Raw genomic sequence first — 144,179 nt, forward strand, 5'->3', positions numbered from 1 at the left:
GATTAGATTGGATTGGGATTGGACTGGACTGAATTGGACAGGACTGGACTGGATTGGATTGGAATGGACTGGATTGGATTGGATTGGGATTGCTGAGATATGAGCCTACTTGATGTGATTGTTGATTGGATTGGATTGAATTGGACTGGATTGGATTGGGATTGGACTGGACTGAATTGGACAGGATTGGATTGGAATGGAATGGACTGGATTGGATTGGATTTGGATTGCTGAGATATGAGCCTACTTCATGTGATTGTTGATTGGATTGGATTGGATTTAATTGGACTGGATTGGATTGGACTGGATTGGATTTGATTGGACTGGATTGGGATTGCTGAGATATGAGCCTACTTGATGTGATTGTTGATTGGATTGGATTGAATTGGACTGGATTGGATTGGATTGGGATTGGACTGGACTGAATTGGACAGGACTGGACTGGATTGGATTGGAATGGACTGGATTGGATTGGATTGGGATTGCTGAGATATGAGCCTACTTGATGTGATTGTTGATTGGATTGGATTGAATTGGACTGGATTGGATTGGGATTGGACTGGACTGAATTGGACAGGATTGGATTGGAATGGAATGGACTGGATTGGATTGGATTTGGATTGCTGAGATATGAGCCTACTTCATGTGATTGTTGATTGGATTGGATTGGATTGAATTGGATTGGATTGGACTGGACTGGATTGGGATTGGGATTGCAGAGATATGAGCCTACTTCATGTGATTGTTGATTGGATTGGATTTAATTGGACTGCATTGGATTGGACTGGACTGGATTGGATTTGATTGGACTGGATTGGGATTGCTGAGATATGAGACTACTTCATGTGATTGTTGATTGGATTGGATTGAATTGGACTGGATTGGATTGGATTGGGATTGGACTGGACTGAATTGGACAGGACTGGACTGGATTGGATTGGATTGGAATGGACTGGATTGGATTGGATTGGGATTGCTGAGATATGAGCCTACTTGATGTGATTGTTGATTGGATTGGATTGAATTGGACTGGATTGGATTGGGATTGGACTGGACTGAATTGGACAGGATTGGATTGGAATGGAATGGACTGGATTGGATTGGATTTGGATTGCTGAGATATGAGCCTACTTCATGTGATTGTTGATTGGATTGGATTGAATTGGATTGGATTGGACTGGACTGGATTGGGATTGGGATTGCAGAGATATGAGCCTACTTCATGTGATTGTTGATTGGATTGGATTTAATTGGACTGCATTGGATTGGACTGGACTGGATTGGATTTGATTGGACTGGATTGGGATTGCTGAGATATGAGACTACTTCATGTGATTGTTGATTGGATTGGATTGAATTGGACTGGACTGGACTGGATTGTACTGGACTGGACTGGACTGGACTGGATTGGATTGGATTGGATTGGACTGGATTGGACTGGACTGGATTAGATTTGATTGGACTGGATTGGGATTGCTGAAATATGAACCTACTTCATGTGATTGTTGATTGGATTGGATTGAATTGGACTGGATTGGATTGGGATTGGACTGGACAGAATTGGACAGGATTGGATTGGATTGGATTGGATCGGATTGGAATGGACTGGACTGGACTGGATTGGATTGGATTGGGATTGCTGAGATATGAGCCTACTTCATGTGATTGTTGATTGGATTGGATTGAATTGGACTGGACTGGACTGGATTGGATTGTACTGGACTGGATTGGATTGAATTGGACTGGACTGGATTGGATTGGGATTGGACTGGACTGAATAGGACAGGACTGGATTGGATTGGAATGGACTGGATTGGATTGGCATTGCTGAGATATGAGCCTACTTCAAGTGATTGTTGATTGGATTGGATTGAATTGGACTGGACTGGACTAGATTGGATTGTACTGGACTGGATTGGATTGGATTGGATTGGACTGGATTGGACTGGACTGGATTAGATTTGATTGGACTGGATTGGGATTGCTGAGGTATGAGCCTACTTCATGTGATTGTTGATTGTATGGGATTGAATTGGACTGGATTGGATTGGATTGGGATTGGATTTGGATTGTTGAGATATGAGTCTACTTCATGTGATTGTTGATTGGATTGGATTGAATTGGATTGGGATTGGGTCTTGAGTCCATGTACAAAGTTTGGTTTCAATCCATGAAAGCGTTAGTAAGATATGAGCCTAATTCAAGTCATAGTTTTCCCTAGTGGTCAAAAGACACCAAATGTATTGTAGCTATTCAGGATGTGTTCATGAGTCCACGTCCCAAGTTTGGTGTTGATACGAGAAAGTCTTGCTAATTATAGCACCCCTAGTGGTCAAAAGTCACCAAATTTATTGTGCGTCCTCAGGTTGTGACCACTAGTCCACGTACTAAGTTTGAGGTTGATGCGAGAAAGTATTGCTAATTATAGCGCCCCTAGTGGTCGTCAAAGTACACTAAATGTTTTGTGTGTCCTCAGGATGGGGTCCCAAGTCTATGAATCAAGTTTGGTTTTGATATGTGAAAGCGTTGCTGAGATAGAAGCTAACTTCCTGTAACTCTAGCGCCCCCCTAGTGGTCGAAGGTCACCAAATTGATTGTGTGTCCTCAGGGAGGGGTTCCAAGTCCATATACCAAGTTTGGTTTTGATATGTGAAAGTGTTGCTGAGATATGAGCCTACTTCCTGTGATTATAGCGCCCCCATAGTGGTCAAAAGTCACCAAATTTATTGAGCCTTCTCCTAATTGGGTCCTGAGCCCATGTACCGAGTTTGGTTTTGATACGTGAAAGCTTGGCGGAGATAACATTTCACTTCCTGTTTGGAGGCTTCGCCGCCAATTTCGATTGGTCGTCATGGCTGACTTGTTTTGAATAAAGGTCCAAAAAGCAATGTGTTTGTGACGGTTGGTCTGAAGATCATCTGTGTCAAGTTTCGTGAAAATTGGATGAAGTTTGTGACCTGTGAAAACTTTTAAGTGTTTTTGATGAAATCCAATATGGCGGTCCAATCAATTATGTTAATGTCAAAAGTTGAGATGTGACAGCCTAAGGACCTCCCAAAGTATTGATAGAGATCACTAATATGTTTTAATTTCAAACACATCACCCCATACAGGCCAAAACGTAGTTTTGTTCATTATAGCGCCACCTGTAGGTCAAAAGTCATGAAATTTATTGAGCCTCCTCTTAATTGGGTCCTGAGCCCATGTAGTGAGTTTGGTTTTGATATGTGAAAGCCTTGCCGAGATCTGAGTTCACTTCCTGTTTGGCGGCTTTGCCGCCAATTTTGATTGGTCGTGACTGGCGACCAGCTTTGAGTATGGGTGTCAAAGGCAATGTAATTATGAGACATGGTCTGAAGATCATCTGTGTCAAGTTTCGTGAAAATTGGATGAAGTTTGTGACCTGTGAAAACTTTTAAGTGTTTTTGATGAAATCCAATATGGCGGTCCAATCAATTATGTTAATGTCAAAAGTTGATATGTGTCAGCCTAAGGACCTCCCAAAGTATTAACAGAGATCACTAATATGTTTTAATTTCAAACACATCACCCCATAGAGGCCAAAACGTAGTTTTGTTAATTATAGCGCCACCTGTAGGTCAAAAGTCATGAAATTTATTGAGCCTCCTGCTAATTGGGTCCTGAGTCCATGTACTGAGTTTGGTTTTGATATGTGAAAGCCTTGCCGAGATCTGAGTTCACTTCCTGTTTGGCGGCTTCGCCGCCAATTTTGATTGGTCGTGACTGGCGACCAGTTGTGAGTATGGGTGTCAAAGGCAATGCAATTATGAGGCATGGTCTGAAGATCATCTGTGCCAAGTTTCGTGAAAATTGGATGAAGTTTGTGACCTATGAAAACTTTTAAGAGTTTTTGATGAAATCCAATATGGCGGAGGTCCAATATGGCGGAAAGTAATGTAATAGGAGTCAGTGAACTCAGGTCGGTCCAGGGGTTCCAACTGTATATGGATCTTCAAAATTGGACATACGGTTGAAAAGTTAAGTGCATGGATGCAACGCCAACTTTGAGACATTGGTGGCGCTAGACTGCCTGGGGTTCAGACTTGAAAATTTGTGAAATGGAATATGGGAAGGTATGGAATGAATGTGCCAAATTTCACAACTTTTTACTGTACGGTTCTATGGGCTGCCATAGACTTCAATGGCAGCGGAAAGATGTGTAATAATAATAATAAATATAGCTGCAAGCAGCAATGAGGGGGCCAAGCAGTATAGGCCGGAGTAGCCACGGCGACAAGATAGAACTCAGCAGACACCCGCGATCAACACTTTCAACAAGTGTCACATCAAAACATAACTGACTTTGTAGGGCTGAAACAGGGCTGAGTATTGCCACCGCCTCCGCCAGCCAGCCCCCCCACCTAATCAGCCCTGCCCGTTCCACCCCGTCCCGCACCGCCCTTCCACGCACGCATTAGAATAAACTGGATGGAACATGTTGTCATCAGTTTCACATCAAAAAATAAAAGATTGATAAAACACATCAGCAACTACAGATGAAAATGCAATATTGCTAATTGCAGCACCCCCTGCAGGTCAAAGGTCACCAAAGTTTTTGAGCGTCCTCCTAATGGGGTCATGAATATATGTAGTAAGTTTGGTTATGATACATGGCAGGGTTGCTGAGATATGCGCTCACTTCCTGTTTGGCGGCTTCGCCACCAATTTCGATTGGCGGTTACGGGCGAATGCTTTTGGCAATTGTTCAAGAGAGCAAGATATTCATAGGTTATGGTCTGAAGATGATCTGTGCCAATGGTGGTGAAAATTAGATGAAATTTGCGACCTGTGAAAACTTTTTGATGTTTTTGATTAAATCCAATATGGCGGCCGAATCAATTAAGATGACATCACAAGTTGGCCTGGATCGGCCTAAGGACCTCCAACAGTATTAACAGACACCACTATTGCATTTTAATTCTAAGCACAACAGCAGCTACAGGCCAAAAGGCATGTTTCTTAATTACAGCGCCCCCTTGAGGTCAAAGGTCACCAGATTTCTTGAGCGTCCCCCTGATTGGGTCCTGAGTCCATACACCAAGTTTGGCTTTGATACATGCAAGGGTTGCTGAGATATGAGCTCACTTCCTGTATGGCGGCTTCGCCGCAAGTTTCGATTGGCTGTTACAGCCGAATGCTTCTGGCAATTGTTGCAGAAAGCAAAGCACTGATAAGGCATGGTCTGAAGATGATCTCTGCCAATTTTGGTGAGGATCCGCTGAAATTTGTGACCTGCGAAAATTTTTATGTGTTTTTGATTAAATCCAATATGGCGGCCGAATCATTTATGATGACATCACAAATTGGCTTGGATCGGCCTAAGGACCTCCAACAGTATTAACAGACACCAGTAGTGCGTTTTAATTCTAAGCACAACAGCAGCTACAGGCCAAAAGGCATGTTTCTTAATTATAGCGCCCCCTAGAGGTCAAAGGTCACCAGATTTCTTCAGCGTCCCCCTGATTGGGTCCTGAGTCCATACACCAAGTTTGGCTTTGATACATGCAAGGGTTGCTGAGATATGAGCTCACTTCCTGTATGGCGGCTTCGCCGCAAGTTTCGATTGGCTGTTACAGCCGAATGCTTCTGGCAATTGTTGCAGAAAGCAAAGCACTGATAAGGCATGGTCTGAAGATGATCTCTGCCAATTTTGGTGAGGATCCGCTGAAATTTGTGACCTGCGAAAATTTTTATGTGTTTTTGATTAAATCCAATATGGCGGCCGAATCATTTATGATGACATCACAAATTGGCTTGGATCGGCCTAAGGACCTCCAACAGTATTAACAGACACCAGTAGTGCGTTTTAATTCTAAGCACAACAGCAGCTACAGGCCAAAAGGCATGTTTCTTAATTATAGCGCCCCCTAGAGGTCAAAGGTCACCAGATTTCTTCAGCGTCCCCCTGATTGGGTCCTGAGTCCATGTACTAAGTTTGGTTATGATAGATGATTGGGTTGCTGAGATATGAGCTCACTTCCTGTTTGGCGGCTTCGCCGCATATTTCGATTGGCTGTTACGGGCGAACGGTTTGAGTTTCGAAGACGAAAAGGAATAACTTTTGTGAGGCTTGGTCTGAAGATGAAGTGTGTCAGGTTTGGTGTCGATCGGACAAAATTTGTGACCTGTGAAGACTTTTTAGTGTTTTTGATGAAATCCAAAATGGCGGAAAATCCATCATGGCGGAAATTGACGTCATAGGGTGCGTTGAACTCAGCTTGGTCCAAGGATTCCAGCGATACCTCATTTTTGACAATCGGGTCAACGGGTCAGAAGTTACGTGCATGAACGCAAGTCCAACTTTGACCTGTTGGTGGCGCTAGAGCGCTAGAGGTGCCGACATGAAACTTGGTGAAATTAATCATTGGACTGTCTCCAATCACTGTGCCAAATTTCAGAACTTTTTGCAAGACGGTTCTATGGGTTGCCATTGACTTCAATGGCAGAGGAATAATAATAATAAATATAGCTGCAAGCAGCAATGAGGGGGCCAAGCAGTGAGATCAGCAGGCCAGATTAACCATGTAAGTCAATGCCGTTGCATCAGACATATAGCCTTAAGCAGTCACAGCAAGTTCCATGCCATACAACCCAAGATTGGCTGAGTTACAAGGTCAAGTTTCACATCAAAACATAACTGATTTTGTGGGGCTGAACCAGGGCTGAGTGTCGCCGCCCCCTCCCCCAGCCAGCCCACCGCCGCAACCGCCCCTGCCCATCCCACCCCGTCCCACCCTTGCACGCACACATTAGAATGAACTAGATGGAACTCGCTGTCATCAGTTTCACTTCAAAAATAAAAGATTGACTGAGATATGATCACATTTGCTGTGATTTAAACACAGAGGTCAACAATTGACGTCATAGGGTGTGTTGAACTCGGCTTGGCCCAAGGATTCCAATGATACCTCATTTTGCCATTCGGGTCAACAGGTCAAAAGTTACGTCCGTAAACACAAGTCCAACTTTGGCCTGTTGGTGGCGCTAGAGCGCTTGAGGTGCCGGCATGAAACTTGGTGAAATGAATTATTGGACTGTTCCCAATTAGTGTGCAAAATTGTATAACTTTTTACCAGACGGTTCTATGGGCTGCCATTGACTTCCATTGCAAAATAATGCGCATCAGCAACTACTGACCAAAATGCATTTTTGTCAATTACGGAGCCCCCTAGAGGTCAAATGTCACCAAATTTCTTGAGCATCCTCCCGATGTGGTCTGAGGTACATGTACTAAGTTTGGTTTTGATACATGAAAGCATTGCTGAGATATGACATCACTTCCTGTTTGGCGGCTTCGCCGCAAATTTTGATTGGCTGGTACAGGCCAATGCCTCTGTCAATTGTTCCAGAAAGCAATGCACTCATCAGGCATGGTCTGTAGATGGTCTCTGCCAATTTTGGTGAGGATCCGCTGAAATTTGTGACCTGCAAAAACGTGTACGTGTTTTTGATTAAATCCAATATGGCGGCCGAATCAATTACGATGACATCACAAGTTGGCTTGGGTCGGCCTAAGGACCTTCAACAGTAGTACCAGACACCACTAGTGGGTTTCAATTCTAAGCACAACTGCAGCTACAGGCCAAAAGGCATGTTTCTTAATTACAGCGCCCCCTAGAGGTCAAAGGTCACCAAATTTCTTGAGCGTCCCCCTGATTGGGTCCTGAGTCCATGGACTTAGTTTGGTTATGATAGATCAATGGGTTGCTGAGATATGAGCTCACTTCCTGTTTGGCGGCTTCGCCGCAAATTTCAATTGGCTGTTACGCGCGAACGGTTTTAGTTCCGAAGACGAAAAAGAATAACTTTTGTGCGGCTTGGTCTGAAGAGCATGTGTGTCAAGTTTGGTGACGATCGGACAAAATTTGTGACCTGTGAAGTTTTAGTTTCACTTTCACTAAAATCCAATATGGCGGAAAATCCATCATGGCGGAAAAGGACGTCATAGGGTGCGTTGAACTCGGCTTTGTCCAAGGATGCCAACGATACCTCATTTTTGACAATCGGCCATACGGGTCAAAAGTTACGTGCGTGAACGCACGTCCAACTTTGGCCTGTTGGTGGCGCTAGAGTGCTCTAGGTGCCATCATGAAACTTGGTGACATTAATCATGGGACTGTCCCTAATCAGTGTGCCAAATTTCACAACTTTTCACCAGACGGTTCTATGGGCTGCCATTGACTTCAATGGCGGAATAATAATAATAATAATAAATATAGCTGCAAGCAGCAATGAGGGGGCCAAGCAGTATAGGCCGGAGTAGCCACGGCGACAAGATAGAACTCAGCAGACACTCGCGATCAACACTTTCAACAAGTGTAACATCAAACATAACTGATTTTGTAGGGCTGAAACAGAGCTGAGTATTGCCACCGCCTCCGCCAGCCAGCCCCCCCACCTAATCACCCCAGCCCGTCCCAGCCCGTCCCACCCCGTCCTGCCCTGCCCTGCCCTTGCACGCACGCATTAGAATTAACTGGATGGAACATGTTGTCATCAGTTTCACATCAAAAAATAAAAAGATTGATAAAACTCATCAGCAACTACAGATCAAAATGCAATATTGCTAATTGCAGCACCCCCTACAGGTCAAAGGTCACCAAATTTTTTGAGCGTCCTCCTAATGGGGTCATGAATATATGTAGTAAGTTTGGTGATGATACATGGCAGGGTTGGTGAGATATGAGCTCACTTCCTGTTTGGCGGCTTCACCACTAATTTGGATTGGCTGTTACAGCCGAATGCTTCTGTCAATTGTTCCAGAAAGCAATGCACTGATAAGGCATGGTCTGAAGATTGTCTCTGCCAATTTTGGTGAGGATCCGCTGAAATTTGTGACCTGCGAAAATTTTTATGTGTTTTTGATTATATCCAATATGGCGGAAAATCCATCATGGCGGAAATTGACGTCATAGGGTGCGTTGAACTCGGCTTGGTCCAAGGATTCCAACGATACCTCATTTTTGACAATCGGCCATACGGGTCAAAAGTTACGTGCGTGAACGCACGTCCAACTTTGGCCTGTTGGTGGCGCTAGAGTGCTCTAGGTGCCATCATGAAACTTGGTGACATTAATCATGGGACTGTCCCTTATCAGTGTGCCAAATTTCACAACTTTTCACCAGACGGTTCTATGGGCTGCCATTGACTTCCATTGCAAAATAATGCGCATCAGCAACTACTGGCCAAAATGCATTTTTGTCAATTACGGTGCCCCCTAGAGGTCAAATGTCACCAAATTTCTTGAGCGTCCTCCCGATGGGGTCCGAGGTACATGTACTAAATTTGGTTTTGATACATGAAAGCGTTGCTGAGATATGAAATCACTTCCTGTTTGGCGGCTTCGCCGCAAATTTCGATTGGCTGGTACAGGTCAATGCTTCTGTCAATTGTTCCAGAAAGCAATGCACTCATCAGGCATGGTCTGAAGATGGTCTCTACCAATTTTGGTGAAGAACAGATAAAATTTGTGACCTGCGAAAACTTGTACGTGTTTTTGATTAAATTCAATATGGCGGCCGAATCAATTACGATGACATCACAAGTTGGCTTGGGTCGGCCTAAGGACCTCCAACAGTATTACCAGACACCACTAGTGCGTTTTAATTCTAAGCACAACTGCAGCTACAGGCCAAAAAGCATGTTTCTTAATTACAGCGCCCCCTAGAGGTCAAAGGTCACCAAATTTCTTGAGCGTCCCCCTGATTGGGTCCTGAGTCCATGGACTAAGTTTGGTTATGATAGATGAATGGGTTGCTGAGATATGAGCTCACTTCCTGTTTGGCGGCTTCGCCGCAAATTTCGATTGGCTGTTACGCGCGAACGGTTTTAGTTCCGAAGACGAAAAAGAATAACTTTTGTGCGGCTTGGTCTGAAGAGCATGTGTGTCAAGTTTGGTGACGATCGGACAAAATTTGTGACCTGTGAAGTTTTAGTTTCACTTTCACTAAAATCCAATATGGCGGAAAATCCATCATGGCGGAAAATGACGTCATAGGGTGCGTTGAACTCGGCTTGGTCCAAGGATTCCAACGATACCTCATTTTTGACAATCGGGTCAACAGGTCAGAAGTTACGTGCGTGAACGCAAGTCCAACTTTGGCCTGTTGGTGGCGCTAGAGCGCTCAAGGTGCCGGTATGAAACTTGGTGAAATTAATTATGGGACTATCCCTAATCAGTGTGCCAAATTTCACAACTTTTCACCAGACGGTTCTATGGGCTGCCATTGACTTCAATGGCGGAATAATAATAATAATAATAATAAGAACAAATAGAAACACAATGGTTGCCTCGCAGCTTCGCTGCTTGGCCCCCAATAAGAACAAATAGAAACACAATGGTTGCCTCGCAGCTTCGCTGCTTGGCCCCCAATAATAATAATAATAATAATAAGAAAAAATAGAAACACAATGGGTGCCTTCGCAGCTTCGCTGCTTGGCCCCCAAATATAGCTGCAAGCAGCAATGAGGGGGCCAAGCAGAATGGGCCGGAGTAGCCACGGCGACAAGATAGAACTCAGCAGACACCCGCGATCAACACTTGCAACAAGTGTCACATCAAAACATAGCTGATTTTGTAGGGCTGAAACAGGGCTGAGTATTGCCACCGCCTCCGCCAGACAGCCTAATCACCCCTGCCCGTCCCACCCCGTACTGCCCCGCCCTGCCCTTGCACGCACGCATTAGAATTAACTGGATGGAACATGTTGTCATCAGTTTCACATCAAAAAACAAAAGATTGATAAAACACATCAGCAAATACAGATCAAAATGCAATATTGCTAATTGCAGCACCCCCTACAGGTCAAAGGGCACCAAATTTTTTGAGCGTCCTCCTAATGGGGTCATGAATCTATGTTGTAAGTTTGGTTATGATACATGGCAGGGTTGCTGAGATATGAGCTCACTTCCTGTTTGGCGGCTTCACCGCAAATTTCGATTGGCTGTTACAGGCGAACGCTTCTGTCAATTGTTCCAGAAAGCAATGCACTGATAAGGTATGGTCTGAAGATGGTCTCTGCCATTTTTGGTGAGGATCCGCTGAAATTTGTGACCTGCGAAAATTTGTACGTGTTTTTGATTAAATCCAATATGGCGGCCGAATCAATTACGATGACATCACAAGTTCGCTTGGGTCAGCCTTAGGAACTCCAACAGTATTACCATACACCACTAGTGCGTTTTAATTCTAAGCACAAAAGCAGCTACAGGCCAAAAGGCATGTTTCTTAATTACAGCGCCCCCTAGAGGTCAAAGGTCACCAGATTTCTCGAGCGTCCCCCTGATTGGGTTCTGAGTCCATGTACTAAGTTTGGTTATGATAGATGAATGGGTTGCTGAGATATGAGCTCACTTCCTGTTTGGCGGCTTCGCCGCAAACTTCGATTGGCTGTAACGCGCGAGCGGCTTTAGTTCTGAAGACAAAAAGCAATACATTAATGGGGCATAGACTGTAGATGATATCTGTGAAGTTTGGTGTCGATTGGACCAAATTTGTGACCTGTGAAGACTTATTAGTGTTTTTGATGAAATCCAATATGGCGGAAAATCCATCATGGCGGAAATTGACGTCATAGGGTGCGTTGAACTCGGCTTGGTCCAAGGATTCCAACGATACCTCATTTTTGACAATCGGCCATACGGGTCAAAAGTTACGTGCGTGAACGCAAGTCCAACTTTGGCCTGTTGGTGGCGCTAGAGTGCTTGAGGTGCCATCATGAAACTTGGTGACATTAATCATGGGACTGTCCCTAATCAGTGTGCCAAATTTCACAACTTTTCACCAGACGGTTCTATGGGCTGCCATTGACTTTAATGGCGGAATAATAATAATAATAATAATAATAATAAGAACAAATAGAAAAACAATGGGTGCCTTCGCAGCTTCGCTGCTTGGCCCCCAAATATAACCGCAAGCGGTGATTTACGGGGTCCGAGCAAAACAAACATGAGGTAGCATAGCTTTTTAGTTTTACATATGCTTTGATTGTTTGGGCCCAATTGTTCAAAAGAAACGTGATCGGATTTCGGTTATCGGATTTCAGTTACCGGATTTCGGCTATCGGATTGGATCAAATCTTGAAAATGGCTTGTTCAAAGGGAAACAAGGATCCTGAAATTGGATTAGATCACATAATCTATTCTTGGTTTTGATCTGGATAAAACCTTCACTTTGTGTTGTTCAAAACTTTTGAGTTGGATTGGAATAAATTTGATGCATAAAATTAGGATTACCCTGTGCTGTAACGTTATAGTGTGCTAACCTCCACAACCTAATAGTATTCTAACAATACCCTATTCTAGTGTGCTAACCTCCACAACCCAACAGTATTCTAACTGTAGTATTCTAGTGCGCTAATCTCCACAACTCAATAGTATTCTAACAATACTCTATTCTACAGGACTATGCATTTGTCATGGATAAGATGAAGCGTCTGTTAATGGAAGGCAGTGTTTCCCACAGAATGGAATTGTATTTGTGGTGGTAGGTGAAGGGGGGTGGGGGTGGGTTCTGTGTTGGAGTCAATAAGATGAACAACCTATAATTATGCAGTTATACTTGCCTTGCACGACAAGTCCTGTCAAGTAGCTGTAACGTTATAGTGTGCTAACCTCCACAACCCAACAGTATTCTTAACAGTATTCTATTCTAGTATGCTAACCTCCACAACCCAGCTGAAGGAACTGTAGGGGGCGATGTGGGTCGAGGTAGAGTGAGTGTGTGGCGAGCAGGCAGAGCCTCGGTCAGAAGGCTCAATGGTATGAAGTGATGACACGGAGATGGCAGGTTTCGGTGCAACACAAGTGAACTTTATTTGAGTTTCAATTCATCTGTTCTTTTGTTCTTTACTTGTATGTGTGCTGCATCAAAGAGGAAACAAACAGAAAATGGAGTAATCCGTGAAATGGGGTAAATCAGTACAGATCCCAACTCGCAAACAAACCAATTGACATTTGAACAATAAACTGAAATCATATGGCTATATAAGGTACAACTAAACAATACTTGACATCCCAAGTCAACCAACATCACCTAATCATCTCTCACATGGGACTCAAACACACCAAACCAACAAACAAAGACCTTAACTTTACACATGATGGCAGAGCTACTCTACAAACTGATAAACATCACAAAAGTCATAGTGAGGGTCATTAAAGTGATGACTTACGTTAACTCAAAGACGCACACAAAGCAGGACACACTGGAGTGCTGGGTTGAGATGAACAAAAGAGTGAACTGAGGGCGAGCAAACAATTTATCCTGGTCTGAGCCCCTGCTCCGGAGCTACAGGGTTTCCCAGCAGGTAAACTGGGTGTGGTTTGGTGACAGAGCCAAACAATCCAGCAATTTCTCCACAGCACCTCCTTACACTGACAGACTTTGGAAAGATTTGCAAAGATTTGGAAAAGATTTTTGAAAGACTACAGTCTCAGACCCTCTCACATCTAAAGACAAGTAGTAGAGTTTTAAGTCACAGACTATGATTTTGCAATGACTAGGGATCTTGCAGGGTCACTATTTACAAGACTGCAACACGATTCCTTTAAATTATTACCCATCGTGCAATAGATAAACAGGAACTGAAAATGATAGCCTACTAAACTCAAAGTCGTATTTTCGTGTTTCTGCAGCATTGTTTCATGCGTGACATCCTTAACCGATACAGAGTTGTTCTGTCAAGTGGAAGAGCCGACTAAATATGTATAAGAAATGACAAATATTATAAGAATAACAAATAATTATAGGCTACAGCTGTGTCGGAGTCAATAAGAAAAACAGCCTATAATTATACAGTTACACTACAAGTCCATATTGACAAGTAGCTGTAATGTAATAGTGTGTTAACCTCCACAACCCAACAGCATTCTATTGTAGTATGCTAACATCCACAACCCAACAGTATTCTAACACTAATGCTTCAAGTGGGATTTGAACTCTCAACCTAAGGATCACCAGTACAAGGCATTATCTCACTGAGCCACTGTCAATCCTACATGTTGGCCAGTCACATTCACATGGTGAAAATGTGTATTGGTAAACACACAACAAGAAAAACTCTAAGCATACATTTGACAATAAAATGAAGGGCTTTCCTAAAAGAGTACACCTGAAATCTTTTTGAAATTCTGGGGCAATTAGACATTTGTAGAGAAGAACACTAATGGATGAAATATAAATATGATAGACTTAATGATGAAGGAAAAATAATGAACAAAGAAGTTCCCCTAAATGTCAGAGTGTCTCGGCGTTCTGATTCTTGGCAACTAATGACTGTGTATGTTGATTGCCTGATGTCATTCAGGTGCTGTTCAATGGTGTGAATCTTCAGTAACCAATAGCATGTGCAGCTTGATCCTGAAGTTCTAATGGGGATTCGAACACTCAACCTAAGAAACACCAGTACAAGGCATTATCCCACTGAGCCACTAACAATCATACACATTGGGCAGTCACATTCACATGTGAAAATGTGTGTTGGTAAACACACAAGAAAAACTCCAAGCATACATTTGACAATAAAATGAAGGGCTTTCCTAAAAGAGTACACCTGAAATCTTTTTGAAATTCTGGGGCAATTAGACATTTGTAGAGAAGAACACTAATGGATGAAATATAAATATGATAGACTTAACGATGAAGGAAAAATAATGAACAAAGAAGTTCCCCTAAATGTCAGAGTGTCTCGGCGTTCTGATTCTTGGCAACTAATGACTGTGTATGTTGATTGCCTGATGTCATTCAGGTGCTGTTCAATGGTGTGAATCTTCAGTAACCAATAGCATGTGCAGCTTGATCCTGAAGTTCTAATGGGGATTCGAACACTCAACCTAAGAAACACCAGTACAAGGCATTATCCCACTGAGCCACTAACAATCATACACATTGGGCAGTCACATTCACATGTGAAAATGTGTGTTGGTAAACACACAAGAAAAACTCCAAGCATACATTTGACAATAAAATGAAGGGCTTTCCTAAAAGAGTACACCTGAAATCTTTTTGAAATTCTGGGGCAATTAGACATTTGTAGAGAAGAACACTAATGGATGAAATATAAATATGATAGACTTAACGATGAAGGAAAAATAATGAACAAAGAAGTTCCCCTAAATGTCAGAGTGTCTCGGCGTTCTGATTCTTGGCAACTAATGACTGTGTATGTTGATTGCCTGATGTCATTCAGGTGGTGTTCAATGGTGTGAATCTTCAATAACCAATAGTATTCGAGCTAGAGCCTAAAGCACTACCAGGGATTCGAACTCTCAACCTAACAAACATCAGCACTAGGCATTATCCCACTGAGCCACTGACAATCCTACATATTTGGCAGTCACATTCACATAGTGAAAAGGTGTGTTGGCAAACACACAACATCAAGAAAATTCCTAGCATACATTTGACAATAGAATTAAGGGCTTTATAAAAAAGAGTACAGATCTGAAAATGTGCACTGTTAATGGTATCCACATAATGATGGTTGTATGGTTGTTCACCAAGGAAAAAAAATTACTCATATAGGAATATAGGTGATATAGGAGAAATGGGCTGAGTGGTCGAACTTTATTGGTCTATATCTCTGAAATGGAAAAACATATCCAAATTATTTTGATAACTTTTGTGAGGCTTTGTCTAAACATTGTCTGTGAGAATTTTGGTGAAGATTTGATAATTTTTGAAGTATGTGAAACTTTTTATGATGTTTGGCTTTTCTCTGAAATTGTGGCAAAAGTAAACATTTTTAGAGCATAAGACCAGGGTGAAAAAGATGCATCTGAATGTAGAGATTAATATCATGAAAGAATTTTGAGTCTAGGTCAATCTGGTAAGGAGAAATAAGCATTTTTGACAAGAGCGCCACCTTTGGGTGCAGTACCCCAAATTTTGGGTTATGGGTAGTGGGGGGTACTGGTAACAATACTTGAAAATGTTTAGTTTCTAGGACTTACGGTTTATAGGAATATAGGTGATCTAGGAAAAATGGCCTAAGTGGTCTAACTTTATTAGCCTATATCTCTGAAATGGAACAGAATATCAAAATTCTGATCCATAACTTTTGTGAGGCTTGGTCTAAACATTGTCTGTGAGAATTTTGGTGAAGATTTGATTATTTTTGAAGAGTGTGAAACTTTTTATAATGTTTGGCTTTTCCATGAAATTGTGTCAAAAATAAACATTTTTAGACCATAAGACCAGGGCCAAAAAGATGCATCTGAGTTTAGAGATTAATATTATGAAAGAATTTTGAGTCTAGGTCAATCTGGTAAGGAGAAATTAGCATAATTAACTTTTTTTTCCAACAGCGCCACCTTTGGGTGCAGTACCCCAAATTTTGGGTTATGGGCAGAGGGGGGTACTGGTAACCATACCTGAAAATTTGAAGAGTTTTGGAGTTACGGTTTAGGCAGCAGTATGACTTTTACAGAATTTTGGCCAAAAATGAACGGTACAGAAACAATAGGGGTCCTGCAGCTACGCTGCTCGGACCCCTAATAAGAAAAGGTAGAATCACTAGGGGTTGCCGCGCAGCTTCGCTGCTTGGCCCCCAAATATAGCTGCAAGCAGCAATGAGGGGGCCAAGCAGTGAGATCAGCAGGCCAGATTTGCCATGTAAGTCAATGCCGTTGCATCAGACATATAGCCTTAAGCAGTCACAGCAAGTTCCATGCCATACAACCCAAGATTGGCTGAGTTACAAGGTCAAGTTTCACATCAAAACATAACTGATTTTGTGGGGCTGAACCAGGGCTGAGTGTCGCCGCCCCCTCCCCCAGCCAGCCCACCGCTGCAACCGCCCCTGCCCATCCCACCCCGTCCCACCCTTGCACGCACACATTAGAATGAACAAGATGGAACTTGCGGTCATCAGTTTCACATCAAAAATAAAAGATTGACTGAGATATGATCACACTTGCTGTGATTTAAACACAGAGGTCAAAAATTGACGTCATAGGGTGTGTGGAGGTGTGAACTCGGCTTGGCCCAAGGATTCCAATGATACCTCATTTTGCCATTCGGGTCAACAGGTCAAAAGTTACGTCCGTGAACACAAGTCCAACTTTGGCCTGTTGGTGGCGCTAGAGCGCTTGAGGTGCCGGCATGAAACTTGGTGAAATGAATTATTGGACTGTCCCCAATTAGTGTGCAAAATTGTATAACTTTTTACCAGACGGTTCTATGGGCTGCCATTGACTTCCATTGCAAAATAATGCGCATCAGCAACTACTGGCCAAAATGCATTTTTGTCAATTACGGAGCCCCCTAGAGGTCAAATGTCACCAAATTTCTTGAGCGTCCTCCTAATGGGGTCATGAACATATGTAGTAAGTTTGGTGATGATACATGGCAGGGTTGCTGAGATATGAGCTCACTTCCTGTTTGGCCGCTTCGCTGCAAGTTTCGATTGGCTGTTACAGCCGAATGCTACTGTCAATCGTTCCAAAAAGCGATGCACTGATAAGGCATGGTCGGAAGATGTTCTCTGCCAATTGTGGTGAGGATCCGCTGAAATTTGTGACCTGCGAAAATTCGTACGTGTTTTTGATTAAATCCAATATGGCGGCCGAATCAATTACGATGACATCACAAATTTGCCTGGGTCGGCCTAAGGACCTCCAACAGTATTACCAGACACCACTAGTGCGTTTTAATTCTAAGCACAACAGCAGCTACAGGCCAAAAGGCATGTTTCTTAATTACAGCGCCCCCTAGAGGTCAAAGGTCACCAGATTTCTTGAGCGTCCCCCTGATTGGGTCCTGAGTCCATGCACCAAGTTTGGCTTTGATACATGCAAGGGTTGCTGAGATATGAGCTCACTTCCTGTTTGGCGGCTTCGCCGCATATTTCGATTGGCTGTTACGGTCAAACGGTTTGAGTTCCGAAGACGAAAAGTGATAACTTTTGTGCGGCTTGGTCTGAAGAGCATGTGTGTCAAGTTTGGTGACGATCGGACAAAATTTGTGACCTGTGAAGTTTTAGTTTCACTTTCACTAAAATCCAATATGGCGGAAAATCCATCATGGCGGAAAATGACGTCATAGGGTGCGTTGAACTCGGATTGGTCCAAGGATTCCAACGATACCTCATTTTTCAAAATCGGGTCAACAGGTCAAAAGTTACGTGCGTGAACGCACGTCAAACTTTGGCCTGTTGGTGGCGCTAGAGCCCTCGAGGTGCCGACATGAAACTTGGTGAAATTAATCAATGTACTATCCCCAATCAGTGTGCCAAATTTCACAACTTTTTACCAGACGGTTCTATGGGCTGCCATAGACTTCAATGGCAGAGGAAAGATGTTAAATAATAATAATAAGAAAATATAGCTGCAAGCAGCAATGAGGGGGCCAAGCAGTATAGGCCAGAGTAGCCACGGCAACAAGATAGAACTCAGCAGACAGTCGCAATCAACACTTTCAACAAGTGTCACATCAAAACATAACTGACTTTGTAGGGCTGAAACAGGGCTGAGTATTGCCGCCGCCTCCGCCAGCCAGCCCCCCCACCTAATCACCCCTGCCGGTCCCACCCCGTCCTGCCCTGCCCTGCCCTTGCACGTACGCATTAGAATTAACTGGATGGAACATGTTGTCATCAGTTTCACATCAAAAAATAAAAGATTGATAAAACACATCAGCAACTACAGATCAAAATGTAATATTGCTAATTGCAGCACCCCCTACAGGTCAAAGGTCACCAAATGTTTTGAGCGTCCTCCTAATGGGGTCATGAATATATGTAGTAAGTTTGGTGATGATACATGGCAGGGTTGCTGAGATATGAGCTCACTTCCTGTTTGGCGGCTTCGCCACAAATTTTGATTGGCTGTTACGGGCGAATGATTCTGTCAATTGTTCCAGAAAGCAATGCACTGATAAGGCATGGTCTGAAGATTGTCTCTGCCAATTTTGGTGAGGATCCGCTGAAATTTGTGACCTGCAAAAACTTGTACGTGTTTTTGATTAAATCCAATATGATGACCGAATCAATTACGATGACATCACAAGTTGACTTGGGTAAACCAAAGGACCTCCAACAGTATTATCAGACACCACTAGTGCGTTTTAATTCTAAGCACAACTGCAGCTACAGGCCAAAAGGCATGTTTCTTAATTACAGCGCCCCCTAGAGGTCAAAGGTCACCAGATTTCTTGAGCATCTCCCTGATTGGGTCCTGAGTCCATGTACTCAGTTTGGTGATGATAGGGGAATGGGTTGCTGAGATATGAGCTCAGTTTCTAAGCACAACAGCAGCTACAGGCCAAAAGGCATGTTTCTTAATTACAGCGCCCCCTTGAGGTCAAAGGTCACCAGATTTTTTGAGCGTCCCCCTGATTGGGTCCTGAGTCCATGCACCAAGTTTGGCTTTGATACATGCAAGGGTTGCTGAGATATGAGCTCACTTCCTGTTTGGCGGCTTCGCCGCAAGTTTCGATTGGCTGTTACAGCCGAATGCTTCTGTCAATTGTTCCAGAAAGCAAAGCACTGATAAGGCATGGTCTGAAGATGATCTCTGCCAATTTTGGTGAGGATCCGCTGAAATTTGTGACCCGCGAAAATTTTTACATGTTTTTGATTAAATCCAATATGGCGGCCGAATCAATTACGATGACATCACAAGTTGGCTTGGGTCGGCCTAAGGACCTCCAACAGGTTTAACAGACACCACTAGTGCATTTTAATTCTAAACACAACTGCAGCTACAGGCCAAAAGGCATGTTTCTTAATTACAGCGCCCCCTAGAGGTCAAAGGTCACCAGATTTCTTGAGCGTCCCCCTGATTGGGTCCTGAGTACATGTACTAAGTTTGGTTATGACAGATGAATGGGTTGCTGAGATATGAGCTCACTTCCTGTTTGGCGGCTTCGCCGCAAACTTCGATTGGCTGTTACGGTCAAACGGTTTGAGTTCCGAAGACGAAAAGTGATAACTTTTGTGCGGCTTGGTCTGTAGAGCATGTGTGTCAAGTTTGGTGACGATCGGACAAAATTTGTGACCTGTGAAGTTTTAGTTTCACTTTCACTAAAATCCAATATGGCGGAAAATCCATCATGGCGGAAAATGACGTCATAGGGTGCGTTGAACTCGGCTTGGTCCAAGGATTCCAACGGTACCTCATTTTTCAAAATTGGATCAACAGGTCAAAAGTTACGTGCGTGAACGCACGTCCAACTTTGGCCTGTTGGTGGCGCTAGAGCCCTCGAGGAGCCGACATGAAACTTGGTGAAATTAATCATGGGACTGTCCACAATCGGTGTGCCAAATTTCACAACTTTTTACCAGACGGTTCTATGGGCTGCCATTGACTTCAATGACGGAAGAAGGTATAATAATAATAAGAAAAGATAGAAACACAATGGGTGCCTTCGCAGCTTCGCTGCTTGGCCCCCAAATATAGCTGCAAGCAGCAATGAGGGGGCCAAGCAGTTAGTTCAGCAGGCCAGATTAACCATGTAAGTCAATGCCGTTGCATCAGACATATAGCCTTAAGCAGTCACAGCAAGTTCCATGCCATACAACCCAAGATTGGCTGAGTTACAAGGTCAAGTTTCACATCAAAACATAACTGATTTTGTGGGGCTGAACCAGGGCTGAGTGTCGCCGCCCCCTCCCCCAGCCAGCCCACCGCCGCAACCGCCCCTGCCCATCCCACCCCGTCCCACCCTTGCACGCACACATTAGAATGAACTAGATGGAACTTGCTGTCATCAGTTTCACATCAAAAATAAAAGATTGACTGATATATGATCACACTTGCTGTGATTTAAACATAGAGGTCAACAATTGACGTCATAGGGTGTGTTGAACTCGGCTTGGCCCAAGGATTCCAATGATACCTCATTTTGCCATTCGGGTCAACAGGTCAAAAGTTACGTCCGTAAACACAAGTCCAACTTTGGCCTGTTGGTGGCGCTAGAGCGCTTGAGGTGCCGGCATGAAACTTGGTGAAATGAATTATTGGACTGTCCCCAATTAGTGTGCAAAATTGTATAACTTTTTACCAGACGGTTCTATGGGTTGCCATTGACTTCCATTGCAAAATAATGCGCATCAGCAACTACTGACCAAAATGCATTTTTGTCAATTACGGAGCCCCCTAGAGGTCAAATGTCACCAAATTTCTTGAGCATCCTCCCGATGTGGTCTCAGGTACATGTACTAAGTTTGGTTTTGATACATGAAAGTGTTGCTGAGATATGACATCACTTCCTGTTTGGCGGCTTCGCCGCAAATTTTGATTGGCTGGTACAGGCCAATGCCTCTGTCAATTGTTCCAGAAAGCAATGCACTCATCAGGCATGGTCTGTAGATGGTCTCTGCCAATTTTGGTGAGGATCCGCTGAAATTTGTGACCTGCAAAAACGTGTACGTGTTTTTGATTAAATCCAATATGGCGGCCGAATCAATTACGATGACATCACAAGTTGGCTTGGGTCGGCCTAAGGACCTTCAACAGTAGTACCAGACACCACTAGTGGGTTTCAATTCTAAGCACAACTGCAGCTACAGGCCAAAAGGCATGTTTCTTAATTACAGCGCCCCCTAGAGGTCAAAGGTCACCAAATTTCTTGAGTGTCCCCCTGATTGGGTCTTGAGTCCATGGACTTAGTTTGGTTATGATAGATCAATGGGTTGCTGAGATATGAGCTCACTTCCTGTTTGGCGGCTTCGCCGCAAATTTCGATTGGCTGTTACGCGCGAACGGTTTTAGTTCCGAAGACGAAAAAGAATAACTTTTGTGCGGCTTGGTCTGAAGAGCATGTGTGTCAAGTTTGGTGACGATCGGACAAAATTTGTGACCTGTGAAGTTTTAGTTTCACTTTCACTAAAATCCAATATGGCGGAAAATCCATCATGGCGGAAAATGACGTCATAGGGTGCGTTGAACTCGGCTTGGTCCAAGGATTCCAACGATACCTCATTTTTGACAATCGGGTCAACAGGTCAGAAGTTACGTGCGTGAACGCAAGTCCAACTTTGGCCTGTTGGTGGCGCTAGAGCGCTCAAGGTGCCGGTATGAAACTTGGTGAAATTAATTATGGGACTATCCCTAATCAGTGTGCCAAATTTCACAACTTTTCACCAGACGGTTCTATGGGCTGCCATTGACTTCAATGGCGGAATAATAATAATAAATATAGCTGCAAGCAGCAATGAGGGGGCCAAGCAGGCAGTTCAGCAGTCCAGAAGTCCAGATTTGCCATGCAACTCAATGCCGTGGCATCAGGCATATAGCATTAAGCAGTCACAACAAGTTCCATGTCAAACAACCCAAGATTGGCTGAGTTACAAGGTCAAGTTTCACATCAAAACATAACTGATTTTGTGTGGCTGAACCAGGGCTGAGTGTCGCCGCCCCCTCCCCCAGCCAGCCCACCGCCGCAACCGCCCCTGCCCGTCCCACCCCGCCCCACCCTTGCACGCACGCATTAGAATTAACTGGATGGAACTCGCTGTCATCAGTTTCACATCAAAAATAAAAGATTGACTGAGATATGATACCCCTTGCTGTGATTTAAACATAGAGGTCAACAATTGACGTCATAGGGTGTGTTGAACTCGGCTTGGCCCAAGGATTCCAATGATACCTCATTTTGCCATTCGGGTCAACAGGTCAAAAGTTACGTCCGTAAACACAAGTCCAACTTTGGCCTGTTGGTGGCGCTAGAGCGCTTGAGGTGCCGGCATGAAACTTGGTGAAATGAATTATTGGACTGTCCCCAATTAGTGTGCAAAATTGTATAACTTTTTACTAGACGGTTCTATGGGCTGCCATTGACTTCCATTGCAAAATAATGCGCATCAGCAACTACTGGCCAAAATGCATTTTTGTCAATTACGGTGCCCCCTAGAGGTCAAATGTCACCAAATTTCTTGAGCGTCCTCCCGATGGGGTCCGAGGTACATGTACTAAATTTGGTTTTGATACATGAAAGCGTTGCTGAGATATGAAATCACTTCCTGTTTGGCGGCTTCGCCGCAAATTTCGATTGGCTGGTACAGGTCAATGCTTCTGTCAATTGTTCCAGAAAGCAATGCACTCATCAGGCATGGTCTGAAGATGGTCTCTACCAATTTTGGTGAAGAACAGATGAAATTTGTGACCTGCGAAAACTTGTACGTGTTTTTGATTAAATCCAATATGGCGGCGGAATCAATTACGATGACATCACAAGTTGGCTTGGGACGACCTAAGGACCTCCAACAGTATTAACAGACACCACTAGTGCATTTTAATTCTAAACACAACTGCAGCTACAGGCCAAAAGGCATGTTTCTTAATTACAGCGCCCCCTAGAGGTCAAAGGTCACCAGATTTCTTGAGCGTCCCCCTGATTGGGTCCTGAGTACATGTACTAAGTTTGGTTATGACAGATGAATGGGTTGCTGAGATATGAGCTCACTTCCTGTTTGGCGGCTTCGCCGCAAACTTCGATTGGCTGTTACGCGCGAACGGTTTTAGTTCCGAAGACAGAAAACAATGCATTAATGAGGCATGGTCTGAAGATTATGTGTATGAAGTTTGGTGACGATCGGACAAAATTTGTGACCTGTGAAAAATTAGTTTCACTTTCACTAAAATCCAATATGGCGGAAAATCCATCATGGCGGAAAATGACGTCATAGAGTGCGTTGAACTCGGCTTGGTCCAAGGATTCCAACGGTACCTCATTTTTCAAAATCGGATCAACAGGTCAAAAGTTACGTGCGTGAACGCACGTCCAACTTTGGCCTGTTGGTGGCGCTAGAGCGCTGGAGGTGCCGGCATGAAACTTGGTGCAATTAATTTTTGGCCTGTCCCCAATCAATGTGCCAAATTTCACAACTTTTTACCAGACGGTTCTATGGGCTGCCATAGACTCCCATGGCGGAAGAAAGATGTTAAATAATAATAATAAGAAATCATAGAAACACAATGGGTGCTTCGCAGCTTCGCTGCTTGGCCCCCAATAAATATAGCTGCAAGCAGCAATGAGGGGGCCAAGCAGTGAGATCAGCAGGCCAGATTTGCCATGTAAGTCAATGCCGTTGCATCAGACATATAGCCTTAAGCAGTCACAGCAAGTTCCATGCCATACAACCCAAGATTGGCTGAGTTACAAGGTCAAGTTTCACATCAAAACATAACTGATTTTGTGGGGCTGAACCAGGGCTGAGTGTCGCCGCCCCCTCCCCCAGCCAGCCCACCGCCGCAACCGCCCCTGCCCATCCCACCCCGCCCCACCCTTGCACGCACGCTTTAGAATTAACTAGATGGAACTTGCTGTCATCAGTTTCACATCAAAAATAAAAGATTGACTGAGATATGATCACACTTGCTGTGATTTAAACATAGAGGTCAACAATTGACGTCATAGGGTGTGTTGAACTCGGCTTGGCCCAAGGATTCCAATGATACCTCATTTTGCCATTCGGGTCAACAGGTCAAAAGTTACGTCCGTAAACACAAGTCCAACTTTGGCCTGTTGGTGGCGCTAGAGCGCTTGAGGTGCCGGCATGAAACTTGGTGAAATGAATTATTGGACTGTCCCCAATTAGTGTGCAAAATTGTATAACTTTTTACCAGACGGTTCTATGGGCTGCCATTGACTTCCATTGCAAAATAATGCGCATCAGCAACTACTGGCCAAAATGCATTTTTGTCAATTACGGTGCCCCCTAGAGGTCAAATGTCACCAAATTTCTTGAGCGTCATCCCGATGGGGTCTGAGGTACATGTACTAAATTTGGTTTTGATACATGAAAGCGTTGCTGAGATATGAAATCACTTCCTGTTTGGCGGCTTCGCCGCAAATTTCGATTGGCTGGTACAGGTCAATGCTTCTGTCAATTGTTCCAGAAAGCAATGCACTCATCAGGCATGGTCTGAAGATAGTCTCTACCAATTTTGGTGAAGAACAGATGAAATTTGTGACCTGCGAAAACTTGTACGTGTTTTTGATTAAATCCAATATGGCGGCCGAATCAATTACGATGACATCACAAGTTGGCTTGGGTCGGCCTAAGGACCTTCAACAGTAGTACCAGACACCACTAGTGGGTTTCAATTCTAAGCACAACTGCAGCTACAGGCCAAAAGGCATGTTTCTTAATTACAGCGCCCCCTAGAGGTCAAAGGTCACCAAATTTCTTGAGTGTCCCCCTGATTGGGTCCTGAGTCCATGGACTTAGTTTGGTTATAATAGATCAATGGGTTGCTGAGATATGAGCTCACTTCCTGTTTGGCGGCTTCGCCGCATATTTCGATTGGCTGTTACGGGCGAACGGTTTTAGTTCCGAAGACGAAAATGAATAACTTTTGTGAGGCTTGGTCTGAAGATCAAGTGTGTCAGATTTGGTGTCGATCGGACAAAATTTGTGACCTTTGAAGACTTTTTAGTGTTTTTGATGAAATCCAAAATGGTGGAAAATCCATCATGGCGGAAATTGACGTCATAGGGTGCGTTGAACTCGGCTTGGTCCAAGGATTCTAACACTACCTAATTTTTGACAATCGGATCAACGGGTCAAAAGTTACGTGCGTGAACGCACATCCAACTTTGGCCTGTTGGTGGCGCTAGAGCGCTCAAGGTGCCGGTATGAAACTTGGTGAAATTAATCATGAGACTGTCCCCAATCAGTGTGCCAAATTTCAGAACTTTTCACCAGACGGTTCTATGGGCTGCCATTGACTTCAATGACGGAAGCGTAATAATAATAATAATAATAATAATAATAAGAAAACTAACAAACACAATGGGTGCCTTCGCAGCTTCGCTGCTTGGCCCCCAATAATAAGAACAAATAGAAACACAATGGTTGCCTCGCAGCTTCGCTGCTTGGCCCCCAATCATAGAAACACAATGGGTGCCTTCGCAGCTTCGCTGCTTGGCCCCCAATAATAAATATAGCTGCAAGCAGCAATGAGGGGGCCAAGCAGTATAGGCCGGAGTAGCCACGGCGACAAGATAGAACTCAGCAGACAGTCGCGATCAACACTTTCAACAAGTGTCACATCAAACATAACTGATTTTGTAGGGCTGAAACAGGGCTGAGTATTGCCACCGCCTCCGCCAGCCAGCCCCCCCACCTAATCACCCCTGCCCGTCCCACCCCGTCCCGTCCCGCCCCGCCCTACCACACCACGCACGCATTAGAATGAACTGGATGGAATATGTTGTCATCTGTTTCACATCCAAAAATAAATGATTGATAAAACACATCGCAACTACAGATCAAAATGCAATATTGCTAATTGCAGCACCCCCTACAGGTCAAAGGTCAACACATTTTTTGAGCGTCCTCCTAATGGGGTCCTGAACCTTTGTAGTAAGTTTGGTTATGATACATGGCAGGGTTGCTGAGATATGAGCTCACTTCCTGTTTGGCGGCTTCGCCGCAAATTTCGATTAGCTGTTACAGCCGAATGCTTCGGTCAATTGTTCCAGAAAGCAATGCACTGATAAGGCATGGGCTGAAGATGGTCTCTGTCAATTTTGGTGAGGATCCGCTAAAATTTGTGACTTGCAAAAACTTGTACGTGTTTTTGATTCAATCCAATATGGCGGCCGAATCAATTACGATGACATCACAAGTTGGCTTGGGTCGGCCTAAGGACCTCCAACAGTATTACCAGACACCACTAGTGTGTTTTAATTCTTAGCACAACAGCAGCTACAGGCCAAAAGGCATGTTTCTAAATTACAGCGCGCCCTAGAGGTCAAAGGTCACCAGATTTCTTGAGCGTCCCCCTGATTGGGTCCTGAGTCCACGTACAAAGTTTGGTTATGATAGATTAATTGGTTGCTGAGATATGAGCTCACTTCCTGTTTGGCGGCTTCGCCACAAATTTGATTGGCTGTTACGGGCAAACGGTTTTAGTTCCGAAGATGAAAAGGAGTATCTTTTGTGAGGCTTATTCTGAAGATCATGTGTGTCAGGTTTGGTGTCGATTAGACAAAATTTGTGACCTGTGAAAACTTTTTAGTGTTTTTGATTAAATCCAAAATGGCGGAAAATCCATCATGGCGGAAAATAACATCATAGGGTGCTTTGAACTCGGCTTGGTCCAAGGATTCCAACGATACCTCATTTTTGACAATCGGCCATACGGGTCAAAAGTTACGTGCGTGAACGCACGTCCAACTTTGGCCTGTTGGTGGCGCTAGAGTGCTCTAGGTGCCATCATGAAACTTGGTGACATTAATCATGGGACTGTCCCTAATCAGTGTGCCAAACTTCACAACTTTTCACCAGACGGTTCTATGGGCTGCCATTGACTTCCATTGCAAAATAATGCGCATCAGCAACTACTGGCCAAAATGCATTTTTGTCAATTACGGTGCCCCCTAGAGGTCAAATGTCACCAAATTTCTTGAGCGTCCTCCCGATGGGGTCTGAGGTACATGTACTAAATTTGGTTTTGATACATGAAAGCGTTTCTGAGATATGAAATCACTTCCTGTTTGGCGGCTTCGCCGCAAATTTCGATTGGCTGGTACAGGTCAATGCTTCTGTCAATTGTTCCAGAAAGCAATGCACTCATCAGGCATGGTCTGAAGATGGTCTCTACCAATTTTGGTGAAGAACAGATGGAATTTGTGACCTGCGAAAACTTGTACGTGTTTTTGATTAAATTCAATATGGCGGCCGAATAAAATACGATGACATCACAAGTTGGCTTGTGTCGGCCTAAGGACCTCCAACAGTATTATCAGACACCACTAGTGCGTTTTAAATCTAAGCACAACAGCAGCTACAGGCCAAAAGGCATGTTTCTTAATTACAGCGCCCCCTAGAGGTCAAAGGTCACCAGATTTCTTGAGCGTCCCCCTGATTGGGTCCTGAGTCCATGGACTAAGTTTGGTTATGATAGATGAATGTGTTGCTGAGATATGAGCTCACTTCCTGTTTGGCGGCTTCGCCGCAAATTTCGATTGGCTGTTACGCGCGAACGGTTTTAGTTCCGAAGACGAAAAAGAATAACTTTTGTGCAGCTTGGTCTGAAGAGCATGTGTGTCAAGTTTGGTGACGATCAGACAAAATTTGTGACTTGTGAAGTTTTAGTTTCACTTTCACTAAAATCCAATATGGCGGAAAATCCATCATGGCGGAAAATGACGTCATAGGGTGCGTTGAACTCGGCTTGGTCCAAGGATTCCAACGATACCTCATTTTTGACAATCGGGTCAACAGGTCAGAAGTTACGTGCGTGAACGCAAGTCCAACTTTGGCCTGTTGGTGGCGCTAGAGTGCTCTAGGTGCCATCATGAAACTTGGTGACATTAATCATGGGACTGTCCCTAATCAGTGTGCCAAATTTCACAACTTTTCACCAGACGGTTCTATGGGCTGCCATTGACTTCAATGGCGGAATAATAATAATAAATATAGCTGCAAGCAGCAATGAGGGGGCCAAGCAGTATAGGCCGGAGTAGCCACGGCGACAAGATAGAACTCAGCAGACACTCGCGATCAACACTTTCAACAAGTGTCACATCAAACATAACTCATTTTGTAGGGCTGAAACAGGGCTGAGTACTGCCACCGCCTCCGCCAGCCAGCCCCCCCACCTAATCACCCCTGCCCGTCCCACCCCGTCCCGCCCCGCCCTACCACGCACGCATTACAATGACTGGATGGAATATGTTGTCATCTGTTTCACATCCAAAAATAAAAGATCGATAAAACACATCGCAACTACAGATCAAAATGCAACATTGCTAATTGCAGCACCCCCTACAGGTCAAAGGTCACCAAATTTCTTGAGCGTCCTCCTAATGGGGTCATGAATATATGTAGTAAGTTTGGTGATGATACATGGCAGGGTTGCTGAGATATGAGCTCACTTCCTGTTTGGCGGCTTTGCCGCAAGTTTCGATTGGCTGTTACAGCCGAATGCTACTGTCAATCGTTCCAAAAAGCGATGCACTGATAAGGCATGGTCTGAAGATGTTGTCTGCCAATTTTGGTGAGGATCCGCTGAAATTTGTGACCTGCGACAATTCGTACGTGTTTTTGATTAAATCCAATATGGCGGCCGAATCAATTACGATGACATCACAAGTTGGCTTGGGTCGGCCTAAGGACCTTCAACAGTAGTACCAGACACCACTAATGGGTTTTAATTCTAAGCACAACTGCTGCTACAGGCCAAAAGGCATGTTTCTTAATTACAGCGCCCCCTAGAGGTCAAAGGTCACCAGATTTCTTGAGCGTCCCCCTGATTGGGTCCTGAGTCCATGGACTAAGTTTGGTTATGATAGATGAATGGGTTGCTGAGATATGAGCTCACTTCCTGTTTGGCGGCTTCGCCGCAAATTTCGATTGGCTGTTACGCGCGAACGGTTTTAGTTCCGAAGACGAAAAGGAATAACTTTTGTGCGGCTTGGTCTGAAGAGCATGTGTGTCAAGTTTGGTGACGATCGGACAAAATTTGTGACCTGTGAAGTTTTAGTTTCACTTTCACTAAAATCCAATATGGCGGAAAATCCATCATGGCGAAAAATGACGTCATAGGGTGCGTTGAACTCGGCTTGGTCCAAGGATTCCAACGATACCTCATTTTTGACAATCGGGTCAACAGGTCAGAAGTTACGTGCGTGAACGCAAGTCCAACTTTGGCCTGTTGGTGGCGCTAGAGCGCTCAAGGTGCCGGTATGAAACTTGGTGAAATGAATTATTGGACTGTCCCCAATTAGTGTGCAACATTTTATAACTTTTTACCAGACGGTTCTATGGGCTGCCATTGACTTCCATTGCAAAATAATGCGCATCAGCAGCTACTGGCCAAAATGCATTTTTGTCAATTACGGTGCCCCCTAGAGGTCAAATGTCACCAAATTTCTTGAGCGTTCTCCCGATGGGGTCTGAGGTACATGTACTAAATTTGGTTTTGATACATGAAAGCGTTGCTGAGATATGAAATCACTTCCTGTTTGGTGGCTTCGCCGCAAATTTCGATTGGCTGGTACAGGTCAATGCTTCTGTCAATTGTTCCAGAAAGCAATGCACTCATCAGGCATGGTCTGTTGATGGTCTCTGCCAATTTTGGTGAGGATCCGCTGAAATTTGTGACCTGCAAAAACGTGTACGTGTTTTTGATTAAATCCAATATGGCGGCCGAATCAATTACGATGACATCACAAGTCGGCTTGGGTCGGCCTAAGGACCTCCAACAGTATTACCAGACACCACTAGTGCATTTTAATTCTAAGCAAAACAGCAGCTACAGGCCAAAAGGCATGTTTCTTAATTACAGCGCCCCCTAGAGGTCAAAGGTCACCAGATTTTTTGAGCGTCCCCCTGATTGGGTCCTGAGTCTATGTACTAAGTTTGGTTATGATAGATGAATGGGTTGCTGAGATATGAGCTCACTTCCTGTTTGGCGGCTTCGCCGCATATTTCGATTGGCTGTTACGGTCAAACGGTTTGAGTTCCGAAGACGAAAAGTGATAACTTTTGTGCGGCTTGGTCTGAAGAGCATGTGTGTCAAGTTTGGTGACGATCGGACAAAATTTGTGACCTGTGAAGTTTTAGTTTCACTTTCACTAAAATCCAATATGGCGGAAAATCCATCATGGCGGAAAATGACGTCATAGGGTGCGTTGAACTCGGCTTGGTCCAAGGATTCCAACGATACCTCATTTTTCAAAATCGGGTCAACAGGTCAAAAGTTACGTGCGTGAACGCACGTCAAACTTTGGCCTGTTGGTGGCGCTAGAGCCCTCGAGGTGCCGACATGAAACTTGGTGAAATTAATCAATGTACTATCCCCAATCAGTGTGCCAAATTTCACAACTTTTTACCAGACGGTTCTATGGGCTGCCATAGACTTCAATGGCAGAGGAAAGATGTTAAATAAATATAGCTGCAAGCAGCAATGAGGGGGCCAAGCAGTATAGGCCGGAGTAGCCACGGTGACAAGATTGAATTCAGCAGATACCCGCCATCAACACTTTCAACAAGTTTAATATGAAAACATACTTGATTTTGTAGGGCTGAAACAGGGCTGAGTATTGTCATTGCCTCCGCCAGCCAGCCCCCCACCTAATCATCCCTGCCCGTCCCACCCCGTCCTGGCACGCCCCGCCCCGCCCTTGCACGCACGCATTAGAATGAACTGGATGGAACATGTTGTCATCAGTTTCACATCAAAAAATAAAAGATCGATAAAACACATCAGCAACTATAGATCAAAATGCAATATTGCTAATTGCAGCACCCCCTACAAATCATAGATCACCAAAGTTTTTGAGTGTCCTCCTATTGGGGTGATGAATCCATGTAGTAAGTTTGGTTATGATACATGGCAGGGTTGCTGAGATATGAGCTCACTTCCTGTTTGGCGGCTTCGCCGCAAATTTCGATTGGCTGTTACGCACGAACGGTTTTAGTTCCGAAGACAAAAAGCAATGCATTAATGAGGCATGGTCTGTAGATGATATCTATGAAGTTTGGTGTCGATCGGACAAAATGTGTGACCTCTGATACGTTTTAAGTGATTTTGATGAAATCCAAAATGGCGGAAAATACATCATGGCGGAAAATGACGTCATAGGGTGCGTTGAACTCGGCTTGGTCCAAGGATTCCAACGGTACCTCATTTTTCAAAATCGGATCAACAGGTCAAAAGTTACGTGTGTGAACGCACGTCCAACTTTGGCCTGTTGGTGGCGCTAGAGCGCTGGAGGTGCCGGCATGAAACTTGGTGAAATGAATTATTGGACTGTCCCTAATTAGTGTGCCAAATTGTATAACTTTTTACCAGACGGTTCTATGGGCTGCCATTGACTTCCATTGCAAAATAATGCGCATCAGCAACTACTGGCCAAAATGCATTTTTGTCAATTACGGAGCCCCCTAGAGGTCAAATGTCACCAAATTTCTTGAGCGTCCTCCCGATGTGGTCTGAGGTACATGTACTAAGTTTGGTTTTGATACATGAAAGCGTTGCTGAGATATGAAATCACTTCCTGTTTGGCGGCTTCGCCGCAAATTTTGATTGGCTGGTACAGGCCAAAGCTTCTGTCAATTGTTCCAGAAAGCAATGCACTCATCGGGCATGGTCTGAAGATGGTCTCTGCCAATTTTGGTGAGGAACAGATGAAATTTGTGACCTGCCAAAACTTTTTTGTGTTTTTGATTTAATCCAATATGGCGGCCGAATCAATTAGGATGACATCACAAGTTGGCTTGGGTCGGCCTAAGGACCTTCAACAGTAGTACCAGACACCACTAGTGGGTTTTAATTCTAAGCACAACTGCTGCTACAGGCCAAAAGGCATGTTTCTTAATTACAGCGCCCCCTAGAGGTCAAAGGTCACCAAATTTCTTGAGCGTCCCCCTGATTGGGTCTTGAGTCCATGGAATAAGTTTGGTTATGATAGATCAATGGGTTGCTGAGATATGAGCTCACTTCCTGTTTGGCGGCTTCGCCGCAAATTTCGATTGGCTGTTACGCGCGAACGGTTTTAGTTCCGAAGACAAAAAGCAATGCATTAATGAGGCATGGTCTGTAGATGATATCTATGAAGTTTGGTGTCGATCGGACAAAATGTGTGACCTCTGATACGTTTTAAGTGATTTTGATGAAATTCAAAATGGCGGAAAATCCATCATGGCGGAAAATGACGTCATAGGGTGCGTTGAACTCTGCTTGGTCCAAGGATTCCAACGGTACCTCATTTTTCAAAATCGTATAAACAGGTCAAAAGTTACGTGCGTGAACGCACGTCCAACTTTGGCCTGTTGGTGGCGCTAGAGCCCTCGAGGAGCCGACATGAAACTTGGTGAAATTAATCATGGGCCTGTCCCCAATCGGTGTGCCAAATTTCACAACTTTTTACCATACGGTTCTATGGGCTGCCATAGACTCCCATGGCGGAAGCGTAATAATAATAATAGGGAAGAAAACATAGAATCACTATGGGTTGCCTCGCAGCTTCGCTGCTTGGCCCCCAATAAATATAGCTGCAAGCAGCAATGAGGGGGCCAAGCAGAATAGGCCGGAGTAGCTACGGCGACAAGATAGAACTCAGCAGACACCCGTGATCAACAGGGCTGAAACAGGGCTGAGTATTGCCACGCCTCCGCCAGCCAGCCCCCCCACCTTATCACCCCAGCCCGTCCCACCCAGTCCTGCCATGCCCTTGCACACACGCATTAGAATTAACTGGATGGAACATGATGTCATCAGTTTCACATCAAAAAATAAAAGTTTGATAAAACACATCAGCAACTACACATCAAAATGCAATATTGCTAATTGCAGCACCTCCTACAGGTCAAAGGTCACCAATTTTTTTGAGCGTCCTCCTAATGTGGTCATGAATCCATATAGTAAGTTTGGTTATGATACATGGCAGGGTTGTTGATATGAGCTCACTTCCTGTTTGGCGGCTTCGCCACCAATTTTGATTGACTGTTACAAGCGAATGCTTTTGCCAATTGTTCCAGAAAGCAATATATTGATAGATTATGGTCTGAAGATGGTCTCTGCCAATTTTGGTGAGAATCCGCTGAAATTTGTGACCTGTGAAAACTTGTACGTGTTTTTGATTAAATCCAATATGGCGGCCGAATCAATTACGATGACATCACAAGTTCGCTTGGGTCGGCCTAAGGACCTACAACAGTGTTACCAGACACCACTAGTGCATTTTAATTCCAAACACAACAGCAGCTACAGGCCAAAAGGCATGTTTCTTAATTACAGCGCCCCCTAGAGGTCAAAGGTCACCAGATTTATTGAGTGTCCCCCTGATTGGGTCCTGAGTCTATGCACCCAGTTTGGCTTTGATACATGCAAGGGTTGCTGAGATATGAGCTCACTTCCTGTTTGGCGGCTTTGCCGCAAATTTCGATTGGCTGTTACAGCCGAATGCTTCTGTCAATTGTTCCAGAAAGCAATGCACTGATAAGGCATGGTCTGAAGATGATCTCTGCCAATTTTGGTGAGGATCCACTGAAATTTGTGACCTGCGAAAATTTTTACGTGTTTTTGATTAAATCCAATATGGCGGCCGAATCAATTACGATGACATCATAAATTGGCTTGGGACGGCCTAAGGACCTCCAACAGTATTACCAGACACCAGTAGTGCGTTTTAATTCTAAGCACAACAGCAGCTACAGGCCAAAAGGCCTGTTTCTCAATTACAGCGCCCCCTACAGGTCAAAGGTCACCAGATTTCTTGAGCGTCCCCCTGATTGGGTCCTGAGTCCATGTACTAAGTTTGGTTATGATAGATGAATGGGTTGCTGAGATATGAGCTCACTTCCTGTTTGGCGGCTTCGCCGCAAACTTCGATTGGCTGTAACGCGCGAGCGGTTTTAGTTCTGAATACAAAAAGCAATACATTAATGGGGCATGGACTGTAGATGATATCTTTGAAGTTTGGTGTCGATCGGACAAAATTTGTGACCTGTGAAGACTTTTTAGTGTTTTTGATGAAATCCAATATGGCGGAAAATCCATCATGGCGGAAATTGACGTCATAGGGTGCGTTGAACTCGGCTTGATCCAAGGATTCCAACGATATCTCATTTTTGACAATCGGCCATACGGGTCAAAGGTTACGTGCGTGAACGCACGTCCAACTTTGGCCTGTTGGTGGCGCTAGAGTGCTTGAGGTGCCATCATGAAACTTGGTGACATTAATCATGGGACTGTCCCTAATCAGTGTGCCAAATTTCACAACTTTTCACCAGACGGTTCTATGGGCTGCCATTGACTTCAATGGCAGAGGAATAATAATAATAAATATAGCTGCAAGCAGCAATGAGGGGGCCAAGCAGAATAGGCCGGAGTAGCTACGGCGACAAGATAGAACTCAGCAGACACCCGCGATCAACAGGACTGAGTATTGCCACGCCTCCGCCAGCCAGCCCCCCCACCTAATCACCCCAGCCCGTCCCACCCCGTCCTGCCATACCCTTGCACACACGCATTAGAATTAACTGGATGGAACATGATGTCATCAGTTTCACATCAAAAAATAAAAGATTGATAAAACACATCAGCAACTACACATCAAAATGCAATATTGCTAATTGCAGCACCTCCTACAGGTCAAAGGTCACCAATTTTTTTGAGCGTCCTCCTAATGGGGTCATGAATCCATATAGTAAGTTTGGTTATGATACATGGCAGGGTTGTTGAGATATGAGCTCACTTCCTGTTTGGCGGCTTCGCCACCAATTTTGATTGACTGTTACAAGCGAATGCTTTTGCCAATTGTTCCAGAAAGCAATATATTGATAGATTATGGTCTGAAGATGGTCTCTGCCAATTTTGGTGAGAATCCGCTGAAATTTGTGACCTGTGAAAACTTGTACGTGTTTTTGATTAAATCCAATATGGCGGCCGAATCAATTACGATGACATCACAAGTTCGCTTGGGTCGGCCTAAGGACCTCCAACAGTGTTACCAGACACCACTAGTGCATTTTAATTCCAAACACAACAGCAGCTACAGGCCAAAAGGCATGTTTCTTAATTACAGCGCCCCCTAGAGGTCAAAGGTCACCAGATTTATTGAGTGTCCCCCTGATTGGGTCCTGAGTCAATGCACCCAGTTTGGCTTTGATACATGCAAGGGTTGCTGAGATATGAGCTCACTTCCTGTTTGGCGGCTTCGCCGCAAATTTCGATTGGCTGTTACAGCCGAATGCTTCTGTCAATTGTTCCAGAAAGCAATGCACTGATAAGGCATGGTCTGAAGATGATCTCTGCCAATTTTGGTGAGGATCTACTGAAATTTGTGACCTGCGAAAATTTTTACGTGTTTTTGATTAAATCCAATATGGCGGCCGAATCAATTACGATGACATCACAAATTGGCTTGGGACGGCCTAAGGACCTCCAACAGTATTACCAGACACCAGTAGTGCGTTTTAATTCTAAGCACAACAGCAGCTACAGGCCAAAAGGCCTGTTTCTCAATTACAGCGCCCCCTAGAGGTCAAAGGTCACCAGATTTCTTGAGCGTCCCCCTAATTGGGTCCTGAGTCCATGTACTAAGTTTGGTTATGATAGATGAATGGGTTGCTGAGATATGAGCTCACTTCCTGTTTGGCGGCTTCGCCGCAAACTTCGATTGGCTGTAACGCGCGAGCGGTTTTAGTTCTGAATACAAAAAGCAATACATTAATGGGGCATGGACTGTAGATGATATCTGTGAAGTTTGGTGTCGATTGGACCAAATTTGTGACCTGTGAAGACTTATTAGTGTTTTTGATGAAATCCAATATGGCGGAAAATCCATCATGGCGGAAATTGACGTCATAGGCTGCGTTGAACTCGGCTTGGTCCAAGGATTCCAACGATACCTCATTTTTGACAATCGGCCATACGGGTCAAAAGTTACGTGCGTGAACGCAAGTCCAACTTTGGCCTGTTGGTGGCGCTAGAGTGCTTGGGGTGCCATCATGAAACTTGGTGACATTAATCATGGGATTGTCCCTAATCAGTGTGCCAAATTTCACAACTTTTCACCAGACGGTTCTATGGGCTGCCATTGACTTTAATGGCGGAATAATAATAATAATAATAATAATAATAAATATAGCTGCAAGCAGCAATGAGGGGGCCAAGCAGTATAGGCCGGAGTAGCCGCGGTGACAAGATTGAATTCAGCAGATACCCGCCATCAACACTTTCAACAAGTTTAATATCAAAACATACTTGATTTTGTAGGGCTGAAACAGGGCTGAGTATTGTCACTGCCTCCGCCAGCCAGCCCCCCACCTAATCACCCCTGCCCGTCCCACCCCGTCCTGGCACGCCCCGCCCCGCCCTTGCACGCACGCATTAGAATGAACTGGATCATAGATCAAAATGCAATATTGCTAATTGCAGCACCCCCTACAAATCATAGATCACCAAAGTTTTTGAGTGTCCTCCTATTGGGGTCATGAATCCATGTAGTAAGTTTGGTTATGATACATGGCAGGGTTGCTGAGATATGAGCTCACTTCCTGTTTGGCGGCTTCGCCGCAAATTTCGATTGGCTGTTACGCACGAACGGTTTTAGTTCCGAAGACAAAAAGCAATGCATTAATGAGGCATGGTCTGTAGAGGATATCTACGAAGTTTGGTGTCGATCGGACAAAATGTGTGACCTCTGATACGTTTTAAGTGATTTTGATGAAATCCAAAATGGCGGAAAATACATCATGGCGGAAAATGACGCCATAGGGTGCGTTGAACTCGGCTTGGTCCAAGGATTCCAACGGTACCTCATTTTTCAAAATCGGATCAACAGGTCAAAAGTTACGTGTGTGAACGCACGTCCAACTTTGGCCTGTTGGTGGCGCTAGAGCGCTGGAGGTGCCGGCATGAAACTTGGTGAAATGAATTATTGGACTGTCTCCAATTAGTGTGCCAAATTGTATAACTTTTTACCAGACGGTTCTATGGGCTGCCATTGACTTCCATTGCAAAATAATGCGCATCAGCAACTACTGGCCAAAATGCATTTTTGTCAATTACGGAGCCCCCTAGAGGTCAAATGTCACCAAATATCTTGAGCGTCCTCCCGATGTGGTCTGAGGTACATGTACTAAGTTTGGTTTTGATACATGAAAGCGTTGCTGAGATATGAAATCACTTCCTGTTTGGCGGCTTCGCCGCAAATTTTGATTGGCTGGTACAGGCCAAAGCTTCTGTCAATTGTTCCAGAAAGCAATGCACTCATCAGGCATGGTCTGAAGATGGTCTCTGCCAATTTTGGTGAGGAACAGATGAAATTTGTGACCTGCCAAAACTTTTTTGTGTTTTTGATTTAATCCAATATGGCGGCCGAATCAATTACGATGACATCACAAGTTGGCTTGGGTCGGCCTAAGGACCTTCAACAGTAGTACCAGACACCACTAGTGGGTTTTAATTCTAAGCACAACTGCTGCTACAGGCCAAAAGGCATGTTTCTTAATTACAGCGCCCCCTAGAGGTCAAAGGTCACCAAATTTCTTGAGCGTCCCCCTGATTGGGTCCTGAGTCCATGGAATAAGTTTGGTTATGATAGATCAATGGGTTGCTGAGATATGAGCTCACTTCCTGTTTGGCGGCTTCGCCGCAAATTTCGATTGGCTGTTACGCGCGAACGGTTTTAGTTCCGAAGACAAAAAGCAATGCATTAATGAGGCATGGTCTGTAGATGATATCTATGAAGTTTGGTGTCGATCGGACAAAATGTGTGACCTCTGATACGTTTTAAGTGATTTTGATGAATTTCAAAATGGCGGAAAATCCATCATGGCGGAAAATGACGTCATAGGGTGCGTTGAACTCGGCTTGGTCCAAGGATTCCAACGGTACCTCATTTTTCAAAATCGGATCAACAGGTCAAAAGTTACGTGCGTGAACGCACGTCCAACTTTGGCCTGTTGGTGGCGCTAGAGCGCTCGGGGTGCGGACTTGAAACTTGGTGAAATTAATCATGGGGCATTGCCTAATTAGTGTGCCAAATTTCACAACTTTTCACCAGACGGTTCTATGGGCTGCCATAGACTTCAATGGCAGAGGAAAGATGTGTAATAATAATAGGAAAAGCTAGAAACACAATGGTTGCCTCGCAGCTTCGCTGCTTGGCCCCCAATAAATATAGCTGCAAGCAGCAATGAGGGGGCCAAGCAGACAGTTCAGCAGTCCAGAAGTCCAGATTTGCCATGCAACTCAATGCCGTTGCATCAGACATATAGCCTTAAGCAGTCACAGCAAGTTCCATGCCATACAACCCAAGATTGGCTGAGTTACAAGGTCAAGTTTCACATCAAAACATAACTGATTTTGTGGGGCTGAACCAGGGCTGAGTGTCGCCGCCCCCTCCCCCAGCCAGCCCACCGCCGCAACCGCCCCTGCCCATCCCACCCCGTCCCACCCTTGCACGCACACATTAGAATGAACTAGATGGAACTTGCTGTCATCAGTTTCACATCAAAAATAAAAGATTGACTGAGATATGATCACACTTGCTGTGATTTAAACACAGAGGTCAAAAATTGACGTCATAGGGTGTGTTGAACTCGGCTTGGCCCAAGGATTCCAATGATACCTCATTTTGCCATTCGGGTCAACAGGTCAAAAGTTACGTCCGTGAACACAAGTCCAACTTTGGCCTGTTGGTGGCGCTAGAGCGCTTGAGGTGCCGGCATGAAACTTGGTGACATTAATCATGGGACTGTCCCTTATCAGTGTGCCAAATTTCACAACTTTTCACCAGACGGTTCTATGGGCTGCCATTGACTTCCATTGCAAAATAATGCGCATCAGCAACTACTGGCCAAAATGCATTTTTGTCAATTACGGAGCCCCCTAGAGGTCAAATGTCACCAAATTTCTTGAGCGTCCCCCTGATTGGGTCCTGAGTCCATGGACTAAGTTTGGTTATGATAGATGAATGGGTTGCTGAGATATGAGCTCACTTCCTGTTTGGCAGCTTCGCCGCAAATTTTGATTGGCTGTTACGCGCGAACGGTTTTAGTTCCGAAGACGAAAAGGAATAACTTTTGTGCGGCTTGGTCTGAAGAGCATGTGTGTCAAGTTTGGTGACGATCGGACAAAATTTGTGACCTGTGAAGTTATAGTTTCACTTTCACTTAAATCCAATATGGCGGAAAATCCATCATGGCGGAAAATGACGTCATAGGGTTCGTTGAACTCGGCTTGGTCCAAGGATTCCAACGATACCTCATTTTTGACAATCGGGTCAACAGGTCAGAAGTTACGTGCGTGAACGCAAGTCCAACTTTGGCCTGTTGGTGGCGCTAGAGCGCTCAAGGTGCCGGTATGAAACTTGGTGAAATGAATTATTGGACTGTCCCCAATTAGTGTGCAAAATTTTATAACTTTTTACCAGACGGTTCTATGGGCTGCCATTGACTTCCATTGCAAAATAATGCGCATCAGCAACTACTGGCCAAAATGCATTTTTGTCAATTACGGTGCCCCCTAGAGGTCAAATGTCACCAAATTTCTTGAGCGTCCTCCCGATGGGGTCTGAGGTACATGTACTAAATTTGGTTTTGATACATGAAAGCGTTGCTGAGATATGAAATCACTTCCTGTTTGGTGGCTTCGCCGCAAATTTCGATTGGCTGGTACAGGTCAATGCTTCTGTCAATTGTTCCAGAAAGCAATGCACTCATCAGGCATGGTCTGTTGATGGTCTCTGCCAATTTTGGTGAGGATCCGCTGAAATTTGTGACCTGCAAAAACGTGTACGTGTTTTTGATTAAATCCAATATGGCGGCCGAATCAATTACGATGACATCACAAGTTGGCCTGGGTTGGCCTAAGGACCTCCAACAGTATTATAAGACACCACTAGTGTGTTTTAATTCTAAGCACAACAGCAGCTACAGGCCAAAAGGCATGTTTCTTAATTACAGCGCCCCCTAGAGGTCAAAGGTCACCAAATTTCTTGAGCGTCCCCCTGATGGGGTACTGAGTCCATATACTAAGTTTGGTTATGATAGATTAATGGGTTGCTGAGATATGAGCTCACTTCCTGTTTGGCGGCTTCGCCGCAAATTTCGATTGGCTGTTACGTGCGAACGGTTTTAGTTCCGAAGACGAAAAAGAATAACTTTTGTGCGGCTTGGTCTGAAGAGCATGTCTGTCAAGTTTGGTGACGATCGGACAAAATTTGTGACCTGTGAAGTTTTAGTTTCACTTTCACTAAAATCCAATATGGCGGAAAATCCATCATGGCGGAAAATGACGTCATAGGGTGCGTTGAACTCGGCTTGGTCCAAGGATTCCAACGATACCTCATTTTTGACAATCGGGTCAACAGGTCAGAAGTTACGTGCGTGAACGCAAGTCCAACTTTGGCCTGTTGGTGGCGCTAGAGCGCTCAAGGTGCCGGTATGAAACTTGGTGAAATTAATTATGGGACTATCCCTAATCAGTGTGCCAAATTTCACAACTTTTCACCAGACGGTTCTATGGGCTGCCATTGACTTCAATGGCGGAATAATAATAATAATAAATATAGCTGCAAGCAGCAATGAGGGGGCCAAGCAGTGAAATCAGCAGGCCAGATTTGCCATGTAAGTCAATGCCGTTGCATCAGACATATAGCCTTAAGCAGTCACAGCAAGTTCCATGCCATACAACCCAAGATTGGCTGAGTTACAAGGTCAAGTTTCACATCAAAACATAACTGATTTTGTGGGGCTGAACCAGGGCTGAGTGTCGCCGCCCCCTCCCCCAGCCAGCCCACCGCCGCAACTGCCCCTGCCCATCCAACCCCGTCCCACCCTTGCACGCACACATTAGAATGAACTAGATGGAACTTGCTGTCATCAGTTTCACATCAAAAATAAAAGATTGACTGAGATATGATCACACTTGCTGTGATTTAAACACAGAGGTCAAAAATTGACGTCATAGGGTATGTTGAACTCGGCTTGGCCCAAGGATTCCAATGATACCTCATTTTGCCATTCGGGTCAACAGGTCAAAAGTTACGTCCGTGAACACAAAGTCCAACTTTGGCCTGTTGGTGGCGCTAGAGCGCTTGAGGTGCCGGCATGAAACTTGGTGAAATGAATTATTGGACTGTCCCCAATTAGTGTGCAAAATTTTATAACTTTTTACCAGACGGTTCTATGGGCTGCCATTGACTTCCATTGCAAAATAATGCGCATCAGCAACTACTGGCCAAAATGCATTTTTGTCAATTACGGGGCCCCCTAGAGGTCAAATGTCACCAAATTTCTTGAGCGTCCTCCTAATGGGGTCATGAACATATGTAGTAAGTTTGGTGATGATACATGGCAGGGTTGCTGAGATATGAGCTCACTTCCTGTTTGGCCGCTTCGCTGCAAGTTTCGATTGGCTGTTACAGCCGAATGCTACTGTCAATCGTTCCAAAAAGCGATGCACTGATAAGGCATGGTCGGAAGATGTTCTCTGCCAATTTTGGTGAGGATCCGCTGAAATTTGTGACCTGCGAAAATTCGTACGTGTTTTTGATTAAATCCAATATGGCGGCCGAATCAATTACGATGACATCACAAATTGGCCTGGGTCGGCCTAAGGACCTCCAACAGTATTACCAGACACCACTAGTGCGTTTTAATTCTAAGCACAACAGCAGCTACAGTTCAAAAGGCATGTTTCTTAATTACAGCGCCCCCTAGAGGTCAAAGGTCACCAGATTTCTTGAGCGTCCCCCTGATTGGGTCCTGAGTCCATGCACCAAGTTTGGCTTTGATACATGCAAGGGTTGCTGAGATATGAGCTCACTTCCTGTTTGGCGGCTTCGCCGCAAATTTCGATTGGCTGTTACGCGCGAACGGTTTTAGTTCCGAAGACGAAAAGGAATAACTTTTGTGCGGCTTGGTCTGAAGAGCATGTGTGTCAAGTTTGGTGTTGATCGGACAAAATTTGTGACCTGTGAAGTTTTAGTTTCACTTTCACTAAAATCCAATATGGCGGAAAATCCATCATGGCGGAAATTGACGTCATAGGGTGCGTTGAACTCGGCTTGGTCCAAGGATTCCAACGATACCTCATTTTTGACAATCGGCCATACGGGTCAAAAGTTACGTGCGTGAACGCACGTCCAACTTTGGCCTGTTGGTGGCGCTAGAGTGCTCTAGGTGCCATCATGAAACTTGGTGACATTAATCATGGGACTGTCCCTAATCAGTGTGCCAAATTTCACAACTTTTCACCAGACGGTTCTATGGGCTGCCATTGACTTCAATGGCGGAATAATAATAATAATAATAAGAACAAATAGAAACACAATGGTTGCCTCGCAGCTTCGCTGCTTGGCCCCCAATAATAATAAGAACAAATAGAAACACAATGGGTGCCTTCGCAGCTTCGCTGCTTGGCCCCCAATAATAATAAGAACAAATAGAAAAACAATGGGTGCCTTCGCAGCTTCGCTGCTTGGCCCCCAATAATAAGAAAACTAACAAACACAATGGGTGCCTTCGCAGCTTCGCTGCTTGGCCCCCAAATATAGCTGCAAGCAGCAATGAGGGGGCCAAGCAGTGAGATCAGCAGGCCAGATTTGCCATGTAAGTCAATGCCGTTGCATCAGACATATAGCCTTAAGCAGTCACAGCAAGTTCCATGCCATACAACCCAAGATTGGCTGAGTTACAAGGTCAAGTTTCACATCAAAACATAACTGATTTTGTGGGGCTGAACCAGGGCTGAGTGTCGCCGCCCCCTCCCCCAGCCAGCCCACCGCCGCAACCGCCCCTGCCCATCCCACCCCGTCCCACCCTTGCACGCACACATTAGAATGAACTAGATGGAACTTGCTGTCATCAGTTTCACATCAAAAATAAAAGATTGACTGAGATATGATCACACTTGCTGTGATTTAAACACAGAGGTCAAAAATTGACGTCATAGGGTGTGTTGAACTCGGCTTGTCCCAAGGATTCCAATGATACCTCATTTTGCCATTCGGGTCAACAGGTCAAAAGTTACGTCCGTGAACACAAGTCCAACTTTGGCCTGTTGGTGGCGCTAGAGCGCTTGAGGTGCCGGCATGAAACTTGGTGAAATGAATTATTGGACTGTCCCCAATTAGTGTGCAAAATTGTATAACTTTTTACCAGACGGTTCTATGGGCTGCCATTGACTTCCATTGCAAAATAATGCGCATCAGCAACTATTGGCCAAAATGCATTTTTGTCAATTACGGAGCCCCCTAGAGGTCAAATGTCACCAAATTTCTTGAGCGTCCTCCCGATGGGGTCTGAGGTACATGTACTAAATTTGGTTTTGATACATGAAAGCGTTGCTGAGATATGAAATCACTTCCTGTTTGGCGGCTTCGCCGCAAATTTCGATTGGCTGGTACAGGTCAATGCTTCTGTCAATTGTTCCAGAAAGCAATGCACTCATCAGGCATGGTCTGTAGATGGTCTCTGCCAATTTTGGTGAGGATCCGCTGAAATTTGTGACCTGCAAAAACGTGTACGTGTTTTTGATTAAATCCAATATGGCGGCCGAATCAATTACGATGACATCAAAAGTCGGCTTGGGTCGGCCTAAGGACCTCCAACAGTATTACCAGACACCAGTAGTGCGTTTTAATTCCAAACACAACAGCAGCTACAGGCCAAAAGGCATGTTTCTTAATTACAGCGCCCCCTAGAGGTCAAAGGTCACCAGATTTATTGAGTGTCCCCCTGATTGGGTCCTGAGTCTATGCACCCAGTTTGGCTTTGATACATGCAAGGGTTGCTGAGATATGAGCTCACTTCCTGTTTGGCGGCTTCGCCGCAAATTTCGATTGGCTGTTACAGCCGAATGCTTCTGTAAATTGTTCCAGAAAGCAATGCACTGATAAGGCATGGTCTGAAGATGATCTCTGCCAATTTTGGTGAGGATCCACTGAAATTTGTGACCTGCGAAAATTTTTACGTGTTTTTGATTAAATCCAATATGGCGGCCGAATCAATTACGATGACATCACAAATTGGCTTGGGACGGCCTAAGGACCTCCAACAGTATTACCAGACACCAGTAGTGCGTTTTAATTCTAAGCACAACAGCAGCTACAGGCCAAAAGGCCTGTTTCTTAATTACAGCGCCCCCTAGAGGTCAAAGGTCACCAGATTTCTTGGGCGTCCCCCTGATTGGGTCCTGAGTCCATGTACTAAGTTTGGTTATGATAGATGAATGGGTTGCTGAGATATGAGCTCACTTCCTGTTTGGCGGCTTCGCCGCATATTTCGATTGGCTGTTACGGTCAAACGGTTTGAGTTCCGAAGACGAAAAGGGATAACTTTTGTGCGGCTTGGTCTGAAGATCATGTGTGTCAAGTTTGGTGACGATCGGACAAAATTTGTGACCTGTGAAGTTTTAGTTTCACTTTCACTAAAATCCAATATGGCGGAAAATCCATCATGGCGGAAAATGACGTCATAGGGTGCGTTGAACTCGGCTTGGTCCAAGGATTCCAACGATACCTGATTTATGACAATCGGGTCAACAGGTCAGAAGTTACGTGCGTGAACGCAAGTCCAAATTTGGCCTGTTGGTGGCGCTAGAGCGCTCAAGGTGCCGGTATGAAACTTGGTGAAATTAATTATGAGCCTGTCCCCTATCAGTGTGCCAAATTTCACAACTTTTCACCAGACGGTTCTATGGGCTGCCATAGACTTCAATGGCAGAGGAATAATAATAATAAGAAAACTAACAATAACAATGGGTGCCTTCGCAGCTTCGCTGCTTGGCCCCCAATAATAAGAAATCATAGAAACACAATGGGTGCCTTCGCAGCTTCGCTGCTTGGCCCCCAATAATAAGAACAAATAGAAACACAATGGTTGCCTCGCAGCTTCGCTGCTTGGCCCCCAATAATAAGAAATCATAGAAACACAATGGGTGCCTTCGCAGCTTCGCTGCTTGGCCCCCAATTAAGGGCAGATCATTTAATTTCTACTTTTTATCATTGTATGCTATTAATAAGTTAATCCATGCTGAAGTAGCGTGATGTTACCGGAGGCGATATTTGAGCAATGTCTTTCATAACGCTGTCATGCCTCCACTCCGCGTGAAGTGAAAAAATGATTTCTGAGCAATCAATGTCAACCAATTCAGCACCTTCAGGGTGGACAGTGCCTTGTACGTCGGACATAAGGAGCTTTTCGCAAGAAGACTCCTAAGGGACACAACTCTAAAGGAAAACAACTTTGCTACGGTTTACTTTTGAGTCTTCATAGCTCGCTAAGAGTGATCGTTAGCAGGAAATCGGCCCCTGGGCCATGGTGTTGTTTACCCTGGCGACGGTGATGGTGTTGTCTACCCTGGTGAGGGCGATGGTGTTGTCTACCCTGGCGAGGGCATTGTTGTTGCATTGGCCAAGGCCTGATCAGGCAAAGGTGGATTCATTGTTGTTGTCTACCCTGGTGAGGGCGATGGTGTTGTCTACCCTGGCGAGGGCGATGGTGTTGTCTACCCTGGCGAGGGCGATGGTGTTGTCTACCCTGGCGAGGGCGATGGTGTTGTCTACCCTGGCGAGGGCGATGGTGTTGCACTGTGGGCCGTCACTGAGGGTGCTGCGCAGGGTGAGTCGGGTCATGCTGAGTGACTGCTTCCTGCCGGGCACGGGCCGCTGCGAGCGCCGCCGCTGACACACCACTTCCTTGAACATCTCGCGGAAGCGGCTGGACATGAGGTTGTAGAGGACGGGGTTGATGGCAGAGCTGAGATAGAAGAAGACGCCGGAGATGACGTGCACATACTGGAAGATGTTCAGCTGGTCGCTCGTCCAGTGGTCGATGAAGCTCCACATGAGCCGGTCAGTGTGGAATGGAGCCCAGCAGATTCCAAACACCACCACCAGGACAACTGTAAACATAAACAACAGGACAACTGTAAACATAAACAACAGGACAACTGTAAACATAAACAACAGGACAACTGTAAACCAGAGGTTCCGTCTCTAAATTATTGCAGAAAAAATGGTCAAATACTACCATATTTACATTACTATTCCAACTAGTGTATGCTAGGAAGTGTTTGACTTCGTTGTTTGTCTGTTTGTTCAACAATAACTTTTTGCTGGTTGTCTATTGTCATTTTTTTGTTCTCATTGATCGGACGACATGATCCGTTTAAAACCCCATAGAAGTTTGGCTTCACTGGACTTTCGATGGCACTTCAGAATGGGCTGATCTAGACGTTTATATGACAAACGTTCCAAAATCGCCATTTCCAGGGAAGCCCAATGTCTCAGGGAGTGAATTGGGCAGTGGGATGGCCCGGACACCAAGCCTCTGTGTCAAAATTGGAGGAACCGTCAAAGGGGCTGAACTCTTTTTGATTGACAGCATTTACGTCGCAATCAGAGAGAGAGAGTTTTCAAGTTCAGTCCATGCTTGTAAACATTGCTTCTTTCTTAACGTAAGAGCAAGGCAGAAAAACGTTCAAAATTGATTTAACTATAGTCACAGAAAAATATATTGAGTAACCCCAAATCAGAAAAAGTTGTGACATGTAAAATGCAAATAAAAACAGAATGTGATAATCTGCCAATTTCGTAAATTCATATTTAGCTGCAAAATGTATGCAGACAACATATCAAATGTTGAAAATGATCATGGAAAATAGATGTTAATTTTGAATTTGATATCAACATGTTTAAAAAAAAACAATGACAAAGAAACAAAATGAGGAATATTTTACAACTAATTAAGGTAACTGGCAACATGATTTGGTATGAAAAAAAGCATTCCAGAAAGACAGAGTCTCTTAGAAGTAAAGAGATGTTCTTCACTCTGTGTAAACCTGTGTGGGCAAATGATGAAACAATATAATTATAATGCTTCTTAACATGACATTGTGAAGTACTTGGGGAATTCATCATTTACAGTACATTATATCATTAAAATATTCAGAGAATCTACAGAAATCTTTGCAAACAAGGGATAGCGCTGAAAAACAACATTGGATGGCCGTGTTCTTCTGGACCTCAGATGGCACTGCATTAAAACCAGACCTGTTTCTGTAATGAAAATCATTGTATGGGCTCAGGAAAACTTTTGATAACGGTTTTCTATGAGCACAGTTTGATACCCAATTCACAAATGTTAGTACAAACCTTACCATGCAAAAGAGGAAATTGTATTTAGACGTTATACAGAAATAAAAATACAAATAATGAAAATAAACTGGGGTAATGTGGAAAAAGGTCCTTTGGTGAGATCAATCAACATTTGCCATTATTTTTGGAAATCATAGACTCCTCTGGGCTAAAGAGGAGAGGAACTATCCAACTTATCCAAGATGTTGTAGTGCTCAGTTCAAAACCCAGCTTATACATGTATGACTGTGTGGAGGTACATTAGTGCCTATGGGAATCTTGCACATCTGGCAAGACACAATCAATTCTGAATGATGTATACAGATTTTGAGTAACATACTGTATACTGCCATCCAGGCAATGTCTTTTTCAGAGAAGACCTTGAATATTTCAGGAGAACAATGCTAAAATGAATTCAGCACATATTTAAACAGTAGTTCTCCATAGAAGAGTCCAGGTGACCAATGGCCTGTCTGCAGTCCATACCTGTCAAATTAGGTGCATCATGGAATGCAAAACATGATTAAGAATACTTCATACTGTTGAGCAACTGAAATCCTATATCGGGCAGGAATGGGACAACATTTCATTCTCAAAACTCTAACAAATAGTTTCCTCAGTTCCTAAACATATGCAGAATGTTAAGTATAAGTATGTAGCCAGGGACTACGCCCCCAATTGATTACATGGGCCGGCCCCATCATTTACATCACATGACTTAAATCACTTCCTCATTTAGCCTAGTTTAGCACTCAGTTTAGCGTGGATGCAAGGTAATACCAGCATGTACTGTCATGGGTTGCATTGCGTACCTGTTGCTGTTGAAATGTAATGCTAATGCTACTCTGTTTGCCCTCAGGAAGAGCTACCTAATGCCATTGCTGTTTTGCCTTGTATTTTATTTATGATTTCTACAATTTGTTTTGTTTTAAGTGTACTATATCCCGCACACAGACGCGGCTGTCCGGGCTTGCTGATTGTGGGTGATCTGTCTCGTTACGCCTGCATGTCAGTGTGCTTTGAGGGGGGGGATTTGTGTCTTGGCATCTTGGATCATTTTATTGTTTTGTTTGTGACCAACTGTGTTCGTCTCGTAGATACAATTAAGCTGCATCAGCATCACCCTTAGTGGCTGTATATCGCCACAGCTGGAGATTGGTCGGGCCCACTGGTGGTTGGGTACTCTTTGCTCCTCCTTATTGGTCACCTGCATGCTTAGTGTGTTTCCTTATAGCGTGTTTGTGTACACTCTTAACTGCGTGTTTGCACCACCCTTTGCTGTGAGTGTGGCTATCAGCGTGTGTGTGTGTGTGTGTGTGTGTGTGTGTGTGTGACTATTTTTGCACAGGTAAATTGGTGTCTCTTCTGGGTGCCTTCCCTCCCTCCAGTGGCCCACCTGACACACTTTCCCTCCCTCCAGTGGTCCACCTGACACACTTTCCCTCCCTCCAGTGGTCCACCTGACACACTTTCCCTCCCTCCAGTGGCCCACCTGACACACCTTCCCTCCCTCCAGTGGCCCACCTGACACACTTTCCCTCCCTCCAGTGGTCCACCTGACACACTTTCCCTCCCTCCAGTGGTCCACCTGACACACTTTCCCTCCCTCCAGTGGCCCACCTGACACACTTTCCCTCCCTCCAGTGGCCCACCTGACACACCTTCCCAGCTGGTACAGTATTTCTTGCCCTTTTTTACACAAGATGCTGTACATACATATTTATATCTGACTGTACACTGTTGTGATTGTGCTTGATTGTAAACTACCTATTTAATGAACTCAATTTAGTGACAAATCTAATAAAAATAATAATAAAAATACATATATATTTTACTAACTATTTCCCTTCCAGCAGTTGATTTGTTTCCAAAAACATCAATAAAAGTTGAACTTGAGAATTGGGTCTCTGCTCTCTCTCTGTCCATATAAGAACTTGTGTCTTAAGGTGTTATAATTGAGTAGGGTACATTTCCCAGTTTCCCTCTGGGTGGCGTAGTCGGGTTCCTTTGCGTGACTTTGGACTCTTATGGGCCCTGGTCACAAGTATATATACTCTTTTGATCCCGTGAGGGAAATGCTTTTGGACACTGCTTTTGCTTCTCGGTACGCTGACTTTGACGTCCTAGCTCAGGCTTCCGCGTGGACCTGGGCTCTCTGCATTTTTACATTCGCCCCTTCTGCCCTCAGTGGCGTTACTTGTTACAATCCAACCGCGCTCGTTCGCCGCGCTGTTAAGACCTGTGCGTCTTTCGGTCAGGGCCACTGCGTGTCGCTTCATCGCTAATCTCTGCATATCGGAGCCAGTCACACTCATGCTGTTGCAGCCTTCACTTCACGGTAACCTAATGCCGGGTCGCCGTCCTCGCGCAACTCTGTTGCAGGCCCATGTCGTTTCGGCAACGATTTCTCAAGCTTCTGTGTCTGGTTGGTAAGGTTACTGTGCTCTCTTCCCAAGCTCCTCGAGCTGGGCTACACTACCCACAGTCATGCCACCTGCTTGCCAACAATATTCGGCGGGCAGCTAACAAACTGATTCGTCTGACACGGTTTAACTTTCACTTAGGCCTCCTTACAATAATTCCTGCTGATTTCATAATCCCTGCAATTTGTGCTGTTAATTGCTAGCCTGCACCACGCTGCCGTTGAACCCAACCCAAGACCTGTTTAATTGATGTTCTACACTCACTGTGGTTATCTCAATGTCTACCTTGGTTGAGCGTCGTCAAACCAGTTGTTTTTTTTGTGTAGCCTCTTAATTTGCCTCGCGGCTCGTTGGGCTGCATAGGCTTTAGGCTAGGCTACTCGTCTGCTGGACTTCGGTTCAGGTATCACTCCTTGTGCATGGCTGCGGGAAGCCGGTTCATTCGTTGCATTTGTTTAATCATCTGGGCATGCGTCACATACCTTCTGGTGGGAAGTCTACACGGCCTTCCTCGGGTGATTCTCTGCATGCACTGCTCAAGTCCTCCTCAGTCGGTCTTGTATGTGAGTTGCGCTTCAGCTTGCTCAATGTGGCACGGGCTAGTGTTGCTCAAACTACTCTCAGCTACCGCTGATCTGTCATGTCCCAGGTATGCCGTGACGTCCCCGACGTTCTCAGCTATCTGGGTTCTCAATTTTGGGGGGTCTTACACCAAAGCTCGAACCAAAATGACTGCACGCCGGCCCATGGTCATCAATTGCCAGTATGTCACACAAGCTATTATCTAGGCAATTATAGGTGTTTTCTTTTCAATGCCCGTACTGTGTCTGTTCATGAGATGACGCCACAGTGATGGGCTCACGCCCACATGGTGTTGGTTGAGCTTTTAATTAAGAAGCTGTGTCATTTGTGTATTTAACATATCCTTCTAGCGTCTTTTGTATGTTTGAAATGTCTTTTCTGATTCCGTATTGTGTATTGGGTTCCTAGGAATTCTATGGCAGGCCTCACTTTGCTCACTGCCCACCAGTGGGTCACTTCAGCACTCCATATATTGGTATAATGGTTACCGGCTGTTCGTGATTATGTCGGCAATGTTGCATTTCGCTAGTTGTGGTTTAAGTGGTGGCCTATGCGGGAAGTTCGTTGATCACGACTACCAACGTAGCCGTTGGCTGGTTGTTTTACCGATGACGATACTACATGTCACCTGTAACTACTCCTTCCTTCTCGCAGGTCAAACGGAGCGGTCCATCGTCACTGGCAGATTCAAGTCTCCTTCAGGCCAATGCTGCGTCCTTCATGCACTCTCTTTAAACACAACGGGTCTCTGCGTGTCCATGTGTTTTCAGCCCATCTAGTCACGCCATCCGTCACATTGATTGTTGCCGTTTTAGCAGGATCCTCTGCATAATGTATACTCTGATTTCCATTCTCCTATTTTGCCTTGGCTGTTTTGTTTTTGGCAGATATGCTCACCCAAAGTGATCGTGCCAGGGAGGACGTGCAAGTTCCTTTTACATTCTCCTCCCAATCTTTAATTTGCTAACCCCTGCAGGTGCATCATGCCTCCCCTCTTCCGTTGAGGGGATGCAGTTCGTCAATGGAAAAGCAGTTCCACATATCACACTAACATCTACTTTCTTACAGGGATGACACTACGTCGGTCATCTGTTTAGATCGCCTCTGGCCCGCTATATCAGCTACACAGATATGATTGGTTCCCCGCGATGCAAGGGGCAAAAGTTACGTGCATCATACTCCTTGCCAGACTCGAGTCTCTCCCTGAGCAAACGCTTCCGTGAGAACTCTGGATTCCCATGGTACATTGTCAGTCGCTTTGATTAAAAATGTGCCGGCCACATGTAATGTCACGTGTATGCACACCCCTCCACTCATCACTCAGGGGCCAGTGCTTGGCGCATGACTAATATAATTTATACATCCAGTTGGGCGATGGGTCTTGCTTATTCTCTCCTCATTGCTACCTTTACTCATTGTCTCTCCAGCAGCCAGTCCTAAACTGTACTATCCTGCCACAGTTGGTGCGGCTGGTAGGGCGAGCTCTCGTTACGTCACTCAGAGCTCCTCTGCACTCTGAGATGCATAAGCACCAATGGCACCCCAGCACTCATCTGTTCGTTGTCTTGTCATATTTCAGTTACATCTTACTTTCCTCCTGTCACATACAGGCATAAATTGTCCTTTGTCTACGTCGCAAGGTCATGCTTCCCTCGCATTACTGATGGTGCTCATCTTATTTTGGGGGGCTTTCCAAGAGCAGGTGCTAAGGTGTAGCTCTCACGCATCCATCTTGGCCTTGGGTCTGCAGCTCAATGTATTCATCTCACTCTAGCCGCTGCAGGTGAGCTATCGAACCAGAACACACATCTGGCTTCACAAGCACTAGTCTTCCACAAAACTAGTCATAATGCTCATCTATCCTTATTATATCCTTAATATTAAACCACATGTCTTTGATGCGAATATACTGAAGCACCCATATCAACTAACTCATTGCATCTGTAACCACAAGCTCTATTCCCCTGCATTGATCCTGAGTAAATCATGTTTAACCTTTTAACCCTAACCATGTTTTGCTTCCCTGGTCCCTGTCACTACCTTAAACTACGGCTCACACTTTACCTGATTTTTAGCAGCCACCTAGCTAACGTGCTGCTTAAATGTACAGTAACCTCTCTCCAAAGAGGTTCACTTCTCACTCATTCCGCATCGGCGCAGCCAAGACTGCCGCCCAAAAAGGGCTATCCACGTCATCCATCAGGATGCATCAAACTAACTCCTCTTGACATTTTCGATGCTCAGAAGTTGCTCTCCTATGTTAACTCGGGTACCTCATTTTACCTTCACAAATCCTGGTGGCGGTGGTTACATTCTGGCATTCGCCTTGCACTAATCGCTGAAACATATTGGGGCCCAGCATGCCGGTAGCTTGTGGTGATTTAGTCTCAGCCATGGGCATGTTGCCCTTTACACTGGTTGCCCAGCTCGTTCGACGCTTATGGTTCAGGTCACTTCTCGCCGGTTGCCCGGATCGTGATGCACGTCTAGGTCGCCCTAGACACTGGTTGCCCAGTTTGGTCCAGGTTGCCCTGGATGCCGGTCGCCCGGCCATCACATCGGTCTAGGTTGCCCTAAACGCTGGTTGCCCAGTTCGGTCCAGGTTGCCCTGGATGCCGGTCGCCCGGCCGTCACGTTGGTCTAGGTTGCCCTAGACGCTGGTTGCCCAGCTAATGGTCCAGGTTGCCTTGAATGCCGGTTGCCCGGCCCGTCTCGTGGTCTAGGTTGCCCTAGATGCTGGTTGCCCAGCTCGCATAAGCACTAAAGTCCAGGTTGCTCTGGATGCCGGTTGCCTGGCTTGTCACAATGTACTAGCTTGCTAGTCACTCAGCGCCCAGATCGTGAAGTGCTTATGGTCCAGGTTGCCCTGGACGCCGGTTGCCCGGCCGCCGCATTGGTCTAGGTTGCCCTAGACGCTGGTTGCCTAGCTCGTCAAGCTTCTAAATCCCACTATAGCGAAAGCATGCTGCGGGTCCCATTGCAACCCTAGGTTAAATGGTTAACACCTAGCCACTTTAAAATTCTGCCGGCATCCTGGCACAACCTCATCACCCCTGCCCAGACATGCTGTTTAAATTATCTTGTATGTATACTATGTCTTTGTTCCTCTCAGAACCAGGTTGCTGAGTCACCACCCTGGCGGGCATCACTCATCCTTTTGGGGGTAGGCTCCCCACCCCTGCCTTCATCCATCGGCAGGAGACGAGATCCGCTCATCGCTGGACGGATCCGAGACAGGGCCTACGCCAAAGACTGTTACCTATTCAGGACTCTATCATGCTTCCAAGCCAAGCCGTTCCTTTACTAATTAAATTGTCAACTGATTCTATTCTGTCTACTGAGTCTTTCTGCTAGAACTGCATTTATCCCAATCCGTGAATTAGTGAAACACACTCCGCACACAGTGTGGTGAAGCACACACTAATCCCGGCGCAGTGAGCTGCCTGCAACAACAGCGGCGCTCGGGGAGCAGTGAGGGGTTAGGTGCCTTGCTCAAGGGCACTTCAGCCGTGCCTACTGGTCGGGGTTCGAACCGGTAACCCTCCGGTTACAAGTCCGAAGCGCTAACCAGTAGGCCACGGCTGCCTGAATGTTAAATGAAGAGGTGAACAGCATGGTAAACATGCCCCAGTCCCAACTATTTTTGAAAAATGTTGCTGGCATCATATTCAAAATGAACATATATTTTCCATGAAATACTCAAAATTTCCATTTTCAACATTTGTTGTCTATGTCCTTTTTCCAGTTAAGTATGTGTTTACGAGATTTATATATTACCACATTCTGTTTTTAATTGCATTTTACACAATGTCCCAACTTTTTCTGATTTGGGGTTGTATCTTTACTCAATCAAAACAACACAAGTGCACTTTTATTGATATTAGCCTACCTTAAATGCAATTAAATAACATGAATTTGAATAATGACTTTGAAAATATAATATTTTCAAAAATGGATTTATACAGTGTTTTGGAAAATAGCTCTTCATTTTATTAGTTATTAGTGAAGATCTAGTTGGCAACAAACATCTTCAGTGTATTCTTATACCGCTTCTTGTACAACTTTTCATGCAGTAGTTAAATACATTTGTAGAAAAGGCTACATGTGCTCGTTTGTTTCTGGCGGAGCCAGGTGTGTTTGAACCTGCCGCTGTTCTGAATGTAATTAGTGTCTACACGGACCAGGTGTGTTTGTGAACCTGCCGCTATTGTTAATGTAATTAGTGTCTACAAGGACCAGGGGCCTGTACTACGAAGGGAGCTTAACCTACCCAGATGTAACCCAGGGTTACTTTTTTAAACCGGGGTTGACAAAACCTGGTTATCTTAATCGGTACTACGACGCTGATTATGAAGTTGATTTGTTGAGCCGGGGTTAACCTAATTGGAGTTTGTGCGCGTTCACATAAAAGGGGCGGGTTGCAGCGCAAGTCACCACTTTCAATGATGACGCGATCACCTTATTTTACGGATGAGGAATGCACAATTATTATGCCAAGTTATGAGGAATTAAAACCCACTCTGCTACAAAAATCAAATACGTCGGCAGTGAACAAAGCAAGGCAAGGCTGTTGGCAACGTATTGCAGATCGGGTAGCCTAAATGCCTAAAAGTAAAGTTTTATTCCCACATGTTCTTCAAATATGTGTTACGGAGGATTAGTAGCTTGCAGAATGTCTGAAATGAGTTGAAATAATTACCCACACAGCAAAAGGACTCCGCGGCGGATCCGCCGCGGAGGTATGACGCCTTCCGGAACGGACCCGCGAAACGGACCCGTATCGGAGTCCAGATGCTCTCAGGAACGGATCCGCTACGAAGGCGAATCGCGGACCCGCCGTGGCTCCGCACTGCATCCACTCCGCATCCGCGATTAAAACCTTACATCCGCGGCGGGTCCGTTTGGGATCCGCAAATTGATACATACATCCGCCGCGGACCCGCAACGGACTCAAAGGCTCATCTGGCCCGGGTCCGTTTTGGACCCGTTTATCTCATTTTCAAAATTCCTTCTGTTCTTGCTGTAGGATAAAACTAGGCAACTATAGGATAAAAGTAAAACTATCACTAGGCTACTACAGCAATATAGGCCTACGATTAATCTGCATTGCCTCGTATTTTTAACTTAACAATACTGTCAATAAACCTAACAGAAAAGGTTTAAGTCAAGACATCAATTTACTGTACAAACGTGATCACTACTCAATGGAAATATAAAATGGACATTTATGGAAAGTTACAGGTTATAAGCTATTCTGTTTTTGTTAAGTAGCCTACATTGCCCAGGCTACTTTACATTCATTTTGTGGTCAAAACCTAATTTAGTGCTTTATAGGCCTAGGTCAGTGCAGACATGAAATATTTTATCTAATAGGCTACAACTTCAATGAAATACTGCGCTATGCACAGCTAAAATATCAGAAAATGAATAACTGGTGAATGACAAGAAGTTCAATAAAAAGATTGTTTAATGCTTATTTCTCCTATTACTCCATTTGTGTGGATGGAGGCGGAACACATCTCCTCGTTGCCCGATCCACCGCCGGTTGAAACACCTGATTGCGTGTTTGGTGACCTCAGTGTCCGTGGCAGACCGTGTCACCATGTTTTTCCTCACAGCACCTGTAATCAAACAGACAGATATGTTTATGTTTATGGTATGTAGCATCCAAAGCCAAGTATGCCTACACAATACAATATATGAGATAGGTATTAAGGAGATTAAATTAAAAAAGAAACATGACTTACAAAGCTCCTCTGTTCGCTGCACGTTGAGGGCTGGTGTGGGGGTGGAGGGAGTTGAGGAGGGACTGCCGTTCCTGGCCCATAGTGAGGTGGGTGGTGTGCGAGAGGGGGAAAAAAATGGTATTAAATGGTAGTTATCTGTTAACCATGACTGATAATACACATGGGGCCTTTCTATTCACTAATATTTCAGAGATCAGTCCCTACCTTGAGTAACTCTCCGTATGTTAAATGCAGGTGCAGGTGCAGGGAGTTGAGGTGGTGAAGAGTGTTGCGGTCCTGCCCCATGGTGAGGTGCTAAGGGAGATAAATGGTTGTGATCTGTTAACCATGGTAGGCTGAGAGCTACAGGGCCAAACAATGGCAAACAAAATCAAATCTCTGGTCATGCTGGACATGAATTTGTATGTTTCAATATTTTGGTATGCACTATCTATATCAACTCCATGAATGGATTGACATTGAAATCAATGTGTTTCAATACAATCTGATAATAATGAATGAACTTTTCAGGCAATATTGCATGAATGCAGATGTTTTAACTGACAAAATATTTGGCTGAGATTTTGAAAGTAATGGATAAAGTATGCAGAAAATCTGAGATGGTAATGCAGATGCAATCTGTTGATCTGAAATGGAGTGACTACTGCTGTGTTAATATAGATGGGGCCACTGTATTCAATATTATTTCAGAGATCAGTCTTTACCTTAACAGTTTTCTCCAGGTTGAGGGGTAGTGACTCGGCTGCCTGGCACTCGGCGACATGGTGGAGCTGGAGGAATAGATACAAAGAGAGGGGAATGTCTAGCACTAAGAATGTTAACCATATCTCTAATATTAATATTATGATTTAGTTATTTCAATGTTAAGAGAGTATTACTTACTTTGCTTCAACTGATATACCAGGCGAGTTGGAAGGTACCTCAGAGATGCAAAGTCACCATTTTCTGGCTCTTCACTGTCATCAGAGTCCCCGAAACGATGGCTGTTACATAACGATATCATTATGGTTATTGCAATCCCAAAATTTCCAAATATACATATAGTACAAGCATCTCTGGTCTATTTTGGAATGCTACGGGAATGTGTTCACATTACATTTTAACAACCCAGAAAGTATCTTACTTGATCAAGCAAACCCAACAGAGGCAATCGTAACGTTAGATGCTAGAATCCAGCCGATAAAAGTTGACGCTGCAGAACAAACAAAATAGAAGATGGGGACCACGTTCCATACAGTTAAGTTACGTTAGCATAATAAATCACAAACAGATGCCAATAGTTGTCTGAACCGACTTAAACAGTGATTAAAATGCCGAGGCTTTCATTACAAAGATGGCAGATAGAAACTAAAGTTACGTAATGTTATGATTCCAAACTTGGCAAAATGCAAACGTTAATGCACAGCTAGCTAGAGGTTAGGGCTAAACCATTATCAGTGAGTCAACATGCTAAAGTTGTAGGTAGCTATCATAGCAGACGAGTGCTTCACTGACTTCATTGACTGAAATACCAGTGCCAGTATCACCTTAATCAAGGTTTGCATCGCAAACGTGATTTCAATATATGTATAGCACTAATAGACATTAGCAATAACTTATGCAATTGCGCCTAGCAGCATGCTAGCTAGCAGCTATATGCCGCTAGCATAGTAGCACTATATGGACAACAGCGACACATTAAAACAGACAAGACCAGACTAATGTTAAATAACAATGTGTGTTTTTTAAATCACACTACCATAACATATTCTGCCGAAATTGCTATCCCATTTTAAATCAGATAGGCTACAGACTCATATGAGGATCACAGCTAACAATAACGTTAACTTTGCACAAACTGTTGCACAAAATGACAAACGTCTCTGGTTGCACTAACGTTAACGTTAGTCCTAATATCAAACAACGTCATTACAATCAATAAACATGATGATTATAAAACCACAAAGGCCAATGTTTAGCTATTGTGAATGTCGCAATATATTAATAAATATCACTTACTCGAGAGGGTTCAGCGCAACCGTGTCCCAGCAAAGAAAATATCCACTAGTATGACTCTTCTTAGCTCTTGGTGTACAGTCATGTTCAACCGTTACAGTATAGGCGCGTCCGCGCCCGCGGATCCGACATGGGTCCACTCAGGATCCGCTGTTTGACAGTAGAATTTACGGGGCCGCCTGAAGGCGGAGCTGATCCTCTGTGCGGCACCAAAACGAATGCGACAGTCACGCGGGTTTGCCGACTTGAAGGCGGATCCGCCTAGGAGTCTACTGCTGTGTGGGTAGGGACCGTTTGTTATTTATAAACGGGGCCACCGGAGGAAAATAGGGGAGGGTCATGTCTTTTTATTCTTTGTTGAGGGGAGGGTCACCTAACTTTTTTTTGTCTAGGAGGGAGGGTCACCCATCTTTTGTATTAATGAAAACAGCAAAAAATCAAAGTGGCTTGTTTGATTGTTGATTTCTGTCGCCATATAACGTTCTCTTTCGTTCCATAGCTCTGTCAACATTTAATGAAAATAAGGGAGATTTCCCAGGTTTCTCACGCAAAACACGGAAAATATCATTCGTCCCCATTAACGTTGGAAGGGTTGGAGCAACAAAGTAGCCTACTTTATTCACCCCTAACAGCCTATATCCATTTGGTCAACTTTATCCAGCCCTAAACAAGTTAAATTTAACTTTGGTTTACTTGTAGTTTACCGTGTAGCCTAACTTTAAACAGTGTGCATGCTTAACATAGAGCATACTTGTGCTTCATTCATCCACACATCCAGCTCCTAACGTTTTGACAAGCATTTCTACCAATTGACCTCGTTCCTGCCCATCTCTAGCTTTGCTGTCTTCATCCTTTCTGTTTTTGTTGTTTGCAAAAATAAAAAATATAGTATTTATTGGTAACCAGCAACAAGTGCAATTTGTTAATCGCTGTCATTCTCTCTCCTGCCAACAAAAATGTGTTACGTTCCAAGTAGCAGTGCGTAATTCTGCTTCATAAAGTTGAACAAATACATTTTGGTCATATAAATAGCCAGTTTATGGTCTACAGAGTTGGTAAGTTATGGTAGGCCAACTTGGAGTGAATATACAGGGGGAATTCTTTGTCTAGCTGAGTAGCATGGCAGGTGCGCACGTAGGCATAGCCTACGGCCGAACACTGCAAGCGCTAATGAATCGTGCTCTCACGACAACCACGTCGTTAACTTAAATAGGCCTAGGTTAACATCACTCTGAGTTCGCATTCAAGCAAGCAAAACGATGATTTGAATACATCTGTTTCACTGGAAGGGCAAGGGGTAACAGGACAACACAGAGACAGGCCAGAATGCAGGACTAATGTTATGAGAGTATTACAGTAATATGGGATATTCTACGGGAAAATATTAAAACGGCAAGACAGCGGGGAAACGTTAAAATGATAAACCCGGAAAAAGTTGGCATGTTAGGTATTTTTCGGTCCCTGTGATTATTTGTGAAATTGTGCAAACGGCCTTTTCAAGTCATTTGAGAAGGAAGGAGTGTAGCAAGCTCCCAAATTGACGCTCGTCTGAAAAATTGAGTTTTGGATAATGTTCAGCTTCGGCAGCTTTACAATGACTGAGGAAGCCTAGAGACGAGTCCATAGCAACAAGTTCATGTGTTGAATTTGTTATTACCCAGTGTGCTTTGTTGAATGGTCTCCATGCTTTATTGTTTTATTTCATGTGAATACTTACTAGAGGAGTAACTTTTCAAGTAGGCTAATGCAGTTGCAGGAAGTGTGCATTTATTTCCATGCTTATTGTGTTTCCACAACAATGTTAGTGAGTAAATCTACTGAAATGGCCACCATCTTGGTGAAGTATGATGTGTAAGATCAGAAAGCAGAGGTTGATTTTAGAGCAGTAGCATATGTTGATGTGTTTTCATAGCGCGTAAGAACGTGGGCGGAAGACATCGATAATTGGCTGGGGAGGGTCATGTCATTTTTGAAAATGCTGCTGGAGGTTCGTTGAAAATTACATAGCAGGCAGGGGAGGGTCGTGCAACTTTAAATCGAAGCACTCAAAATCTCTTCGGTGATCCCGTTTATAAATAACGAACGGTCCCTTAAATAACCTATTTTGAGTTCATAGAAAGGCCTACAGATGCAACACAATTCAGAAGTGGGCATATAGATTACAGTAATAAGGATAATTAAATGTTTAAGTAGCCCCCATTGACTGATAGTGTATGCCTAAACATGTAGGCCTAGCTTATAGCCTTCACTTGGCCTCTGTTTTACAGCTAACAAGAAAAAGGTGTCTTTGAACACTAAAGGCACCAGAGTGTTTTACAGTAGCAGAGGAGTTGGCCATCGCAAATAATAGTGGAAGGCCGATTATGGAGGGGGTTGAGGGAGGCATTCGGTCGGATTCTGGTCCTGTGGAAATGTGTAGCCTTTATGTGCAGGGTACAGTAATATGACATTCAATTCAACAAGTTTGTTAAAATGGTGATTTTAATTTATTAGGCCTACTGTAGGCTATGTCCCATTTATTTTCGGACATACAGTATTCTTGCTCAGATGTTCAGCACCGATGGAATAAATGAATGTCCACGTACGGGCATTGCTATGAGACGTCTTCCTAGATCATCTGACAAAGATAACGAATTCCCTTGGCTGACAATATATATCTTCATAGAGAATATCGTCCGGGTAGGCAATATATATTTTCTGGCGGTCTCTAAAACCCCTCGCCCTGCGAAGAGAGTCCCTCACGATTTGCGCTCCAATGTCGTATGGATCATCCAGGTACGCCGACATGTCTCGGGAGAAATTGTTAGTGGAGGGGTGGTACTTATAAAGGGTGTGGTTAACGGAAACCTCGGGTTAACCAAGAACATAACCTGGTCGGAGCAGGTTTGAGATGCAGCGTAAATTGCCATGGCAGCATACCTCGGTTAAAACCTATCCACCTTTTGTAGTACGGGTTAATCGGGAAGTTACGCCACACGTGATCAAGTTACTCTCGAAGTTACCCAGATAAGCCAGTAACCCCACTTCGTAGTAGCCTACAGGCCCCAGGTGTGTTTGAACCTGCCGCTATTGTTGTTAATGTGATTAGTGTCTACACGGACCAGGTGTGTTTGAACCTGCCGCTGTTCTGAATGTAATTAGTGTCTACACAGACCCGGTTGTGTGTTGCACTAGTGAATCAGCACGGTACGATAAAGAAGGATTTGTGCGTGTGTTAAACTTGATATTCAGTGTCGTAGTGAACAGTTACAACACAGGGCAATTCCATGGAAAATTACATTTTTGGTAACATCCAACGCCAATAAAATGTGATGGTATGGTATGATGTGAATGATTACATGAAATTTGAGCATTTGCTATTTTTGGCCGAAGAATGTACATGTACAAATGCACAAAAAAGGAATGTTATCATTCACATCATACAAAGGCAAGGCCAAGGCATTGGCGTTATGGATGTGACAAAAAGTCCATTTTCCGTGGAATTGCCCCACAGTTAACGCTCCACTGGAAATAAATGAGTGTACAGGAAGAGCCTTTTGCGCACCTAGTCTATAGTCAGATAAAATAAATATATGGTCTGACTAACTGCATTTACTGTTGTCTAACATATTGGTCATTGTTATACTAACCACGTTCACTGTGAAGAAACAAATCTAAAGCAAATCTGTATGTGGTAAAAGGTTAGACTGTTGGGCACAGCCTGAGGAATTCGTTCTGTCAGAGATTTTCTGCCAGAGACTGTAGGTTGTGGAAAACAACACAGACAGTCTCAACAGGACTGAAAGTTTGTCATCTCAATGGGTAGGAATGTTATTATTGGACACGTGGACTGTCTTTTTTATTTTCCATCAGTCTGTTTTGTGCCCTCTGATATTGCCTGTCATCTCGGGGGCTAAGAAATGTTAAATGACACAAAGACTCCGTTTCTCTCCTCTGGTTTACGACTAGTCTGTATCTTGCCTGTGGAATGGCAGCACCAGGCTACTGAGCTTTGTTTGCTGGCTGCCAACTGAGGTGCAAGGAGAGAACGAGAAGGAAATAAATGATAGATAGATAGATAGATAGATAGATACTTTATTGATCCCCAAGGGGATCATCATCAAAGATATGGGACACGGGCTAACTCCTGACCAACAACAAGCCTTTGCTGTTTCCAGCACATTATCCTGCTGTCTCCGCAAGCTATCCCAAGTGGTCCGCGGGCAGACGTGGTAAAATATAAATTAGTTGTTTGCAATATTGAACCAACTTGTATGTAAATCCAAACAGTTCTGCAACACTGTCTATGTAACCTATGCCAGTGAATCCTCTGACACAATAAGCAAGGTGCCAAGAAAATAAGCAAGGTTGTTCAGTGAGTATGCCTATTGTGTAATAATACACAATGTTAATAGGTGTAGCTAAAAAAAAAACAGTAGACCTACTTCAACAGTATATTATATACTGTTGTACGTGCTGTGCCGTGCTGTTGTCTCGCCTGCCACTAGGGGGCTCAGGCTGGCTGAGGTGGGGCTTCATGTCTGGATTACAGAACTGTGAACTCCATGAAAATAAACACAGTGAAAGGCCACATTCATCATGGTTTAAACAGAGGACTGACATTGTATTGGTATTCATCTACAGTTCTATGCCAGTGGTCCAATGTGGTTATTTAAGTAAAATCTTCTTCTTTATTAGTATGTTAATACATTTGCTAAATATGAATGAGGTGATATTTAAATTCAATTGAATGTATTTTTATTATTTACATGTAGCAAAATAATTGAAATAGCCTTAAAAAGAGCCCAGAGCCGCATCTCTCAGCATGCGAATGGACAAGCACTTAATATTAACATAAATGTGAAAATGTGTGTGTGTGCATACTTCACTGTGTCATAAGTCATGTGTGCGTGTGCTGGCCTGTGTGTGTGTGTGTGTGTGTGCGTGTACGTGTGTCTCTCTCTCTGTGTGTGTGTGTTTGTGCCTGTCTGTGTGTGTGTACGTGTGTCTGTGTGTGTCTACGTGTGTCTATGTGTGTGTGTGCAACATACCAACTTGATGGATGCTGAGGTGGATTACATGGCCCTGCCCTGATAGCGGCCTCAGGTTTCTTTATGCTGGATTACTGCCAGCCTTCCCCTGTGGATTCAGCCGACATGGCTGAGGTAAATAATTCAGTTGAACAGAAGGATGCAGTCAAACGTTTTTGTTCTTGGTTAGGCTATTGTCTGTAGTTACCTTGACTGTGCAGTCAAGAGGCAAAATTCATCTCGCACAGATAATTAACGCCCCCAAGGGCCAAGCTGCCATGTAATTGGAATAAACTGTGGCAGTGTTACACAATCACAAACAAACTCTCACAGACCCACTTCCCTGGCCGTCTGGGTAGAGTTGGATGGTCTACACCAGTGTTTCTCAAAGTGTGGTCCAGGGACCACTGGTGGTCCGCAAGCTATCCCAAGTGGTCCACGAGCAGACGTGGTAAAATATAATATAGATGAGTAGTTTGCAATATTGAACCAACTTGTATGTAAATCCAAACAGTTCTGCAACACTGTCTATGTAAGATATGCCAGTTTAAATCATATGAGTCCTCTGACACAATAACCAAAGTGCAAAGACAATAAGCAAGGTGGTTCAGTGAGTAGGCCTATTGTGTAGGCTAATAGTAGGTCTAATCTTTTTTTTTTTTCAGCTAGGTGGTCCGTGCATTTTTTTTTATTGGTTAAGTGGTCCTTCATCTGAAAAAGTTTGAGAAACCCTGGTCTATACCACGCTACCGAGGATGAGAACAGTATGGTGTAAAAGCAAGAGCATTAGACTAATTAAGACTGCCGCTAGCGAAGCGGTCATATAGGGATTGTCAAAGTTTTTTTTTTTCCCCCCGTCATCTACTTCCTGAATTTTTGGTCAACGATACCCGGGACACCGAACCACCGGGGCACATGAAATTTGGTGGGTATGTAGCCCCACTAGACTTTTACGGATGTACGGCTGATACATAATTACAAATTCGGTAGGATTAAAAGAAAGCCAAAATAAATATTCATCATCATCGTGGCTGCATTTCCAGTATTGCCGATAAGTAGTCGTTTGTCCACTAGATGGCGCATCGTTGCAGTGAGATGTAATTTTGTTGGAAGTTAAAAGTGGGTTGGAAAAACAATGGACGCTTCCTACAAGGACTGTAGTTAACCGCAGAGAACGTCTAATAAGGATAGGATGATGTTCACATGAAATGTAATTCCCATTTCTTCTTGAAGCCGAAATAAATCTGAGGATGTTTATCGGACATGCTTGGTTTTTACTGCAGGTACGTTAATCTTGTAATATCAATAAGGACCTATAGGTAATGTTACCATTAGCGTTGGTTGAGTGATGGAGGCCAATTTGATTGATTGCATTTGTAGAAAACTATAAATGCGGTTATACCAAGCAAATTGATAGCAGCACTGTAATTGTATCTTTCGACTGTCATTTGTTAACCTGACCCTAGCCAGATGAATTTCGTTCCGCTTAGCTCCGCCTAGCTTCACTCACATCCATCTGGGACCTCTTCCATTGAGAGTGATTTCTGCAACCAACTTTATGGTTCAGCCAATCAGGACGCAGGGCGGGAGTTTCATAGATGTGACATAGCGTAGAAGCGACTGTGAGACTGTTATTAGCGTCACGGGTTGGCTTCGATGTGAGTGGTTGAAGTAGCACGTCAATAGATGACGGACAAGTGGCTTATTCAATCATATGCAAGCATTTTTTGATTAGGCCCAGCCTTCTGAAGCAACACTTCAATGGATCGGTTCCAGATGGATGAGTGGAGCTAGGCGGAGCGAAATTCATCTGGCTAGGGTCAGGTTAGTCATTTGTTGCACGTGCTACAAAAATCCTTCTGTGCAATGGAATATTTACCAACGTTACACCGGTCTGATACAGTTTTGCCTATACATGCGTGAGACTGAGACGCCTGTTTATTTTGTTTTAAGTTCGTGCAGGGTGTGAGAGGGGAATCAATGTGCTTTGATTCCAGCTTGGTAGTTGTAGTCTGTGAAATTAAAAAGCACGTGTGTGTGAAGTATCCAAACAATGACACCTTCATTTCATTATGGCTGCTTTAGCAACACACCTTAAGCTACTGTGTAGTGGGGTCCCATTTAGAAGTGGCTACTTCATTCGCGCTTTCCTTGACTCATGGAGCTGCGGGAATTTTATTACAACTTTTCGCCACGATATGGCAGTTTAAGTCCGCTTGATACTGTAAGGCGTAAGCCATTGGTTTCCAAAGGAGATTTTATTTGTGTCGCCAGCATAGCCTATTGACAATTTATGTTGTAAATAGGCCTACCTGTAGCTTAGGGAAGCTAACAGCTTTCTATTAGGATCTAGTTTGTTAGTTACAGTTTTGTCATAACTCCCTGATGCATTTTTGCATTTAGAATAGCCAGAGCGTGGATATCTCAATCGGAAAATTAAACAATAGCGGGTGCCTATGGACTAGGCTGGGTGAACCCAGCCTGATCTGCCCGCTATTTATTTTTTGATTTCTTAAAAGATTGAGCTTGGTCTGGTGAAAGCCAGACTAGCCATGGACCTCAGTTACACAATGCAAGGGAACATGAATCAGCCTATATTTGCACGAACAATAACAGACAACAGCAACTTTGGCCCATTAAAATGTGCATGAACAGTCTATCGACGCATTTCATCAAGGCCCATTTGGACATGTCAGTTATTTGCACCACTGGTTAGATGTAAAACAGCATTCCGTTTCAGACTACTGTTACTTAATTTGTGCATTAACAATAACGTTTCAGACTACTGTTACTTAATTTGTGCATTGACAATAAAGTATTACATGAACTAAAGATGACTAAAATCTTATGTAGAAGAAGAAACATTCACAAAAAATCCATCCATCCAAAAATGACCTTTGTTTTTTATAGCTGTTGAAAACGGCATGGAACTGACAGAGATGTTTTTGTTTATAAATAAATAAATAAATAAATAACATTATGCTGATACCTTTTGCTTTTCCCAAATACAATGTAGCCTACAGGTTAAGTGACCTTTCATCAATCCAGTTGCAATGGATGAACTGTGATGAACTGCCCTACTTGTGATTGTTTAGAGATTTTAAAGGTTTTATAACAATGCTACATCTTCTTTGGCTATTCTACAATCTATTCACCTTTTCAGCACCAGTAGGCTACTTTCTGTGCAGCCACACACACACACTCAGGCATGCCAAACAAGCACACAAAAGTTTCAAGAGTGGGGGATGGAGTAAAATATGGAGACAAATTGAAGTGTGATTTATTTTCGTGGAACGGATGTACAGGACTGAGCAGCGGTCATATTTTGTACCGCTATGCGGTACATCTAGTTCAAATCTAGGACTGTAATATGGTGGAAAATCACCCACCGAGTGCCTCTTTGTGTGTGTGTGTGTGTGTGTGTGTGTCTGTGTGTTTGGCACTGGGTCACTTCTTGACAATCACGTACTTGGACAGTTCTCCCTCTGACTCTCTCTCTGCTGTGGCCTAGACTTGTCCACTTAAGAGTGATTCATACCACTTAGCCTGTCATCTGCAGAAATACTCTGATGACTCAGTTGTGAGGTGTGTGAAGGATGGGGAGGAGGCTGAGTATAGAGAACTGGTGAACAGCTTTGTGGCGTGGTGTGGAAACAACCACCTACTTTTAAATGTGGCCAAGTCCAAAGAGATGGTAGTAGACTTTAGGAGGGCTAAGACAAAGTTGAACACTGTCTCCATCATGGGGAAAGAGGTGGAGGTAGTGGAAAACTACACATATCTGGGTGTACATCTGAATAACAAACTGGACTGGAAGTGCAACACTGAAGGGACAGAGCAGACTACACTTCTTGAGGAAGCTTAGGTCTTTTAATGTGAGCAGCAGGATGTTGTACCTGCTGTTTCTAGTACCATTTTCTTTGCAGCCATCTGCTGGGGCACCAGTATCAGGGCAAATGACACCAAAAAACTCAAGTTGAAAAGAGCTCTGTAATTGGAAGTACACTTGAACCCCTAGAGTTAGTTGTTGAGAGAAGGATGTTGCAAAAGCTCCTTAACATTATGGACACCTCATATCCACTGAACGAACTACTGGTCAGACATCAGAGTGTTTTCAGCTGGAGGTTGCTTCAACTTTGCTGTAACAAGGACCATTATAGAAAATCATTCCTGCCCACTGCCATAACTATTTACAACAACTCCCCTTTGTGCCGTGAGAGAAAAATCTTATGCTGAGAGACAATGCAGTTTACAACCTCTTCAACAGAGACTATATCCATATATTGTATTTTTCTTTTTACTTGTATGTATGTATGTATGTATGCATATGTGTCATATATGTTTATATTATGAATTGCTGCTGTAACACCATAATTTCCCTTTGGGGATGAATAAAGTACTCTATCTATCTATCTTACCTTAAAGGGCGTTCTTTCAACGTGTCTTGGCAGGGACAGGTATCAAAGTCTCATGACCTCACCACAGGTGTGCCTCAGGGATCAGTATTAGGAGTACATTTTCTCTATTTACACCACTTCCTTAGGTAAAACCATTCGCTCCCATGGATTTGACTATCACTGTTATGCAGACGGCACTTAACTTTACCTGTCTTTCCCACCTGATGACTCTAGCGTTTCCCACTGGATTTCTGCATGCCTTAAGGATATATATATATATATGTGTGTGTGTGTGCGTGTGTGTGTGTGTGCGCGTGCTACTCACACAGCATCTTAGTGACCTGTCGTCGGCGTGCCCTCTGCTGCTGCGCGCGCGTGTGCATGGGCGTGGGCGAGCCGCTCCGGCGTCCGCGGCTGAACTTGTCCTCGAGCGCCTGCAGCATCTTCTCCTGGTGCAGCCGCAGCCCGATGAGCAGGTAGAGCACGCTGAGCGTCAGCATGGGCAGCAGGAAGAACAACAGCGTGGTCACCTGGATCAGCAGGTTGTACACCCAGCGCGGACGCACCAGCGTGCAGATGGCCGACTCGGCGATGCCGGCGGCGCCCGAGCCCGGCGGCAGCGTCAGGATGCCGTGCAGGCTGGTGTTGGGCACGGCGCATAGCACCGACGCCGCCCAGATGCTGAGGATCACCCGCTTGGCGTGGGCACGCGTCACCACGTACTTGGCCCGCAGAGGGTGCACCACGGCGATGTAGCGCTCCACGCTGAGCGCCGTCACGTTGAGGATGGAGGCGAAGCAGACCGTCTCGAACAGGAAGGTCTTGAAGTAGCAGCCGCCCCTGCCCAGCAGGAAGGGGTAGTTCCTCCACATCTCGTACAGCTCCAGAGGCAGCCCCAGCAGCAGCACCAGCAGGTCCGACACGGCCAGGCTGAATAGGTAGTAGTTGGTGGGGGTGCGCATCACCCGGTTGCAAGTGATGACGATGCAGGTGATCACGTTGCCCAGGACGCCCACCAGGAAGATGGTCAGGTAGGCCACGCAGACGGGGAGGAAGTCCGCAGAGTGCCGTGGCCCCAGGTAGCGCTCCAGGTACTTGTCCAGGCTCAGGCACGCGTCGGGGACCACACCGCTGGCGTTCGCCCACTGGCTGCCGTTGCACATCAGCTCTGGAACACAATCCTGGAGGCCAGCCTCGCCAGTCGTCACGGCAATGGAGGAGCAGTTGGACTCAGGTGACATCCTGCAGTTTAGGAGAGGAGGGTTAAGAGTTAGTCCGACAGGAAAACAGACCATACAGACCATATATGGTCATGTAAATGTTGACTATCCAGTTCTGCACTTTTAAACATCTCATCAATATAATGATATATTTATTTTTTATTTAGTGATTCCCTATCTCTAACAGTGTAATGATGGTCACTCTGATGTGCATATACTGTAGAGTGGATGCCCTCCTGCTGCTTGTGGATGAGTCATAGGAACAAGGTGAAGCAACAGTCTCCCATTATCATTCCTCACAGAAGAAGCCGTCTGGGACTCAGGACTTGCATGTTGGCTTCTAATTTGGCCCATGTTCACAAAGACAGTTTGTGTCATTTGTGTGGCTTGTTTGAATGTGGGAAGAGACATCCAGTGAACCTACTCTATGGAGGGAGGCCTCCTCTTTTCAAGGTGCAGACGAGACGCCTGCAAAACCACTAAGCCAAAGTCATACCAATGACTTCTCTCATTATTCAGTCTACCACAAGACGTAAACCAATGACCTCTCTCCATCATTCAGTCTACCACAAGATGTAAACCAATTAGAAGAAGAGTTGTACATCAGTGAAGGCAATTATCCCACTTATTTGAACTGATGTTATGTGAGGATATATTGATTTTGTCAAGTTTCTAATCAGAATAATTTACCTGAGTGTGACAAAGATAACTTTACAGCCATGGCTCAAATAGGAGCAAAGTGAAGACCTGATCCTGATATGTTTTAAATATGTTGTAAATGTTGACTGCAAGACCACAAACAGAACAAATGCCTGCTGTTTTAAACCATGAAAGTCAGATTTTGAGTCATGCAGATGTTGAAGCAATAAGTTAAATTAAACAAGCACTTTTAAACATCTCATCAATATAATGATATATTTATTTTTTTAAAAATAAACAAACAAACAAGAGCCACTAGAGTTCTGGCAAATTATCTGGAAATGCAGCCGACCCACTAAAGTGATGTTTTCGAGAAAGCTGACTGTAGTCACTTTGCAGTGCACTGGGCTGAGAATGACTTTGTTTTGGCTGGATGGATGACTTATTTATGCTGCCCAAGACTCGGATGCTGGAGCCCTATAGTTCAGACCTGACAAGCACGACTGAAAGTGGCACAGGTCAGGAGAGAATAAGTCCAGAGGACCGCTTACCTGGCGGCGATTATTTCCTCGTCAACTTCCACCTCATCACACAGCTCTGTGGGCCACCTCTCGCGCTCCCTGCAGGGGGTTCACGTACGCTTCCTCTCCATCTGAGTGACAGCAATGGCTCGCACCCACACACCGCGTCCACATCCCCACTCACCGAGCCCTTCCAACCGAGAGGAGCCTGGGTGAGGAGACAGCACTCCACAGCACAGCTGTCGTCAGTCTGAAGTCTAGATGCTCTGTGCAGAGAGGACACTCCACGCCACAGCTCGCGTAAGCCAGTCACAGATGTCCAGACCACACCCCCCCACTTACACTCCCTCCCTCACTCCCTCTCTCTCTCTCCCTCCTGCCTTGCCCTACACTACTCCCTCACTCCCTCCCTCCTGCCTTGCCCTACACTACTCCCTCACTCCCTCACTCTCCCTCCCTCCTGCCTTGCCCTACACTACTCCCTCTCTCTCCCTCCCTCCTGCCTTGCCCTACACTACTCCCTCACTCCCTCTCTCTCTCTCCCTCCTGCCTTGCGCTACACTACTCCCTCACTCCCTCTCTCTCTCTCCCTCCTGCCTTGCGCTACACTACTCCCTCACTCCCTCTCTCTCTCTCCCTCCTGCCTTGCCCTACACTACTCCCTCACTCCCTCTCTCCCTCCTGCCTTGCCCTACACTACTCCCTCACTCCCTCTCAAGTCAATTTGGACAAAAGCATTCCATAACCATCTCTCTCCCTCCCTCCCTCTCTCCCTTCCTCTGTATCAATCTCCATTTTGTCTTTCTTCTCCCTCTCCTTATCACTCTTTCTTTTTCTCTTACACACATATACACACACACACACACAAACACACACAAACAAAATAATTTATAACTGATTATTCATTTGGGCTTCATTACAGTAGTTATTTTTGTGTGTGTGCTGAACCGCATCCTGTGTGCGGTATCTCCACATGGCACAACTGATGCGCAGTGTGTGTGATACCAAGTGTCACGGCGAACGCCCCTTCTCGTCGTTGGTCGGCGGAACTAATTATCACTCACCTGTGTGCACTCGAGCAGAACAAAGATGCAACATGGGAACATAGGGATGACCCTGTTTGAACATGGCAAAAACTGCAGTTACATGGTCATAACACTGATACGTTGTAGACAGCATAGTTGTCTCGGGTTTATCGGTCAGTGGAACACATTGTGTGGTCTCTTCTAATGGTCAAAGAACTCCGAGACATGCATTGCCTGAGGGTCTCATTACGCAGATGATAGTGTGTTGTTGCCTGAGGGTCCCATTACACAGATGATAGTGTGTTGTTGTTCAATCTCTGTGACTGCAGACATGTTTGTGGCACTGGCGTGCTACCTTGTGTTTTAATGGTCTGCTGTGAGCTGTTTGTTTGTGTGTGTGTGTGTGTGTGTGTGTGTTTGTGTGTGTGTTTGCTTTCCTGCAGTCCCCCGTTCCATTTCAGAGATTTACTTGCCTCTTCTATTGTGCTCTTTCTACTCGTGCCTTTTATTGATTCATGGGAAAGAGAAGTAGCAATTGCACACCTTCCCAACCCTGGGAGATGGTACGTTGGATAGAGCAATTGTGAAATTATTTTTTTTATCGTTGGCGTGCATTCTTTTTTTAGAAACACAGACATTTATTATGTAATCTGTTAAATGTTAACTGGTGGTTTCAGTTATTTTCCAGGTAGCAGAGTAGGAAGTTTGTTAAATGTCACACAGTGCCTCTGGTTATAGATGGAGTCTACGCCTGTGACACTGTCACTGCCATCATCTTCCACACACATGCACACACACACGCACACACACAAGAGAGACACACATATACACACACACACATGCACAAACACACACACACACACAGAGTACCTCACAGCAAAGGAAGACAAAAACATATATCCAATAACAACATCTATATTGTAAAAGCAGCAATTACCGCCCCCTTCTGTTTGAAAATTCTAAAACAACAATGTTTTTTAATACTTCAAAATAACATTTGATAAATGAACCTTACATTTTAGCCATAGGTGTGTAGATTTGAACAAAATCTGGTTTGGTTCTTACAGGGGCTTTTACTGTCTGAAATGTCCAATTTTCTTTACCACGCTCAGAGTTCAGTGCTGGGCTGGTGGGTGCCTATTTCCACCCTTTCACATAGCACATCAACTGTTAGACCGAGAATTCTCATCGCAGTCAAAATTCCACTGGAGCTCCAAATGGATTTGACATGCAGCCTTACAACACTGTTTACAGCTCCTCGAGTCACGGTAAAATGTCATTTTTGGTATTTAGATGGTGTGGGTGCTTGTGTGTCTTTAGGAATCCGCCGTCTTGGTTTGTATAGAAATGAATATTAAGGGACACATACATGTAAGAGGGCATAAATAGGGGATGGGCGGTAATAGGTGACATTCCGATATAATGCTTTTTAAGGCACCTAAAGCATTTTACATTGAAGGGGAAACCACACTAACCAACACTGTTGTATTTTAATGATAAGTATATAAAGTATAGCATTCAAAGTGTTCTACTACTGTTAATAAACTGATCAATATGCAAGAGGGGACATGCAGGCCAACATGCATGTGATATTTGGAGACAACTCCTCAAACATATATACATGTGATATTTGGAGATAACTCCGCAAACATGTGATATTTGGAGATGACTCTTTAAACATACATACATGTGATATTTTGGATGATAACTCCTCAAACATAAATATGATATTTGGAGATAACTCCTCAAACATAAATGTGATATTTGGAGAAAACTCCTCAAACATATATATATACATGTGATGTTGGGAGATAACTCCTCAAACATAAATGTGATATTTGGAGATAACTCCTTAAACATGCAAGTGATGTTGGGAGATAACTCCCCAAACGTGATATTTGGAGATAACTCCTCAAACATGTGATATTTGGACAAGGCAGGCTTGTTTTTCTCTGAGTTAATCAAATTGAGTTGATAAAAAATGTAACAAAATCAAGTCTTCTTCTTGTATCTGGAGGGTCTACAGTTCACTCCGCTCCTCAGAATTCCTATCCACAAAACAGCATCACTTGGATCAGTTATACAGAAACATGACAAGCCTACACCAGGGAGAAAGGCTGTGTGTGTGTGTGTGTGTGTGTGTGTGACTGTCTGTTTGTGTGTGTTTAATCCTTAATATCGTCAAGCCCGTTATATGTGGAGAGCTCAAATATTGGTACAACATTAATGAAATACTGTATAGCATGTAGAGAAAAAATAATGATTGACACCAAATGCATACAAAAACAAGTTTATACTACCCTTAATGTCACACTTTTTTTTCCAAATCTATGGCCTTGTAGAAAGTCAATCAGAATTCCGTACAAACGTTTAATGGTTCAGTCATATTGAGAACATGTTTGCCTTCCACCCTACAAAGTTTAGGTTGCCTATGAATCATACTTTTCATTATATTAACGCCTAAACATTGTTTACCAGACAATGTGATTTTCAGGCTGTAAAATTAAAGTCATTTCAAGGGCTGAAATAATATGAAGACATTGGATTTGAACAGAAATATTTTTACAGGCCTTGGTTTTAGAACCCATTCTTGATATAGACAAGGTTTGAATAAAATCTGAGACAGTGCAGCAACAACCTTATCTGATTGGACACGGAATGAACCATATGCTGTTAGCTACCCAAACATACATGTGATGTATTGGGATATCACCTCAAACATAAATGATATATGCTGTTATCTCCTCAAACATACATGTGATGTATTGGGATATCACCTCCAACATAAATAGTGTATATATATATATATATATATATATATATATATATATATATATATATATATATGTTGTTATCTCCTCAAACATACACATGATGTATTGGGATATCATCTCAAACATAAATTATATATGTTGTTATCTCCTCAAACATACATGTGATGTATTGGGATATAACCTCAAACATAAATGTGATGTGTGGGGTTATCTGCTTGACACTGCTTGATCAGTGAGCTGAGAGGAGTTCCCCATCTGTGAGAGTTGAAAGGTGAGGTTCTCCATCTGTGAAAGTTGAAAGGTGAGGTTCTCCATCTGTGAGAGGTAAGGTTCTCCATATGTGAGAGGTAAGGTTTTCCATCTGTGAGAGCTGAGGTTCTCCTTCTGTGAGAGGTGAGGTTCTTCATCTGAGAGAGATGAGGTTCTCCATCTGTGAGGGAGGAGATATCTATCTGTGTGGTAGGCTACTTACACTTTGGCAAACTTGGACAAAATGATGACTGTTTATAATATGCGTTGTATAATCTCCATTTTAAATGGTGACATTTAAAGAAGTAGTTTTAAAATGTTACTGAGCTACCTAAGTTGAAATCATCCATGCACTGAAATGTTAAAGTAATATTGTTTTTAATCTGCAAAAGGCTTCACATTTATACAGCACTTTTCTCATTTCTATATCCCCACTCCTCACTAATGTTCTGTGCCATTTGTGTTGGAGGCTCAACGGTGTTGAAAAGCTGTATCTTCAAATACCAAAAAAGGTTGGTTGTCGGAAGTGCTTCGTCACTGATATGTCTCTCGAAAGCAGGTGCTCTTTGGTTTCAAGGGAATACTTCTTGTCTTAAAAGAGTTGGTTTGACCAAAAAATTCCAAAGGCGCACCGCTTTTTACAGTTAAAAAGCCTTTAATTTAAGTGGGCTTACGCATTGCAACAAAACATGTCTTCATCAGAGCATGATGATGGTGTTGAAAAACTGCTCTAAGGTAGAGACAGGCCAAGAATAAAAAGCTTGAGAGATTAATCAGGCATACATGATTGATCCATATTTTGCATGAGCACTCTGGAATGTTATTTTTACCGAGATGGACTTCTTTGCTATATATAAAGAGGCGCCAAGCAGTGCTAAGTCAAGGCACATACCCTGCAATTTACAGAGGACATAATCTCCACTGGGCTGTGTGACATCTAACAGAGTCTGATCTCATCTCCCTCCTACACATGCTGGTCGAGCATGAAGCTTGCACATACTCAAAGGTAGAGGTGCTTTTGGGATCTTTTTCTAGTCCTCTCTGTGCGGTTACTCAACAAAGAGGCCAGGCTCCTTGCTTTTATAGCGGAGAGTCACCAAGGCCATACTGAAAGAGCACATTCAGGTGCATGACATTACCGTGCACCTCTATGAGTCTAAGGATGAAGCATGACCAAGAGCGGAAATCCAGCAAGTTTGTGATGGCTGCAAAACCAAACATTTACGGAATGGGGTGGCATAGAGCATGTGCTTGTTTGAGTCTGCTGTGTGTGTGTGTGTGCAGGTGGCATAGAGCATGTGTGGATGGGCGGTGTGTGTGTGAGTGTGTGCTGAAAGGCGAGACTTGATACAGGATGTAGTGAGAAAAGGGCGCGCTCAACTTCCAAACAGGGAACAATTTCGGGTTTGAGTTGTGGATGTGTTATTTTTTTTTTATTTATAATGTAGGCCTAATGGAGAGCTACTGGCTCATGACGAGATATTCGCTGAATGTGACAGAAAATGTGAGTGAGTAAACTGTATCTCACAGTTTCTAAAAAAATCCTTGCAGTTCAGGAATGCAGTATTTTGGACAAGAAACTGTATTGTATTTCTGAAAAACTGCAATATTTTGTAGTATTGTTATTTTTTGTAAGGGACACTAAGCAAGCTCTCCTGCACAACCATATGCCTGAATGAATGCGGCCCCTTGAGCCTTAGCCTCTTTAAATTCAATCTGTGAACCCAAAAAACCAAAACTGTTTCCACACTTTCAAGCGTACCTGTACAGTAACTAAAGCTGCAACTCCTCTGGTCATTAATTTTCCTTTCACCCCACAAGAACAAGATAACCTTTACGTTGACAGCTTGCTACTTGTAAACATTTTGCTCGTGAATTCTATAGGCTAAATACAGTATAACAGAACAAAAGGTACAATGAGAAACGTTAATTAAACATTCTCACATTAACTGTCAAGACGTGTGAAAAACAGAATGAACTTTAATGGTGATGCTTCAAAGAAAAGAAAAAGTGTACTAATGATCTGGGCCTCTTCTGAACCACTTCTCTATAGGCTGTAAATTAGTAATATCTTGTATGTGATTGCTGTCCTGCTTGTATGTGATTGCTGTCCTGCATGTACTGTATGTGATTGCTGTTTACAGAGAAGGCACTTTACAGCCCAAGACAAATTTCCCCTCGAGGGACAATAAAGTTTATCTTAACTTATTATCTCATCTTATCTTATCTACCTCCTCCTATGGGATGACTGAAGGTAGAGGTTCAGACACTAATATGTCTGAAAGGTTTACTGGTAGAAGAAGAAGCAAAGTTCAAGTACAAGGACATTCCAAAATACTGAGAACAGGGTGGAACAAACAGGAGGTCAATGACAGAGGCACATTTTTACATCCAGTGACATTCAGTAAATCCAGTAACAAGGCCAAAATCTTAAACAGGCCAAATATCAAATGGCTTAGAGCTTACATGGTTAACCTCAGAGGTCAGCAGTGTCTATAGTCTGGCTTTCACCAGACCAAGCTCAATCTTTTAAGATTGAACATTGGTCAGGGGAGTCCGCTATGTATTTTCTACTGCTCAAGAGGCGTGATCAACGGGCATACAGTAGTTCAAATGACTCTGTACGCAATTGGATAGTCATTCACCAATCTGACCAACAAACCGGGTGACATTTTCAGAGCGACGCGGAAACTCAGTAGGGATTAATAGCCAATAGCACACCAGGTGGATAAGCCAGCTTGTGATTGGTCCCAGCAAAATTGTAACGGAAGCAGCAGAAAAAGATGCACAGGTCTCCAGCCTGAGCTGCAGGGCGAAAAAGAAATCACCGTCAGATCAGGCTGGGTTCACCCAGCCTACAGTGTCTATACACAAACAATGCCACTTTATTTAACATTTAAAAAGCATATAGCTAACAGACAAACAATCGTCATGTCTTAGCGTTCAGGTGAGGCTGGGCACCACTGCAGTGGTATGGCTAATGCCAATGCTCCACACCACCAGGTCTATTTTACTGCACTGATGCCATGCTCTACACCACCAGGTCTATTTTACTGCACTGATGCCGTGCTCCACACCACCAGGTCTATTTTACTGCACTGATGCCGTGCTCCACACCACCAGGTCTATTTTACTGCACTGATGCCGTGCTCCACACCACCAGGTCTATTTTACTGCACTGATGCCATGCTTTACACCACCAGGTCTATTTTACTGCACTGATGCCGTGCTCCACACCACCAGGTCTATTTTACTGCACTGATGCCGTGCTCCACACCACCAAGTCTATTTTACTGCACTGATGGCATGCTTTACACCACCAGGTCTATTTTACTGCACTGATGACATGCTTTACACCACCAGGTCTAATTTACTGCACTGATGCTCTACATCAGAGGAGCGTTGAACTTCACAAATAAATGTTTGCAACGTTTAAATAAACGTTTGCGAACGCTCACAAACAGTTTGAGGAGGTGGCTCTGCAAACCTACGGTGGAGCTGGATGTGAGCTGGACGAAGGGTTAGCTGGATGTTAGCATTACAACAGAACGTTTATGAAGGGTTAGCTGGATGTTAGCATTACAACAGAACGTTTACGAAGGGTTAGCTGGATGTTAGCATTACAACAGAACGTTTACGTTCAAATGAAACTGTTTAGAGAAAACATGTTCGCCATGAACATTCATCACTGTTTGCCAAATTTGAACGCACCTCAGGTCTATCTCACATACCCCATAGCTTTTCTCAACTTGCATGGGGTAAACACACACACACACACACACACCACACACACTCTCTATCTCCAAAAAAAACCCAACAACAACAAAAAAACAGATGGGCCATTTTCAGTAAGTTGTGGTTAGGAATGAATGACTTGATACTCTTCAAGCAATGGTCATTGGTCATCGGTACCACATCATTTGAATCTGTGTACACATACTGTGAACATGTGTATGCAGCTAAGGCTGTGCAGTTGTGCATGTGCATGTAGGCATCATGTAACTAATACCTGGGCCACACACTGCACCAGTATATGAGGTCACTGACAACAACATGGCATATTCATCTGTGGTTGTGATCTACAACCATCTGTGTGTGTGTGTGTGTGTGAGAGAGAGAGAGAGAGTGTGTGTGTGTGTGTGTGAGTGAGAGAGAGAGAGAGAGAGTGTGTGTGTGTGTGTGTGTGTGTGTGTCTACATTAATACTCATCATGAGGCAGATGGGCCCAGTTCAAATACATCAACATTCAACAACAAGTCTCTGAGACCCTGACTTCGTTTGCTGCAACACCAGCAAACAATACAACACAGACTGGTTGGAACATTTCAGAGGTGTAACAAATACATCAGCATTTAGGTCTTCGTCGCTTACTTGAGTTCCCTTCTGTAACAGAGTTGAAAATAGCCTCACTTACATAAAGTGAATTCTTTCAAAATTATGATATTACATTGTTATTGTAATGTCTATTTTTATATACACTGGTTTTTATATGTTTAAAATGTTTTCATATGTCGTACCCATTCACATGAGTTTAAAACATGAGACATTGCGACTGCAATTGTATTTTCATTTCTACTTTGCATTTCAATATTTTGAGCATTTGCTCTTCCCGTACTCCAGTCAGAACTAGTCTGCTGGAGGTAAGCTGTGCATAGAGAGTGCTCCGTGAATAATTTTGTGTTTTAATATTAAATAACATGTTTGTCTTCCACACTGGTTCAAATACGTATATACATAAGTTGTATTCATAGATAATTTCTGCAAGTAATGCTAGAGTGTTGTCTAAGATGGTATCTAATCGAGCTATTGTGGGCTACGTCTTTTTGGCGGCAGCCACGTTATGTTAGCTAGCTTTATGAAGAAAACACTTGCAATTTCTTGATTTCCTTTTACGTTTATACTGTAGATTTGGGTATGCAGTCGTCAATCGTCTAATCTCAGTGGATTCTTTGTTTTATTTGTGAATGCAGGGACATAAAAACTGTGAGAAGAGTTCGTGTGTTGAGCCTTAGGCTACTTTATCATCACAATTGACACCTGCATAAGAGAGGGTCGTTACACTTCTGTAAACAAACTGATCACGTTTCTAGTTGATGAAAGTTAGTGAAGGTGATCTTGTTGGTGATCTCTGATTAATGCAGAAAATGTAAAATTCTGAAATAATATCCATAGCAAAATAGTATCTGCTAACATAACAAGTTGCTAGGTCAATTTGGCCTTCTGCTACTCTCAAAAGGCCACACAGCAAAAGCTAGACATCTAATAAAAAACAACCATACCTACTGTGAATTTAAAAATGTCAGCTGTATTTTGGTCTTGGTATGCTTCAGAGATTGCAGGGAAAGGCAATCGTTTGCTTCATCTCTGTTGGTCTGAACTAATGATAACTAGGTAGCGATCTGTGATATGACAAAAAAACAATTAAGAGAGAATGAATGAGTAGTTTCATTTTTATATTAAAACATAACAGGCAAGACTTGATACCAGGGTTGTGCACAATTCAAATTGCAATTCTGCTTCCTGTTTGCTACCTCAATTGAAATGCAAGTGAAATTCAAGAATTGAATTGGAATTTAAGACCCAGTTTCAAATCAATTCTGGATTTTTGTACAAGCCTGCTTGATACAGGACATAGTGAGAAGAGGCGCGCTCAACGTCCAAACAGGGAACAATTTCCAGTTTGAATTGTGGATGTGTAATTTTTTTTTAAAATTGTATAATGTAGGCCTAATGGAGAGCTACTGGCTCATGACGAGATATTCGCTGAATGTGACAAAACGTTTTCTGGGTTAATAAACGTTTAAGATTGCTTACGGTTTAAGAGTGAGGGTAATATGTCCTATAATAATCCGCTCATCAGGAACGGCGTAGCCTACAGTGGTGCAGAATATGTTTATTTCCTTTCCTAAAGTTCCTTTGGGAATCTCTGGGTGCATTTGTCTTTTTTTAAATGATAGCAGACGCAAAACACATAGACCTCTTTGACTTTTATATTGCATCATTTTAAACATACTTATTTGGGTTGATCTGATAGGCTACTGTGGGTCCTAGCAATGTGCAAAATTTCAAGCTATGCATTTTGGCATATGCAGATTACATGATACATGATGTTAACAACATTGATTTTTTAAAGTCTTGGATGTGCCATGTTGTTCTTATTCGGCTAAAACCCCAAACTATTCCAATATTTATAATGTTGTTCAGCATGCATCGCGTGCAACTAGATCTGCGCAGTGCTGCATGATGTTGAATGAGCTTACTTCAAAACTGGAAGTGTGCGAGGCGCACATCGCCGCCACAGTGCATTCCTGAACATGACCAAAACACGTAATCAGCCTGGGACGTTCTTACGTCTCGGTAAAAGTTCTCAAACTGTGCAGAGGTAGCCGGCTAAAATTCAAAGGACACAGTAGAGGTAACGGCTAAGCTGTCATTTTCAATCGTTTTTAAGTCAATGTTCCCTCCTGTTGTTACGCAAAAGCAGCGTTGTAGCCTATGCATGTTGTGATTTTGCAGATTGTGCAGGCAATTGTGATTTGTTATTGCTATGTTCAAGTAAGCAGATCTAACGTAAGACAGTTGGGTGCGCTTGCGTGCCTGTTTCATGATTCCACTTCGATTGTGAGACTGCAATCTGTCAAAAGGCTCAAGGAGGAAGAACCATGCTTACAGTCAACACCTTCTAGTTGGCATAAATCATCATCTCACTATGAACACGGTGCACAGGATTGAATAAATAAAAAAAACACATGAGAAAAACAAGACATAAAGCAACAGTGACCACAATAACTTGCCTATATAACACGGTTATTTCTAAATTAACAAGCCAAGTTTGCTGTTTTTTTTAATTAACAAGCCAAGTTTGCTGTTTTATTTTTATTTTTTCAGGTAGAATGGCATCAAAGGAATCCAAGCCAAATCTTACCCATGCACAAGTGTCTGAGTTAGTTATACGTCTGTACGGCCTGACTGAGTCTGAGATCCGTCCACTTCCTAGTTACGATGACCAAAATGCCTATGTATGTGTGAGCGATGGTGGGGAGTATGTGCTGAAGGTCATGAACTCTGGGGACAGCCGGAACCCCACTCTGCTGGAGCTACAGACCCACGCCATGAACTTCCTGCATTCGAGGGGACTTCCTGCCCAGACAGCCATTCCTACTAAGACTGGCCAGCTCATGAGTCTAGAGGAGATCGGTACAGTGTTCATCAATCAATCAGTACTTGATCAATCAGTCAGTGCCTAATCAAGTCAGCCGAAGGGCTCCTGGGTCTGTAAAGGACCGGAAAACTTTGTTGCATGTCAACATTCACTGTGTACAATTTTACTGCATGTGATTTATGTTGGTCAAGCTTAAACAACTGACTTTCTTGGCAACATGTTAAACGAATGCCTTACTACCTGCTGATCACAGACTGTGGCTGCGGGCTTCAGAAGTACCTGGTGCGTTTGCTGACTTATTTGCCTGGTACAACTGTTGCCAAGATTCCTTCCTCCCCTAATATCCTTTACCAAGTAGGGAAAATGGCTGCCACCATGGACAAAGTCTTCCAGGAAGTAAGAATTGAATTAGGAATGTTTGTAATTTGTGTACAGCCATTTCATTGATTCAGCCATCCATTCATCCATCCATCAAATTCATTCATCCATCAATGCATTCATCCATCCATCCATCCATCAATTCATTCATCCATCCATCAATTCATTCATGTTTTGTCATGCCATGCAGTGGTTCATTTGTGTATTGGAGTAATCGTGGCCTCCGTATGAATGTGTCCTCAGATGGAGCACCCCAATCTGCATGTGCTTCAGAGAGAGAACTTCATCTGGAGTCTGTCCAGCATCCCTCTGCTGGAACAGTACCTGCCTGTGATGGACGGCGACCCCATGCAGGAGGTCGTCAGCAAGGTCATCGCACAGTACCAGGCACAGGTGATCCCCAAGATGTCGGCCTTCCGTAAATGTAAGACACTTTTCATACATCCTTTTCTGTGCTATGTGACATGTAGGGATGGGCATCGTTAAGAAATTAAGTATACGTATAAGTAAATTATCGATATCGACGGCATTGTCGAGTCTACTTATCGATACGATTCCTTATCGATTCCCATATCGATTTCTGTACCATTCTGTACATACTTATAGGATGGCTTTGAGAGTTGTTGGTTTTGTCTAATTTAAAGTGGTTTAAGAGAATGAAGTGTGCAATATCAATACAGAAGTTGAATGCTTTAAAATTTCTAAAAAAGTAAACATTTCTAAAACAAAGCTTTGTATTGGAATCGTTAAGTGGAATCGTTAACGTGTGGATGTGTACGATTCCAATGGATCGGAACGTTTGGTACCGGTTTCTAACCGACACCTGGAACCGCTTCCCAAGCCTAGTGACCTGTATTGTCAGTTTATTATTACAGGGAGGTGACACAGGGCATGTAACTGAGGCACTCCGTTCGCAGAGTGTAAGAGTAATTAGAAGAGTAGAAGACTGGTCTCATTTTTTCAAACATACGCGTCACGTCCGGTGTAGCCAGTTCGACTATAGTGGCATCTAATTGTTGCAGCAGACACTCCTCACTTCCGTTACGTGCCCTGTGTCGACTCCTAGTTAGAAGTTAGTCATTGGAAGTGGTCGGAAATGTACTGAACGATTGATCTAATTCCCTGTTAGGTATAAACCATGGGGATTTCAACGATCACAACATTCTGGCGACGGTGGACGGTCCTTCCCAGTATAAAATCTCGGGCATCTTGGACTTCGGGGACATGAGCAGCGGTTACTACATCTTCGAGCTGGCCATCGCCATTATGTACATGATGATTGAGAGCCCCAGCCCGGTGGACGTGGGCGGCCATGTCCTGGCGGGCTACGAGAGCGTCATCCCCCTAAACGAGGCGGAGAGGGACTGCCTCTTCCTGCTGGTGCTGTGTCGCTTCAGCCAGTCGCTAGTGCTAGCACGCTACTCTGTGCAGCAGCAGCCCGAGAACGAGGAGTACCTGATGATCACGTCCCGCACGGGGACGAAACTCCTGAGGCGCCTCTGGGAGCTGGGCCAGCAGCAGGTGGAGCGCACCTGGTTTGAGAGTGCCAAGACCTACGAACACCAAAACTGATCAACGCTATGGCGGTTTACACACCTGGTTCGAGTGCGCCAAGACCTACAAACACCAACACTGACCAACGCTTTGGCGGTTTACTCTCTAAAGGAATTCTGTGAGGACTTGTACTGTAAAGACTTTAACATTTGTTTCCAAAAGGGCTGTGGACAAATCCATTATAGTCCTCATGAATTACTGATTGGCCCAGTATACATACTCGTTAGTGTGGGGCATTTTTAAGCCCTTTGCCTTGAAATGTGAAAGATGCAACACTAACTCCAATCCTCAGGATACATTTTATTATGAAGTTACATTCTACGTGGAAAAATCATGCCTTCGTTTTATTGGTGCATCTAAATGTTTGATCATTTTTAAAACTGTATACTATTTTGATGTAGTTTGTCTATGAAGTACTGTACAATCAAGCAAGCTAGTGAACTCGTCTGTGCCTTATATCGGTTGGAACTGTGAAATAAACTAAGCTCTCATGCCAGTGATGCTCATATACTCGCGTGTCAAGCCTCATGGGTTCAACCCTTTTCTGTTTTGTTCCTGGTGTGTTTGTGCTGAATGTTTTCATGTCTCTCTGCAGGTTAAATAAGCACCTCCACCTGAGCGTGCACTCTGGCTCACGTTTCTCCCCGTCATAAAAAACAGCACGCCCATGAGAGACTGTTAGCTGTGGAGAGTGCACTTTGTCCTATCCCTGTGACTTTGTAGAAGAGGCTTATGATGGGGTGCTATAAAACATGCATGCTTGAGTACTTCGAGATTTTCACCTCCTACAGTATAATGTACTATATCGGTGTGCAGAAAAATTATATAGTATAAAAAGTATATAGTATAAGTATATATACTGTTTTGATCCCGTGAGGGAAATTTGGTCTCTGCATTTATCCCAATCCGTGAATTAGTGAAACACACTCAGCACACAGTGTACACATAGTGAGGTGAAGCACACACACTAATTCCAGCGCAGTGAGCTGCCTGCATCAACAACAGCAGCACTCGGGGAGCAGTGAGGGGTTAGGTGCCTTGCTCAAGGGCACTTCAGCCGTGCCTACTGGTTGGGGTTTGAACCGGCAACCCTCCAGTTACAAGTCCGAAGCGCTAACCAGTAGGCCACGGCTGCCCTTTTAAAAGTAAAGATAACCATTCAGGAAAGCCTGGAATATACTGTATGGCTGAATATACTGCATGTTCGCTGTTATAATGCAAGTAGGCATTGTTTCCATATATTGAAACCATGGTGCAATTTTTAATTTTTTGACACCAACATCCCACTGGCATCCACGGCTAACACAGCCTGATGTGATGCGACACACGTGTGAACACAGGCAAAACCTGTCCTCAGCCCTGGACGTCCTGTTGTCAGGACGATGGCTCAAACTGTGCTGAAAGCTGAGCAGAGAGGCCGCAGCACAAGTAATGACTAAGCAGTTCCGCAGCACAGGTAATGACTAAGCAGTTCCGCAGCACAGGTAATGACTAAGCAGTTCCGCAGAACAGGTAATAACTAAGCATTTCTGCAGTGCAAGTAATGACTAAGCAGTTTTTTTTGCAGTAATTACTTTCTCATTTCTCATGAGCAAAAAGGTGCTGCCATCTGCATGGTGTGTGCAGGCGTCCCGTTATCTGTTAATTATTGTGAAATTCACACGCCCACCACAACCTTTTGCCAGTGACCTTGCTGATCGGACAGGTACAGACAGGTACAGAGTGGACTCTTATCTGAATATCAGTCTCCACACATTACTGACTATGAGGACAGGTGCCAACACATATGTTTACTAAATATGAGCATGCTATGGAAAGTATGCATACATAAGCAACAACATGAAACTGCTTACATAACTACACTTGTCATTTATTTACAAAGCTTTAAGAAGTATACATGTGAGACAGCGATCATCTGGATGTAAGTATAATATGCTATAACTGCCCTGAGTAGAGAAAGATTGAATGATATAGTGGCTTTAACAGGTGACAGAGGACCATTTCAACTGTGTAACTTGCATCAGAATTATTTTCAGATTGTGAGATTTTGTGATTTGAATGTATTCATCAGATGATTTAGGCTGCTTGAAATGGTAGATTTCTGTTCTGAATATGGTCCACTAGATGGCAGCACTCCTCAAATGGATTGTAATGTGCTTGCTCCTCCTAGACCTACAGTAGAGGTTAAAGTGCTGTGATTTGTATTACAGGGCTTCTACTAGTTGGCTGGCATGTTATCCACTACCACCTGTCTCGAATGTGGTTGTGAGTGATCGTGAGTGTTAATGGCTAGCCTATGTGTTGTATGAATGCGCATCATTTCAATCAGTGATTCTTCATTTCTTTTAAGGTGTCTAACCATCTTGCCTCCTCCGTATCAGTCTGTGTTGGAGTTGTGCTTTTGTTTTCTGTTTTCTTTATAATTGATGTCACTGGCAGGAGGTGTTTCTCAGGGCTGTGGATAACCAGTGTCCCTGCCTGTGTTTGGGCTACTTTGTGAGTTAATTCTTTATTCTGTTTATTTAGTTTTGTTTGATTGTGTTCCACTGGCAGGAAGCCATTTTGACAGCTGCTGCTGAGAGCCGGTGTCCTGGTCTCAGCCACTGGTTACTGTTAATAGTTATTTTGTCTGGTTGGACTGTGTGGCCCCACTCATTTTCCCTGCCCCTTTCCTTGTCCCTTCCAGGAGCTGAGTGCCCAGTGGAGGGGCTGCTGACTTCCTGGAGCTGAGTGCCCAGTGGAGGGGCTGCTGACTTCCTGGAGCTGAGTGCCCAGTGCAGGGGCTGCTGACTTCCTGGGGGTGGTGCCCCTTGTCCGGTGTGTCACTTTATATCATGTGTGTTTGAGACTTGACCATTGCGTGTGTGTATGTGTTTTGGTGTTAATAAATAGCAGTGAGTAAGTTTTCCCCCATATTTTAAATGTAATGGAAATGTTCCATTCAATTCCTAATCAAAATGAATAAGACATGATTTATCAAGCCCGCATTATTTTTTTTACAGGAAGCAGGGAGGAATATTAGTATGTTAAAAAAATAGCAGTGTTGACACTTTTCTCTTCAACCTTAAACAGTTGACCTCAACTGAAGAATTTCTTCAAGATTTAACTTCACTCAAATCACTGAAATGGAAGCGTAAGAGTTAGTTCTGTCAGGAAGACTTAATTGGTCACTCATCATTCATTACTTCCGTCCAATCACCTGTCTGCATCAGTCTTTATAATGACATGACTTAATTGGTCACTCATCACTCATCATTCATTACTTCCGTCCAATCACCTGTCTGCATCAGTCTTTATAATGACATGACTTTGCACCTGCATGTTGCTCGATGTTCCGTATCCATGCATGGGTAGCTAGTCATTCACTTCGCCAAAACTTTAACTTGTGATGCAGTCACAGATCTTACCTGACAGTACGTTCGCTTTCAACTGTTTTGGATGCATCACCAAAGTCTCGGGGTTCCATTAATGTAGGAGGATATATCTCTCGTAAACGTCGGAGAGTAGGTAGGCCAAATTGTTGCCACTTGTTCGGGTTGTCCGCTTGGTCTTATCCAGAGCCGGACAGTAACGGAGTACATTTACTTGAGTACAGTACTTGAGTACAATTTTGAGGGATCTGTACTTTACTTGAGTATCATTTTTGGGGAGTACTCATGACTTTACTCAAGTACATTTGAGAGGCAAATATTGTACTCTTTACTCCACTACATTTCTATCCATAACCGTGAGTACCCGTTACTTTTTCTAAAAAAAAAGGAAACAAGAAAAATCTCAGAAACCCTCAATTTGGTTTTTCCCTCTCAAATGTGATTGGATTGTGCAGGCACCACTGATTGGGACAGCCTATCAGCAATCACCATCAGCTTTCCGCCAAAGTCAACTCCATGGTCAGATTTAGATAAGAGATGAAACCATGGACGAAACAATGGATGAATATGCAGCAGGTCCATCCCGGGAATGTGCCAACCCGTGGCCCCACCTCGCCAGACTATTTCAATTTTCTGAACAAGTGTTTCAATTACAAAATAGTATTTTGTATTTGAAATACATATTTGAAATACATGTACATATTAGAAATACTGCCCACCCCTGGCAACATGGTAAAAAGATGAAAATGACTTGATTTTACTTTCAATTCCTTTTACATTCTCCAAGGTATTAACATTAACATTTTTCATAACTCCATGTAGGACATTTCTGTACATAAATGTAAGCACTGTGGCAGTAGTAATGCAATATTTAGAAAATGTAGGCTCCTCTTGTAGGCTATTCTTTATACTCATGTACTTTTAAAAACAAGTACTTCAGTACTTTTACTTAAGTAGACAGATTCTGACTGTTGTAATTTTACTTGTACTTGAGTAAAAATTTAGCAAAGGGTATCTGTACTTTTACTCAAGTAATGAAGCTGTGTACTCTGTCCACCTCTGGTCTTATCAACGGAAAGAAACAAGTTCCACGGCTTTTGAAGGTTTCTCTTTTTTACCCTAGTCTTGTTAAGATCCTAGTTGCTTAATGATGTTTACGTTCGCTAACAATGCAATTGGTCGCTAAACCTTCTGACGGAAAACGTCAGTTATTCCAGTTACTGTAGGCCTATCGACACTCGCGATGGTTTCCCTGCTATAATACAGCTTTGCTAAGTCCACATCCTAGGCAAATTGGCTCGCTGGTTAGGCTACTGTTGTGTATGGAAGGCCAACAGGGACAAAAGTAGGCTACTTTCCTTGTTGGCTGCAGTGCACTGGTATGTTTATGACTGCAGTTCGTCAAATCAGCACAAATCCACGGGTGCTTGCACCACATTTGCACCACATTCTTGCATCGCAAGAACTGAGCTTATGCAAGCTCCTGCACTTCGAATCGACCTCTGCATTACCAATGCTGGTTATGGTCATCTTTACACTCGAGAGAGCACTCATCTCCATGAACTGTTCTTATTCCTCGATCCCTATTCTGAAGAACTTATTACCCATGGCCAATGTCTAATATTCATGTTTTCTTGTCTTGTTTAGCTAACGTTACCTATGCTGCTCATCTTATTTTGGGGGGTTTTCCAAGAGCAAGGTGCAAAAGCATGGCCTCCCTCATTTCACCTTGCCCTTGGGTCTGCTTTAGCTTCATTCTGTTGCAGGATGCGGCTTGCTCACAGAAACGGTCATCACTTTTTAATAGGGGTCGTCCTTAAATCAGATTTATTCTGTCTTGTAATCATGTAACATGGTTATTATCTAAATTTAATCTTACTTTATTCATCTTTTCTTCGTTTCGTTTGTTCCAGGGCTTTGGCTTGGTGGCATTTGTGCAGCTGGCACCTTGTGCACTGGGTCTGGGTGCTTGTGGGTTGTCTCATTAGTACTGCTGCACGAATAAGGCCAACTCGGGCCACCATGCATCAAATCATGCATCATGAGCTTCTGCAATTGCAGGCTCTATTTCTTCTGCTCTAACCCTGAGCATTTGCAACTGCAAGCTCTATTTCTTCTGCTCTAACCCTGAGCATCTGCAACGGCAAGCTCTATTTCTTCTGCTCTAACCCTGAGCATTTGCAACTGCAAGCTCTATTTCTTCTGCTCTAACCCTGAGCATTTGCAACGGCAAGCTCTATTTCTGCTGCTCTAACCCTGAGCATTTGCAACGGCAAGCTCTATTTCTTCTGCTCTAACCCTGAGCATTTGCAACGGCAAGCTCTATTTCTTCTGCTCTAACCCTGAGCATTTGCAACTGCAAGCTCTATTTCTGCTCTAACCCTGAGCATTTGCAACTGCAAGCTCTATTTCTTCTGCTCTAACCCTGAGCATTTGCAACTGCAAGCTCTATTTCTGCTCTAACCCTGAGCATTTGCAACTGCAAGCTCTATTTCTGCTCTAACCCTGAGCATTTGCAACTGCAAGCTCTATTTCTGCTCTAACCCTGAGCATTTGCAACGGCAAGCTCTATTTCTTCTGCTCTAACCCTGAGCATTTGCAACTGCAAGCTCTATTTCTGCTCTAACCCTGAGCATTTGCAACTGCAAGCTCTATTTCTGCTGCTCTAACCCTGAGCATTTGCAACGGCAAGCTCTATTTCTTCTGCTCTAACCCTGAGCATTTGCAACTGCAAGCTCTATTTCTTCTGCTCTAACCCTGAGCATTTGCAACTGCAAGCTCTATTTCTGCTCTAACCCTGAGCATTTGCAACGGCAAGCTCTATTTCTGCTCTAACCCTGAGCATTTGCAACTGCAGGCTCTATTTCTGCTCTAACCCTGAGCATTTGCAACGGCAGGCTCTATTTCTGCTCTAACCCTGAGCATTTGCAACTGCAAGCTCTATTTCTGCTCTAACCCTGAGCATTTGCAACTGCAAGCTCTATTTCTGCTCTAACCCTGAGCATTTGCAACTGCAAGCTCTATTTCTGCTGCTCTAACCCTGAGCATTTGCAACTGCAAGCTCTATTTCTGCTCTAACCCTGAGCATTTGCAACTGCAAGCTCTATTTCTGCTGCTCTAACCCTGAGCATTTGCAACTGCAAGCTCTATTTCTGCTCTAACCCTGAGCATTTGCAACTGCAAGCTCTATTTCTGCTCTAACCCTGAGCATTTGCAACTGCAGGCTATATTTCTTCTGCTCTAACCCTGAGCATTTGCAACTGCAGGCTCTATTTCTGCTTCACTGCCCTGAGCATCTGCAACTGCAGTCTCTATTCCCCTGCTCTGACCCTGAGCATCTGCAACTGCAGGCTCTATTTCCCTGCTCTGACCCTGGGCATCTGCAGGCTCTATTCCCCTGCTCTAACCCTGAGCATTTGCAACTGCAAGCTCATTGCCCTGTATGTCATTTGGGGGGCAATTGTGGCCTACTGGTTAGGGCTTCGGGCTTGCAACCTGAGGGTTGCCGGTTTGTTCCCCGACCAGTAGGAGTGGCTGAAACGCCCTTGAGCAAGGCACCTGACCCATCAATGTTCCCTGAGCGCCGCTGTAGCAAAGCAGTTCACCGCTTTGGGTTAGTGTGTGCGTTTCACCTCACTGTGTGTTCACTGTGTGCTCTGTGGTCACTAATTCACGGATGGGATAAATGCAGAGACCAAATTCCTTGTACACATATGAAAGTATCCTATACCGAGAAACCTGATTTGCATTTAAATTTTCATGTTAGTTAACGACATCTGCAAGCTTGACTCCCTTCTATAGCACCAAATCAATCTTAAATCTTTGAGTTACAGGTGGTTGAATTATTATCAAATCATGAGTTATCTTTTATTTATATCTATATATTAATAGTATATTTATTCAGGTCATCGGATACTCTTTCTTGCTTTCTCTGATTCATCTTCTGGGTTACAACATGCACTGTTTAATATTGTTATGCTCTTTCAGAGAGGATGACCATCTAAACATTTCTGGTGGGTATCTTTATTTCTTATTCTCTGGGGGTAGGCTCTGCCACCTGCCGTTGCATTCCGGCAGGATCTGCAGGGGTCTGCACATTCAGTGACCTGGACCGAGGACGAGGCCTATGCCAAAGACTATCTTATTGTTGCTTATGTATTTTGTGTATCCTTTGATGGATTAAAACATGTGTTAACTTTCATTATACTTCCCTGAGTCTTTCTGATAGAACTATTTATTATGAGGTCATTGTTTGCAGTTATGGCTCATTTTCCATTTTTTTTATTCACATTCAATAATCATCAAGTATTTCTGAGGTCAGGGTAATCTGGTTCAACATCTGTTACAGCACATTCATTCACTTCCACACTTTCAGGTGAACTTAATTCAAGAGTAGGTTGCAAGGCTACTGGTTTAACATTACGATTCAATTCCTGATCAGTTTCTTTCCTAATTTGCCTAATCATATTTTCTAGATCAGACAGATTACCTTGATAGCTAGCGCTGAATCTAGCCTTTCTGCGCTTTTGCCTTGTAAGACATATTGGTTTTGTGCTACCACTCTGTGGTCCATACGGATGGTGTTCAGGCAACACGTCAGTGGCACAGGGGTCCATGGGTGCCAGGTGGGCACAGGCACTGGAAGCCATTCACTTTGTCCTCACAGGTGCCACCGCTAAGGCACGGGTTGGAGCTGCACTCGTCAATGTTCACATCGCATTTTCTTCCCAGTGATGAAATACACACACACGCATAAATTTAGTCTTTTAATCAAAGCTTTTTTTTATTGAAAGCAGCTTATACTTGAGGGGCAATTCAAGTGAGTAGCTGATCAAGGAAGGAATGCATAGCAGGTCAAGGTGTGCATATCCAGAGAGGGAGAAGGAGTAAAAGAAACAGGCAGGCTACACCAGGCACATAAATGAGAGTTCTGTTTGTGGAGCGTGTGCTGCAACAATTAGATTTCGCTACAATCAATGGAATTGGCTACGCCTGACGTGATAGCGGCTTGTACATTTAAAAAATGTCTGGGGGGGTGGGGGGGTGCATGGCCACAATCGGATCCATGTGCCCGTGTGGACCTGGGTTTGAGTTTGACCCAGGTCATTTCCTGTCCCCACCCCATCTCTCTCCCACTCACTTCCTGTCACTCTCTTCACTGGCATAAAAGCCAAACTAATCTCTCTTTTTTTTAAATAGACCAGTCTTCTAAAACAATTTGCACAAAGCAAATTGCAAACTACAAACAGACCTAGTATAACCTAGCTGTAACAATGGGGAAGAAATTTGCAAGCTGCCATTCAGTCTCAGTCCAGAGGAGGGAGTGCTGAGGTCAATAGGATACATATTGGGAAGTGGTGGTTGGAGATCTCTGAGTGTATGCCCGAATGTGTCTGTAGTATTGTTCAACCGGGGCTTGGCAAACCAATTCAAGGTTGGCGAGAGAAGCATGCACAGCAGAACTGCTGCCGTGGAATCTGCTTGGCCAGTACCATCCCAGGTAACACACCCACCTAGGGCCCGTGTGGGTTGGTTGTGGGCTGACAAGTGGGCATACCCAGCCGGGGCCAAGCTAATTTGTCCTCGGGTTCCATGGTGGCCCTACTTGGGTAAGCCCAGGTGGGCTGATGACCCAGGACTCACCCATCTAGGGCCTACAGGAATCTGTCCAGGCATTCAGATTTACTTAGTATTGTAACATCAATGTTAATGGAAAGTCATTTTGAGGTGAAAGACCTCAAGATGAAGTCTTGACAAACATTTTTGAATATGCTGTTCCACAGTATTCAGAAGCATTCATTGTGGAGGGAAACACGTGACATGGAACCACTGATACTTTGTGCATGCTCAATACCTAACACACTCATGGTGGGTACAAAGCATGAATCATCTGAAAGCATAACATTAGATACAACTCCAAATTCTATTTTAGTAACTCTCTTTACGAAAACCCATTTGAAAGTGTTTTCACAGAGTTCTTGCAAAGGCTCAAACCTCAAAACCAAAGGCTCAAAGAGCCAAACCATATGTGAGTGCCTACTGGGACACAAAAAGTGCACCAGAGCAATGTGTCTCTGTGTCTACAGTAAGGGTAGCGCCAAGGCTATCTGTGCATGGGTGTGTGTGTCTAATGAATGCCTGAGAGGGAAGAAATAGAAGGATAGAGGGAGAGAGAAAAAACGAGTAGTGTGGTGAGACACGGCAAAATAAAATGTCTATAAATATGAATGTGTGAAAATGTGTTTGTACGTGACACGTGAGTATGAATAATTTGAGGTGGGAGTATGTCAATATATATATTTGCATAGAAATCCATGTGCCAGTTTGTTTGTTTCCTCCTGATATGTGGAGGAAAGTTTCGACATATTAAATGGATAAAATGGAAGAATGTCCAAGTTTTCAAGATTGATTCAATGAAAATGACATCATCATTACAAAGTGTTTCATCATAAAAAATGAAACCCCTCGTCATCTTTAGGCAAAGACTCATCTACACTATAATAAGTCCTGTGAGTCCATGCATCCAAAAAAAACCAACCACTCTACTTGAATGATTGATTGTTTGACTGATCAAGCTGGCTACGGTCACGTGTGCATTATTTGTGTGTGTGTGTATGTGTGTGTGTGCGTGCGTGTGTGTGTGTGGCATGTATGTGTGCGCGCGCGCGTGTGTGTGTGTGTGTGTGTGCGTGCGCACCTGGCATGCAGATGCATGTGTATTTTCCAATCTAGACTCGGAAGATGAGATCGTTCTAGAAAGGGTTGGACAGGTGCTCACAGCGTGGCCCTGTGTATCCCTGGGCGCAGTTACAGGTGAACGAGCCCTCTGTGTTCATACACAGCCCATTGTGCTGACAAGGGCCTATACCTGAAGGGAGGGAGGGAGGGCGGGTCACACAGTGTACGAGAGATCAGACTCATATACACATACAACCACCGATGTGTTACTAAAGCTACCAAAGTCACAATGAAGATTCAGATTATGTATTAACACAGTATTTAGTTTATTTTAAGTGTAACTTTACGGAGAGGAGTATACACAGCAAGTTGATGGACAAAAATCCCTGCCCTTTATCAGAGTGAGTGGTCACTCTCAGATAAGAAAGCTTTGTGTGTGTGTGTGTGTGTGTGTGTGTGTGCGTTCTTACCGACGCTGCACTCATCGATGTCCTCGTAGCAGGTGCTGCCCCTGTACCCTGACTGGCACATGCAGTTGTACATGCCATTGATGGGGTTGGTGAAACACTGAGAGCCATCGCGGCAGGGGCTGCTCATGCAGGCGTCGGTTAAGTGACACAGCAAGCCTGAGGGAAACCACGGCGACAAGCAGCGTCAGTACCTGTATCAGCGGCTGGTCCCACAGACGAGGAGTCATTTCAACATGTCAGAAATTGTGCAAACGCAACTGGCTATGGGGCAAGAGCATAGGTTCATGTCAATCATAGCTGCACACTAATTCACGGATTGGGATAAATGCAGAAACCAAATTTCCCTCACGGGATCAAAAGAGTATATACTTTATACTCGTAATAAAAAAACACGGTTATTTATGAGACAGAGTTTAACCGCTATAAAGGACACAAAGCTAACGCAAGGGCAACATTGTAGCGAAAACACAGCGTGACATGAACATGACCCAGTGGAACCACTATTATTGATCACTGTGGAGTGTGGACACTCCTAACATTACAATTACAGTTGCCTTTATAGTTATCGTTCCCGGCCCTTAAGCCGCAAAACTAGGGACCCTGGTGCATGACGCCGTGAGCCTGCAGTCTACCTGTCCGGCCGTGGGGGCACATGCAGATGAAGGACGCCACGCGGTCCACACAGGTAGATCCCTGCATGCAGACGGCTGTGGCACAGTCGTCGATGTTCTCCGAGCAGTCCGGGCCACTCCAGCCGTTGACGCACACACAGTTGTAGCTGCCCAGCGTGTTGTAGCATGTGCCACCGTGCTGGCAGGTGTTGGGCTGCAGGTGGCACTCGTCCACATCGTCTGTGCAGTACTGACCTGCAGCGAGGAAGAGGAGGAGGAGGGGGAGGAGGAGGAGGGAGAGAAGAGAAGACATAGAAATATTAAGGAGTTAATAAAGTTTGAGCACGGAGAGACAGATGTCAATAAAGAAAGTATACCGAGATATATTCATATACCTGTCCATTCGGGTGGACACTGGCAGTTGTAGGTGTTGACTCCAGCCATACAGGTTCCTCCATTCTGGCAGTCATCGATGTTAATCTCGCAGTTTGTTCCATTGAATCCTGCCACAAACCCATGTAACAGGCAGGGCTTGAAAACAAAATTATTTTTCAAACGTTCCGTTCCGAACGGTTCAGGTAGGCCTATGTTTAACGTTTTCGTTCTTGCATGCGTTCCGCCACCAACAAATCGGTCCTGAACCGGTTCGGAATGCAAAATATTGTTCGTTCTTAAAGTTCGGGCAGTGTTTGGCGGGCCTATCAAGTCTATTTTTGTGGACTTTACCTTAGAATAGACGTACTCATTATTTCCCCTTGATTTAGCCTATACCGTAGCTATGCCCAAAAATAATAAATCACAGGTGGCATCCAAACACATTCAGATGGGCTATCCATCCCATAGCCTACAGACTTACTGTAGGCCTAACCTATGCCTATAAATAATTTCTTATTAAAAATATTTCTGGATACGTGCTAAACTCCTTACCTGGTTGTAGCCTAAGTTTTATCCATATGGAGATCTTCAAAGGCTTGCGCTATAATTCCAACCCTGTTTATAAACGAACCTGTCTGTTGCTGACAAGGCCTATCTCAAATTTCCCGTTTAACTCTTCTACATAGAATAGGCTATAATTGCGCAAACATTTCAAATCCCGACTTTAAAACGACAAGGCGTGGACAGGCAAAATAGGCTATTACGCATAGGCTACAAACAATTTCCAAATGAGTTTCAGTAGCCTACACTACGAGCTGGCCTAAGATCCGAAGTGGCAGACGGATAGGTTACATTACAACAGCAAGACAAAATATACACATTTGGACCAAAGGTCCATTTATTCCTTTTTTTTTTTTTTTTCAAACTGCAGAAATCAAATTATTAGGCTGTTATATAGAGAACGAAAAAAAACGTTATTAACCGGTTTTGTGGATTTCAGAATAACGTTTCTGTTCCGGAACAGTTGAAGACCATTTTGTTTTCGTTTCCGTTTCCGCTCCTCATAAAATTCCGTTCGTTTTCGGTTTTCGTTTTCGTTCCTTGAACCGTTTCGGAGCCCTGGTAACAGGTCATTAAAATAAAGACATTAAGAAAAGGTAAACAGGAGGAGGAGCAGCAGGAGCAGCTTCACACCTGTATCCTCTCTCTATCTCTCTCTCTTTCTTTCTCTATCTCTCTCTTTCTCTCCCTCTCTCTCTATTTCTTTCTCCCTCTTTCTCTTTTTTCTCTCTCTCTCCCCTCTCTCTTTTTGCATTATTTTTAGAAGAGTGCTCATTGTCTCCCCCCTCTCTCTTTCTATTTCTCTGTCTGTTTCTTTTTCTCTGTCTTTGTCTCTCTCTATTTCTCTGTCTCTCACTTGTGTTATTGTGTGTTTTTGGTTACAGTTGTCTGGCAGCTGTTCCAACAGCTGTCTGGTTATTGTGAATGTCTCCTTCAATGCAGATGGCTATAACATTGTCTTTCTCTCTCTTTCTTTCTTTCTCTCTCTATATAAATAAATAATTTCTGTATCCGTCGGTGTGCGTTACGTGTAGAACTTCCCAACTTTCTCCTTCCCATCCACTCTCGCCGTCAGCCCTCACCTGGCAGGCAGTGGCACTGATAGTTGAAGTCGGAGGTGGGTCGGCAGGTGCCTTGGTTTTGGCACGGCGTGGACGAGCAGGGCTGGTAGGGGGTCTCACAGTGCCGTCCGGTGAAGCCCTGCGGGCAGTGGCACTGGTAGGAGCCGAGCGTGTTTATGCACTGCCCTTTGTTGTGGCACCCTGGCGACGACGCAGAGGCGTCAGTACACTCGTCCGTGTCGTTCTTGCAGTGCGGGCCCTCCCATCCGGACGGGCATGTGCACAAATACGCGCCACTGGACTGGACTGCGCAAGTGCCACCGTTGGCGCATGGGTTGGAGACGCAGCTGTCCACTTGCTCGTGACCTGTGTGTGTGTGTGTGGAGGGGGACAAAAGCAAAGTGGGCATGGGGGTCAGGAAAAGCTCACCCGACACATCACAGGCTCACGACGTTCCTGTCCGCATGTGCGATCCCACAGCCTGCGCCTGCGCCTGCACGGTCATTATTTACAGTCTGCAGAAATGCAGGCAAGACAGAACACACACAAACACACAAACACACACACACATACACACACGTACAACCATCACATGTGCTGCAAACAAGGAGGGTGGCCAAGAGTCAAGAATGTGCACACGCACACACACACACACACCCACACACGAGCAGCACAGTGAGGTAGCAGCAGGGAGTCTGCTGGCCCAGAGGAACAATGGCAAGGAGGCACACCAGACGACAGCGCCAGACCCGAGCAACAAACAAGAGGATCACTCAGTCACACTTTTTCAGCACACACACACACACACACATCACAGCCATCTAAACTGGGTAAATACATGCGCTGGCCGTGACCCACGCAACACAACCCATATCATGCAAAGTCGTGTGCCATGGCCCATGGAAACTGGAACAAAATACTGCATTTTTGTTTGTTTGTTTAGTTTGTTTGTATTCGTTATTGCATTGTATTTGAGCTGCCTTGACAACACAGCATCTGTTCTAGAATCTTTGATCTGCATCTTCCATGCGCCTTCTCTGTTTCTCACTTCTGAAATAGCCTCAGCAGCCGAGATTAACATTAATCGTGGGCTACAGTCGACCTAGACCGTGGGGAATGAATGTGGCTCAGTACGACCAAGGTAGACAACGCGGCTCTACGGCCCTGGCTGGATCTATCCCGCGGTGATCTACCGCTAGCACAGGCCAATCAAGTCGGCAGGTAGGGCCTATGCGACCGACACCCCAAAACTCCCCGATTAATCATAGCTTCATATTCAATAGATGAGCCCACAGGATGAAATGTAATACTCACAAAACCAAACATCAACATCATCTGGTTCACACAATATAACAAATCAACCCTTATTTTCATAAAATAAAAGCTGTGTTATACTCGAAAAATGGGTTCTTTTAAATAGAATAATTTCTTTACTTCTTTAAGTTGAACAGAATAATCTCCTTGAAGGGACGTTGTCTATATAGAGATCTAATTATGGTACCCACGTTTAATGCACAATCAGATGAACACAGAAATAGCTGATTTACCACGTATTGTATTGTAACAATTGCACCACAAACATCACATTTCCCCCGTATTGCATTTCATATATGACACAATCGCACAATAAACATCACTTCCCGCCTGGGTACATATGTATATGTAAATAGTATGTTCTGTATGGTTGCTTATACTTGTGTTTGTTTAAAGTATGCGGTTTTAATTGTGTTTGTATGCCATATCGTAAGGGTTTCCTTGCCCCCAACCTGCCTTCACGTTTGCAGTGCTGTGTGTATATCGTTTGCTCATCGAGATTTCCTACTGGTGTGAGAGACTGGTGTGAATCATAAGCATATGTATGCCGTGATTTATGAGCGTGATTCTTATGGTGTCGCTTTACTTTTGTTTACACGTTGTCTGCATGGTTGGGGGTGTTTAAACCTTTGGGTTTGTGGTAGTACAAGCCATATGTCCTTTATGAATTGTGAATAAATTATATTATCCATTGTCTGCCTTTTTGAAGCCACTGATTTACCTGTTTCAGGTGATATAGCTTAATAGCTGAATTTAATAGCTTTTGAAACCTGTGTTACAGTTATACCAAATCAACCCTTATTTTCATAAAATAAAAGCTGTGTTATACTCGAAAAATGGGTTCTTTTCAAATAGAATAATTTCTTTACTTCTTTCAGTTAAACAGAATAATCTCCTTGAAGGGACGTTGTCTATGCACCAAAAATAATAATAATCCAAAACAAAATCTCCGTAATGCAATCGGCACAACTTGCGCTCCTCCAAGCAATAATAGATCCACCGTGCTTTCGCCTATTTCCCAGTTTCCACTTCCAAAGAAAATCGCAGGCCCAACTTGCACAAATAAGTAAAGGACACAGTCAGCTGGCTCACCGATACCGAAGTTACTCCAGGACGTGAAAGTAATCCAAAAAGAGGTTGCGGGTATCACGATAGTCCATATAATCCAAAGAAAACAAACCTCCTGTAGCTTCTGTTAGACCCAAGCAATAGTTTTCTCTAACAGCGATTTACTACATGAAATCCATCCAGAGCGGCCTGCGTTCACTCTCACTGATTACAATAGTAGCCTCTCTCAGGCCTCCTTCGTTCATTCATAAAAAGACTGCGTCATTTGCCCACATGACCATTCACATTTTACAAATACGCACATTCGGCAAACCATTGACTATTGACATAACAAGCCACAAACCATGCACAAATTAGGAGATAAACTAAAAATAAAAAATATTCAAACGACCCCAATCTACATTTAGTTAGAAGGAAACATTTCTCATTTGCATTAATGCACTCTTCACCATACCTAATAATGCAAAATATACATTTTACAGAACAATCCCTTTCTATTTATGGACACACATTTGTGTAACAGGTAGTGTTACATAACCTGACCTAAGTTATTGGCAGGTGGCAATGGATGAAAAAACTAAAGCTAAGACCGCCGTGACCTTTTGGCTTATTTAAGTTCTAGCGTTTGATGGAAAAGGTGTTGGGGGAGCCTGTTGGAAACATATGCTTTGTGTACATAGATGATATAATGATCTATTCTTCTGATACCGCCCAACACCTTAAAGATATTGCCTTAGTCTTTTCCAAGTTGCACACAGCCAATTTGTCACTCAACTTCAAGAAATGTCACTTTTTCAAACAACAGCTGAAGTTTCTTGGGCACATTGTGACGGGTGAAGGCGTGGCAGTTGATCCCGATAAAACCAGTGCCATCTCGGACTGCCCCACACCACATGACGTGAAGTCTTTGCAGCGGTTTATGGGCATGGTGGGGTGGTATTATAAGTTCATTCCCCGATTTGCTGACTTGGCAACCCCGCTCAAGCGTTTGAAGAAGAAAGGGGTTGACTGGTGCTGGACTAAGGAGTGTCAGGACAGTGTCGATCAGCTCAAGACAGCCCTACAAATGGCTCCAGTGCTGGCACAGCCCGATCTGTCTTTGCCATTTCAGGTCCAGACTGATGCTAGTGCTGTTGGGTTTGGAGCTGTCCTGACACAGCAAACTGAATAAGGAGAGAAGGTAATTGGGTATGCTTCAAGAGCATTGAGAGGTGCAGAGCTAAATTACTCCGTATTTGAGAAGGAGTGTCTGGTGGTCATATGGGCCGTTGAAAAGTGGCGGCACTTCCTAGAGGTTCAGTTCGATCTGTTTACTGACCATGCTGCTCTTACGTGGGCTTTTAACAGCCCGAAGACTTCCTCCAGACTGACCTGGTGGACTTTACATCTACAGCAATTTACTTTTAAAGTTCAATACAGGAAAGGCTGTCACAACTGTCCCAGAAGCTTTGTCCCGGTCTGTAACACCTGAAACCGCCGTCTTAGCTTTGGCATGCCACACCAGCTTTAATCCTGGCGTACCATCATCTCTGGAGGAAATCGTGCATGCCCAGAGGAGCGATAAGGAAGTCCAAAAGTTGATGGCTGAGATGGATCCACATGATGACCACTCTGACCGGATTGGCTTTGAAGTGCTGCAAGATGTCCTTTACAGACGTGTTTCAACCAAAAATGATGGCATGAAATACCAGCTGGTGGTGCCCAAGAGTTTGGAGGTGTCATTTTTGCAGTACAGCCATGACAAGCCATTGGGGGCGCATTTGGGTAGACCTAAGACACTATTGAGGTTACTTGAAGTTGCCTGGTGGCCTACTATCTGGCATGATGTGTGGCAATATGTCAAGTGCTGTGCAATATACCAGAAGTATAAACCAGACAATAAAAAGCCTGCTGGTTTGATCCAGCAGACTATGGTAGAGAGCACATGGGAAATGTTAGGGGTGGATCTAATGGGCCCATTCCCTCGCAGTAAGGCTGGCCATCTATTCCTCTTTGTGGTTGTTGATTACTACACCAAATGGGTGGAGCTGTTTCCCTTGTGGGACAGCAAAACTCCCTCGCTTTGCAAGATACTCAAAGACGAGATCTTCACAAGATGGGGTGTTCCCAGATATTTGTTGTCTGATCGTGGGCCCCAATTTACCAGCCATCTCTTGCAAGGTCTTTGTAAGACCTGGGGTGTCACTCAAAAACTGACCACGAGCTACCATCCCCAGACTAATTTGACGGAAAGAGTGAACAGAGTCTTTAAGACAATGATCGCATCTGGTGTAGCTGACCACCACAATACCTGGGAAAAATGGCTGTCTGAATTCCGTTATGCCATCAACACTGCCAAGCAGGAGTCAACAGGAAGGACACCAGCAGAACTAGCCTTGGGAAGAAACCTTAAGGGACCTCTTGAGCGCTTGATCCATATCGCACCATCACCTCAGCAGCCTCAGTAAACAACACTGGAGAGACAAGCTCAACTGAACCAAGAAGTTAGACACAGAATGGGAGTGGCTAGGCAAAGTCAAGCCAAGTATTACAATGCCCACAGGAGGTCTGCGCAGTTCCTAGTAGGAGACTTGGTCTGGGTCAGGGCACACCCGCAGTCTAGCGCCATAGACAAATTCTCAGCCAAGCTAGCGCCCCGTTGGTCAGGTCCAGCTGTAGTACTGAGAAAATTGGGCCCTATTAACTACAAGGTTAGATGGGAAGACCAATCTAATAATGTAGACACTGTGAATGTTACTAACCTCAAACCCTACTTTGGTCCTGTAGTATGTCCCTCTGGATGCCCCGTACCTGGGGCCGTAGAAATGTATCTGTGTGTTGTCATGAAGACAGTTCAGTAAATATGCCAGCAGGCTAAAGACATGCCGTTGTCTGTGTTCATTTAAAATACAAATTACTACATGGTGTCAGAAGTGTTTCATGTTAAAACCAGCTCAGCCTTCGACATGAAAGTATAGTCAGTATAAGCAACTTTTCAAGGAAATCACCGTTAACGCATCAGCTCAAGCAAGATGTCCAGAGAAGAGAGAGAACGCGCGGGACCATCCTCTGCAGTTTGCGCCATTGATGCATTTCGCATTAGCCCTCCATTGAAGTTTGATTGCAGAGACATCCAAAATTGGCCCAAATGGATTAGGCGATTCAAAAGGTACAGAGTAGTGTCTGGTTTGGATAAAAAGGATGAGGCATTCCAGGTGAACACATTGATATATTCCATGAGAGATGAGGCAGAGGATATCTTACATGCGTCGGCGATACAAGGGGACAAGGTAATCTATGAGAAAGTAAAAGACTGTTTCAATAAACATTTCATTGGAGAACACAACATCATTTTCGAGAGGGCCAGGTTTAACATGCGAAAACAAGAGCCGGGGGAAACAGCTGAGTGCTTTGTTTCCGCAGTCCACAAATTGGCGGAATATTGCAAGTTTGGGACTCTCAAAGATGAACTGATACATGATCGTATAGTAGATAGATAGATAGATAGATAGATAGATACTTTATTGATCCCCAGGGGAAATTCAAGGTCTCAGCAGCATACAGACAACACAAACATATTCTTTAACAGCAGAAAGAGTAATTAAAGTATATAATATAAAAACACAACTAAGCAATAAGGACAGTAGAAGATAAAGAATATGCTAAATATACTAAAATACAAATTATACACTTAAATACAATATATAAAAATATACTAAAATACAAATTACAAAAATACAATTTATACTAACACTTAATCTAAATCAATTCTAAAAACAGTATCCACATAGTGGTGATTAATCAATCAGAGGCGCTTGCAATGACTGAGGCAGTGACTGAGCCTGTGATTCTCTGTGCATAGTAAGGTATGGTAAGGAGCTCTAAGGTGCTCTGTGTGAATGAGTGTCATGGTGGTAGTGCAATGGTGATAGTGCAAATGAGTAAGTCCAACAGTGCAACAATGCAGAAATAAAGTAAAGTAAAGTCTATATATCTATATATTTAACTATTTAAGAAAATGTGTGGTCACAGTTCGGCTGTGGCATGGAGGGGGGGGGGGGGGGTATGCATATGTGCTAATGTGCTAATATAGCACGCAAACAGTGAGGCATAAAGACAGTGGTAAAAGTGGCTAGTGGACAGACAGTACCAAACATGGAGGGGGTGAAGAGGCAGACAGACTATGCAGAGAAGTCTATCTCTCCTCTTCCCTTAAGTGAGGCATTGAACAGTTCAATGGCCCTGGGGACAAATGACTTTCTCAGTCTGTCAGTTGTGCAAGGCAGTGAGTGAAGTCTCCAGCTGATCAGGCTCTTCGCTTAACAATAGTGCTGTGGAGTGGGTGACGCTCATTGTCCAAGATGTTGATCAGTTTGTTCAGGGTCCTTTTGTCAGATAGTGAAGTGATGCACTCCAGTTCAGCTCCCACTACAGAGCCAGCTTTCCTTACCAGCCTGTCAATTCGCCCCGCATCCTTCTTCCTTGTGCTTCCTCCCCAACATACTACTGCATAGAACATCCTGAGGAGCTTACTGCACACATTGAAGGACCGCAGCCTCCTCAGGAAGTACAGCCTGCTCTGCCCTTTCTTGTAGAGTGCATCAGTGTTGGCTGACCAGTCCAGTTTATTGTCCAGGTGGAGACCCAGATACTTGTAGGTGCTAACCACCTCCACATTGACCCCATCAATGTGGACTGGTAGCAGAGTGGGCTTAGACCTGCGGAAATCCACCACCATCTCCTTGGTCTTTGAAGTGTTAAGTTGAAGATGATTGAGTTTGCACCATTGCACAAAGTCCTCCACCAGGCTCCTGTACTCCTCCTCCTGCCCGTTCCTGATACACCCCACAATTGCAGTATCATCAGAAAACTTCTGCATGTGGCATGACTCGGTGTTGTAGCAGAAGTCAGATGTGTACAGGGTGAACAGGACTGCAGAGAGCACAGTTCCCTGTGGTGCTCCGGTGCTGCAGATTACAGTGTCAGAGAGACAGTTCTTCAGTCTGACGAACTGTGGTCCCTCGGTCAGGTAATCTGTAATCCAGGTTACCAGGTGAGCGTCCACACCCATCTGCAAGAGCTTGTCTCCCAATCTGAGGGGCTGGATGGCGACTACGCCGCTCCGTCCAGCATTGTTTTTATGTGTCAATGTCTTGTGTGTGGAGCGCTTTGGATTGTACTAAGTACATGTTAAATGCGCTTTATAAATAAAAATGACTTGACTTGACTTGACTTGACATTGCTGGTTATCCAAGGCTTGTTGTTGGGAAAGCAGCGTACAGTTCTGGTGGGAACAACAATGTCCATGCAGAAGTTCAGGTAGTCAGTTGTGCACTGTGTGACATTCTCTAAGTCCTCTCCATTCTGTAACACACTCCAGTCAGTACACTCGAAGCAGTCTCTCAGAGCCTCATCCACTTCGGGTGTCCACTTCCTGAAGGTGCGTGTGGCAACTGGTAGCCTCTGTACTTTGGGCTTGTACATTGGCTGGAGATGAATGAGGTTGTGGTCTGACTTTCCCAGTGGGGGGAGGGGGTTTGCACTGTATGCATCCCTCACGTTTGCATACATGAGGTCTATTGTCCTGTTTTTCCTTGTAGGGCAGTCAACATACTGGTAAAAATTTGTGAGTGTGGAATCCAGTGTTATGTGATTGAAGTCGCCAGAGATCACAAAAAAGGTGTCAGTGTGTTGGGTTTGAAGCCTTGCGATTGTGGAGTGGATGACGTCACACGCTGTATCCGGGAGAGCTCGAGGTGGAACGTAAACACAGACAGTAATTGCGTGCGAGAACTCCCTCGGCATGTAGTACGGACGGAGACTAACCGCTAATAACTTCACATCCTTACAGCATACAGTCTCCTTTACTGTTACATGTCCGGGATTGCACCATCTATTGTTAATGTACAGCACCAGTCCGCTAACCTGGCAATAGCCAGATGAATTTCGCTCCGCCTAGCTCCACTCATCCATCTGGAACCGATCCATTGAAGTGTTGCTTCAGAAGGCTGGGCCTAATCAAAAAATGCTTGCATATGATTGAATAAGCCACTTGTCCGTCATCTATTGACGTGCTACTTCAACCACTCACATCGAAGCCAACCCGTGACGCTAATAACAGACTCACAGTCGCTTCTACGCTATGTCACATCTATGAAACTCCCGCCCTGCGTCCTGATTGGCTAAACCATAAAGTTGGTTGGAGAAATCACTCTCAATGGAAGAGGTCCCAGATGGATGTGAGTGAAGCTAGGCGGAGCTAAGCGGAACGACATTCATCTGGCTAGGGTCAGGTTACCAGTCCGCCTCCCTAGTAGTGGGCATAAGAGACATCAGACTTTCCGAAAAGCTACAGTTAGATTCAAATTTGACTATGTCTAAAGCTACGAGCTTAGTAAGACAAAGCAAAACTGTAAAACAGCAGCAAGTGGTGATGCGCGGCGCCAGTGATGAAGCGCACGCACTTTCGCCCGCTCCAAGGAAAGAGTGGAATTCAGAACGAAGAGCAAAACATAATGCTAGGCCTACTGGAACATCAGGGATGTTACATTACATTACATTACATTACATTACATTACATTACATTACATTTGGCTGACGCATTTTTACCAAAGCGACTAACAACATGGTAAACAGTTTAAGTTTTAGAGCAATTCTCAACAATTTTAGGACAATTTAAAAAACATTAGAGTACAGTAAGAATAAGTGCATCAGTGAGTGCTGTTTTTAACAGTTACGTGTCAGTTTAAGGGCTTCTACATACTCGACGCACCTGACCGGTAGCGCGACACCGTGACGTCAAAATGACGTAGATCTTGCTGGCGCGCCAGGATTTTAGCCAGGTAGCGCGAGGTAGCGCACCACTCATTTTTTTTCAGACGAGCGCGACAAAGCGGAAACAGGAAGATGGACTAGTTCGAGGGCAAGCGAGAGTTGCAGTGTTTTGATACAGTCGTGAATTTTTAATAGTTTGCTGGATAAGTTAACAAAGTTACCAGCGAGAGTTGCAACACATGGAATTAAGAGGAAAGAATAGAAACTATTTATTTTCAAACAAAGGATATCTATTAAGGCCTGAACAAAATCTCTTTCCACTTCAGGAAATTACACAAACTCAGCCAGCTGCTAGCTAGCTAGCCAGCTAACTAAACTGTTTAAATTATAAAAATTTCCCTCGGGATGACTAAAGTATCTATCTATATATCCATCTATCTATCTACCTGTGCGCACACCTTGGAAACTAGATGATAATGATTGTGGTAGTTGTGAATAGTAGCAACCAAAGTCTGAAGTACCATCACAGAGGCTAGCTAATAGCAGAGCCCGTTTACATTCTCTGCTACTAGTGTTTCTTAATGCAGCTTCTTCTGCTGTGTAACGTAGTTAGCGTTAATCTTTTCACAACAGCGACACCTCTGTTCAGGAGAATATTGCAACTAGTGTCGTGACCACGACGCGCGAGTATAAATGGTTACGGCGCTTCTGTGACGTCACATTGTCGCGCTACCGGTCGGGTGCGTCGAGTATGTGGAACGTTTAAGACGGCTGGTGAGTGCTAGGATCAGCAAGACTTGTTGTAATGGATTTGCCATATATGTGGGAGAGTGCCACTTCATAGTTGGAAAGATTGCCCGGCCAAGGAGGCTGAATGCAGGAAATGTCACAGAAGAGGACACTTCGCTGCTGTCTGCAAATCCAAGCAGCCTGTGCATGAGATGGCAGATGAGGAGGAGCAACTCTATCAAAACAGCCTTTTCCTGGGTGAGGTGAAGGCAGACTGTGCTGGTTGGTACTCAGATATCAAAATTAATGGTGAAGTTGTTTCTTTTAAAGATAGATACAAGAGCAGCAGTGACCACGATACCCACACAATCTGGGTGGATCTGGGTGGCTTCTCTGCTGCAAAGATTGTCTCAAAAACACGTGTACTGATCCACAAATGCGAAAACGAAAACTATGTGTGCTGGTGATCCACAAATGCAAAATTAGATTTCACAAAGGCAATTTTCCGTTTAGAAATGCCATTTCATTTACAAATACACATCTACATTGTGAAAACCAATTTACAAGTTACAAATATGTTTTTTTTTTATGTGTGGATTTGTGTGACTTTCATTGGAAGAACGTCTCAAAAAACACGTAACTTTGGAAAGCGAAGAATGTGTGTGCTGGTGATCCACAAATGCAGAATCACATTTCACAAATGAAATTTTCAGTTTTACAAATGGCATTTTTTTTACAAATGCACATCTATATTTGTAAAAATCAATATACGTATAGATTTTTTTATTTGTAGATATCAAAACACACATGCAAATCAATTTACCCACCCTCAGCTAGCCTATAGAAAGTAACAGAAATATAAGTAATGTGAACATAAACAGGCGCACACGCATGCGCGCACACACACACACACATACATTGAGAAAAAAAAAAAAAGGGGGGGGGGAGGGGGGATCATCTATTGTTCCAAGTTCTCTCAAATCGCTGTATGGAGCCCTTCAGCGTATTTTTTCCAGTTTTAAAAAAGACATTGTGTCATTAATCCACTTCCTAAATGTCAGGGGCCTTTGCTCCTTCTATGACACCTTGCCAGGAGGTTTGGGGGGATTCTAATGCTACTCATAACCGAGTATGCATTAAAAATATCTGTCCAGAAGGCTTGCAGGAGTGGACAGGACCAGAACATATGTAAGAGGTCAGCAGGTTGATTTTGACAACGGGGACAGGAGGGGTCCATATTGGGAAATATCTTTGCCAGCTTGGCTTTGGTCCAATGCACTCTTAGGATGATTTTGAGTTGAAATGGAAGCGTTAGCGTTAAATTCTGTCAGGAAGACTCAATGCATGCGTCACTCATTCATTCATTCATTACTTCCGACCAATCACCAGTCTGCATCAGCCTTTATAATCACTTTACTTTGCACCTGCCTGTTGCCTTTAGGTGCCGATTTTCGATGTTCCGTATCCATGCATGGGTAGCTAGTCATTCACTTCGCCACAACTTTTAACATGTGATGCAGTCACAGACCAGTACCTTACGTCCGCTTCAACTGGAGTTGAACCAGAGAATGATCACCAAAGTCTCGGGGGTTCCACTAATGTAGCTTAGTAGCTCGTAAACGTCGGAGAGTAGGCTAAGGTAGGCCAAATTGTTGCCACTGTTCGGGTTGTCCGCCCGGTCTTATTAACGGAAGAGACAAGTTCCACGGCTTGGAGGGTTTTCTCTTTCACCCTAGTCTCGTGTTAGATCCTAGTTGCTTAATGATGTTAACGTGTAGCTGACAACGCAAATATGGTTGCTAAACTTTCTGACGAAAATCGTCAGACTTATCAGGCTACGCTGTTACCATTAACATAAGGAACCTTCGCGATGGTTTCCTTGCCATGATACAGCTTTGCTAGGTCCACATCCTCAGCAAATTGTCTCGCTGGTCAGGCTACTGTCGTGTATGGAAGGCCAACAGGGACAAAAGTAGGCTACTCTGCTGCAGTGCACTGGTCTGTTTCTTATGACTGCAGTTCAGGAGACGGGATGTTAGTTGCTATGCTGTTGGTTTTGTCTGCAGGGCTGTAGCCTACTAATTAGTTAACCCTCTAGGCGCCACAGTCGACTATAGTCGACAAGATGCGGTACTGAATAAAACGGCCGATTTAGTCAAATAGGGTGTCATATTTCGTTCGACTTCCACTCCACTAGATGGCAGACATGTCATACGTCATCCCCGAGTCGAAAAAAGGACACGCTTTAAACAAAACTTTCTAGCTACAGCGCATTGAATCAGTGCATGAAATACCGGAGCTAGTGTGCGTGTGAGCCACTTTGTCAGAGCGATATTGTCAACGTCAGCGAGTATTTGCATTAGATTATCGTCTAATGGCATCAAAAAAGTTTACCTGAAATGAAGTGTTGGGTCTTCTATTCGCGGACCCTGATTCTGAAGGGGAATATCTGCCTTCAGAAAATGACGGTGATTCGTTTAGTGAGGCTTCAGATGTGTCCCTGCCTTGCAATGATGCAGCTGGACAAAGTGAGAGTTTACTCCATAGTTTAGCTTACACCAAGCACAAACGTTGAATCGTTTGCCCAATGTCACTGGTGGGAATAATGTTTCACGGGTTCAGAGTGTTCATCGGGAAGTTAGCAGGGTGTTAGTGGTGTGGCGAACGAGGCTGGAGGTAGCCTAATATCCATAGCGCTAGCTTCTGTCTTCTGAACGTGTGCCTCTCCACAATCGCGGCGACAGTAACGTGGTGGAGCCTTTGTCTAATGCCACTGGGTATGTTAGACGAGGTCGAAGTGCTCATAGGACAGTTAGGGGGGAACGTAGTGGCAGTGTGGGGAGTCGCAATGAGAATGACAGTAGGCCTAGTCCGAGCTGCGCAAATTCTCTCCACTCGGCGCGCGCGAGGCAGATCTGGCCATGCTGCTCGCATGGTGGAGGTGGTGACACACTCTCTCCCTCTCCCACACACACACACACACACACACACACACACACATTAGGTCATGCATAGTCTATCACAAGATGATGGGAATGCCGGCCCTGTATGGATAGGGAGTCATTATCTCTACAGCAAAAGGCCTGCTACATAAAAACAAAAAGTCAGCCATTTAGTAATGATTTACACTGTTGATTTGCTATCTACTTCCCTGATCATTTAGGACATACAGTACACTATGTGTTCCTTTTTGTGTGTTCATGTCCTTGTGATGTGTGCGTCTTTGTCAGCTAAGAAAAAAAACAAAAAAACATCAACAAAAACAACAAAAAGAAAAAAAATACTAACATTGTCTCTTGTCTTGTCTCGTCATCTCACTCCTGATCTGTGCCTTGCCGTGGCAAATGAGCTTATGAACTAAACAGGTCTTGTCTACTTGTGTTTGTGTGTCATCTGAATAATATATATGTGCCCCATACATGGAATCAGAGTGCCTACTGTATGTAGTAAATGGAAAATCTCTACAGCAAAAGGCCAGTCTACCGCTACATGCATTTGGTTTGTTTCTGCCATTTATTAGTAATGATTTACACAGTTTGTTCACTACTTACTATTTACCTGAGCATTCAGTATTGTGCAATATAGCATACAGAAGGTGAGGGACATTTTGGGGGGAAAGAAGTGGTGCATTTTATCATTCAAGCATGCAACTTTTCATGAAAATTCTATAATCCAAGATGGCCGCCACCATATGACGTCATAATATGCAAATTAGATATAAACATTTAATCTCTACATAAACTTTGGGTCATCTTTAATATTTCTCTAATTTACAGAAAGTCTCTATCTCTTATCACTTTTAAGATATAGCCTTTTGAAATGAAGATGTCAAAATTGATCGTTTTGGAAAAAAACCTCTGGCGCCTAAAGGGTTAATAGTCATTAACCCATAATATTTCCGATGCACCTGAAGGCCATAGATTGATCTTATTTTCATTATCTCATGTCTGGCTGATCATTATTGTCCGTCATTGTCTGTTACTAGCATTGGTTAAATGTGTCTACATAATATGTAGGCCCATACATTGTTGATTTAACTAATGGCAACGTAAATGTATCATGGCTGTTTATTTGCCTGCGTGCTAGGTCCTTTCGAAAATGCTATATGTCTCATCTCTAACCACTCCATTCCTCTTTGCAGGTCTTCAGGCTGTAAGGACCAGAACAAGAGCTTTCCTCAAACTCTTCTCTGCCAAAAGAGCAACACCTCTAGCAGGCACGAAGTCTCCTTCAGGCCAATACCGCACTCACTCGTATGTTTTTTCCAAGCACAATGCACTTTGCTTGTCGTCATTCGTAAACCCCCATTACGTCATGGCAGCCGCAAGCACAGGGATGACATTCCTTCCCAGTTCTTCATTACTTCACATCTTAATCTTTCAATTTCAGGAGCAGCTCCTCTTCGTTTAATGTAAATGCTTCTCTCTCTAATTTAAGGGTATGCATCTGTTGGCAGTGGAGTAGGCTCTGTCCCCTAACTCAGGGGTCCCCAACCTTTTATGTGCCATGGACCGGTTTGATTCCCTTTTTTTTTCACGGACCCGGGGGGGGATTAGTGGGTTCGGGGGTTCCATGTTCCATATTTCCATATGTGTTGTGCATGCATTACTTGAAAAGAACTAGCTCCAGTTATGTATGAACAGTGAAGGTAACGAACTCTTAAAAATGTGAAAAACGTGAACTTGAAGAAGTAAAAATTTAACAATAGGCCTATGAACTATGAAAATTGAACAACTTGAAGCTACATCTATCAAGTGTGAACATGCTTAACAAAATATGGGAACAAAACATGGGAACTAAACGTGCATTACGAATATAATCAGTGGGAGCCCTGTGCTTGTTTCCCTGCAACAAGAAGGTTCCATCTGGGGGTGATGGAAGACAGTGACACCCTCAGTGTGTTTGAAATGTCCAGTCGATTGCACAATTTGGTCTTAGTTGCAGTCATTGCAGAAAACCCGGCCTCGCATAGATACGTGGTGGAAAATGGTAGCAACGTTTTCAGCGCTTTTACGGCTATCTCGGGATATTCTGCTTTGGTTTTGATCCAAAAACCCGCCAGAGAGGTTTCCTCATACACACTCTTAAGACCACCGTCATTTGCAATTTCGATCAACTGCTCTTCCTCCTGCGCTGACAAGTTAGGACTATTCTGGATATTGACAAATGGGTCCCACTCATTGGTTTGCCGTGGATCTTTGGAGGATGGGAAGTAGCCTAACGCTCAAACTCATTTGAAAGCGCACCAGCTGCGAGAGAAAGGGCCCTGCCTCAGTCTCTCCCAAAACCCCCACTACTGTTTGGAACATATCAAATACACCCCGTCCCCATTAGTCTCCACGAATCAGGCTTGGCTTTAAATACAGTGACTTTATCTGCCAGTTTAAAGACAGTCGTCATTCTCCCCTGGAGTGACAGGTTGAGGTCATTAAGCAACCCGGATATGCCACACAGGTAAGCGAGTTTTGACACCCAGTCCTCATCACTAAAATGTGCAGCTAACGGTGACTTTTTTTTCTGTAAGAAATCTCTGCAGTGGCTCTCGCAACTCAAACACTATGGCCGGTGCTAAAGATGCTTGTTTTTTGTTGCTCATTCTAGCAGTTTAGCTAACTTCGTGTGACACTACCGTTCGCCAAGAACTGATCAAGTGAAGTGAGCTGACCTGAGGCTGCGCAGTGCTGAAGGCAATATGTAAAGTGTTGAAGGCGGGACAGACAGACGTAAGAAAATAGACCTTGCAAAATGCAAACATGCGTGCAATCAAACAACTGCATATAGGCCTATGCCATGTAAAAACGTGACATTATTGCGAATTTAGTTTAGTTTGCATGCATTTTTTAAAACTCAAGTCGTAGGCTACGGCCCGGTTAGGAATGTCCCGCGGCCCGGTGGTTGGGGACCGCTGCCCTAGGTTATATCTGTGGCCTGAAATGCCTTGTATGTGAAAAAAAACTTCTTCCACTTTTGAATTGATTTCCTCAGCGTATTAGGTCATATCATAGATTATTATGGCCATTATTTGAACAGTGAAAATAATAATCAAAGAGTTTTTGAACTTTAATGTCACTAATGCTGATTATTCAATGATTAATTTGAATTTAAATATTTAAAATACTTTCACAGCAAAAAATATATATACGATTAATTTAGATTAATTAATCACAGAGTATGTAATTAATTCGATTAATTTTTTCAATCGATTGACAGCCCTAGTTGTTAGTAATTGGTGAATGAATTGACATTGTCTTTAACTTGAAATGTTTTATGAATTGTGACCAGATTTTAACTGAATTAAGGACCATTGGGTTGGAAAAGAAACGAGTGAGTGGTGTTGGAGGGGCTGGCGTGGAGATCACAGCGCCAAGATGGATTGAGCAGTTTAAAGATTCAAGATGTAACCAGGCCTCACTGCGCTCCGGGTGATAGTCTTCTTTCCAGAATAGCATTTTTGGAATGTTGCACGCCCAGTAATAATAGATACAATTAGGTAAGGCTAGGCCAGCTAATCCCTTTGGTCTTTCAAGTGACCGTCTATTTATCCTATGTGACTTGCCATTCCAAATAAAGGAGGATATGCATTGGTCCAGAATTGTAAAGAATTTTCTTATTAGGATGGGGATGTTTTTAAAAAGGTAAAGAAATTTGGGTAATACAATCATTTTGATAAGATTGATACGGCCAGTTATGGAGAGAGGAAGGGTAGACCATCTCACCACTTTGCATTGTCGTCAGCATACAGAGAAAGCTTGTGAGTCAGCTCTCCGCGTACTATTCCTGAAAAGCCTTCAGATTGCCTTAGGGCAATAGCTAATGGTTCTATGGCTACAGTAAAAAGGAGAGGGGACAGTGGACAGCCCTGACGGGTGCCTCTGCTCAGTGGGAAGTATTCTGACTGGAGGCCATTGGGTGATGACGGCGGCCCGGGGATTCGCATATAGCAGTTTCACGCAGGATATGAAACCTTCGTTAAATCCAAATTGCTTGAGCGCAGAAAAAAGGAAACACCATTCCACGCGGTCGTGTGAGATTACTGTCTCAGGTGTAGATGTTGAAGGTGAGTGGACAATATTTAATAGCCGCCTTAAGTTGGAACTAGGGTGCCTATCTAAAATAAAGCCTGTCTGATCTCTTGATATTATGTGTGGCAGTAGTTTTTCCATTCTAGCAGAGAGTATTTTGGAAAGAATTTTATAGTCTACATTCAGTAGAGAAATGGGGCGGTATGAACCGCATTGAAGTGGGTCCTTGCCTTTTTTAAGAATAAGCGTGATTGCGGCTTGTCTCAGAGTGGGGGGGAGATGTTCATGGGACAAAGATTCATTGAGCATGTTTTTTAGGTATGGAGCTAGGTCATGGGCAAACTTTTTGTAAAATTCTGAGATAAAGCCGTCCGGCCCTGGAGTTTTATTGGTTTTTTAACGATTTAATGGCTTGCATAATTTCTATGATTGAGATTTCGTCACCCAGAGATGCATTAAGTTCAGGGGGGACAGAAGAAAATGAGAGTTTGTCAAAGAATGTTTCAAAGTAGGAGTATTCATAGTGTGCTCAGAGTGATGTGAGTCGCAGTAGTATTGTTTAAAGGTATGATTGATCTCCGCGTGATTTGTTTCTACCTCACCAGTTTCATCCTGGACCTTAGGGATAAGTCTTGACGCTGCAGCCTGTCGCGCTTGTCGCGCTAAAAGTTTGCCAGCCTTATCACCAGATTCATAGATATTAAAACGGGCCTTAGGAGGTGGTACTCAGTGATACTAATGGAAGATATGTTATTGTAGTAGGGCAACTATTTTCTCTTCCTGTTATTCTTGTGAATTTATATGCTCACAATTTTGATGACTATAACTTTTTCTCCAAATTATTTTCTGCCATACCAACTCATAACAATTATAACTTGATAATAGGAGGTGGTTTTAACTGCGTCCTTAACACTTTACTTGACAGATCCTCACCAAGGACACAACCTCTCTCTAAATCAGCCAAGGTTATCAGTGATTTCTGTACACAGTTTAGTTTATCTGACATATGGAGATTTCACTACCCCAATAAAAAAGCGTATTCTTTTTTCTCTAGAGTCGATCACACATACACTCGCATAGACTACTTTTTGGTTGATAACAGACTGACTGGGAGCACACATTCTTGCCAATACCACACAATCTCTGTCTCTGACCATGGTGCACTATCTTTTCAGCTTAACTTAGCCAATACTTTCAGGCCCGCATATCACTGGAAGATAAACCCACTTCTGCTCTCTGATGACGAATTTACTGATTTCATTACTTCGCAAATTCAATTCTTTATCGCTACCAACAGTACTACAGATGTGTCCCACTCAACACTATGGGAGACTTTGAAGGCCTACCTGAGAGGACAAATAATTGAATTTTCATCTAGAATGAAGAAAATCAGAGAGGCCAAACTTAAAGACTTTTCTGTTGTATATGTTTTGTTAGGCAACATGTATTAACACATTCATTTGTGACAGAAGAAACGGGAAGTTCCCCATTACCTGTGAAAAATGCCCATCTGCATTCATGTAATGACAACAGTCAGTAGCCCACTATAACTCCTTCTCGTACTGTTTGGTTTCTTTATTGTCTTACAGATTAAGTAAAATCGCACAGTTCGCCCTCTAAGCCCAACATGTAATTATTTTGTTGTGCAGTAAAATGTCTCATACAGCATCAAACAACTAAGCATTTTTAGCCGACTGGTCACCTGATAAAGTTTTACGCTGTAGCCCAAGTCAATGACAGATAACGTGAGGACGACCACATAGGCTACAAATAATTTTGGTAGAGTTTGCAATTGCAAATCTATGTGTTAAGACGAACGTTTTCTGTTGTATAGGTTTTGTTAGGCAACATAAATTAACACATTTTGGTCTCTTTATTGTCTTAATTGTATTTTGATTTACTAATTGCAGCACAAGTCAAATTTCATTCAACATGTGCGTGGAATTTAAAAAAAAAAAAAAAATTACAAGTATTTTTATTGTTTTAAAGAAGGTCCTTTCACAATGTGTTCAACATGTATACATTACATTCAACTAGTCACCTACAGTAGTAACTCCCATCCCACCCACAACAATTATGCCAAGAGATAAATTCCTTGCAAAAAGCAAAACAGAATTTAATAAACAAGTAATTAAAGTAAAATTAAAGTAACTTATAAGTGAAAAAATAATAATAAAATATATATATAAAAAAATAATAATATTAAATGAATTAATTAATTAAAAAAAACATGGTGATTGACTAATTTTACAGCTTTGCACTATCTGCTATTATGAAGGAAGAGTTGTTAGATTGTCAAAGTAGGTCAGTAGAGGATCCCCGGTCTTATAGAATTTTTTTGTTGGATCCTTTAAGGAAATATTTGATCTTTTCCAGTTTTAGAAACAACATCAGATCCGAAAGCCATACAGATGCTTTTGGCGGAGTCACTGATTTCCATTCTAAGAGTATTCTCCGACGTGCTACGAGGGTTGCAAAAGCAATAACAGTCTCCTTACTGCTGGGCATTACAAAGTCTCCTCCTTGCACCCCAAATATAGCTGTTGCAGGGCTGGGTTGTAGATACAAGCCAAAAGCCTCATTCAAGATCTCAATTACTGATGCCTAAAACTCACTTATCTTAGAGCATGTCCAGAACATGTGTGTTAAATCTCCTCTGGCCATTCTACAACGGTCACATAAGTCGTCCTCGTTAGCATATATTTTGGCCAGTTTAGCCTTACTGTAATGCATACGATGAAGAATTTTGAACTGAATTAAGTTTAAACGTGCACAAGTGGAGGATCCGTTTACCCAGGTCAGAGCTCTGTCCCACACTGCCTCAGATATGTCAGTCCCTATTTCTTCCTCCCACTTAGATTTGATGCTATCCATAGATGCATTTTTGGCTGACATGATGAAGTGATATATAACTGATATCTGGCCTCTCAGGGTTAGAGGAGTTTGGAGTATGTCATCCATAACTGACGGCTCAGGTAACTGAGGAAAGGATGGGATATGTGTTTGAATAAAATGACTAATCTGCAGGAATCGGAAGAAACTGGATTTGGAAATATTGAACGTGTTGGAAAAGTCAGTAAAGTTAGGAAAGCCCTTGGCTACGAAAAAATCTTTGCAGGAAGTGAGGCCCTTATGATTCGATTCCACTGTCTGAAAGTGTTGTCCATCTTAGCAGCTGGAAAATTATGATTATTGCAGACAGGACTAAGTATGGAAAGATCAGACAAATTAAATGTTTGCCTAAACTGTATCCATATCCTCAGTGTAGAACTTAGTACTGGACTGGAGGAAAACCATGATGGACAGAGGGGGAGCTTTGATGTAATCAGCGCAGCAAGCGATGTTTGTTTACAACATTTTGCTTCTGCATTGCACCAGTCTGTTTCAGGGGCCTGGAACCAATAAACAATTCTTTGTAAATTTGCTGCCCAGTAATAACCCATCAGATTAGATAGGGCAAGGCCACCTTCTTTTCTTGGTCTTTCAAGATATATCCTTCGTATCCTTGAGACTTTATCTCCCCATAAAAACGTTGAAAGTTGCTCATCAGTTGAGCGAAAAAATGACTGGTAGAAAAACGGGAAGACTTTGAAATAAGTACAAAAATCTGGGTATGCAATTAATTCTCCCAGCTAAAGATAAATAAAGAGTACTCCAGTGCTGAAGTTCAGACTTCAGTTTTTCAAGCATGGGAGAAAAGTTTGCTTCAAATAAACCAGAGAAGGAAGGGGTCACAAAAATTCCCAAATATTTAAACCCTAACTTTAACATAGAGAAGGGCAGGTCTGCATCCTTAATCTTGTGGGCCTTGTAATTCATGGGAAAACATGTACTTTTAGAGTAATTGATTTTATAACCAGAAAAGCTACTGAAATCATTTAAAATATTTAAAATCACAGGTGTGCAAGACAAAGGATCACTAATGTAAATTAAAAGCTCATCTGCATACAGTGAGAGTTTATATTCCATTTCCATCCTATTAATACCAAATATAGATTGTGTAGTCCTAAGCCTAATTGCTAGGGGTTCTATTGCAATAATAAACAGCAGTGGGCTTAGTGGACAGCCTTGACGCATTCCTCTGGACAATGGAAAATATTGAGAACATAACTTGTTGGTAACTACCGCAGCCTTTGGGGAAGAGTACAATAAACAAATCCAGGATACAAATTTTGGACCAAACCCAAACCTATTCAATACAGAAAACAAGTATCCCCACTCAACTCGGTCAAATGCCTTCTCCGCGTCCAGGGACACCACCACCTCTGCTACATCCCTGGATGGCGGAGAATGCACCACATTCAAAAGCTTGCGAATGTTAATGAATGAGTGGCGTCCTCTGACAAAACCTGTTTGGTCGGTTGAGATTATACTTGATATTACGGTGTTAATTCTAGCTGCTAAAACTTTGGAAAGTATCTTGACGTCTACATTCAATAATGATATGGGTCTATATGAGGCACAGTCTACCGCATCTTTGCCTGGCTTCAGTAAAACTGTGATAAGAGCCTCTGTGAGGCTCTGTGGTAAGGATGACTGGTCAAAAGAGTAATTAAACATGTTAAGAAGTAAAGGTGCCAGTTGCGAAGCAATTTTTTTTATAAAACTCTACTGGGTAGCCATCTGGCCCAGGAGTTTTCCCACTCTATATATCCCTGATTACACTCTCTATTTCCTGTATGTCCAGAAGTTTTTTCCAGGTTTTCACTTTGTTCCAGGGAATTCTGACGTGTATAGTTTTGCGTAATATTCTTTGAAGGTATTGTTAATTTCTTGTGGGTCTACTGTCAGGTCCTGAGTTGTTTTCCTAATAGTTGGAATTAGCCTAGATGCAGACCTGACCTTTAACTGATGGGCAAAGAGGCGTCCAGCCTTCTCCCCATGCTCATAGAAAAATGCTCGCGACCGCAATAGGCCTTGTTCAGTCTTCTCTGTAGATAATAGCTCATATTGTGCTTTTAAATTCAATTTCTCTTTGTATAATTCAGGGGTTGGGGCATTTGAGCATTGTTGATCAGTTTTCAAAATAGAGTCTATTAGTTTCTCCTGTGCTTGTTTCCTTTCTTTATTGCGTGATGCTGAGAATGAAATTATGTGTCCTCTGAGAACAGCTTTTAATGTTTCCCAGAGTATGGATGGAGATACAGAGTCCGTCTGATTGGTTAGAAGAAAATCGTCTATTGCTTTTGCTATATACTGCCAAAAGCCTGAATCTGAGAGTAGGGTTGTATTCAGTCTCCAGTTTGGCTTTCCACGCCACTTAAGTGGGATGTTGATGTCAAGGCTGATTGGTGCATGATCCGATTCTACAATAGCAGTGTATTCTGTAGCTTTTACTGCAGGGATAAGACGTTTGTCAATGAAAAAATAGTATATTTTTGAATAGGACTGATGCACATGAGAAAAACAAGAAAATTATTTTCTAGTTGGGTATATAAACCTCCATGGGTCAATACAACCCATCTGATGCATGAGATTGAGAAGACATCTAGACATCTTTGATGTAGGTATCATTTTAGGGTGTGATGTCACGAGAGGCTGCAGTCACGGACAGCTTTGGCTCCATCTGCTGGTGGAGTTGGAAACTCCACCCCTCAACACACGAGATCCCAACACACCTGAGACCGATCAGGGCCTGATGAGCTGAAGGGCTTTTTAAGGCGCAGAGACACAGTTGGTGTCAGAGTGGGGTTTGGGAGACAAGCTCCAAGTTGTGCTCTCAGAGAAGCTACAGACTGTCGAAGTAGCACTTTCCACGTGAAGTACCTGAAGACTGGAATACTTACCGCTGGATTGGCCACGGGCTGCGGCGCTGACTAAAGTAAGGCTGAAGACCGGTTTCCAAGAAGATATCTTCCTGAGGGAATGGGACTATGATTTCACGTTTGAAGAGACATTAAGTTTTGACTGTTGAAAGATCAACCTTATCCTTAGTTACCCTTTTGAACTTGGCATACCTTTTTGTTAATTCCCAAGAACTTTATTAAAAACCTTTGTTGTCTTATAACATTGTGTCCTTGCACTGCTGAACTGTCCCGCTGAGAGCCGTGTAGCCTCTCATGATATCACAAGGGTTAGAACGGTCCATAGTTGTATCCATCACACAGTTCATGTCCCCACCAAATATCAAATAATGAGTATTCAAATCAGGTATCTGTGCCATTATCTTCTTGAAAAAGTCTGCGTCATCCCAGTTCGGGGCATACACACTTACCAATACCACAGGAGTGTGAAAAAGATGGCCTGATACTATAATGTAACGTCCTTGGGGATCTAAAACTATTTCTGAGGCAGTGAATAAGACTTTTTTGTGGATTATTATTGCTGCTCCCAGTGTTTCCTACAATGTGTTCATCAGCGGCGCAGCGCCGCTCCTGGAATTCAAGCGCCACTGCAAAAAAAGTTGGCTAATTAAAAAAAAAAAAAACACGCAAGTGAACTTCAGGAACAGCTGCCGTTCGTTCAGGTTTGATGTCAACAAATAATAGTAGGCTAACTTGAAGGCGCAGTCAGGGATTACACAGGAGATCATGCTTGTTTGTGTTTATGTTTAAGTTTAAATTAAACACGCCAGCGAGATAGATCGCCCCTACCTTCAGTAGCCTATTTCCTGATAATTTCCACGCAGTGTTTCGTTTTTGTTTGTGATACAGGCGATGCTTTCAAGCCCTGTGTTGCTAACATACCTAGGCTGTGAAACTAAGGTCTAGCTAGCCTATTGGTGGGTTTAATTGAATTTGAGTAATAGGATACGCAACCATTTACATCTGGAGATAGTTTGTAATTCCTGTAGAGCTCACCAAAATTATAGAAATGATACAAGACACTTATCTCCTATAATCCAAGATAGACTTTCTTCGAGTTTTTGAGCATTTATTTTACCAAATGACATGGAAAACATAATTCATTTCATCCACATACTCTTATGCACCATGCACAACAACGCTACTAAGTTAGCTTAAAACCGTGAGAATCAAGCAAGCCTCACGGCATTAAAGTGACAGGCACTCAATTCGACTTGCACAGCACCAATACAGTGTAATGACATGAAAGAGAAGTCTTTCATTTATACAGTGCTGTGCAAAAGTTAAGACACCCATGCTGAAATTGACTAATGGGAGGAATAAAAAACATCTTTTGCCTTTTGTCTTAAGGCCTTAATTAAAAAAAAATAGAGGACATCAATTATTTTTTAATGTATCATGTATCGTAAATAAATAAATGTTATTATATAAATAAATGTCTTAACTGATGCACAGCACTGTATATTCTAAGTAGTAATAGTTTGTACAGTGGCCTACAGTTGTACAGTGGCTAATTACTAATAATGTAAAGGAAAAAGGTGAAAGAAAAACATGAATAATCCTGTTCAAGTAGGCTACTGCAATAATCACGCTTTGTAAATGCTTGTGTTGATGGTTATGTCATAATTTGTAACTCAATCTGTCCATTTCTTTCACAAAATCCACCAGAAGTCACCATTTAATGAGTCATTTTTCAAAATGTTCTTTTTTTTTTGTGTGTGTGGGGGGGGGGGGGGGGGGGTGGCTTCCTACGATCAACAGCACCGCTGCTAGAAAATTTTCTAGGGGAAATACTGTGCTCCCCTGGCTCTACTACTAAAGTTTGAATGGAACACCTGTCCTACCCAAGCTTTTCATAGTAGTATTTGGTCTTGGACCCGCAGGTGTGTTTCCTGTAAAAAGGCAATTTCAGTGTGTAGTCTCTTTAGATGTGTAAATATTCTAGCTCTATTCACTGGCCCATTCAGACCTCACATTCCAACATTCCAACTGATAAAGCGTACTGCAGATCCTCCTGATACACCTCTACTTTCTATGTTTGTTGTGAAGATAATAAAGCAGATAGTAAAGCATGTGAAGCTGTTTTATAACCATGATAAAAAAATAAGGGAAAAGAAAAATAAAATAGGAGAAAGAAAAGAAACCCTTGGCAATAAATTCCTACCCACCTCAAACAAGAAAAAACAAAAACTCTAGGTTCGTCCTCTGAACACTGACGAACCGCAGCCCTACAGTACTTAAACTTCCCGTAGTCCATCGTCACGTTATCCTCCCCACATTGCTCCCCATTATGCTATACAGGTTAACACACATTTATGCAGTCACTGTTCTGACTTAGCATAGGTAAATAAGCCTATCCATTCAATCCACTTAAATTCTAGCAAACAATGAGGCTAGGCCAAACGGTTGCATAGATCTCCATTTAACGGACAAAATAGGCCTAGCCACAAGTAGAAAAAAAACAGAAAAAAAAAATTGAAGCAAAATGTTGCCTCTTGCCGTTCGCACCTCGGTGCGCAGGCCCTATTAGGCTACATCGGCCTGCTCGCCTCAACATCAGGGCTAAACGTTTCGCTTCTAAATACAATAAGATGGCTATGCATCGTAAGAGATGTGCAACTTACAAATTTTAAGCAGATCGCCAGTCCATTTCACCAATGGGTCTTTAGTGAGTCCAAAGTAGCCTAATCATCATCTCCGTCCGCAGGTCCATCTGGTTGTTTGAAAGCAACTCGGCGGTCGTAAAAATCTCGAGCCTCCTCAGGTGAAGAAAAGATGTGCGACTGCTTTTCAAATTCGACTCGTAGTCGGGCAGGGTAGAGCAAATTAAATCGCACATTCTTCCCATAAAGGAGCTGTTTGACATCCTTAAATGCTGCGCGTTTTTTCGCCAATGCTGCTGACATATCTGGATAAATCCTCAGCGCAGTACCGTTGAACTCCACGTTGTTCGTCCGGGCCCACCGCAGTACTTTTTCCTTCTCCTGAAACCGGTTGAAGCAGACTACAAACGGCCGAGGTGGCTGGTGTTGTTGAGGCTTCTGGCCAAGAAATCGGTGTGCTCGTTCCAGTTCAGGTGGTTTGTCAAAAGCGCCTGGGATAACCTGCATTAGCATGTTGGATACAAACTTTACTGTAGGCTGACCTTTTTCGCTCTCCTCCGGAACATTTAGAATCCTTAGATTAGCTCTACGTGAGCGATTCTCCAAGTCCTCCAGTCGGTCAAATAGGGTCGCATTTTGGTCCTCCAAAAGTTTGATCTTTTTATTTCTCTTGTTCAGCGCAGTGAAGTTGTCCCCAGTAAGAGATTCAGTTGCAGTAAGTCTTGCCTGAAAACTGGTTACGGTTTCTGTTAATGCGTTCACTGACTTGTTTTCTTGTCGATTCAAATATTTATATTCAAAAATGGCCGTGATGGCGTTTTTTAAAGGTTATACTGTAAAGTTAAGTGGGGATCTCTGCTACCTTGCGACTTATCTCCTCATGGCCAAACCGGAAGTCCCGTAATTTTTTTACCCCCCCCCCCCCCCGAGCACCTGCCCCCCAAAATGTCTGTGCACGCCACTGCTGTCTGCGATCATTGGTGTAGGGAAAGTTTCTTGTCCAAATACTTCTCTCAGCAGCGTATCAATAAATGTAGTGGGTTGTTTCCCTTCAATTTGTTCAGGAAGCCCAATTATGCTGATATTATTGCGTCTAGATCATCCACATTCTCTTTCAGTTCCTTGTTATCCTTTTCCAGCGCGGCACATTTCGCTTCCAGTATTTCTAGTCTGTCCTGTACATCAGTCACAGAAGTCTCTAGGTGTTGGATAGAGTCGTGATATTCCTCGATACTGGCCCGATTGGCAGAGAGTTGCGCCGACAGTTTATTCACGATGCGTTCCTCTGTGGATGTTAGCAATCGTTCAATGTCTGACAAGGTTAGCTTGCTAGTTTCCCTGTCAGGTTGAGACTGCTTAGCAGCGTTTGCGCCCTTTGAGTCCTTAATTTGTTGTTCAGTCTCCTTACACTTCTTTTTTCCACTCTTATTCATCTTCTCTGTTTCATTCATTGGAAACACTGACAGTTGTAGGATTATGATGGGATCTTTGAGTCATTTTTAGATGAATTTCAACAGAGCAGTCCCGGCTTGCTACCTACTCCTCCATGTGCCAAACCGGAAGTCGATCACAACTATATTCAAGCAAAATTGTTTCCAGAAACGAGTGGTCAATTTGGTAACATCACCTCCGTTTTTCTGTGAATTGCTTGTGGCTATATACAAAATGATCTAGTCATCAAAATGCAACGTTCTCTTTCAGAGACAGTAAACAGACCAGTTGAGTAAAAAGAGACGCCCTATTTAGGCGAAGCCTAAACACACATAACCAATATGTTTTGTAAAATCCAATGTAGTCAAAAACATGTGTTGTGATCTCGCCACTGGAGCAAGATTGGTGTCGTGAAGCCTTGCGCACGCGCATTTCGGCTGAAATAGATGCCCGATAAATGCTCAAAAAGCGTTGCAATATGGCCGCCAAGTGGAGGGACTTGCCTAAAAGGACTTTGACGTTAAAAACTTTGCATCTGTAAGGTTAACTCGGCAACTACAAAGTAAAACGGTCATAATAGGAAAACACAGGAGACACTTACCGAATGACAACTGGATGTACCAAATTACAAGGAAAACAACTTTGCCCGAAGAGATAACAGGAAATTGGCCCACATTTTCTGTAAAATCCACAGAGTCAGCTCGAGGCTGAGCTCCGTCTCAGGTTGGAGTAGCCTAATTAAACTTCAATAACGTGCACAGATATACTAGTTCACAACTAAGTCGTGTGCCAAAAGATGATACTCCTGTGTATTTCAAATTTCAAAACTGTGTTATATCCTTTTTCTTTTGCACTTCTCTTAACAGCAAAGGTAAAACTTAGCTAAATCCAAACTTCACCAAGCTTCTCCCCTCTTGCCCAGTCGCAGAAGTCAAGTCACTATGCTTTCGCAGAAGTTACGGGAGGATCGTTTTGGTTAATCCATTACATGTATCGGATCATTACTTTATCAGATTCTCTGTGCATCTCCTGGATAACCCAGCAGCTCCTCCTCTGACAATTTCGTTCCGGCGTAACCTCAGAAGCCTCTCAAGCGACCATTTTGCAACATTAGTAACATCAGAGAATGTCTAATTCGCTTTTAAAGCCTACGTCACTATATTGGCACCAGAACGAGGCTTGGTTTGTAACTTCTCCGGAAGTAGATATCGCTTTGTTTATGGACCTGGAAACACCATGTCATGGTACTGCTGCGTGCCCAGTTGTAATTCTTACAAACGGAGGGATTCATGTTGGAATATCACAATCAGATTTATCAGATTAGGTGTATATGACATCCAAACACCCAATATGCCTGTCTGGCGTAGCGCCACCAGCTATTAGTTAATATATATCTGATGATATCCACATTTCATTTCATTTCAAACCTTTTTTTTCCTTCTCGGGTGTACAATTTGAGGGCAGCCCTCATTTTCAATGTAGCTGAGATACAACATGAAACAATAATATAATAACAGCAACCACTGATATCACAGCCATAAAAATAGATAAAATAAATAAGAATAGATAAAAATACAATACAGACAATCAGGTAAAACAGTTACAGACTGGGACAGGGAGGTTTGTTACTAATGATTTGAATTGACCATAAGAAACTAAATGATTTAGTTTAAATGTGTGTTGAATTGAGTTCCAAGTGGTGGGGGCATCAAAACAAAAAGCTGACTTTCCCAACTCTGAACGAACACTGGGAACTTTAAGCTGAAGATAGGTCCTCACTCGCTCAAATAACTGAGTGCCAGCTTAACAGAAAAGATATGTAAGGTGGAAGTTCTCCAATAAGGGATTTGTAAATGAGATGCCCAACCAATACTGTCATATAAGATACAGTGGTGTGTATTAAATTTGGCACCTGTCACAAACCTGATAGCAGAGTGATAGACTGTGTCTAGAGCTTTAAGGGAGAATGGGCTAGCGTTCCTATAGATTACATCACCATAATCCAGCATAGGCATAAAAACGGCTTCAAAAATCCTTTTTCTGCAAGACATGGAGAGGCTTGATTTGTTACTGTACAGAAGACCAATCTTTTGCCTCAGCTTTTTGGTCAAGCCAGATTCCCAGATACGTATATTCAGAGACCTGTTCAATATCATGACCTTTAAGAGTAAGAAGACGCAGGTCATTTGGGTCAGTGCTTCTGGCTCTAGAGAACAACATACATTTAGTTTTGTCCACATTTAAAACCAATTTAAGATCAGTCAGGGCTTCCTGTAGAGCAGTAAAGGATTGTTGCAGATTTGTCATGGCAAGTTTGATAGAGTCAGCATTACAGTATATTATGGTATCATCGGCATAGAGATGGACATGACAGTTTTTCAGAGAGGAAGCTATTTCATTAATGTAAATGGTAAAAAGGACCGGACCTAAAACAGAGCCTTGAGGGACACCCTTTCTTATTTGTAGAAAATCAGACTGTACATTACCTGATTTAACACATTGAAATCTATCTGAGAAATAGTTTTGAAACCAGTTACTAGTAGCAGAATCAAAACCTATGTCTTTTAATTTTTGTAGGAGTAAAGTATGATCGAATGCTTTTGACAAATCTACAAAGAGCACAATGTTTTCTACTGTCAAGGGCAGATATTATGTCATTTGTGACCAAGGTAGCAGCTGAGATTGTGTTGTGTTTTGCTCTGAAGCCAGATTGGCATGGATTTAACAGAGAATGTCTTGAAAGAAATGATTTCAGTTGGCTGCTTACTAAAGATTCCAGTGCTTTTGCTAAGCAGGGTAATTTGGAAATTGGGCGATCATTTTTTTAAATTATCCTTGTCACCACCTTTGTGTAAAGGGGTTACATAGGCCATTTTCCAGATTTGAGGGATCGTGCTAGACGAGATAGCAAGGTTAAAAATATGGGTTAGTTGCTCTGTTAAGAGAGGAACAGACAACTTCAAAAGAAAAGGGTCTAACTTGTCCACTCCAGTGGTGCTCCTAGGGTCAATGGCATGCAATGACCTAAGGACTTCATTTCTGCTGAAGAGAGTAAAGGTGAACAGTGCATCAGGGTGTGGGGTACCAGTTTGGTCAACAGTGTGAGGGAGGTTATGAACAGTGGCAACATTGTACGGCCCATTTATGTTGTCTTTAAAAATGTGGCCAGCATTGATGAAATGTTTGTTAAAAGCACTACAAGTATCTGTAAGGTCTTCAGTCTGCAGTTTCCAGACATTACAGAGGGTGGAGCAGAGACGGTTGAGCTGCAGCTAATGGATTTAAACGCTTTCCAAAATAATGTGGGATTTGAATAAGAGCAGGAGAGTAAGTTCAGATGGTGGTCAGACTTCGCTTTCCTCACCAAAGAGGTGAATTTATTTCTGATGCCCCTGAAAAAGGCCCAATCGGCAGCAGTTTTAGTGCGCCTAGCCAGGGTCCAGGCTTTATTTCTGGACTTGAGTAAAGCAGATAACTCTGACGAGAACCAGGAGTTGGTTCTGTTCTTTATTCTGAACTTCTTAAGAGGGGCATGCATATCTGCCACTGAAAGGAAGGTTTTAATGAAGAAGTCCAGCGCGTGCTCAACATCAGAGATTTCAGAGGTGCGGAGGATATCGCTGTTGTACAGCTCATTGAGGAAGGCTTGTTCATTAAAATATTTCATATTCCTTTTTATTACAATACGAGGAGGGGCTATCTTTAGGTGAGTATCCCTGATACAAGCTATAGGACAGTGATCACTGATACCAAGGTCAAAGACACCACTGGCAGTGATTTTATCAGGTTTGTTAGAGAAAATTAAGTCAATGGTGGATGACTTAGAAGGATTCAAAAGGTTTGGTCTAGTAGGCTCACTAATTAGTTGAGCTAAGTTAAGACCAGCGGATATTTCCTTTAGGTGGTCAGAGGCCTTAGATGACCAGTCGATATTGAAGTCACCAAGGATAACGACTTCAGAGTTAGAGTAGGTGGATATTAAATCAGCTAGCTGATCAATGGAACTGGCAGTGGCTGAGGGTGGTCTATAGACCCCAATAATAACTATAGGATTTTTAGTGTTTGATCCTAAGTTGACTTTCAAAGCAATGAATTCAAAGCAATTAGGGACTGTAATAGCATATGTTAAGTAAAACAAGATATTATATATAACCCCTCCTCCCCTACAAGCTATATCTATTCTAAAAATATTAAAGTAATTTAAAGCAACTTCAGAGTCATTTATAGTATTCTTAAGCCAAGTCTCAGAGAGAACCAGGATATCAAGATCAGTTTGAGCAATCAGTAATTTCACATGATCCAGTTTCTGAGGGTGGAGAAGGCTTCTAATATTCCAGTGAATAAGACCTAGGCCCTTTCTGGTCTTAAAAACTGAAGGGGTACACTGAGGAGGGACAAGTGGCTCACTGGAAATGAATTCAAAGCTTTTCCTATTATTAAAAGCAACCAGATTATTCAAACATGATGTATCAGAACCACTTGAAGTCATAATTACAGATGTAGAGTCAGAGAAGTTTACAGCAGGAGAATGGCCTGACTGAATATCAGATACTGGCTCAGGACTTGGAACTGACTGTAAGTGTGAACCATGTTGATGAGCTGCTAGATTGCCTATATGCTGATTTTGTTCCAGTAGAGATCTAGAGCACGTAATATAGATGAGATTTAGTGCCATTTTCTTCCTGGGATTTATGCTTGTATGACTCGTTATTCTATCACTTATCACAACCTGAATTGGATTTTTATAACCAAGGTGGAGATAAGCAGGATAAGCAACATGAGTAGGATCCTCGATGTAGGGAGACTGATCTATCAGATTTGAAGGCTGACTAGGGGGAGGGTCTTGCTGAGGTAATAGTCAAAAACAACTAATAAAATTAGACGTTAGTTGTGTGACACCTTTTTTGTTCGGATGCAATCCGTCATCCCTATAGAGGCCATTTTGGGTCCAGAAAGAGTCAAAGTTGCTGATAAAATTGTAACCCGCAGCTACACAAAAGTTCTGCAACCACTGATGAAAGCCAAAGAGACGGCTGAAGCGTTCATCACCTCTTAAAACAGTAGGGATTGGACCAGACAATACACAGCGTTTTCCCAGGCCCTCAATTATAGTGCATAATGCCCAAACTGCCAACCAGGGGGTCGTTTCTAGAAAAGTTAGCAACGACGTTGCTTAACCACCGTGGTACGACGCAACTTGCGACCAAACAACGACATTGCGACCTGTTTCCAGTAAGCATCGTACCTGTGTCGCAATTCGCTACCTCCAACATTCGAAACCCGTAGTTCCAACAATGTTGTTGATAATGCAGCGATACATATCATTGTTGGAAACAGTGGCAACGTGTAATACCCCACCCCCTAGACATTTTCTGTCACGGCCTATGTCGACATTTTTCTAATTTAAACCGAGTGATTAATGCTGGCATTGTCATTGCCGTCAGAAAAAACCTAAACCTATTGCAAGCATATAAAACAGTTAACTTAAGCCGACCAATATGAGTCATTCTTTGTGTTAAATATCTATGTTGGATAAAAGATATAGTCTGGACGAATTTCTGGATATCGCGATTTTTATCCACTGTCTCGTGTGCACTGCACACTCGGCCAAAGTTTGCATCCTATCTTTTCTTTTCACCTCTGAGTAAGAGTAGACCTACGAGACACAACAATAGGTTTTGACCATACATATTTATGTATATAGTTACTCTACATCGAGAGACCAATAGGTACAAGACATCAGTCAAAAACAATTGAATCTACGTGTCACAATAGTTCACCTGCAGGTAGTGAGAAACAAGAGGACAATCTCATCATGTTTTAGTTAGAAAACTAGTATCAGAATTTAATCTTGAGAATAATCTTGTGGGCTGGATTATGGATTTTTCGACCAACAGATCACAGAGAGTAAAGGTCAATGGTTGTCTTTCAGAAAGGCGCATCTCTTCCACTGGCTCTCCTCAGGGTTGTGTACTTTCCCCTTCTGCTGTACATCCTCTACACAAATTACTGTAGAAGTCAGCATATAAATAGGCATATCCTGAAATTTGCTGATGACACAGTCAAGTTTACTGCATAAACATGAATCCCAGCATGGGCCAGTGGTTGATGAGTTTGTCAGTTGGTCTGACAAGTCTGTTCTTCAGTTAAACATCTCAAAGACAAAATATATGGTCATTGATTTTAGAAGAAACCAATCCTGTTCTCCACCACTGACTTATATAAATGGAAGCTTCATAGAGATGGTTGACCAGTATAAATATCTTGGTACAATGTTAGACAACAGGCTCAAATTTGATGTAAATACCAAGGCTATTTGCAAGAAGGGTTATACTTCCTTAGGAAGCTTAATTTGTTTAATGTGGATAAGGTTATGTTGTCTTTATTTTACAAATCTTTTATAGAATCTGTTCTCTCCTTTTCTTTTATTGCCTGGTACGGAGGCATCAGTCTTAGGGACAAAAACAATCTTAGCCACATTGTGAAGGTGGCTGGGAAGTTGATTGGCTGTCCACAGTTGTCCTTGCTGACCATTTATGAGAAGCAGGTCATCCAGAAAGCAAGGTCTATACTGGACTGTAAAAATCATCCCCTTCACTGTTCATTTGAAGCTCTTCCCTCAGGCCAGAGACTAAGATTCCCATTTTATAAGTCCAATAGGACAAAAAACTCTTTTATTCCTAGTGCAATACGCCTGCTAAATTTGCACAATTTTGCTTTATTGCACATAAACGATTCTAATGAGCATCTGTCAGAAAGACAGTTTCTTTCTTATTTTCTTTCTTAACCTTCTAAACTTATATTAACCTGTGTCTTTTACCCCAACTTTTGTCTTTGTGTATCTAGTGCTATTTATATGTACCTGACTGCGAGACAAGTTTCCCTTTGGGACAATAAAGTTAACTGAACTGAACTGAACTGATCATGATAAAATTGAACCTACAATGCTGGGATAACAAGTCACCTGCTTTAGCCACTACACCATTTATCACTGCTGATTTTAAGAGTCTGTAAAGATTATAATACTAGCTTATCAGAAAGCAAGGCAATACTCGAGTTAACATAAATAGCAAGAATGAGCCAAGTAGGGGAGTCAGTGTCTTAATCAAAATAAAGCTACAGGATAGATCAATCATTGAGTCACGAGATAAACATCCACTTCGTAATTTTTGGTTAGGCGGTTGTGATTTTTGGTTAGGCACACCGGACACCAACTGGAACTACCAAGGAACGACAGAAGTGCCACTGCCCAGGGGCAGTAGTTCAAACGACCAAACTTTGCGTCCTTGTTTGCGATTGAGAGTTTGAACTCCCTTTTCTACAAACACCAGATCCAAGAACGACAGAGCGAACTACCAAGGTTGCGACGCAAGTGACGCTTTCTAGAAATGAGCCCCTGGTCTAGTGCCACCAGCTGGGCAAACAGGAAGTGTGCCAGACATTGACAACACATTGCTTAATTGGTTTGAAACTTTCTCAAATATTTAAGCAATATAGCACGAGTGAGAGTGGGATTGGTCATGGATATTCCCATGGGTGTTGTTCGGCCGTAGCCACGACCCTGAATGATTTAATAAGATGATGTTTGGCATGATTATTATTGTAAGTTACGTGTTGTGAAGAGACTACTTCGACTGTGTTAGCTAGTTGACAAACGTTAGTCACGAAGCATATTTAATTAGCATAAGGTTTCCAAGTCTGCTAACTACGTTGTAGTTCGATGTAAAAGTTAGTTTTGTTTCTGTTCAGCAGTTCCTACCCAGTGAATACAGAACTATGTTTTTATGAGTCTGTATTTTAGTCAAGTCAAGTCAAGTCAGTTTTATTTGTATAGCGCATTTAACATGCACAGAGTGCAACCCAAAGCGCTCCACATAGGCTAAGACATTGTCATTGACACATACACTAACAAAGACAATAGCGGACGGAGCGGCGTAGTCGCCAGCGTACCCGTGACACCAAGACATAGAACTACATTTAAGAAATAACAAACGCAAAAGATGCCGGACGGAGCGGCGTAGTCGCCAGCGTACCCGTGACACCAAGACAGACAACAAACAAATTAATAAATAAAATAAATAAAAAATAAAAATAAAATTAGTCCAATTTCCAACCGGCTGAAAATGTCCAAGGGCAATGATGACTCGCGTGAAACTGCGCACAGCTGTGTCTCCACAACCGATGCAACGCCAACAAAGTTCTTTACACTCACTGGCAGTCTGGAGATAACGTTAGGCCTTGTTAGTCTGGAGATCACTGGACGCAAACCAGTCCGAAAGTCGTGAGCGATCTTGTAGATCAGCAACTCGGTGGACTTAGCTGCTATAACAGCGACAGTTTGGTGGTCCGCAATGCAGAGTTCTTCAACGTTAACGTTAGTCTGCTCAATCCAGACTCCAGTTGGCATGGCAGCTCACAGGTCAGAAACAGCTCGGCGGCCTCAGCAGATCTTTCGCAGAGTAGCTCCAGCTGCTGTCCCGAGAAATCCCCTCGACCAGACAGCGAAGTGCAGCACCGGCTCACAGATGGATTTGAAGGATGTAAGAGGCACAGGGCAAAAGCTAGCCATAGCAAGCTCCCGATGGACAGACGTTAACAACATCAGCCGACTTGAAAGCAGTAAAAGGACTAAGAGAATAACACGAAAACTATCAAAAATAACGTAAATAAAGAGAGAAAACATTTAACTAGACAAATCAATACAAAAAATAAACATGACATTACATAAAATTGTCATGACATGACAATGACAAACATGACAATACATAAAAAACAAACAAAAACATGATGCCAGACGGAGCGGCGTGTCTCGCCAGCGTCCCCGTATCCTAGCAACTGATGTTTTAGTAGATTTAATATTAATAGTAGCTAATATTAGCTGGAATGACACCTAACCTGCTTGAGGCTGAACGAAATGGTAGGCAGAATATTCCTTGATATCACAAAGGGTACGTCTCTGGGTGGACTTTTAAAATCCCTGCCCATCCCATCCCTGAATATGCCTGCCTGCCTGACGATTTTTTTTTCTCAACCTTCAAATAACTATGCAGCTGTGTTGAAGTCACCCTGGTGCTGGGTAGTGTACTCCACGTCAAGTGGGGGACAGGAGGGAGCACAGCCCTAAACTATCAACCCAGCAGTGATAAACTATCAACCCAGCAAGCTGGGTTACAGAAATGACCCAATATGAGTAAAAACAACCAAACAAAATGACCCAACAGCCTCAACCCAGCGTTTGGGTTGAAAAAATAACCAGCATTTTTTAGAGTGTTGTCGTTGACTCTTGGTGAAGTTAGTTTCACTTTGCAAATGAGTTCAAATAATAAACGAGTGCAAATGTGTGAAGGCTATGCTAGGTTTTAGTAAAGCATGGTTTAAGAATGACTATTCCATACGGTCTCGCAAGCAGCCTCCTTCAAATGCGCCGTTGAATGCCAAAATACATATACATTTATATGCATTTATTTGACATATCACGCTTTGCGCCGTTAAAGGGAATGACAGATGTCATTCTCATTGGTTTAAAATTATGTTATGCCCCAAACACACCCATAAGACTGATTAAAACACCTAGGAACACCTTGTTGCGCCATGCGCTCCACGTTTGATAACGAAACCCCTCCCAATGTGAACTGGATATCCTACTAAATTTGAATAGACTTTTGACGAGTGACGATGCACTTTAGAATGTCATGATAGGGCCTTTTGTGGTTTACGTGTCTTCTTGAAAGAAATGTTGAAAGTTGGGCTGAAATCACATTCATCTAGGTTTGCTGCATGCATGTTACAAGGACACTGGGTCATGTCATGTAAGGGACATGGTACTGCAAAAAACGGAACCATAGCCTACATTGCAGAACCACTCAACTTTTTTAATTTATGGTGAATAAATGTTACACTACTGTGCACAGCCTGACGTGACGATGCTAGCACGTTAGCAGCGGTTAGCTAACTATGCTAACGTTAGTTATACAAGTCTCCTCCAAGTGACAATCATATTCAATGCTGGCAATGCTGAGAACAAGCATCCTTGTTTATCTTACTTACATTGAGTTGACTGTGTGGCTTAATCCACAGATGCTATGGTACGCACACCCGACCCATCGCCCCCCCCGCAAAAAAAACAAAAATACGCGTGGACAATATTTGTCCGTTTCCCGGTTTAGCCGTGCAGTGGTCAGCAAAAAATGAGCCTACATAGCGTAACAACATCCACATGCAATAATTCAACAACAACGTCTACTATGACCTATTCATTTGGACAACTTGATACAGCCCTATACAGGCTAAAGTTACCTTGTTTTGTTCTTGACGTCTGGCTTTAAACAACTGTCTTTAAAATTTAAAATGCAGTCTAACGTTCTGACAAGCACACCAATTGCCTACCTTGTTCTTGCCAGGGATGGATTACTGCACAGGCCTACCGGGCCCAGGCCCAGGGGCCAGGGGGCCCTGAAGCCCAAGCCTTTGCATGGAATTATTGCCTCAATATCAACAAATCAGGATGTAGGCTATGAATCTGATTGAATTAAAGTATTGGCCATACCCAAAATGCACCAGAATACAGGAAATCACATCAAACAAATTAAAAATGTTCTGGGGGAGGACCCTCAAACCCCCCTCCCACATATGCGACAATTAGTGTGGGGCCCTTAAGACATCTGGGCCCAGGGGCCCGAAAGTTCATAATCCGCCCATGGTTCTTGCCCATCTGGAATAACTCCTCTAGCTTTGCTGCCTCCATACTTTTCTGTTGTTTAAACTTGTGATCCATCATGAGTATTGAATTAGTGAATTAGCTCAACATTGTGTGCTGATAACCATATATAGATAGATAGCCGAGTAAAAGAAAACAAGTAGCGTACGTGCCTGCGTGCGTATTGTGTCTCCTGCTCAAACTAAATGTGTGCGCATTAATTTTGATAAGTGTTCACTAAGTTACGTAATAGAAAATTGTAAATAGCCTGATGGCAGCTAATGGGATACTGTGCATAGTTGGGAAGGTATGGTGGGCCAATTTGGTGTGAATACACATTACACACACACAGGGAAATTTTCTCTCGTTGTTGAGCCTGATGGTACGCACAGTGCGTACGGACGTACACCTGCAGGCGCGCCTCAGTAACCCATTGCTTAAAATAGTGGAGAGCTGGGATGAGAACATGGTGTTGAATCTTCGCATTGTATCGCGGAGTGATTTATTATTAGCTGTGCAAAGTCTGAGTTGACATGTCCAAGGATATTCCAACTCATGGAACGTCTCTCGGCCAATCAGAAATAAATAAATAGTTCCATAGAACCCGATTGTTGTATAATGGATATTATTACTTTATTATGATGATGTTAACATGCCTAATTAATGTGTGTGGTATTTCGCCATCAACTGGCAATAGAAGGATTTTTCTTTCATTTATTTTGGATATTGATATTAGATTCATTAGATTAATTCAGTTTAGGTGCATGCCAATTTACTATTGTCCTGACTTAACACATCTACACTGTAACACACAGACACACATGCACACACACAGATACATACACACACATACAATTTGACACACACAAATGACCAGTCAAAAAACTCACAAGTCTCACTACACACCACAAAAATTATTTAGCAGTATAGGTAGCCTACTTACCAGTGTTATTCAAATCAGCCGATACATTCTTATATTGATCATCCAGCAGTTCAAACTTCTTTTGTTCATCACTTAGATTACTTGCATTTATTTTTTAAGAAATGTCTGAACTGTAACACCCACCAAGGTAATAACTTCCCACCAAAGTAATAAACAACCAATATAATACAAATCTGCACATTTTAAACGTAATAATCCTACCAACGTTAACTGTTGCCTACTGCCAACGTAATAACCAAATTTCCCACCAACATAATAATTATTAAGTTTGCAGGAAGTTATTACGTTTGTGGGAAGTTAAAAGGTTATTACATTTACTTCCCACCAATGTAGCCTAATAAATCACTGACTTAGTGATATTAGATCTGTTTTATGAGTTGTAATGATGTTCGTGACCATAAAACCTGATACAACCCTCCCCCACCCCCCATTTACTTATACCTAAAGTTATTATTCATCACCTTTACAAGGAGCCAAGCAAAGCTACATGGACACCCCTTGTGTTCTTTTGTTATTATTTCGCATAAATAAATGCCATAATTGCAGTCTGTGGCAGCCCTAGAACCAGGGCCAGCAGAAGGCATGGCATGGGCAATCTGAGCTATTGGCTACAACATTGAAAACACAATGATTGTCAAAGAATGTCATACACTGTATTCCCCAACAGTGTTCTAAACTCAATAAAATTGCAGAGCTGTACTCAAAGCTGCCATATTGTTCAGGCACCACAAACGTTTTAAGTTCTCTCAACTAGTTTCCCAGTTATTGATTATTTTGACAAGATTAGCTCTTAGTATATGAGTAGAACTGACCCCTAAACTCATTTCTTTCAAGAGTGGATTGAAATTACGTCTGACGTAATAAAGACGTGAGACTTCATTGGTTAGGTTCATATCAACATGGCAAATAACCTAATAACCTACACAAACCAACATAAACCAATAAAAAATCGGAAATCCCAATGAATGGTGAATTAACTAGTCTACGATCGGTTGTGGCAGTAGTACATTGATACACTTTGACATCGTAGGCCTAAGACTAATTGCAACGCGTAGCAAGCGTGGGGGATGTGGGTGTTATAACGTACACACTTTTGCTGGAACATGATTCTATCCCCCACACTTTTTGTCAGATTAAAATGAAAGTAAAATATGGAAATAAACGCTCCCATAAAGAGTTGGAACCGTATCTACCACAACGCACACACAAAGAGACACAAATAGGTCTGTTGATTTGATTGAATGGTCATCCAGCCAATCACATCAAGTTAGCCAGTGAAGAACCAGAGCCGCTCTGATCAAATTCAAAGTGTGCATCTTTCTGACTGACAGTTTTTGTCACACTGTATAAATGCAGAGAGTCAAAGTGAATACGGGGGTGCGCGCACCAATGCACTTGTTTGTGCAGAAAGACCTTTGGCTACTGTTCTCAGAGCATTATGCTTTCTCTGTCTATGATCTGCAGCTTTTCTCAAACTATGGGCCTCCTCAACAATTAACCTAGGCTACTGGTCCACGTAGCCGCGAAATTAAGTTATGCCCGGAGCTTCACACGTCTGATCTGATTTCACTGTCAATGTGTGTCGTAGTGCTACATCTACTGGAGATCTTAATGTCTTACGATCCTGTCTTAGAGCCTGTCTTAGGCTTCCTGTAACTATTAATGGAAAAAGCATAGAAACTGCTAATCATAATCTTTAAATTGACATTAATTAAGCTGGCTATATGCAACACAATTTATTTATATTCCCTTTGCATATGTTTGGGTAGACTTCAAACGTTTTTGAATTTGAGCTTATTTCTGTATTCTTTATTATTATATTTAATAGGTATTAGTGATACCTCGAAATTAGGCTGCTGTCTGTTAGGGCAATTTATTGTAGCCTGCTAACCCATATGCACAAAACATAATTTCTGAAATGATTTCTTGATTTATAACATGAGATGTCTCCATGTAGGGTAGTGTCAAATAGTGAAGTGATAGGTAGATCATGTAGGCCTACATGTCACATGAGCCACACATACAGTATGAGGGGCGCTGCTTCTTCTGTCCGGCAAACTGCATTAAAATGGTGTGTTTAGCAATCAGAATTTCAATTTTTCGTTTGTGCGGCTCGGGCAGAAGATCATCTCCGCCAAGTTTCGTGAAAATCAGAAGAAATTTACAAACGCTGAAACTTTTCGTAGAGTTTGGACTAAATCCAATATGGCGGTGGTCCAATATGGCGGAAAGTGACGTAGTAGGTGTCATTCAACTCAGGTCAGACCAGGGATTCCAACAGTGGCTGATTTGTGAAAATCAGATGCACCGTTCAATGGTCACATGCGTGAATGCAATCCAGTTTTGACCCATTGGTGGCGCTAGAGTGTTGGGCATAGAGTTCTGTAAATTGTTGAGAGTGATCATGGGACGGACCTGAATCAGTGCGCTGAATGTCATAACTTTCGACCCAGCGGTTCAATTTTCGACCAAATTTTGACCCGTTGGTGGCGCTAGACGGCTGGGTTTAGAGATCCATAAATGAGCGTGAGTGGTCAGTGGAGTGTCCTGAAACTTTCTGCCAAATTTCAGCACTTTTTAGCCAGGCGTTCTATGGGCTGCCATAGACTTCAATGTCAGAAGTATAATAATAGGAAAAGCTAGTAACTCAATGGGTGCCTTCGCTGCTAGGCCCCCAAATATAAGAGACTGAAGTGATAATGTTTAGGTTTGAGAAACTGAATGAGTCATGGTGATAACATGAATATATTAGTAGGAGTGATAACTTAAAAACATCAACTCCATTTCCAGTGTCAATTTTGTTAGTTTTAACAATGGTTTCAAAATGATCAGGTTCATTGAACTTATCAACGATTTAAGTAACGATTACTTAAAATGTGTGTTTGTCAAATTATTATGTTTCAGTTCATCAACTTCCTAAAAAAATGAGTGTGAATAACTTCTAGTTTAGAGTAGTAATTACTTAAAATGTTTGTTTGTTGAAATTATTTGTTTTAATGTTGTTCATTTTCTCTTAAGAGCTTGTCTGACTAATGTAACAATAACTTAAAACATCTATTTCTCACATTATTCTTTTTAATTTTATCCTTGTCCTTAAAGATTTTGAGCATTAAAAAAGTCTCATTTTAAGTAGAAATTACTTAAAATATTTTTTAACATAGCTAAATATTTTGAGGTAATCAGTTTCATCAAATATTTTGAGTTCATTAAACCTGTTGGGGTTTACAGTGTAGCAGTGGAACGTAGGTAGCAGAGGGGGCGACAGTGTAATAAGGTAAAATCTGAATCTCACAATGTCACCAAATCAGAGGAGCAATGAGCTTGTTTCCCCGCAATAACACGGTCCTATTGCTGGGTGATATGAGACAGCGACACCAAAGTGCGTTCCCAATGTCACGTTTAAATGCACACCTAACAGACGGCATCATACTCAATAGGTGGTCTAATTTCTGTATAATAGCCTGTAATAATAAGATGGTCGCAATTGACCCGCAATATTGTATTATTTTTCCGTGTGGTCCAGTAGCGCTGGAAAGTAGCAACGTTGAGCTCATTGAGACCAGCCCCGATCTGCACTCTGTAGGCAGCCAGGGCTTCTGCGAAGGTAATGTAGCACACAGTGGAAAGTGGCACACAGTCTTAGCCTAGAAATCTAGACGCACCCTAGCGGGAGCGAATTATATTTGCTGCCAGGGCTAGTCTAGCAACTCTCCGTTGGCTTGTGAGCTGGAAAAATTAAGCTTCTATCAGGCCAATCAAATCGTGTATGAAGATGTTAGGCGGGCTTAACATAACGATTGATGGCAGAGTTGCAACGGTTTGGCTTGAATTCCCTGCTACTTGAAAACAAAGAAGATGGATGTTGGACAGCGTTACACATTAAGCTTTTTTTTAAGTTGGCAAAAGTTTGAACTAGCCAACTAGCTCCGCTGGTGGGAGAACACATGGGACTCGTAGCGCTGTCAGCGCTGTCCTATTGCGTGCAGAGATAATTTGAAAGACAACCGATTATCCTGCCCCTCGGACTGAGCACTGCCAACAGTGAGTGACCAGACCCTACATTTTAATGTGGTTCTGGCTCATCAGGCTAACACAGTCTATGAACATGGGGGTGATATATTCTTAAAGCGCCCACTGTGCAGGATTGCCTTCCGCCGGCCCTGCCTAGAACCATATAGTAAATAGTTTTTAAATGTTGTATATTTATAGGGACAGGTCCCTGACTCTTTATACAAAGTTGCTTTTGGACACTTCAGCCGACCAGTAGGCACGGCTGAAGTGCCCTTGAGCAAGGCACCTAACCCCTTACTGCTCCCTGAGTGCCACTGTTGTTGCAGGCAGCTCACTGCACCAGGATTAGTGTGTGCTTCACCTTACTGTGTGTTCACTGTGTGCTTGCTCAAGGGCACTTCAGCCGCGGCCCACTAGTCGGGGCTCGAACCGGCAACCCTCCGGTTACAAGTCCAGAGTGCTAACCAGTGGGTCACGGCTGCCCCAAAGGTAGAACAACAATTATTGCCTATGCTGTAATCTGCAAATCTGCAAAATGGCCCCCACTAAAGGTGTTGAACTATGTGTAAGGCAAACACAATGGATGCCACCTGGATTACAGATTACCTGACCGAGCGGCCACAGTTCGTCAGACTGAAGAACTGCCTCTCTGACACTGTGATCAGCAGCACCGGAGCGCCACAGGGAACTGTGCTCTCTCCAGTCCTGTACACCCTGTACACATCTGACTTCTGTTACAACACAGAGTCATGCCACATGCAGAAGTTTTCTGATGATACTGCAATTGTGGGGTGTATCAGGGACGAGCAAGAGGAGAAGTACAGGAGCCTGGTGGAGGACTTTGTGCAGTGGTGCAAACTCAATCACCTTCAACTCAACACTTTAAAGACCAAGGAGATGGTGGTGGATTTCGGCAGGTCTAAGCCCGCTCTGCTACCAGTCTCCATTGATGGGGTCAATGTGGAGGTGGTAAGCACCTACAAGTATCTGGGTCTCCACCTGGACAATAAACTGGACTGGTCAGCCAACACTGATGCACTCTACAAAAAAGGGCAGAGCAGGCTGTACTTCCTGAGGAGGCTGCAGTCCTTCAATGTGTGCAGCAAGCTCCTTAGGATGTTCTACCAGTCTGTTGTGGCCAGCGCCCTCTTCTATGCAGTGGTATGCTGGGGAGGAAGCACAAAGAAGAAGGATGCTGGGCGACTTGACAGGCTGGTAAGGAAGGCTGGCTCTGTAGTGGGAGCTGAACTGGAGTGCATCACTTCAATATCTGACAAAAGGACCCTAAACAAACTGATCAACATCTTGGACAATGAATGTCATCCACTCTACAGCACTATCAAAAAGCAAGAGCTTGATCAGCTGGAGACTTTGCTCACTGCCATGCACAACTGAAAGGCTGAGGAAGTCATTTGTTCCTAGGGCCATTGAAGTGTTGAATGCCTCACTAAAGAGAAGAGGAGAGATTGTCTTAGTCTGTGCCTCTCCACCCTCTCCATGTTTGAGTACTGACTGCCCACTACTGCTTTACTACTGTTTTACTAATGTACACAGCCTAATGTTTTCACTACTGTTTTACTGCTACACTGTTTTTCATGCTATATTAGCACACATGATCAATGGCTGCGGTCAGGCTTCTGCTACAATACTGAATGAATGAATGAATGGCTATAACCCTATTACCTCAACCTGTTCTTGCACTGAAATAGTTTTTTATTTTACCTTGTCTACATTATACTTTACTCTCCTATTTGTCCATATTATTTATGCTGGTCTCTAGACCTTACTCTTGCACTGTTGGACTAATGTTGGACTACTTTTTGCACCTTCACCATGACACTCACTCTCTTGAGCACCTTGCCATGCACACATAACTAAAGGACTATGGTTGGACTACTTTTTGCACCTTCACCATGACACTCACTCCCTTTAACACCTCACCAGTCCCGGCCCTGTCACTACAAGCGTCTTATGCTTGATCACCCTCAAGCACATTGGACTTTCTTAATTTAATTTATATAGTGCATTTAGTATTTAGTTTTGTTAGTTTTCTTGTCTTTCTTATCTTCTACTGTCTTTATTGTACAGTGGAGTTTAGTTATATGTTTATACTTATACTTATGTTTACCATTTCTGCTGTAAGTGCATGTTGTGTGTGATGTCTGTATGTTACTGAGACCCTTAAATTTCCCCTTGGGGATCAATAAAGTATCTATCTATCTCTATCAATGTAACATTTGTATTATTTATATTTGAGTCTGGCTCTGGCATGGGCGTACGTACCTCCCTCTATTTCTTCTCTCGCAGAACACCACTCCCACTAGTTGTAGTTGTTTTTAGTTGAGTGAAATTGTGATTTCAATTGAATTTGAACTTAAACATGGCAACTTTGACAATATTCATTATTGATTTTATGTGTTTTGCGCTGAAATTTCATGTCAAAATATATCATCTGTCCATAATGTTTTACTTGACATTATTTTTAAACTGATATTTTGTTAGAATTCTGGTATTACCAGTGCTGAAGTCTTTGTGTGGTCTAGGGCCAAACTTTTTTTTGAAGCTATGTAGAATGATCTCTGTTAAATCTTGGAATCTCCATTAGCCAGATTGTCTTAGTTTTGACAGATAACAAGAGCTTTTCAGTTGCTTTAATGACATGTCAATGTTTCAGTTGCTTTAATGACATGTCAATGTTTCAGTTGCTTTAATGACATGTCAATGTTTCTCACCTTGAGGTTTTTTGCACACATTTTTTCTAAAAAAAACGTAACTTGTGCTCATACAAACCATTTTGAAAATGGCTGATTCATGCTTCCCTTAAAACATAAATATTATTATGATAGATTCCTTCTTGATTCTGCTGGACACTAAAGCAAAATATCTTTGAGAAGTATACCTCTAGAGGTCTTTGAGAAGTTTAGAAAGAGGGGAATGAGAAGGGGGGTGGGGGCATGTGTTGGTCATGAGATGGTTTACATGGTGACAAGTTTTGACAACTATACCCTTACAACTGATAAAACAGATATAATATCACTAAATCAGTGATTTATTACATTGGTGGTGAGTTAATGTAATAACTTTAATTAATTTAACTTCCCACCAACGTAATAACTTCCCTGCAAAAGTGGGAAATGTGGTTATTACATTGGCAGTAGGCAACAGTTATTACGTTGGTGGGAAATTATTACGTTGGCAGGATTATTACGTTTGAAATGTGCAGATTTTTATTAAGTTGGTGGTTTATTACGTTGGAGGATGTTATTACGTTGGTGGGTGTCACAATGAACATTTTAGTTTCACATCAAACATTGTACATACAAAGTGTGTATTTAAAAGTAGGAGTACAAGAATAACATTGCAACTATATAACAGTGTTACAAAGTCTTCACACAATCTGACTGACTCACAACAGGAAGCACGTCAGTAAAGTACTTGTCAGGAAACCATTAAACCACTGACATAAACAGGCTGTGAAATGAAATGCAAAAGACTTACCTTGGTGTGTCAATGTACGAAGGACTACCACACCAAAAAGCAGAATCACTCCAATTATCAGAGTAGGAATTAGGGCCTTTTTGGTGGCCTGGGAGGCTGGACATGAAACATCATGGATAACTTGGTTAACGGATAACTTGAGGACAGTTCTTTCTCAAGCTGAACAAAATATTCTGCAGCTTGCTTATATCAGGGGTTGACAAACCACGGCTCTTTAGGCCCTTTCTAGTGGCTCTTTGTCTACATTTAGAAAAAATGAATAAAATATTTCTTACAACTTGATGTCATTGTTAAGCTTTAAGTCATCCCCATCAAGTTGTGAAAATATGCAGCTGATACGTACGTTCGCTTGCGTGGCGATCATAATAAAGAATGACTTCTATTTTCTTACTTGAGAAATATTTTACCAAGGGTATCTTTACTTTCACTCAAGTGCAGGATGTGTGTACTTGATCCACCACTGAATTAAAATAAATAAATAAACACACCCCATTGCCCCCCCCCCCCCCCCCCCCCCCACACACACACACACACACAGGTGCACCCTCCTCCCCCACACACACACACTCACACACCATTATCCCCGAATCGCTATACCCCCCCCCCCCCCACACACACACACACAGATACACCCCCTCCCCCACACACCCCATTATCCCCACATACACATACACACACATCAATACCCCCCCACCCCCACACACACATCATACCCCCCGTACACACACACAATATACCGTTAATTTATTCTTTAAAGTTGAGCTGGTTCTTGAGCTCAATAATTTCATTACTTATAATTACTTTTATGAGTACATGACAACAAACTACTTGAACTACTTTGAATGCCTCACTCACGCTCCTTTTATCTAAAGCGGAGGAACTAACAGTCTATCAGCTCATGGTCTTGCAAAATAATGTCTGTATGCAAGTGTACAGTACATGTTTCAAAATAAAATTAAACATTAACATTTTTAAACCATAAAATAGTTTTCTACCTTTGTGGCTCTCAGTATTATCTGCACAAACATTTTCATAGATGTTGATCGTCTCCATGATGAGCACGGAAATGCACTGAGTCAGAAAACCCAAGGTGTGACTTCTGTGCTTGTGTTATCAAGAACCAGGAAGGATGCACTCTCAAAATCTCCTTTTATGATCTTTGCTGCAACACAGTATCTTCATACCTTCACACTTCAAACCACAAGTTAGGCATTTGCAGAATTGGCCTCTGTTGATTTAAAGGAGTCTCATCAACCCAGCATATTTAGCGCTGCCGTTGAATGACATCAGTGCAAAAATATATAATATTTCAATGACTAATGTCTTGTGACAAAATGGTGCAAACCTCTAACCTGACTCTCGCCAGATGAATTTCGTTCCGCCTAGCTCCACTCATCCATCTGGGATCGATCCATTGGAGTGTTGCTTCAGAAGGTTAGGCCTTATTCAACCACTCATATTGAAGCCAACCCGTGACGCTGAGAACAGTCTTACAGTTGTGTGTGATGTCTGTATGCTACTGAGACCCTTAAATTTCCCCTTGGGGATCAATAAAGTATCTATCTATCTCTATCAATGTAACATTTGTATTATTTATATTTGAGTCTGGCTCTGGCATGGGCGTACGTACCTCCCTCTATTTCTTCTCTCGCAGAACACCACTCCCAGTAGTTGTAGTTGTTTTGAGTTGAGTGAAATTGTGATTTCAATTGAATTTGAACTTAAACATGGCAACTTTGACAATATTCATTATTGAGTTTATGTGTTTTGCGCTGAAATTTTGTTCTACGCTACGTCACATCTATGAAACGTCCTGATTGGCTCTACCATACAATCTGGTGCTGAAATCACTCTCAACGGAACCGATCCCAGATGGATGTGAGTGGAGCTACAGTAGGTGGAGCTAGGCGAAACGAAATTCATCTGGCGAGTC

General features: G+C 43.2%; 3 protein-coding genes and 1 long non-coding RNA gene across 4 annotated transcripts; 1 reads left to right on the forward strand and 3 right to left on the reverse strand.

Annotated features, from left to right (window-relative positions):
• Positions 1-45,859: 45,859 nt before the first annotated feature.
• On the reverse strand, positions 45,860-68,966 carry nmur1a (neuromedin U receptor 1a). The gene is made up of 2 exons (XM_042058177.1): positions 68,051-68,966; positions 45,860-46,338 (listed from the first exon to the last, which is right to left on the reverse strand). The coding sequence occupies exons 1-2, from the start codon at positions 68,964-68,966 to the stop codon at positions 45,860-45,862; spliced, it is 1,395 nt and encodes a 464-aa protein (XP_041914111.1).
• Positions 57,059-57,875, reverse strand: LOC121678176. The gene is made up of 3 exons (XR_006021178.1): positions 57,448-57,875; positions 57,207-57,307; positions 57,059-57,094 (listed from the first exon to the last, which is right to left on the reverse strand). It is a non-coding gene; the product is annotated as an uncharacterized LOC121678176 (long non-coding RNA).
• Positions 68,967-80,453: 11,487 nt separating the features above from the next.
• On the forward strand, positions 80,454-83,755 carry hykk.2 (hydroxylysine kinase, tandem duplicate 2). The gene is made up of 5 exons (XM_042057464.1): positions 80,454-80,568; positions 81,042-81,350; positions 81,569-81,711; positions 81,937-82,117; positions 82,823-83,755. Exons 2-5 carry the CDS (start codon positions 81,047-81,049, stop codon positions 83,263-83,265), a joined length of 1,071 nt encoding a protein of 356 aa, XP_041913398.1. The 5' UTR covers positions 80,454-80,568; positions 81,042-81,046; the 3' UTR covers positions 83,266-83,755.
• Positions 83,756-92,745: 8,990 nt separating this feature from the next.
• LOC121678559 (neurogenic locus notch homolog protein 1-like) lies at positions 92,746-96,783 on the reverse strand. The gene is given in 6 exon segments (XM_042058178.1): positions 92,746-92,756; positions 93,316-93,486; positions 93,767-93,922; positions 94,399-94,632; positions 94,773-94,880; positions 96,396-96,783. Coding segments are annotated over 6 exon segments (1,068 nt in total).
• Positions 96,784-144,179: the final 47,396 nt, after the last annotated feature.

Source organism: Alosa sapidissima, chromosome 12 (assembly GCF_018492685.1).
Source record: "Alosa sapidissima isolate fAloSap1 chromosome 12, fAloSap1.pri, whole genome shotgun sequence".
Taxonomy (NCBI): Eukaryota; Metazoa; Chordata; class Actinopteri; order Clupeiformes; family Clupeidae; genus Alosa; species Alosa sapidissima.

What these genes read in the sequence shown, in the direction of transcription:
- nmur1a (XM_042058177.1), bottom strand. Translation starts at nt 68,966, where the DNA reads ATGTCACCTGAGTCCAACTGCTCCTCCATTGCCGTGACGACTGGCGAG. An exon ending in ACAGGTCACTAAGATGCTGT is followed by an intron (nt 46,339 to 68,050) that starts GTGAGTAGCACG and finishes TTATGTTTACAG; the next exon opens with TTGTCCTGGTGGTGGTGTTT.
- hykk.2 (XM_042057464.1), top strand. Translation starts at nt 81,047, where the DNA reads ATGGCATCAAAGGAATCCAAGCCAAATCTTACCCATGCACAAGTGTCT. An exon ending in CATGAGTCTAGAGGAGATCG is followed by an intron (nt 81,351 to 81,568) that starts GTACAGTGTTCA and finishes TGCTGATCACAG; the next exon opens with ACTGTGGCTGCGGGCTTCAG. An exon ending in TGGACAAAGTCTTCCAGGAA is followed by an intron (nt 81,712 to 81,936) that starts GTAAGAATTGAA and finishes ATGTGTCCTCAG; the next exon opens with ATGGAGCACCCCAATCTGCA.